This window comes from Engystomops pustulosus, chromosome 2, assembly GCF_040894005.1.
Source record: "Engystomops pustulosus chromosome 2, aEngPut4.maternal, whole genome shotgun sequence".
Lineage (NCBI taxonomy): Eukaryota > Metazoa > Chordata > Amphibia > Anura > Leptodactylidae > Engystomops > Engystomops pustulosus.
The window spans coordinates 254453796-254597974 of NC_092412.1; the positions used below are offsets into that span (position 1 = coordinate 254453796).

At 46.3% G+C, this 144179-nt stretch overlaps 4 protein-coding genes, 1 long non-coding RNA gene and 4 other non-coding genes across 11 annotated transcripts in view; 4 read left to right on the forward strand and 5 right to left on the reverse strand.

The window, feature by feature from the left end:
• Positions 1-10293: 10293 nt before the first annotated feature.
• On the forward strand, positions 10294-59433 carry RCSD1 (RCSD domain containing 1). Its single transcript, XM_072138902.1, has 7 exons — positions 10294-10619; positions 45599-45697; positions 45852-45935; positions 47927-47998; positions 48102-48305; positions 56646-57062; positions 57271-59433. The coding sequence occupies exons 1-7, from the start codon at positions 10614-10616 to the stop codon at positions 57286-57288; spliced, it is 900 nt and encodes a 299-aa protein (XP_071995003.1). The 5' UTR covers positions 10294-10613; the 3' UTR covers positions 57289-59433.
• On the reverse strand, positions 50057-53963 carry LOC140119654 (uncharacterized). The gene is made up of 3 exons (XR_011853416.1): positions 53849-53963; positions 51342-51438; positions 50057-50394 (listed from the first exon to the last, which is right to left on the reverse strand). It is a non-coding gene; the product is annotated as an uncharacterized lncRNA (long non-coding RNA).
• A 6382-nt stretch (positions 59434-65815) lies between the features above and the next one.
• On the forward strand, positions 65816-65887 carry TRNAP-CGG (transfer RNA proline (anticodon CGG)). The gene has a single exon. It is a non-coding gene; the product is annotated as a tRNA-Pro (tRNA).
• A 237-nt stretch (positions 65888-66124) lies between these two features.
• TRNAP-AGG (transfer RNA proline (anticodon AGG)) lies at positions 66125-66196 on the reverse strand. The gene has a single exon. It is a non-coding gene; the product is annotated as a tRNA-Pro (tRNA).
• Positions 66197-68656: 2460 nt separating this feature from the next.
• Positions 68657-68728, reverse strand: TRNAP-AGG (transfer RNA proline (anticodon AGG)). Its single transcript has one exon. It is a non-coding gene; the product is annotated as a tRNA-Pro (tRNA).
• Positions 68729-73018: 4290 nt separating this feature from the next.
• TRNAP-AGG (transfer RNA proline (anticodon AGG)) lies at positions 73019-73090 on the reverse strand. Its single transcript has one exon. It is a non-coding gene; the product is annotated as a tRNA-Pro (tRNA).
• Positions 73091-84212: 11122 nt separating this feature from the next.
• MPZL1 (myelin protein zero like 1) lies at positions 84213-103733 on the forward strand. The gene is made up of 6 exons (XM_072138903.1): positions 84213-84372; positions 94835-95001; positions 95469-95682; positions 95869-96004; positions 100334-100445; positions 103176-103733. The coding sequence occupies exons 1-6, from the start codon at positions 84303-84305 to the stop codon at positions 103275-103277; spliced, it is 801 nt and encodes a 266-aa protein (XP_071995004.1). The 5' UTR covers positions 84213-84302; the 3' UTR covers positions 103278-103733.
• A 6814-nt stretch (positions 103734-110547) lies between these two features.
• TMEM39A (transmembrane protein 39A) lies at positions 110548-128015 on the reverse strand. The gene is made up of 9 exons (XM_072138904.1): positions 127772-128015; positions 120041-120228; positions 119226-119448; positions 117117-117200; positions 116463-116617; positions 115218-115566; positions 114780-114967; positions 112957-113077; positions 110548-111207 (listed from the first exon to the last, which is right to left on the reverse strand). Exons 2-9 carry the CDS (start codon positions 120151-120153, stop codon positions 110974-110976), a joined length of 1467 nt encoding a protein of 488 aa, XP_071995005.1. The 5' UTR covers positions 120154-120228; positions 127772-128015; the 3' UTR covers positions 110548-110973.
• An 11801-nt stretch (positions 128016-139816) lies between these two features.
• Positions 139817-144179, forward strand: part of B4GALT4 (beta-1,4-galactosyltransferase 4) — a 60474-nt gene continuing 56111 nt past the window's right edge. For 2 of the 3 annotated variants that reach the window (XM_072138905.1, XM_072138906.1), the window contains exon 1: positions 139850-139925. The gene's annotated coding sequence lies outside the window, so the exon portion shown is untranslated. Of the gene's footprint in view, positions 139926-144179 lie in introns of all 3 variants that reach the window. The other variant, XM_072138907.1, reaches the window with a different exon arrangement.

The window sequence follows — 144179 nt, forward strand, 5'->3', positions numbered from 1 at the left end:
GCGGGCAAACATCACTAAAGAATTCAGAAACAGGTTACTCTTTGACCCCAAAGAGACAGAAACCTGGGACAGCCCCCCCAAGGTAGACATCCAAGTGTCTAAGGTGGTGAAAAAAACGGACCTGCCTTTTGAGGACTCTTCCCAATTAAGAGACCCCATGGACAGGAAGGCTGATAGCCTACTCCGTAGAGTCTGGGAATCTTCTATGCTTAGCCTCAAGTCTAACATAGCCGCTACTTCGGTAGCAAGAACTCTGTTTTTTTGGTTGGGAGAATTAGAAGACCACCTTAAAACAGATGCGGACAGGAATCTCCTTCTACAGACGATACCGCTGCTGCGTTCAGCGACAGGATTTCTTGCTGATGCTTCAGCAGAGAACATTAGACTGTCAGCAAAAGAAGGGGCGCTATCTAATTCGGTCCGCAGAGCTATTTGGCTTAGACAGTGGGGTGGGGATGTGAAGTCCAAGACGAAGCTCTGCAACATCCCATTCACAGGAGACTTCATGTTCGGCGCTGAACTAGATACTCTTCTGGAAAAAGCCTCTGATAAAAAGAAAGGGTTCCCGGAAATTAAAAAACCTCAGAAAAACTTTTCCTTTCGGAATCCCAGGGATCCTAAAGACTCCAGAGGCAGAGGAAAACAGGGCCGCTGGCCCTTCAACAAAGGTGGAAGAGGTCGAGGATACCTATTCTCCAACCTTCCACATCAGTCAAAAAAACAGTGACTACCAGGTAGGGGGGCGTCTTCTTTTCTTTCTCCACAGATGGAAGACGATCACATCAAACAAGTGGATCCTGAGTATCATCAAATCAGGTTACCAGATAGAATTCAGCTCCCCTCCACAACAAAAATTTCTTGTCTCCAACCTAACATCTCGGAGAATGACAACACAGTTATGGAAGAATCTTCAAGAACTATTAACAATGAAGGTAATTGTTACAGTTCCCAAAGAAGAAGAAAAGAAGGGCTTCTACTCCCCCTTATTTCTTGTGAAAAAGCCAAATGGGACCCTTCGACTTATCATAAATCTCAGACGGCTAAACAAGAACATAAGATACAAATATTTCAAGATGGAATCGGTGAAGACAGCCACCCCACTAATTCCTCCAGGCGCACAAATGTGCACCATCGACCTAAAGGACGCCTACTATCATGTCCCCATACACAAAAATCATCAGAAATTCCTAAGATTCGCGGTAGAATCGCCACAAGGGAAAGTCTGCCACTTTCAGTTCAGAGCCTTGCCCTTCGGAATTTCATCAGCCCCAAGAATCTTCACGAAGATCATGGCAGAAGTGACGGCATTCTTGAGGAAAGAAGGTATCTCCATTATTCCATATCTGGACGACCTCCTCATAGTGGCAGACTCGACCCCGACTCTTCTCAACCACAGAGATCGGACAATCCGAACCCTGGAAAATCTGGGCTGGATTATAAATCTCCAAAAGTCTCATCTAGACCCCCAGAGGGAGATAAGATTCTTAGGGGTGACGTTAGATTCCAGGCGCCAAGCTTCTTTTCTCCCACAGGACAAGAGAGAATCCCTTACCTCTTTCATAGACAAATTCCAAAAGAAAAAGTCATGCAGTATCCGATCAGCCATGAGACTACTAGGTCACTTAACAGCTTGCCTAAACTGTGTATCATGGAGCCAGTTCCATGTAAGAACACTACAGGCGTGGACATTAAAAATCTGGGACAAGAACTTGGAACATTTAGACTTCAAGAAGGTCATTCCTCTGGAAGTCAAAAATTCTCTAAACTGGTGGAAACACCAGCATCATCTAGGAAAGGGAATACCATGGAACCCGACTCCAGTCCTGGTCATCCAAACAGATGCCAGTTCCTCAGGATGGGGAGCAGTTCTACCAGACCGTTACCTTCAGGGGTCATGGTCCCCTTGGATGAGAAGACAATCTTCAAATCTAAGGGAACTATCGGCAGTGTGGGAAACACTAAAAAGACTACCCAAGACCCAGGTAAAAAATATCAGGATCCTGTCAGACAACGTGACTACAGTGGCCTATCTTCGCCGTCAAGGGGGCACAAGATCCTCGGACCTGATGGAGGTCACCAAGAAGATTTTTTCCTGGGCAGAGAATCACCTAAACTCCTTAACAGCGGTGTTCCTAAAAGGGTCAGAAAATCAGTCGGCGGATTTCTTGAGCAGAGAAAAGATGGACCCACACGAGTGGTCCCTGAACAGGGAAGTCTTCCTTTCCCTAACCCAGAAATGGGGCTCTCCGTCAATAGATCTGTTCGCTTCAAAAAAGAATACTCAAATAGAGGTATTTTTTTCCATTTCACCCAAGGACAACCCTCTAGGACTGGATGCCTTAAGCCAGTCATGGAAGACAGATCTAGCATATGCTTTCCCTCCATTTCCCCTAATCTCCAGAATCCTACAAAAAATTCAATCAAGTCAGACGATAGTGATCCTAGTAGCACCATTCTGGCCGAAAAAACCATGGTTCCCACTACTTTTAAAATTAGCAATCTCAGGACCCATCTTCCTTCCCTGCAGAAGGGATCTGCTACACCAGGGCCCTCTTCTTTACCCAGACCCGAAGTTTCTGAACCTAGCGGCCTGGCTCCTGAAAGGGAATTGCTCCTAGCTAAAGGAATCTCTCACCAGGTCATACAGACCCTAATAGCAAGCAGAAAACCAATCACCAACAAAATATACTACAAAATCTGGAAAAAGTATATATCTTGGTGCGAGGACCTTCCCCCGATTCCAGGCAAACCAAATATCGCTAAAATTCTTGATTTTTTACAGGATGGGTTTTCTAAAGGGTTAAGACCTAACACCCTTAAGGTCCAAATATCGTCCCTAAGCACCTGTTTTGACTTCCCCTTAGCAGAGCACAAGTGGGTGAAGATGTTCATGAAAGCAGTCATAAGACTGCGACCTACAATCAGATCCGATATTCCTAAGTGGAACTTATCACTAGTCCTAGACTCCCTTACGAAGCCTCCGTTCGAACCACTCTCGGAATGCAGCCTGAAAGACCTATCCCTCAAAACTTCCTTCCTTGTGGCCATAACATCTGCCAGGAGAATTGGAGAACTTCAGGCCCTATCCTCCAAAGAACCCTTCCTGATCATCTCGGAAGACAAAATAGTACTGAAATTAGATACGTCTTTTCTTCCAAAGGTAGTCTCAGACTTCCATAGAAATCAGGAAATCGTCCTACCATCCTTTTGTAACAACCCAAGGAACGAGAAGGAAGCACTCTGGCATACTCTTGATGTCAGAAGAGCTGTCATAATTTATCTAGACAGAACCAAATCTTTCAGAAAGTGCAGAAACTTGTTTATTCAGTTTGGAGGAAAAAATAAGGGAGAGAAATCATCAAGTTCCACCATTGCTAGGTGGATAAAACAGACTATCTCTAAATCCTACCAGCTGCAAGATGTGAGTCTTTCAGAAAGCATAACAGCCCATTCTACCAGAGCTATGGCTACTTCCTGGGCAGAGAAACGGGGAGCATCCATCTCCCAGATCTGCAAAGCAGCTACGTGGTCAAGTACATCGACATTCCCAAAACACTACCGCCTGGATCTACCCTCTAGCCATGACTTGAGCTTTGGACGGAAAGTTCTCCAGGCCGTGGTCCCTCCCTAGTCTATTTATCTGGTAAGTCTCCAGGTGCCGTCATGGGGGACGCTATGGAAAAAGTGAATTAGTCTCACCGGTAATTCTGTTTCCATAAGTCCACCATGACGGCTATATATACCCTGCCCTGTGTTATTAATGATGTCTGGCTAATATCTTCTAGCGCTCTACCAGAACCTCCGGTGGTTATTTGGAAGACACTGGGGAACAGCGGCAGAGGAGGGGCCTTATAACTTTCGCAACATCCTGTCCCTACCAAAGGTCAAGGTGCAACCTCCAGGTGCCGTCATGGTGGACTTATGGAAACAGAATTACCGGTGAGACTAATTCACTTTATTTCATTACAGACCAATATGATTCTACCAACCCATCCGGATTATCGTGGGATTGTGTCGCTCGCATAGTGGGTGGGGATTGTAGGAATCTTATAAAAAGTGGGTGGGGTTTGTAGGAATCTTATAAAAAGTGGGTGGGGATTGTGGGGATCTGCATGAAAGTGGGTGTTCCTATGCATAACATTTCCTGTAAAAAGCACCCGCTCCCCCGCCGGCCGCACCCACCTCTAGCCCCCCTGTCATGGAGGTGGCGGAAAGGGGAAGATAATCGGAATTGCGAGCAATACTCTAGCATTTGCTATTATTTCAGGGCTTCTACAACAATTTAGTGGCGTAGAAGTCCTGATAAATACCCCCCAATATGTTAACCCTATCATGACAAGAGATTTAAATATTCATGTATTGTGCTGCAGAGCAAACGTAACATCGCAACATGCGGGGGATACAGTGCTGTGTATCTAATCCTACTATGTGTGATACTGCCTGCTGAGCTGTGTATCTAATCCTATTATGTGTGATACTGCCTGCTGAGCTGTGTATCTAATGCTATCCTGTGTGATACTGTCTGCTGAGCTGTGTATCTCATTCTATCCTGTGTGATACTGACTGCTGAGCTGTGTATCTCATTCTATCCTGTGTGATACTGACTGCTGAGCTGTGTATCTAATCCTATCCTATGTGATACTGACTGCTGAGCTGTGTATCTAATGCTATCCTGTTTGATATTGTCTACTGAGCTGTGTATCTAATCCTCTCCTGTGTGATACTGTCTGCTGAGCTGCTGTATCTAATCCTATCCTGTGTGATACTGTCGGCTAAACTGTGTATCTAATCCTATCCTGTGTGATGCTACTAAGCTGTGTATCTAATCATACAATGTGTGATACTGGCTGCTGAGCTGTGTATCTAATCCTATCCCGTGTGATACAGTCTGCTGAGCTGTGTATCTAATCCTATCCTGTGTGATACTGTCTGCTGAGCTGTGTATCTAATCCTATCCTGTGTGATACTGGCTGCTGAGCTGTGTATCTAATCCTCTCCTGTGTGATACTCTCTGCTGAGCCGTGTATCTAATCCTATCCTGTGTGATACTGTCTGCTGGGCTGTGTATCTAATCCCATCATGTGTGATACTGCCTGCTGAGCTGTGTATCTAATCCTATCCTGTGTGATACTGTCTGCTGAGCTGTGTATCTAATACTATCCTGTGTGATACTGTCTGCTGAGCCGTGTATCTTATCCTATCCTGTGTGATACTGTCTGCTGAGCTGTGTATCTAATCCTATCCTGTGTGATACTGTCTGCTGAGCTGTGTATCTAATCCTCTCCTGTGTGATACTCTCTGCTGAGCCGTGTATCTAATCCTATCCTGTGTGATACTGTCTGCTGGGCTGTGTATCTAATCCCATCATGTGTGATACTGCCTGCTGAGCTGTGTATCTAATCTTATCCTGTGTGATACTGTCTGCTGAGCTGTGTATCTAATACTATCCTGTGTGATACTGTCTGCTGAGCCGTGTATCTTATCCTATCCTGTGTGATACTGTCTGCTGAGCTGTGTATCTAATCCTATCCTGTGTGATACTGTCTGCTGAGCTGTGTATCTAATCCTCTCCTGTGTGATACTCTCTGCTGAGCCGTGTATCTAATCCTATCCTGTGTGATACTGTCTGCTGGGCTGTGTATCTAATCCCATCATGTGTGATACTGCCTGCTGAGCTGTGTATCTAATCCTATCCTGTGTGATACTGTCTGCTGAGCTGTGTATCTAATACTATCCTGTGTGATACTGTCTGCTGAGCCGTGTATCTTATCCTATCCTGTGTGATACTGTCTGCTGAGCTGTGTATCTAATCCTATCCTGTGTGATACTGTCTGCTGAGCTGTGTATCTAATACTATCCTGTGTGATACTGTCTGCTGAGCCGTGTATCTTATCCTATCCTGTGTGATACTGTCTGCTGAGCTGTGTATCTAATCCTATCCTGTGTGATACTGTCTGCTGAGCTGTGTATCTAATCCTCTCCTGTGTGATACTCTCTGCTGAGCCGTGTATCTAATCCTATCCTGTGTGATACTGTCTGCTGGGCTGTGTATCTAATCCCATCATGTGTGATACTGCCTGCTGAGCTGTGTATCTAATCCTATCCTGTGTGATACTGTCTGCTGAGCTGTGTATCTAATACTATCCTGTGTGATACTGTCTGCTGAGCCGTGTATCTTATCCTATCCTGTGTGATACTGTCTGCTGAGCTGTGTATCTAATCCTATCCTGTGTGATACTGTCTGCTGAGCTGTGTATCTAATCCTCTCCTGTGTGATACTCTCTGCTGAGCCGTGTATCTAATCCTATCCTGTGTGATACTGTCTGCTGGGCTGTGTATCTAATCCCATCATGTGTGATACTGCCTGCTGAGCTGTGTATCTAATCTTATCCTGTGTGATACTGTCTGCTGAGCTGTGTATCTAATACTATCCTGTGTGATACTGTCTGCTGAGCCGTGTATCTTATCCTATCCTGTGTGATACTGTCTCCTGAGCTGTGTATCTAATCCTATCCTGTGTGATACTGACTGCTAAGGATGTAATGTGTGAAACTCTCCAGTGTATCTAAGCCCATGACATAGTGTTTGTGTGTGGTACTATCTGGTGTATCTAAACCTTTCATGTGTGATCCTGGCATACACTGTATGATGGTGTCCAGAGTATCTAATCCTATGGCTGATCTTGCAGTGTGATGCAGCGCCCCCTGTGTCCGGCCCCTGGTGACTTCCTCACATCTGGTCATTTTTGGGTGAGGTTTACAGAACGTTGATCACAATTACACAAAAACAGGATGTTACTAATCCGACAGAACAAGGGAAGGCACTAATGCTGCGATACAGGCGGAGAGTCCAGGGGGAGGAGTCACACAGACAGGGGAACTTGTCCTGAGATGTAATGATAGAATTCACATATTATCCATATTATCACCCCTATCGTCCATACATCACACCTATCATCCGTATTATCACACCTATCGTCCGTATTATCACACCTATCATTCGTATTATCACACCTATCATCCATACATCACACCTATCATTCATACCATTACCCCTATCATCCGTATTATCACCCCTATCCTCCATACCATCACCCCTATCATCCGTATTATCACACCTATCATCCATACATCACACCTATCATTCATACCATCAGCCCTATCATCCGTATTATCACACCTATCATCCAAACGATCACCCCTATCATCCGTATTATCACACATATCATTCAGACCATTACCCCATCATCCGTGATATCACACCTACCATCCATATATCACACCTATCATCCGTGTTCTTACACCTATCATCCATACATCACCCCTATCATTCATACCATCACCCCTATCCTCCATACATCACACCTATCATTCATACGATCAGCCCTATCATCCGTATTATCACACCTATCTTCCATACATCACACATATCATCCGTGTTCTCACACCTATCATCCATACATCACACCTATCATCCCTACATAACACATACCATCTTTATTATCACACCTATCATCCATATCATCTGTATTATCACACATATCATCCTTTCATCACACATATCATCCGTGTTATCACCCTTAGCAACCATACATCACACCTGTCATTCATACCATCACCCCTATCATCCGTGTTATCACCCTTAGCAACCATACATCACACCTGTCATTCATACCATCACCCCTATCATCCGTATTATGACACATATCGGGGGTCATTTACTAAGGGCCCGATTCGCGTTTTCCCGACGTGTTACCCGAATATTTCCGATTTGCGCCGCTTGTACATGAATTGCCCCGGTTTTTTGGCGCACGCGATCGGATTGTGGCGCATCGGGGCCGGCATGCGCGCGACAGAAATCGGGGGGGGCGTGGCCGAACGAAAACCCGACGTATTCGGAAAAACCGCCGCATTTAAAAACCGAAAATGTGTCGCTTGGGGAGCGCTCACCTTCACCTTCTATGGGATGGTGCATTCCGGGGCGTTAAGATTATTTTCGGCGCTGCAGCGCCACCTGGTGGACGGCGGAGGAACTACCATCTTAAATCCCAGCCGGACCCGAATCCTGTGCAGAGAACGCGCCGCTGGATCGCGAATGGGCCGGGTAAGTAAATCTGCCCCGTCATCCGTATATCACACATATAATTCACACCATATATCATCCATACCACTACACGTATCATATGTATTATCACACCTATCATCCGTATTATCACACCTATCATCCGTACCATCACACATGAAGGTTTAGAAAGCAAGTATTAATCAATCATCAGGCTGCCCAGCACCAAGGGAGATCTCCCTCCCCTCCTCTATACGTGTGCAACAAATTATTACTTTATTATTTTAGATTTATTATTTCTTTTAGAATTTCATTTGTGAAAGGAACAAAAAGACCTGCAGATTTGCGCTCGTCACATTTCTCTTGTAAAGTTGAAGTGGTTCCTGTTCCACCCAGATGTGAGGACGTCTGACCACAAGCTTCCAGCTATGTCACCTCCTAAGACTGAGCACAGGCCAGGCCCAAATGGAGAGAAAAAAGACAAAAATAAGTGTTCACCTGCAAATCCACAGAAGAAGAAGAGCAGAGGGTCTGGAAAGGGAATGTAGCAGCAGGACTGTGAAATATTTATTTAAATTTCTGGATTGTAGCTTCCCCAAGGGCATTAAGGGTGTGTCCTCACACTGCTGTGCTCTGTGCTGTGCAGGCAGTGTTATGTATTTTCCTTGAAGAGATGTGTAATCAGACCTTTGTGTCTCATGTTAGTAGCAGCAGGACTGGGAAATATGGATTTATATTCCAGCATTGTAGATCCTCCAAGTGCACTGGGGTTGTGTCCTCACACTGCTGTGCTCTGTGCTCTCTGCAGGCAGTGCTATGTATTGTCCCTGGATAGATATGTTTGTATATTCCAGGACTGTAGTTTCCCCCAAGTGACTAAGGGTATGTCCTCACACTGCTGTGCTCTGTGCTCTCTCCAGCCAGTGTTATGTATTGTCCCTGGAGAGATGTGTAATCACACCTCACACTGCTGTGCTCTGTGCTCTCTCCAGCCAGTGTTATGTATTGTCCCTGGAGAGATGTGTAATTTGACCTTTCTGCATGTTGTTAGTAGCAGCAGGACTGTGATATATGGATGTATATTCTCCATGAGTATTATGGGTGTATGTGTCCTAATTCTGCAGTAATACCCCTAAGCCCTTCCCCTCTGCCCTGAGTAAAAGCTGTCTGGTAAAATAAGGCAGCAGTCACTCTGAGTAGAGGGGAGGGGCAGTAGTGGTGCACCCTCCTTCCCTTATTAAAGGCATATTTACACTTGGCTGAGAGGCGCATAAATGTGTTTGGGGAAGTTTGGATGAATTTTACCCTGTAGTCGCCCTAAACTGTGAGGAGGATTAGTTTTGGAGCCCCATAATGTGATACACATCACCTCATCCCAACCGCTGGGGTCCGGAGGCTGATGGTACTCAGGTAACACCTCCGGGCAGAGATACATGAAGTATTCACCTGGTCGCAGAACTGAGGAAGACATGAAACTCTCTCACGTCTCCAACCTCAGGGAACCCCAACTAAAATATACAGAGCTAATTATAGGCCCTGATAGCAGAGCGGATCTCATCCACCGACAGCAGACGCTTTGTTACATTTGTATCCAGTCTCCAACCTCAGACTGATACATTGTATCGGTGCAAGTAAAATGTAAGAAACCAGCAGGAAGAGAGATTTGTGCTGCTGTGTTTTCTGATCCGTGTTCAGACTGGACGACGGTAGCAGAGGACGCATTTACACGCTGCGTTTGAATTGCGTTTTTTAAGTACTGAAAAATGAATCAAAGAAAAAGCTATAGAAATAGATTTAGTAAAATACATTTCTTTTTTTTATAATATTTGCCATAAAATCCTGCACTGAATTTGGAATAGAATTTTCACTTTATTGCCCAATTTTCCTCTACCCTCATATTTTTTTACATTTTTTTAGGGGCGAGGTCGGTGTGTGGCAGTTGTATGGGGATATATTATACAGGAGCGCGGTGTGGTTAATGTCACGGCGGATGCTGCAGGTTGTGACGCCATCCCATCCGCTGCTCTGCGACCTGTCACTCTCTCCGTTATCTGAGTTATGGCTTCTTTACGTTTCGTACATCCTGTGGAGGGGAGGGGGGGACTAGAAGAAACTAAAACATGGTGCACGTAAAACCAGTAGCGTTGCCCATTAGAAGCAGTGGGTCTGTAGCGGGGTGGATGATGGAGGCGTTGCTATGGGAGATGCTCTGTAGTGGTGTCCCCATGTATGGGCAGGTCAGCTCAGCTCTCGCCCCTCTCTGCTCCGCGTTGCACTCAGTATCTGTTTAGATTTGTGTCTAAATTTAACCACTGATTGCTTCCCCTCCCTCCGTCCTCCCCTCTCTCTCTCCACTTTGCAGGACTTGTCTCTGGGCTGGGTCCCCCCTCGCTCTGGTATCTCACCGCCTTGGGACACAGCAGTGAAGTGACAGGAGGCGAGAACGGAAATTGCAAGAACTCTTACAAGACGCTGAGACTTAGTAACCAGGCAGAAGGGTCTTAGAAGTTTCTCCGCGCAGCAGGGTCCGCGCCCCTCCTGTCATAGAGGAAATGGAGGTAAGAACTTGTAGGTTTGGGTTCCTTTGCTGTCAGTGAGTTTGCGGAACGCGTGGGACCTGGCTGCGAGCACATGCATCAGGTTTACAGGGCAGGAAGATGGGTTACTACTGCGGGGGCGGAGATGTAGCAGAGCTGAACATGTTCTTAATTACTCTGAGACTATGTCACTTACAGGTTACCCCTCAGTCTTATATAAAATCACAGTGACCATATCGTGGAGACTCTGCTATACCAAATTCAGCTCTGCTACATCTGTGTAATGTCCCAGCATGAGAACCCGGTGCAAAAGTGAATTTCACATAGAACAGAATAAGTGATTAGTCCCAGTATTAGTTCACAAAATAAAGTCACACGGGTTATAAGGATACTATAAGTATTAGGCAATGAAACTCTGATTGCTGGACAGGGACACGCTGACACTTGGGGGACAGGGACACTCTGATACTTGGGGGACAGGACAGGGACACGCTGACACTTGGGGGACAGGACAGGGACACGCTGACACTTGGGGGACAGGACAGGGACACGCTGACACTTGGGGGACAGGACAGGGACATGCTGACACTTGGGGGACAGGACAGGGACACGCTGACACTTGGGGGGACAGGACAGGGACACGCTGACACTTGGGGGACAGGACAGGGACATGCTGACACTTGGGGGACAGGACAGGGACACGCTGATACTTGGGGGCACAGGACAGGGACACGCTGACACTTGGGGGCACAGGACAGGGACACGCTGATACTTGGGGGCACAGGACAGGGACACGCTGACACTTGGGGGACAGGGACATGCTGACACTTGGGGTGCAGGACAGGGACACGCTGACACTTGGGGGGGCAGGACAGGGACACGCTGACACTTGGGGGACAGGACAGGGACACGCTGACACTTGGGGGCACAGGACAGGGACACGCTGATACTTGGGGGCACAGGACAGGGACACGCTGACACTTGGGGGCACAGGACAGGGACACGCTGATACTTGGGGGCACAGGACAGGGACACGCTGATACTTGGGGGCACAGGACAGGGACACGCTGACACTTGGGGACAGGACAGTGTACTTATCCTAGGTCTTGCTGTGACTTGTGGTTCTACACAATATAATGCACTGGTGATCACTTACCTCTGTGCTGCACAGTCACATCAGTGTCCGTCCCGTGTGGTTGCACATTGTCTCATGGTCACCCCAGGCTCCAGGACACTTTTGCTTTGATTTATTTTCCTTATATTTACATTGTTGTAACTTCTGACGACCCCTCATCTCCATTATTAATATCTTGGTAGGTTCAAAAACTCCCTATTTGTGTCACTTCATATTCCCACGTATTTACACGGATGTGAGGTCACATGACTGCGTGTGTAGAGCCAGGCAGGTAAATCCCTGACATGTGATCAGCACCTGACCCACTTCCCCAGCGCCGGGCGAGACATGTGACGCCCTCTGACATCTCATGATGAAACCAGAGCGCAGCCACATCTCTATCTTACCCAAAGTTCGCTGATTGTAAAGTTGAATCGTAAAAACTTCTTGCAGGATCCCGTAATCCCGCCCTAAAATTTCCAATCACCAGATGTCCAGCGTCAGATTCGTAATCAGACCTTTGTGTATGTTGTTAGTAGCAGCAGGACTGTGAAATATGGATTTACATTCCAGGATTGTAGTTTCTCCAATCGCACTGGGGGTGTCCTCACACTGCTGTGCTCTGTTCAGCCAGTGTTATGTATTGTTCCTGGAGAAATGCGTAATCATGTCTTCCCTGTGTATGCTGTAAGTAGAAGCAGGACTGTGAAATATGGATTATTATTCCAGGATAGCCCTGACACTCCTGTGCTATTAGCTCTCTGCAATGAACTGTTCTACGGCCCGTCCCCTCTTCCTTCCAAAGTAAAACCTTTGGTAGGCTTCTGGTTAGATACCACAGCAGTCACTCACAGCAGAGGGTAGGGCAGTGTAACAATTTAATGCCTAGAGCAAAGAGCACAGCAGTGTGAGGACTGTCTCTAGTTCACAACAGTTTGCTTTTTCATTCTGAGGGGGTCCTAATGTCTGTAAAAACCTTTCTGAGAGGGTTATAATTGAGAATAGTTTCCGGCCCTCCTTAGAGAGCTGGCTCATTAGGCTCCGCTCAGTAAGAAGAGCCGGCTCTTCTGTCCCCTGAACAGATCCCTATTAAATATATAATAGTGAGACCCAGGCCAGTCAGTCAGTCACCCCACACCACACCACTTTTAACCCAATTTTAAAAGGTTAAAGGGGGCGTGGTAAGCTGTTTAAGGCGGGGTTTAGTGAGCCATCGACTCACTGAGGTGAGTCGGCTTACGTCGTTCACGCGAATGAGCCGGCTCTTTGTGCACCCATCACTGATTGAGGAAACCCATGGGTGTAGATTTTGCATTATTAGGGGGCTGGGACCTCTTGGACAGGGGGGGGGTCTCTTGCTCTGGAGGACCGGATTATAAGGACAATCAGAACTGATGTGAATGGGTTCTGTGTTATGTTTCCTTTCACCTGTAGGGGCGCTGCATACACTTAGTTCCGGGATCCCCCATAGATTACATGTGATCCCTGGGGGTTCTTGGGGGATCACTTTGTGATCTGTTAATTGTTGAGGGATCCTTATGACATTGTATAAGTAAGGGGACAGTCATATAGGAACAGCTGAACCCCTTTGTACTGACCACAGGTGACTAATATCAGGGTCCGGGGGTCTCTGTTGTTAATACTACACCCAGAATAGAGCACAGCAGGACGGATCAGCTCCAGGCTTGGATCCATTCCTGGAATGTCAGCGATGAGTCCAGAGCGGGATCGCTGCCCCTAGGACATGCGCCTGGACCTGTCCATACATGTGAGGCTACACCGCCCCTATACATCTCATTATACTGTATGACGCCCATGGGGTCTCACTACTCCTGGCCTATGGTGGGGGCGCTCTGACTATATGGAGGTTATTATAGGGGCGCTCTGACTATATGGAGGAGGGCACATCACAGCTGCTGCAGAACCTCCATGAGAAGTAGATCCTCTACAACTCACTATCTTTGATGGAAAGTTGGGTGATCCTATCCAGCCTAGAAGTGACCGCTCCCAACTAGTGCCAGCTTCTCTTCAGCCTCAAGAAGCTGATAACAGAGAACAATAGAGTAAAAGCTAAGTCCATTTAAATGGAGTGTATCAGCAGAACCATGTAGACTGCAGCCAGTGTTATGTATTGTCCCTGGAGATCTGTGTAATCAGACCTCACACTGCTGTGCTCTGTGCTCTCTGCAGCCAGTGTTATGTACTGTCCCTGGAGAGATGTGTAATCAGACCTCACACTGCTGTGCTCTGTGCTCTCTGCAGCCAGTGTTATGTATTGCTCCTGGAGAGATGTGTAATCATACCTCACACTGCTGTGCTCTGTGCTCTCTGCACCCAGTGTTATGTATTGTCCCCAGAGAGAAGTGTAATCAGACCTCACACTGCTGTGCTCTGTGCTCTCTGCAGCCAGTGTTATGTATTGTCCCTGGAGAGATGTGTAATCAGACCTCACACTGCTGTGCTCTGTGCTCTCTGCAGCCAGTGTTATGTATTGTCCCTGGAGAGATGTGTAATGAGACCTCACACTGCTGTGCTCTGTGCTCTCTGCAGCCAGTGCTATGTATTGTCCCTGGAGAGATGTGTAATCAGACCTCACACTGCTGTGCTCTGTGCTCTCTGCAGCCAGTGTTATGTACTGTCCCTGGAGAGATGTGTAATTACACCTCACACTGCTGTGCTCTGTGCTCTCTGCAGCCAGTGTTATGTACTGTCCCTGGAGATCTGTGTAATCAGACCTTGGTGTATTTTATTAGTAGCAGCAGGACTGTGAAATTTGGATTTATATTCCAAGATTGTAGTTTTCTCCAAGTGCATTGGGGTGTGCCCTCACACTGCTGTGCTCTTTGCTCTTTGCATTGAGTTACACTACAGCTGCAGTCTTCATGTTGAGGATGCACCTGGTGATGGATTCCCTTTAATTCAGTTACTGTTGAAGCTGCATTTTATGTATTAAAGGGGTTTCACTTGCGCCTGATCCCTGGTGGGTAGGTGGCAGGGGGGTCCTGGCTGCACGGCGGTTCCTCAGTTACACCTCCTGGACAGTGTGAGGTCCGGTAGGTTCTGTCCCATCCTGACATCACGTCTTCCTTCCTCCTGAGATCATCCATGATGTAATCACTGGGAGGAGTCGCTGAGACAACACTCGCACTTTCTTTCCATGGAACGACTGATGTTTTATGTTTTTCCTTGAGTTTCTAGGTTCTTCCCAGTCTGTAACGTGTCTGTTCTGCTGTTACACGACCTCCATAGAGATGTCCAGGCGATGCCTGTGGAAGGGGTCGTCCACTTTGAGGAAATAATTAGTATTGTTTGTGTTTTGAAAAGTTCTATAATTTCCTCACCGTTTTCTAGATCTCTGCTTGCTGTCATTCCATAGAAGGCTTCATTGTTTACTTCCTGGGTATAAACACCAGTGTCTCGCATGTGATGTCACACAGGTGCACACCTATTCCCTGGTCATGTGATGTCACACAGGTGCACACCTATTCCCTGGTCATGTGATGTCACACAGGTGCATAGCTCGTTATATCCCTGGTCATGTGATGTCACACAGGTGCACGGCTCGTTATATCCCTGGTCATGTGATGTCACACAGGTGCACGGCTCGTTATATCCCTGGTCATGTGATGTCACGCAGGAGCACGGCTCGTTATATCCCTGGTCATGTGATGTCACACAGGTGCATAGCTCGTTATATCCCTGGTCATGTGATGTCACACAGGTGCACGGCTCGTTATATCCCTGGTCATGTGATGTCACACAGGTGCACGGCTCGTTATATCCCTGGTCATGTGATGTCACGCAGGAGCACGGCTCGTTATATCCCTGGTCATGTGATGTCACACAGGTGCATAGCTCGTTATATCCCTGGTCATGTGATGTCACACAGGTGCACGGCTCGTTATATCCCTGGTCATGTGAGGTCACACAGGTGCACGGCTCGTTATATCCCTGGTCATGTGATGTCACACAGGTGCATAGCTCGTTATATCCCTGGTCATGTGATGTCACACAGGTCCACGGCTCGTTATATATCCCTGGTCATGTGATGTCACACAGGTGCACGGCTCGTTATATCCCTGGTCATGTGATGTCACACAGGTGCACGGCTCATTATATCCCTGGTCATGTGATGTCACACAGGTGCACGGCTCGTTATATCCCTGGTCATGTGGTGTCACACAGGTGCACGGCTCGTTATATCCCTGGTCATGTGATGTCACACAGGCGCACGGCTCATTATATCCCTGGTCATGTGATGTCACACAGGTGCGCGGCTCGCTATATCCCTGGTCATGTGATGTCACACAGGAGCACGGCTCGTTACATCCCTGGTCATGTGATGTCACGCAGGTGCACGGCTCGTTATATCCCTGGTCATGTGATGTCACACAGGTGCACGGCTCGTTATATCCCTGGTCATGTGCTGTCACACAGGTGCACGGCTCGTTATATCCCTGGTCATGTGATGTCACACAGGTGCACGGCTCGTTATATCCCTGGTCATGTGATGTCACACAGGAGCACGGCTCGTTACATCCCTGGTCATGTGATGTCACGCAGGTGCACGGCTCATTATATCCCTGGTCATGTGATGTCCCACAGGTGCATGGCTCGTTATATCCCTGGTCATGTGAGGTCACACAGGTGCACAGCTCGTTATATCCCTAGTCATGTGATGTCACACAGGTGCGCGGCTCGTTATATTACTGGTCATGTGATGTCACACAGGTGCACGGCTCGTTATATCCCTGGTCATGTGATGTCACACAGGTGCACGGCTCGTTATATCCCTGGTCATGTGATGTCACACAGGTGCACGGCTCGTTATATCCCTGGTCATGTGAGGTCACACAGGTGCACGGCTCGTTATAACCCAACAGTGTCACACCTCCTCCTCCAGGCTTCACAGTGGGGACCAGGCATGTACAGTAAGTTCCTTTACCTTCTCTGCATCACTCAAAGACCCGGAGGTTGGAACCAATGTTTTCACATTTGGACTCATGAGACCAACGCCCAGATTTCTTTGGTGTAATGTCCATTCCTTGTGTCTCTGGTGCTTGGTGCTGTCCTTAGCAGCTGTTTCCTAGCAGTGATGTTACCATGAAGCTCTTCTCTTACCAGTTGTTGTAGAGATGTGTCTGCTGCAAGACCTCTGTGCGGCAGTGACCTGCTCTCTAATCTGAGCTGCTGTTACCTGCGATTTCTGAGGCTGGTGACTCGGATGAACTTATGCTCCGCAGCAGAGGCAACTCTTCTCCTCCGCAGCAGGGGCAACTCTTCTCCTCCGCAGCCCGGGCGACTCTTCTCCTTTTGCAGCCCGGGCGACTCTTCTCCTTACACAGCCCGGGCGACTCTTCTCCTCTGCAGCACAGGCGACTCTTCTCCATACGCAGCACAGGCGACACTTCTCCTCCGCAGCACAGGCGACTCTTCTCCTTACGCAACACAGGCGACTCTTCTCCTTACGCAACACAGGCGACTCTTCTCCTTACGCAGCAGGGGCAACTCTTCTCCTCCGCAGCCCGGGCGACTCTTCTCCTTATGCAGCCTGGGCGACTCTTCTCCTCCGCAGCACGGGCGACTCTTCTCCTCCGCAGCACGGGCGACTCTTCTCCTCCGCAGCACAGGCGACTCTTCTCTTTACGCAGCACAGGCGACTCTTCTCCTTACGCAGCACAGGCGACTCTTCTCCTTACGCAGCACAGGCGACTCTTCTCCTTACGCAGCACAGGCGACTCTTCTCCTTACGCAGCACAGGCGACTCTTCCCCTTACGCAGCACAGGCGACTCTTCTCCTTACGCAGCACAGGCGACTCTTCTCCTCTGCAGCACAGGCGACTCTTCTCCTCTGCAGCACAGGCGACTCTTCTCCTCTGCAGCACAGGCGACTTTTCTCCTTACGCAGCACGGGCGACTCTTCTCCTTACGCAGCACGGGCGACTCTTCTCCTTACGCAGCACGGGCGACTCTTCTCCTTACGCAGCACGGGCGACTCTTCTCCTTACGCAGCACGGGCGACTCTTCTCCTTACGCAGCACAGGCGACTCTTCTCGTTACGCAGCACAGGCGACTCTTCTCCTCCGCAGGACAGGCGACTCTTCTCCTCCGCAGCACGGGCGACTCTTCTCCTTATGAAGCACGGGCGACTCTTCTCCTCCGCAGGACAGGCGACTCTTCTCCTCCGCAGGACAGGCGACTCTTCTCCTTACGCAGCACAGGCGACTCTTCTCCTTACGCAGCACAGGCGACTCTTCTCCTTACGCAGCACAGGCGACTCTTCTTACGCAGCACAGGCGACTCTTCTCCTTACGCAGCACAGGCGACTCTTCTCCTTACGCAGCACAGGCGACTCTTCTCCTTACGCAGCACAGGCGACTCTTCTCCTTACGCAGCACGGGCGACTCTTCTCCTTACGCAGCACAGGCGACTCTTCTCCTCCACAGCACAGGCGACTCTTCTCCTTACGCAGCACGGGCGACTCTTCTCCTTACGCAGCACGGGCGACTCTTCTCCTTACGCAGCACGGGCGACTCTTCTCCTTACGCAGCACGGGCGACTCTTCTCCTTACGCAGCACGGGCGACTCTTCTCCTTACGCAGCACAGGCGACTCTTCTCGTTACGCAGCACAGGCGACTCTTCTCCTCCGCAGGACAGGCGACTCTTCTCCTCCGCAGCACGGGCGACTCTTCTCCTTATGAAGCACGGGCGACTCTTCTCCTCTGCAGGACAGGCGACTCTTCTCCTCCGCAGGACAGGCGACTCTTCTCCTTACGCAGCACAGGCGACTCTTCTCCTTACGCAGCACAGGCGACTCTTCTCCTTACGCAGCACAGGCGACTCTTCTTACGCAGCACAGGCGACTCTTCTCCTTACGCAGCACAGGCGACTCTTCTCCTTACGCAGCACAGGCGACTCTTCTCCTTACGCAGCACAGGCGACTCTTCTCCTTACGCAGCACGGGCGACTCTTCTCCTTACGCAGCACAGGCGACTCTTCTCCTCCACAGCACAGGCGACTCTTCTCCTTACGCAGCACAGGCGACTCTTCTCCTTACGCAGCACGGGCGACTCTTCTCCTCTGCAGCACAGGCGACTCTTCTCCTCTGCAGCACAGGCGACTCTTCTCCTTACGCAGCACAGGCGACTCTTCTCCTCTGCAGCACGGGCGACTCTTCTCCTTACGCAGCACAGGCGACTCTTCTCCTTACGCAGCACAGGCGACTCTTCTCCTCTGCAGCACAGGCGACTCTTCTCCTCTGCAGCACAGGCGACTCTTCTCCTTACGCAGCACAGGCGACTCTTCTCCTTACGCAGCACAGGCGACTCTTCTCCTCTGCAGCACAGGCGACTCTTCTCCTCCGCAGCAGAGGTGACTTATTTAGCTGCTATTTCTAGCCATAATACAAATTCTACCAGTCTATTCAGTAGGATGATCAGCCGTGTATCCACCTGACTCCTGCACAACACAACTGATACCCCAACCCTATTTATAAGGCGAGCAATCCCGCTGACAGGGCACCTGTGATGTGAGAACCTCTCCAGGTGACTACCTCTTGTATCTCCTCAAGAGAAGCCAAGACTGTGCAGAGCAGTGATCACAGCACAAGGACCTGGAATATAAGACAGATTTTCAGGTGTTTTACACTTTTTTGGTAAGTCTATAATTCCACATAAGATAATTCATGAGAAGGTGTGTGCAGACTTTTGGTCTGTGCTGTATATATGTTCCTAAATAATACTTGCATGCTCCATAATAGCGCCATATGGTGAATACATCATAGTGTAATATAGTGACCAAATTAGTGCCATCAGGTCCCCGGATGATGCATTCATATTCCGTCTCATTAAAACCACTGAAGATCCATGTGATATGGGAATAATGTGATACAGTAACCCTTCCTCAGGTGAGATATTAAGCTCCGCCTTGTTGACTGTATATTTATATATAGTGCAGATATCAGATACGACTCCGCCGGATTAGCTGCATTCCACCGTGACACAAAGGCGCATCCATGACTTGGCACCATGTGGCCATATAGCAGCCAGCCCCCAGCTATTAATAGCCCCCGCACCGCAGATGTGACCCCCCCCCCCCTCTTATCTGCTGCACTTTATACAACTTATAAAACATCTCCATAAAACCGGACGTAGTACTAGCATGGGATCCCAGATAATCCCCGGGAGGTGTTTATGGACGATAAATGAGGTCAATTACCCTGAAAGCATCAATGGGGAAGAAGAGGGGGGTTGTGGGAAAATGAGAGAGATAGTGAGTATAACCGTATATGGCGTATACTGCATCCTACTCACTTCCTGCATCACTGGGTAACCCACAGCGTCCATCACTATAACCAGCACCTATATTCTAGCAGTACATTATATATGGCGGAATGTGCCACTAGACTGATATGCAACAGGATTACTGAGAGTATTGTGTAGGGAGTCACATTGTATTCACCCTTTAACCTCTGCACAGGGATCTGGGAATCCTCTACGGAGAATCACCAGGCGCTACCCCTATACATAATCTCCCCCAGAACAGTCAGCAGATGCTAGGGCCAGGCAGTAAAAGTATAGGGGGCAGTATTATAGTAGTTATATTCCTGTACATAGGGGGCAGTATTATAGTAGTTATATTCTTGTACATAGGGGGCAGTATTATAGTAGTTATATTCCTGTACATAGGGGCAGTATTATAGTAGTTATATTCTTGTACATAGGGGCAGTATTATAGTAGTTATATTCTTGTACATATGGGGCAGTATTATAGTAGTTATATTCTTGTACATAGAGGGCAGTATTATAGTAGTTATATTCCTGTACATAGGGGGCAGTATTATAGTAGTTATATTCTTGTACATAGGGGGCAGTATTATAGTAGTTATATTCCTGTACATAGGGGGCAGTATTATAGTAGTTATATTCCTGTACATAGGGGGCAGTATTATAGTAGTTATATTCTTGTACATAGGGGGCAGTATTATAGTAGTTATATTCCTGTACATAGGGGGCAGTATTATAGTAGTTATATTCCTGTACATAGGGGGCAGTATTATAGTAGTTATATTCTTGTACATAGGGGGGAGTATTATAGTAGTTATATTCCTGTACATAGGGGCAGTATTATAGTAGTTATATTCCTGTAGATAGGGGGCAGTATTATAGTAGTTATATTCCTGTACATAGGGGGCAGTATTATAGTAGTTATATTCCTGTACATAGGGGGCAGTATTATAGTAGTTATATTCCTGTACATAGGGGGCAGTATTATAGTAGTTATATTCTTGTACATAGGGAGCAGTATTATAGTAGTTATATTCCTGTACATAGGGCAGTATTATAGTAGTTATATTCCTGTACATAGGGGGGCAGTATTATAGTAGTTATATTCCTGTACATAGGGCAGTATTATAGTAGTTATATTCTTGTACATAGGAGGCAGTATTATAGTAGTTATATTCTTGTACATAGGGGGCAGTAGTATAGTAGTTATATTCTTGTACATAGGGGGCAGTATTATAGTAGATATATTCCTGTACATAGGGGGCAGTATTATAGTAGTTATATTCTTGTACATAGGGGGCAGTATTATAGTAGTTATATTCTTGTACATAGGGGGCAGTATTATAGTAGTTATATTCTTGTACATAGGGGGCAGTATTATAGTAGTTATATTCTTGTACATAGGGGCAGTATTATAGTAGTTATATTCTTGTACATAGGGGACAGTATTATAGTAGTTATATTCTTGTACATAGGGGCAGTATTATAGTAGTTATATTCTTGTACATAGGGGCAGTATTATAGTAGTTATATTCTTGTACATAGGGGACAGTATTATAGTAGTTATATTCTTGTACATAGGGGCAGTATTGTAGTAGTTATATTCCTGTACATAGAGGGCAGTATTATAGTAGTTATATTCTTGTACATAGAGGGCAGTATTATAGTAGTTATATTCCTGTACATAGGGGGCAGTATTATAGTAGTTATATTCTTGTACATAGGGGGCAGTATTATAGTAGTTATATTCCTTTACATATGGGACAGTATTATAGTAGTTATATTCTTGTACATAGGGGGGCAGTATTATAGTAGTTATATTCTTGTACATAGGAGGCAGTATTATAGTAGTTATATTCCTGTACATAGGGCAGTATTATAGTAGTTATATTCCTGTACATAGGGGGGCAGTATTATAGTAGTTATATTCCTGTACATAGGGCAGTATTATAGTAGTTATATTCTTGTACATAGGAGGCAGTATTATAGTAGTTATATTCTTGTACATAGGGGGCAGTAGTATAGTAGTTATATTCTTGTACATAGGGGGCAGTATTATAGTAGATATATTCCTGTACATAGGGGGCAGTATTATAGTAGTTATATTCTTGTACATAGGGGGCAGTATTATAGTAGTTATATTCTTGTACATAGGGGGCAGTATTATAGTAGTTATATTCTTGTACATAGGGGGCAGTATTATAGTAGTTATATTCTTGTACATAGGGGCAGTATTATAGTAGTTATATTCTTGTACATAGGGGACAGTATTATAGTAGTTATATTCTTGTACATAGGGGCAGTATTGTAGTAGTTATATTCCTGTACATAGAGGGCAGTATTATAGTAGTTATATTCTTGTACATAGAGGGCAGTATTATAGTAGTTATATTCCTGTACATAGGGGGCAGTATTATAGTAGTTATATTCTTGTACATAGGGGGCAGTATTATAGTAGTTATATTCCTTTACATATGGGACAGTATTATAGTAGTTATATTCTTGTACATAGGGGGCAGTATTATAGTAGATATATTCCTGTACATAGGGGGCAGTATTATAGTAGTTATATTCTTGTACATAGGGGGCAGTATTATAGTAGTTACATTCTTGTACATAAGGGGCAGTATTATAGTAGTTATATTCCTGTACATAGGGGGCAGTATTATAGTAGTTATATTCTTGTACATAGGGGCAGTATTATAGTAGTTATATTCTTGTACATAGGGGACAGTATTATAGTAGTTATATTCTTGTACATAGGGGCAGTATTGTAGTAGTTATATTCCTGTACATAGAGGGCAGTATTGTAGTAGTTATATTCCTGTACATAGAGGGCAGTATTATAGTAGTTATATTCTTGTACATAGGGGCAGTATTATAGTAGTTATATTCTTGTACATAGGGGACAGTATTATAGTAGTTATATTCTTGTACATAGGGACAGTATTATAGTAGTTATATTCTTGTACATAGGGGCAGTATTGTAGTAGTTATATTCCTGTACATAGAGGGCAGTATTATAGTAGTTATATTCTTGTACATAGAGGGCAGTATTATAGTAGTTATATTCCTGTACATAGGGGGCAGTATTATAGTAGTTATATTCTTGTACATATGGGGCAGTATTATAGTAGTTATATTCCTGTACATAGGGGGCAGTATTATAGTAGTTATATTCTTGTACATAGGGGGCAGTATTATAGTAGTTATATTCTTGTACATAGGGGGCAGTATTATAGTAGTTATATTTTTGTACATAGGGGGCAGTATTATAGTAGTTATATTCCTGTGCATAGGGGAAAGTATTATAGTAGTTATATTCCTGTACATAGGGGGCAGTATTATAGTAGTTATATTCCTTTACATATGGGACAGTATTATAGTAGTTATATTCTTGTACATAAGGGGCAGTATTATAGTAGTTATATTCCTGTACATAGGGGGCAGTATTATAGTAGTTATATTTTTGTACATAGGGGGCAGTATTATAGTAGTTATATTCTTGTACATAGGGGGCAGTATTATAGTAGTTATATTCTTGTACATAGGGGGCAGTATTATAGTAGTTATATTCTTGTACATAGGGGGCAGTATTATAGTAGTTATATTCCTGTACATAGGGGACAGTATTATAGTAGTTATATTTTTGTACATAGGGGGCAGTATTATAGTAGTTATATTCCTGTACATAGGGGACGGTATTGTAGTAGTTATATTTTTGTACATAGGGGGCAGTATTATAGTAGTTATATTCCTGTACATAGGGGGCAGTATTATAGTAGTTATATCCCTGTACATAGGGGGCAGTATTATAGTAGTTATATTCTTGTACATAGGGGCAGTATTACAGTAGTTATATTCGTGTACATAGGAGCAGTATTATAGTAGTTATATTCCTGTACATAGGAGCAGTATTATAGTAGTTATATTCTTGTACATAGGGGGCAGTATTATAGTAGTTATATTCTTGTACATAGGGAGCAGTATTATAGTAGTTATATTCTTGTACATAGGGGCAGTATTATAGTAGTTATATTCTTGTACATAGGGGCAGTATTGTAGTAGTTATATTCTTGTACATAGGGGACAGTATTATAGGAGTTATATTCTTGTACATAGGGGCAGTATTGTAGTAGTTATATTCCTGTACATAGAGGGCAGTATTATAGTAGTTATATTCTTGTACATAGAGGGCAGTATTATAGTAGTTATATTCCTGTACATAGGGGGCAGTATTATAGTAGTTATATTCTTGTACATATGGGGCAGTATTATAGTAGTTATATTCCTGTACATAGGGGGCAGTATTATAGTAGTTATATTCTTGTACATAGGGGGCAGTATTATAGTAGTTATATTCTTGTACATAGGGGGCAGTATTATAGTAGTTATATTTTTGTACATAGGGGGCAGTATTATAGTAGTTATATTCCTGTACATAGGGGAAAGTATTATAGTAGTTATATTCCTGTACATAGGGGGCAGTATTATAGTAGTTATATTCCTTTACATATGGGACAGTATTATAGTAGTTATATTCTTGTACATAAGGGGCAGTATTATAGTAGTTATATTCCTGTACATAGGGGGCAGTATTATAGTAGTTATATTTTTGTACATAGGGGGCAGTATTATAGTAGTTATATTCTTGTACATAGGGGGCAGTATTATAGTAGTTATATTCTTGTACATAGGGGGCAGTATTATAGTAGTTATATTCTTGTACATAGGGGGCAGTATTATAGTAGTTATATTCCTGTACATAGGGGACAGTATTATAGTAGTTATATTTTTGTACATAGGGGGCAGTATTATAGTAGTTATATTCCTGTACATAGGGGACAGTATTATAGTAGTTATATCCCTGTACATAGGGGGCAGTATTATAGTAGTTATATTCTTGTACATAGGGGCAGTATTACAGTAGTTATATTCGTGTACATAGGAGCAGTATTATAGTAGTTATATTCCTGTACATAGGAGCAGTATTATAGTAGTTATATTCTTGTACATAGGGGGCAGTATTATAGTAGTTATATTCTTGTACATAGGGAGCAGTATTATAGTAGTTATATTCTTGTACATAGGGGCAGTATTATAGTAGTTATATTCTTGTACATAGGGGGCAGTATTATAGTAGTTATATTCTTGTACATAGGGGGCAGTATTATAGTAGTTATATTCCTGTACATAGGGGGCAGTATTATAGTAGTTATATTCTTGTACATAGGGGGCAGTATTATAGTAGTTATATTCTTGTACATAGGGGGCAGTATTATAGTAGTTATAGTCTTATACATAGGGGGCAGTATTATAGTAGTTATATTCTTGTACATAGGGGGCAGTATTATAGTAGTTATATTCCTGTACATAGGGGGCAGTATTATAGTAGTTATATTCCTGTACATAGGGGGCAGTATTATAGTAGTTATATTCTTGTACATAGGGGGCAGTATTATAGTAGTTATATTCCTGTACATAGGGGGCAGTATTATAGTAGTTATATTCCTGTACATAGAGGGCAGTATTATAGTAGTTATATTCTTGTACATAGGGGGCAGTATTACAGTAGTTATATTCCTGTACATAGGGGGCAGTATTATAGTAGTTATATTCCTGTACATAGGGGGCAGTATTATAGTAGTTATATCCTTGTACATAGGGGGCAGTATTATAGTAGTTATATTCCTGTACATAGGGGGCAGTATTATAGTAGTTATATTCTTGTACATAGGGGGCAGTATTATAGTAGTTATATTCTTGTACATAGGGGGCAGTATTATAGTAGTTATATTCTTGTACATAGGGGGCAGTATTATAGTAGTTATATTCTAGTCTTGTTGGGAGTTTCCTTTTCAGGGTCTTTCTGTGGGTACTTTATATGTGAGCTCCTCATGTAGTAATGGAGGTCTGGTACAGGATAATTCGGGGAGGTCCGGTTCCTTCCTCTTTGTATATTTCCTTATCTGTATTGCAGTGGATGAAGCTGTGAGCAGCTGCTTGGCTGGTGGTCAGGAACTTGTGTAATGAAGTTTTCTTCTTGCATTATTACATTTAGTGACTTGTGTTGGTCTGAACACCTGACTCTTAGTGGAGGAGCAGAGGTCACATGATTGTGCACTATAAAACCATACTGGACCTTATTGTGGTACATGATGCATATTGTATTATACAGGCGCAGTGTATGATATGGAGAATGTAGATTATTGCTACACACAATGAGTTTGTGATATTTCATGTGGAATCTTTCGGTTTCCTGTTGTTGTCTGTAGAGGTGAGTAGTCAGTGCCGCTACATGAGTGTGAAACTCGAATTCTGTGTGGTGCACAATTCATCATTAATTATACATATTATTACCACGTGACCACGTGTTTAGTGGTATTATTAAGTAACTATAAATGCAATCCCTTCCAGAGCCTGACCCCAGGGGCAATGATCACAGTGAATTGTAGACGACCTGCCCTGTAGCACAATGTCCTTGGCAAGAGATTTTCCTTTGGGCACAAAATGGTACAGATTGTACCTCTGGCATAAGGACGGGTAACATTACAGTAATATTATAATGGACTGGCACAATCCTCTCCAGATGATGTCCTGTTTACAGACTGTGCAGTCCTTTATATAATGACTTTCTATCATCAACCTTACCAGCTGCCATGAATATATCCACCACAACACTGTCACTGTGTACAACAATATACATACCTACTATACTACTGCCCCCTATGTACAAGAATATAACTACTATACTACTGCCCCCTATGTACAAGAATATAACTACTATACTACTGCCCCCTATGTACAAGAATATAACTACTATAATACTGCCCCCTATGTACAAGACTATAACTACTATAATACTGCCCCTATGTACAAGACTATAACTACTATAATACTGCCCCCTATGTACAAGAATATAACTACTATAATACTGCCCCCTATGTACAAGAATATAACTACTATAATACTGCCCCTATGTACAAGGATATAACTACTATAATACTGCCCCCTATGTACAGGGATATAACTACTATAATACTGCCCCCTATGTACAAGAATATAACTACTATACTACTGCCCCCTATGTACAGGAATACAACTACTATAATACTGCCCCCTATGTACAAGAATATAACTACTATAATACTGCCCCCTATGTACAAGAATATAACTACTATAATACTGCCCCCTATGTACAAGAATATAACTACTATAATACTGCCCCCTATGTACAGGAATATAACTACTATAATACTGCCCCCTATGTACAAGAATATAACTACTATAATACTGCCCCCTATGTACAGGAATATAACTACTATAATACTGCCCCCTATGTACAAGAATATAACTACTATAATACTGCCCCCTATGTACAAGAATATAACTACTATAATACTGCCCCCTATGTACAAGAATATAACTACTATAATACTGCCCCCTATGTACAGGAATATAACTACTATAATACTGCCCCCTATGTACAGGAATATAACTACTATAATACTGCCCCCTATGTACAAGAATATAACTACTATAATACTGCCCCTATGTACAAGAATATAACTACTATAATACTACCCCCTATGTACAAGAATATAACTTCTATAATACTGCCTCCTATGTACAGGAATATAACTACTATAATACTGCCCCCTATGTACAGGAATATAACTACTATAATACTGCCCCCTATGTACAAGAATATAACTACTATAATACTGCCCCCTATGTACAGGAATATAACTAATATAATACTGCCTCCTATGTACAGGAATATAACTACTATAATACTGCCCCCTATGTACAGGAATATAACTACTATAATACTGCCCCCTATGTACAGGAATATAACTACTATAATACTTCCCCCTATGTACAATAATATAACTACTATAATACTGCCCCCTATGTACAGGAATATAACTACTATAATACTCCCCCTATGTACAAGAATATAACTACTATAATACTGCCCCCTATGTACAAGAATATAACTACGATAATACTGCCCCCTATGTACAGGAATATAACTACTATAATACTGCCCCCTATGTACAGGAATATAACTACTATAATACTGCCCCCTATGTACAAGAATGTAACTACTATAATACTGCCCCCTATGTACAGCAATATAACTACTATAATACTGCCCCCTATGCATAATGTCGCTGTCTCTATCCCAGCTTTGCTGTTGTAGAATGGAAACCTATGGGATAAGGTTCTGCTTCTATGTGAAGGATAGATCTACCGCCATGTATGAGGTATATATCTCAGTACAGAACAGCGCTTGTTATGTGCTAAATCCAGCTACATGTGGGTCAGACACCCTCGCCCCTATATCATGTAATACAGGTTTTCTGCACTTGGATTGATTGCAGCAGCAGGAGACAGGAGGACAATAAAGTTGTATGAAGGTGTTTCTAGTATAGACTGTGTAGGGCAATGGATCTATCCTCTTTCCAGACTGGGAATGTTTCCATGTGAGACCTGAAAATGAATAATCCCCTCTGAGATAATATTTTTGATCTGTCCTTTTCAGAGAGCATTTAGCTCCAGCACCCTATGCCTGGGGCGCAGTGATGGTAGTGGAATATACTCAGGCTGGGCAGGTGTCCCCTTTATAAGCAACTTTGTTTCCAGTCATGGGCTGTCCTATAAATTGTCTTCAAATGTAACATTTTTGAGTCGACGTCCAGCATAATAATTGTAGAGATAAAGAGGTCTTAGGACCTATATATAAAGGACTTTATACATTTTTGGGAACCACTATAATGGTAATCAGTGGGATAGATGTCTACCAGTTGTTGTGTCCCCTACAGGGGCGTACCTACAGTGGGTAGTTATGGGGCCTGCAGTGTCAGGGGGCCCCATCATCTGACCTCAAATTAAAGAATGGTGCATCTGCAGATTATATACATGTTATGCTGCAAATTGTACAGTATATGTATATAATATTTATGTGATGTATGTATGCTGTATGTGTATATGGTGTATATTGTTTGTTTGTGTGTATATATGCTGTATGTCTGTATATGGCACTGTATGTGTGTATATGTGATGTGTATATGCTCTATATATACTGTATGTGTGTATATATGCTGTATATGTGTATGCTGTATGTGTATAAGGTGTATGATGTGTATATATTGTTTGTGTGTATATATGCTGTACGTCTGTATATGGCACTGTATGTGTGTATATGTGATGTGCATATGCTCTATATATACTGTATGTGTGTATATATGCTGTATATGTGTATGCTGTATGTGTATAAGGTGTATGATGTGTATATATTGTTTGTGTGTATATATGCTGTACGTCTGTATATGGCACTGTATGTGTGTATATGTGATGTGCATATGCTCTATATATACTGTATGTGTGTATATATGCTGTATATGTGTATGCTGTATGTGTATAAGGTGTATGATGTGTATATATTGTTTGTGTGTATATATGCTGTACGTCTGTATATGGCACTGTATGTGTGTATATGTGATGTGTATATGCTCTATATATACTGTATGTGTGTATATATGCTGTATATGTGTATGCTGTATGTGTTTAAGGTGTATGATGTGTATATATTGTTTGTGTGTATATTTGCTGTACGTCTGTATATGGCACTGTATGTGTGTATATGTGATGTGTATATGCTCTATATGTGTGGAAGAGTGTATGTATATATGTGTGTATGAATGAAGAACTGTATGTTTATGTATACAGGTATGTAAATTATTGTAATATGTATATTTTTAAGCAGGAAGGGGGCCACATTCAGAAGTCTGTTCTTCTAGTTATGCCTCTCATCCCCTACCATCTTTTAGGGGTCATCCCCCATATGGGCAACTTTGGTTCCAATCATGGACTCTGCTTCAAATCATCTCCAAATACAATATTACAGGGTCCAAGTTCAACATAAAACAGAAGCCAATTTAAAGTTTGGGGGGGTTACATAGAAGGAACTTCACAACATTGCTTAGGTGTACGGCCAACTTTTTGGAGGTCTCCATTATGAATCCTGAGAAGGGCTTGTACCTCATTGTCCTTCAGTCACTGATTGTGGATTCTCTTAGGAGAAGCTTTGTGTTCCCGATTATCCTTTACCTCTACAACTCATCTTCTTTTTGTTTTCCAAACTGGCCCCCTGCCCTCTATATGAACAATTTGGTCCCAATGATGAACTATTTGGGTGGCTGCACCATGGACAGAGATCCTGAGAAGAAGAAGAGGGCTCTTGTATCTGACTATCCTTCAGTCACTCTGAGAAGCAGTTTGTTGGTCCCTTTTTTACTATATCCCATCCCACCCCCTAACAATTTTCCAAACTTGGGCTTCGCAGGTGCACCCAACTTTGGTTTCAATCATGGGCAACATTATAAGGTAGAGGTCAACCAAAAATCCCTCGAGAAAACAGAAGCCAATGCAAAGTTGGGGGTGACGTAGAACGAACTCCAAGAGGTTGCTTAGGTGTTGGCCAACTTTTTGAAGGACATCACCAGGGATGGAGATCCTGAGAAGGAGTAGGTCAATATTAGGGTCAAAAGCGACCAAAATCCCTCATAAAACAGTAGCTTATGGGGGATTTATAGGAAGAAACAATCAATTCACGTAGGTGTATGGGTAACTTTTTGGGTGCCTCAACCATGGACAGAGGAGAAGAAGAGGGGACTTGTATCTAAGTATCGTTCAGTCTCTCCCAGGAGCAGTTTGTTGCCCCACTTTTTTATACCAATAACACCCCCCCCCCCCCCTCCTCCATTTTCCAAACTTGGGCTTCTTTGGTTCCAATCATGGACAACATTATGACAAAAACAAAAATTCCTACAAAACTAAAGCTAATAGACATCTAATTGTCCTCCGGCCACTGATTTTGGACTATTAATGGTAGCATATTGACCCCCATCACTCTGTACCCCCTCCCCAAATTTTCCATTTCCTATCTTTCCTGAATTACCGAAAATGACTGATTGTGACCTTCTGCTGCACCTGCTCAGTACAGAGCGTTCACAGTACGGAAGATCTCAGGCTCCGTCTATTTTAGGAACTTTCTTGAACAAATGTAACCCAAAAAGTTGATCCCCCGAGCGGCGATGTCTCTGCGGCCGCGGCCATGTCACTTCCCGCCTCTGCTCCAGATGTTTCCTGTTAGGGTCAGGGCTGCGGGGGGGCCTGACACAGTTAATCCTAATGATGGCACAAGACGTCTGCTGAGCGTATAGGCAGCCATTAGACCACAATATACACATGACCCAACCCATTGATCCAGCGCAGTACTAGATTCCCATTGCTCTTCACATGATACAATACCCATCATGCCCATATCAGTGCCAGCTACGGCGCCCTCTTCATCTTGATTGACCCTCAGCAGACACAGTGCCCCCATAACAGTATGAGCCTCAATAACAGCAGCCTAGTAGAATTCCGCTGCAGCTTTGGGTGTGACTGGAGCACATATGTCATGTAGACTAGAGCTGTTGAATGTACACGTTGTCTTCTCTCGGGATGCGTGTAACGGCGCTGCGGATACTTCTATGCGAGCAATGATGAGGGTGATTTTCCTATAGGGGCCCCTGAACATCTGACATCATAACAATCTGTAATGTGATCTGCACAACATCATATTTCTATGTTTTAGTCAATGGCCTTAAAGGGGAAGTTCTCCTATTTCCCAGTCATGGTATTCTAGGGTGCATTTACTTATAGAGCCTGGCTCTGTGCCTTGAGGACCACTACAGGGAACCTATAGGACAGAGGGACCCTACTACCAGTGGTCCTAGGCACCAGGACTATGGAAAGTTTACATATACTAAACCCTACAAAGTATAAACCTCCTATTGTGCCCTACACAGTATAAACCTATAGTGTCCTATACAGTATAAAGCTCCTATAGTTTCCTACAAAGTATAATGCTCCTATAGTGCCCTATACAGTATAAAGCTCCTATAGTTTCCTACAAAGTATAATCCTCCTATAGTGTCCTACACAGTATAAAGCTCCTATAGTGTCCTACACAGTATAATGCTCCTATAGTGCCCTTTACAGTATAAAGCTCCTATAGTGCCCTATACAGTATAATGCTCCTATAGTGTCCTACACAGTACAAAACTCCTATAGTGTCCTACACAGTATAAAGCTCCTATAGTACCCTATACAGTATAAAGCTCCTATAGTGTCCTACACAGTATAAAGCTCCTATAGTGCCCTATACAGTATAATGCTCCTCTAGTGCCCTATACAGTATAATACTCCTATAGTGTCCTACACAGTATAATGCTCCTATAGTGCCCTATATAGTACAATGCTCCTATAGTATCCTATACAGTATAATACTCCTATAGTGTCCTATACAGTATAATGCTCCTATAGTGCCCTACACAGTATAATGCTCCTATAGTGCCCTGCACAGTATAATGCTCCTATAGTGCCCTATATAGTACAATGCTCCTATAGTGCCCTATACAGTATAAAGCTCCTATAGTGTCCTACACAGTATAAAGCTCCTATAGTGCCTTATACAGTATAATGCTCCTCTAGTGCCCTATACAGTATAATACTCCTATAGTGCCCTATATAGTACAATGCTCCTATAGTGTCCTATACAGTATAATGCTCCTATAGTGCCCTATATAGTACAATGCTCCTATAGTGTCCTATACAGTATAATGCTCCTATAGTGCCCTACACAGTATAATGCTCCTATAGTGCCCTGCACAGTATAATGCTCCTATAGTGCCCTATATAGTACAATGCTCCTATAGTGTCCTATACAGTATAAAGCTCCTATAGTGTCCTATACAGTATAAAGCTCCTATAGTGCCCTATATAGTACAATGCTCCTATAGTGTCCTATACAGTATAAAGCTCCTATAGTGTCCTATACAGTATAAAGCTCCTATAGTGCCCTATATAGTACAATGCTCCTATAGTGTCCTATACAGTATAAAGCTCCTATAGTGCCCTATATAGTACAATGCTCCTATAGTGTCCTATACAGTATAAAGCTCCTATAGTGTCCTATACAGTATAAAGCTCCTATAGTATCCTATACAGTATAATGCTCATATAGTGTCCTACACAGTATAATGCTCATATAGTGTCCTATACAGTATAAACCTCCTATAGTGCCATATACAGTAGAATGCTCCTACTGGGTGTGACGGCTCTACCCCTGAATATTCGGGAAGGACTTCCATCATCTGTCATAGGAATCCTAATCATCCTGACATATTCCCTCTCCAGCAGGTGCCCCCTCCCCACCCTCAATGCGGTCACTGTCCCTTTAAGACGCTGAGCATTGTGCACAGCAGGGGGGGATTCAGTGAAGCTCTGGGAATGTCATTGCCTATAAGACACCATGTGACATCTTATTATCCAGATCCTCTCACAGCGGTTATCGGGGGTCTCATTCCTCCCCGGTGTAGGGGGCACGTCTCTTGGGTCAATGTCTTGCCTCCGCTTTGCTGTGGCTTGCACTAGTCGCCCTCTGAGGCAGGGGGAGCTGTGCCGTGCTCTGTGGACCCCCCTCCTGGGTTGTAGCCATCCTGACAGATGACCTGTATTGACCAGCTGTTTGGTCACATGACGTCCCTCCCCGTAATCCTCAGGGAACCTGCAGACATTTGCGTCCCTGGCGTCACACTACATCCGTTCCCTGGGAACCCTGACTATTCCGTGAGGTAGGTACAAGCTGCGGATGTTGGAGGTGATGTACGTGAGGCTGCAGCGTATACCGTACCGTGTGCCTGGAGCGGACCAGGCTGTTGTTTTGTAAATCACAGATGTAGCAGAGCTGGATTTGTCATTGCACAGATTTTTGGATTATAATATCTTGTATAATAAATATTGTATCTCGTATAATAAAATATGTTGTGCACATACGTGACAGACTCAGCTCTGCTACATATGTACTTGTTTACGAGAGACGATGTAATTGTTGGGTGCACCGGGGCGTAGTAGCTTAGAGGTAGCAGTCTACTAGATGTACTAGGGTCCTGGTGCTATGAGGGACCCCTCTGCCTCATCAGTATTATACAAACACTTGTATAAATTTTACATTAGTTGCCCGGGTGCCTTAAAGGGAATGGGAGTCAGACTGGCCCACCGGGGAATCTGAGAATCATCCGGTGGGCCCACAGCAATGACTGGACACTTGTCTATTTCTTATAGGTTTATTTTATTCATGGATTATTAGTTATTATTGGTAATAAATCCTACATGGGGATTTTATGGCTGGAGGATCAGACCTCAAGATCAACTCAAGAGAACCTGTCAGCAGGTGTGACCATACAGACTGCAGCCAGTGTTATGTATCCTCCCTGGAGAGATGTGTAATCAGACCTCACACTGCTGTGCTCTGTGCTCTCTGCAGCCAGTGTTATGTATTGTCCCTGGAGAGATGTGTAATCAGACCTCACACTGCTGTGCTCTGTGCTCTCTGCAGCCAGTGTTATGTACTGTCCCTGGAGAGATGTGTAATCAGACCTCACACTGCTGTGCTCTGTGCTCTCTGCAGCCAGTGTTATATATTGTCCCTGGAGAGATGTGTAATCATACCTCACACTGCTGTGCTCTGTGCTCTCTGCAGCCAGTGTTATGTATTGTCCCTGGAGAGATGTGTAATCAGACCTCACACTGCTGTGCTCTGTGCTCTCTGCAGCCAGTGTTATGTATTGTCCCTGTAGAGATGTGTAATCAGACCTCACACTGCTGTGCTCTGTGCTCTCTGCAGCCAGTGTTATGTATTGTCCTTGGAGAGATGTGTAATCAGACCTCACACTGCTGTGCTCTGTGTTCTCTGCAGCCAGTGTTATGTATTGTCCTTGGAGAGATGTGTAATCAGACCTCACACTGCTGTGCTCTGTGTTCTCTGCAGCCAGTGTTATGTATTGTCCCCGGAGAGATGTGTAATCAGACCTCACACTGCTGTGCTCTGTGCTCTCTGCAGCCAGTGTTAAGTATTGTCCTTGGAGAGATGTGTATGATGTGTTTAGCAGTAGGACTGTCATATATGCAGGGGCGTAACTTAAGGGGGTGCAGAGATTGCGGTCGCACCTGGGCCCAAGAGGTTTAGGAGGCTAGTAGTATATAGCATACATTATAGTCGGGGGCCAGGCACAGACTTTGCACTGGGGCCCACCAGCTTCTCGTTATGCCACTGCATATATGGATTTATATTCCAGTATTGTAGCTTCTCCAAGTGCACTGGAAACGTGTCCTCACACTGCTGTGCACTGCTGCTGCATTGACCTACTCTGCAGCCCCTCTGCTCTTAATAAAAGAACTGCTCATTGCAGAGAGACAAGAGCACAGCAGTGTGAGGACACACCTGCCGTCACTGCCCTACATGACCATTACTCCATGCTAAAAAATCACATGGGGCCCAGTGATCAGGACTGTGATGGGACCATCCCTATAACTGCTCCCTCATGTTAAAAAAGATACGGAGCTAATTCCACTTGATGTCATATATAAAATATCATACATGTTGTACGGTTCTGGGTGTTCGGGGGTCCAGGGGGTGGAGCTATTAGGGAGCTGCCGGATCTAATCTTCTGAAATACTCAATGATATAATAAGGAGAATGTAGCAAATATTGTGTCATCTTTGCGACATCCCAGGATGCATTGCTTCATAGTTACTTAGTCACAATATTTCATAACAATGTAACTGTCCTCTTTCCTGCTGTTCTCTGCATAACATCTCATAGAGAAGGATTATATATACAGTATATATATATATATAGGGTCTGCTTGTGAAGCCCCTTCCTCTAACTGGACAGCGCCCCTTATATATCCATATATGTCCAACCAGGACCGGAGTTTTCTCCTACAAACTCTTTTTGTTAAGGTATTGACTAATGATAAGTTACTTGGGGGAGGTCCAGAGGTTCTATGTGGGGGGTCCTAAATAGAAAATCCCTCATGTATACACTTAGAACTAAGGATTCCAGTAAAATGAACACATTGCCACTATATAAAGTGCCAAACCTTGTCCTCACACTGCTGTGCTCCTTGGTCTCTTTGTGGAGCTGCACCACAGACCTTCTCTTCTGAGAAAAATCGGTAGCGGCTGCAAAATGCATGATTACTATAGCGATGGCATGAGCGGGTGACATGTAGAGCAGCTTGGGGCAGAGAACACAGAGCACAGCAGTGTGAGGACACACTCATATCCTGGAATATAAATTCATATTTCACAGTCCATCTGCTACAACTAACATACACCATTTTTCTAGGGACACTACCTAACGCTGGCTGCAGAGAACACAGAGCACAGCAGTGTGAGGACACACCCCTAGGGCACTTGGTAAAGTTGCCGTCCTTGAATATTAAACCATACCACAGTCCTGCTGCTACTAACAACATACACAAAAGGTCTGATTACACATCTCTCCAGGGTCAAAACCAAAAACTGCCTGTAGAGAGCACAGAGCAAACAATGTGAGGACATGTCCCTAGTGCACAATCCTGGAATATAAATCCATATTTCACAGTCCTGCTGCCACTATCAACATACACAAAGTAATGAATACATAGATATCCATAGACGATACCCAACACTGCCTGTGGAGAGCAAAGAGCACAGCAGTGTGAGGACATGCACCTAGTGTACAATCCTGGAATATAAATCCATATTTCACAGTCCTGCTGCTACTAACAACTTACACAAAGGTCTAGTTACACATCTCTACAGGGACAATACATAACACTGGCCGCAGACTGTATGGTCACACCTGCTGACAGGTTCCTTTAAGAGTTATTTATGTTCTGGATGGTCACAGAACCTTCTGGGCTTGTCCCTTCCCTCGCTCCATCCCTGGTTCTCCTGAGCCCAGTGTGCACTGAACAGGAGGTTTTTGACAATTTTTTTTTTTTGCTTGTATTTTTCATTGTGGGGATTTGAATGAAAAATGTGTGAGGCGGAAACGTGTGCACTTCCTCCTGTGTGCTGCACGTGCGGGTCCTCACACTGCTGGGCGCCCCTGAATCTCTGCTTCACCTTCTGGTGTCTCACAGACGTCTCTTCTGTAAAACTTCCTGATTATTTTATCGGACGCGTCTTGCAGGAAACATTTGGCAGCTGCGGGATGTTCTCATCAGCAGCCATGACCGCATAGGCAACACCCAGCATCTACAAGACCCAGCACCCACCTCCATGTCCAGGAGGACTGGAAAGACCCCCATAGGGACAGATCCAAGTCCAGCTACTCATGTACACCCCTTATTGCCGGGGCTCTCACATTAAACCCAACCCCTGGGTGAGCAACACCAGAAACCCCCAACAATTAGCTGCAATCTATAGGAAAACCTGGCAGTAGCGTTAGATTTCCCTACAGTGCCCCCGCAGGATAAATGCAGTATTACACAATGTCCTTTCTAGTATTGGGGTTTCAGTGTAAATCAGGATAGGACCTCCTGAAAGAGAGCTGCTCTGAGTAACTGCTGACCAAGGGATGAGGATCTACAACTGGGATTTGTGCTGTGGAGACCCCCTTAAAGGGACAGAGACCCAACCAAGACAATGTAGTAGTGAAAGGCCATCTGCTCTGCAACTTCTGTGACCACCTCTGTCTTCAGAGCGACATGTAAGTAGTCACAGGAAGGCAAGTAAATGAATTGAATGATTCGGGGGTGGAGAAGCAAAGATCTGAAAGCTTCTCGATAGGGATGTGATACTGACTACAATGTATCCGAGCAGATCCTGTCGTAGGGTGAAGCTTTAGAATGAAAACCTCAAGTGTTCATCATTTCCTCTTTATACAGAAACACAGTCTAATGAAGCAGAACTTCTTATTGCGCTGGTCCACATTTAAAGGGGATGATTGGGATGGTGCACCCCCTTTAAGGAATAAGCATACAGTGACCCTTGGTGGTTGGATGGTTCCATACTCAGACACAGAGGCGGTCAGGAGACCTTTACTTAGAAGGAGACAATGAGCTTGACGGTTGTGATGTTCTCAGATGAGGCTCCCAGCTTGATGGTTACAGTCTAACAATAAGATACTTTATCAGAAACAACTTGTTGACACTTGTGACTCTTTGCGGACGTTGGTGACACTTTGGTCTATGACAATCTCTGCAGCTCCATCTCTTGTGTGCTGGTCACGGTCCTGCTTATTGGTCACCTTTGCTACTATGTGGCCCCATCTTATGTTGCACAATGTAACAGCAAGTGTCACTCACCTCTACTTCATAGACAACTACAGTGTATTTTTAGTTGTATAGTTTATATACAGTGTATAGTTTTTCCTGCAGCTCCTCCTGTTCCTGTCTGCACAGTCTGCATAGTCTGACCTCTAGTGGTGACTGGGAGAATCCTGTTTTTATCTTTTTATTACTTAGAATCCAACTATCACATATCAGTGGTTTTGTCTACCCTATGATCGTCACCATAAATAAACCAGGTGGCTTAAAGGAAATCTACCATCAAAATCCAACATGATAAACCCAAGACACTTACTCATAGATCCAGACACCCTGACTGTGATAATCTTCTTATATTTGTTATCCATGGCATCATTCTAAAATCAACTTCTATAATTAAGCAAATGAGCCAGAAGGCCTCTGGAGGGTAGCAGAGACCCTCCTTGCTGTAGCTTCACAGGCTGTTACATTGTTTCAATCTCCCCATTCTCCATCAGCACTTTACTGCTCCCTCTTCCTGATGTAATTTCACACAGTAGTAGATGGAAGTGCTCCTGCACAGTGTAACATCCTGTGAAACTACAGCATGGAGGGGCTCTGGTAACACCTCCAAAGCCGTTCAGGCTCATTGCCTGAAGTGTCCCTGGTTTATCATGATGGATTTGGATGGGAGATTTCCTTTAAGATGTTACTGCCTGCAGAAAATGAATAGGACAAACACCCAGGACTAGAAGCAGGGAAGATACTCACACTGCACAGAGGAGTAACTGGTAGAACCCCCCCACAGACCCCATCCTAAAATAGTGGGGATGGTCATGTGCTCTTTGAATGACAATAGGACAGATCATGTGATCAATGTAAGTAAAGTTTGACATCAGAAGGTAACTATAAGACAACTGGCTGTAGCAGGAGCCCTTCCCCCGCTGCTGTTAGACAATGTAACTAAAGCCTGACACTGACTACATCCAAAAATTAAAGGGATCTGATAACGAATCAATTGCTGTATTCTTGCAATTCCTGTTCTCGAGACTCTTTATCTTCTTTATTCCTTGTACTGTTGGTATAAACCTCTTAAAGGCGGCATAAACCTGGTTGTATCAAGAAGAAATGGGGACGTGTAATGAAATCAGTTCCTAAAGAGCTTATCCTCACACTGCTGTCCCCAGCGAGCGGGGTCCCTGCTAGACGCTTACCAAGTGATCAGGGATTAATGGGTAAACCCTTAAAGCTGCGCTCACTGTCATTATAGACTTATACATGATAGGACAGACTGGAGGCAAGAGATCTCACAGGAAGCCTTCATAGAATTACTTAAAGGGGATGTGACATAAGGACAACCCCTTACAGGACCCCCATCTATGGGCCAGGGCTGAGATAATCCTCTCTGTATCACATGCCCATTCAGGAGCAGTGCAGCGTGTAGTACCTCATCTCCCCAGTAGTAGTCACTGCAGCGTGTAGTACCTCATCTCTCCAGTAGTAGTCACTGCAGCATGTAGTACCTCATCTCTCCAGTAGTAGTCACTGCAGCATGTAGTACCTCATCTCTCCAGTAGTAGTCACTGCAGTGTGTAATACCTCATCTCTCCAGTAGTAGTCACTGCAGCGTGTAATACCTCATCTCTCCAGTAGTAGTCACTGCAGCGTGTAGTACCTCCTCTCTCCAGTAGTAGTCACTGCAGCGTGTAGTACCTCCTCTCTCCAGTAGTAGTCACTGCAGCGTGTAGTACCACATCTCTCCAGTAGTAGTCGCTGCAGCGTGTAATACCTCATCTCCCCAGTAGTAGTCACTGCAGCGTGTAGTACCTCCTCTCTCCAGTAGGAGTCACTGCAGCGTGTAGTACCTCATCTCTCCAGTAGTAGTCACTGCAGCGTGTAGTACCACATCTCTCCAGTAGTAGTCACTGCAGCGTGTAGTACCTCATCTCTCCAGTAGTAGTCACTGCAGCGTGTAGTACCACATCTCTCCAGTAGTAGTCACTGCAGCGTGTAATACCTCATCTCCCCAGTAGGAGTCACTGCAGCGTGTAGTACCTCCTCTCTCCAGTAGTAGTCACTGCAGCGTGTAGTACCTCCTCTCTCCAGTAGTAGTCACTGCAGCGTGTAGTACCTCATCTCTCCAGTAGGAGTCACTGCAGCGTGTAGTACCTCATCTCTCCAGTAGTAGTCACTGCAGCGTGTAATACCTCATCTCCCCAGTAGTAGTCACTGCAGCGTGTAGTACCTCATCTCCCCAGTAGGAGTCACTGCAGGGTAGAATGAATACCAGCAGTGTCTTATGGGTTTCAGATGTTGGAACCCAATGTCATCGCATGTCATGTAAGGACAGGGGACAACCCCACTAAAGGACATCTCTATCAATAGAAAGTAACTTTTTCACTGGCTGCACAGAGCACAGCAGTGTGAGGACACTTGGAGAAGCTACAATCCTGGAATATAAATCCATATATCACAGTCCTGCTGCTACTAACAACATACACAAAGGTCTGATAACTCATCTCTCCAGAGACAATATCTAACCCTGGCTGCACAGAGCACAGAGCACAGCAGTGTGCTTGGAGAAGCTGCCTTTCAATAGAAGCTCACGTTTCCCCCGTGGACCAGTCTGAGACTTGTAAATTCATTAACCCAAACAATTCTGGGGACCCCACTTTCTGTTTATCCCAGGGCATATAAAAAAGCAAATCAAAAGTTGGATAGTTGACCTTTAAACTTTCCCCTGCCTGAGGGCCAGGAATCGCCTCCCAACTAATGTGACTTCAGATATTTTGCAGAGGCTCCAAGATTACAATATCTGCCCGGAGACTGGAGCCCCAGCACAGAGAGGACTGATAACTCCCAGGATTGTGTAATGCGCCTTATGTAATGACTTCTGTCCCAGAACCAGAGATTATTCCTCATCTGACGCAACGGGAAATGGATCAAAGCAAAGGGAGGGAGGAAGATACTGTCCAGACCTGGCCCCAATACTGCATATAGGAACCCATGTGATGTTACACTGCAGCAGTATTATAGTAGTTATATTCCTGTACATAGGGGGCAGTATTATAGTAGTTATATTCTTGTACATAGGGGGCAGTATTATAGTAGTTATATTTCTGTACATAGGGGGCAGTATTATAGTAGTTATATTCTTGTACATAGAGGGCAGTATTATAGTAGTTATATTCCTGTACATAGGGGACAGTATTATAGTAGTTATATTCCTGTACATAGGGGGCAGTATTATAGTAGTTATATCCCTGTACATAGGGGGCAGTATTATAGTAGTTATATTCCTGTACATAGGGGGCAGTATTATAGTAGTTATATTCTTGTACATAGCGGGCAGTATTATAGTAGTTATATTCTTGTACATAGGGGGCAGTATTATAGTAGTTATATTTCTGTACATAGGGGGCAGTATTATAGTAGTTATATTCTTGTACATAGAGGGCAGTATTATAGTAGTTATATTCCTGTACATAGGGGGCAGTATTATAGTAGTTATATTCTTGTACATAGGGGGCAGTATTATAGTAGTTATATTCTTGTACATAGGGGGCAGTATTATAGTAGTTATATTCCTGTACATAGGGGGCAGTATTATAGTAGTTATATTCTTGTACATAGGGGACAGTATTATAGTAGTTATATTCTTGTACATAGGGGGCAGTATTATAGTAGTTATATTCCTGTACATAGGGGGCAGTATTATAGTAGTTATATTCCTGTACATAGGGGGCAGTATTATAGTAGTTATATTCCTGTACATAGGGGGCAGTATTATAGTAGTTATATTCTTGTACATAGGGGGCAGTATTATAGTAGTTATATTCTTGTACATAGGGGGCAGTATTATAGTAGTTATATTCCTGTACATAGGGGGCAGTATTATAGTAGTTATATTCCTGTACATAGGGGGCAGTATTATAGTAGTTATATTCCTGTACATAGAGGGCAGTATTATAGTAGTTATATTCTTGTACATAGGGGCAGTATTATAGTAGTTATATTCTTGTACATAGGGAGCAGTGTTATAGCAGTTATATTCCTGTACATAGGGGGCAGTATTATAGTAGTTATATTCTTGTACATAGGGGCAGTATTATAGTAGTTATATTCCTGTACATAGGGGGCAGTATTATAGTAGTTATATTCTTGTACATAGGGGGCAGTATTATAGTAGTTATATTCCTGTACATAGGGGGCAGTATTATAGTAGTTATAGTCTTGTACATAGGGGGCAGTATTATAGTAGTTATATTCTTGTACATAGGGGGCAGTATTATAGTAGTTATATACTTGTACATAGGGGGCAGTATTATAGTAGTTATATTCTTGTACATAGGGGGCAGTATTATGGTAGTTATATTCTTGTACATAGGGGGCAGTATTATAGTAGTTATATTCTTGTACATAGGGGGCAGTATTATGGTAGCTACACTCGTGTAGGGGGCAGCCTTTTAGTTATATCTTCCATTGCTTTGGTCTTTGTGGTAAATAAGAATCACTTGGAGAATTTCCCACGAGAAGCGATTCCCTCTGCCATTACATGAAGTAGCAGGAGATAAGTCTCGCGGCGTCTGTTTCCGCGTTGGGATAAAGTCAAACCGGACATAGCCCTGAATTCCTCTAAACACTTCTTCTGGACATAGGATGCGGACGTAGGCGGTGAAGAGTTAATAGACGCTATCAGATGTAGACGGTGTCTGGTAAATATCAGATGGTTAGAGGAGTCCGAGATTAGATCAGCAGATTTGCTTTTATTTTGCAGAAACAGCGCCACCCTGGTGCAGGGGTTATGTCTGGTACTGCAGCTCATCTCTACTTATATGAATAGGGCATAGATGCAATACCACACACAGCCTGTGGCTAGGAGTGGTGCTGTTTTTTCAACAAAAGGTAGACTGCCTATTCTTTTCCTGGCAAATTGATGGAGAACATGAAATTTGTCATGAAGCACAACCCTTAGGCCACAAAAGCTGACCATGTCCTTTCCTCCCACACCCCAAAACATACTGGTAGGGTGATTAGATTGTGAGCCCCATGGGGACAGGGACTGATGTGACAAGCTCTGTGCACAGAGTTGGGTGCAATAGCAAACATATACAGTATGTTTGACACACACAAGAAGAGACCTCACACTGCTATGCTCTGTGCACTTTGCACTGAGCTACTTCCCTTCTTCTCTGTAGTAGCCCTCTGTTGTTGGATTCTATAGGAATCACGTAGAACAAGGGACGGGCTGTGGATAGGAGAGTACAGAGCACAGCAGTGTGAGGACACGTCCACAGTCTGCTTGAAATCTGAGTTCATGCCTCACAGTCCTGCTGCTACTAATAACATAGACAAAGGTCTAATTACACATCTCTCCAAATACCTAACACTGGCTGCAGAGAACACAGAGCACAGCAGTGTAAGGACTCACCCCTAGTACACTTGGAGAAGCTACAATCCTGGAATATAAATCCATATATCACAGTCCCGCTGCTACTAGCAACATACACAAAGGTCTGATTACACATCTCTCCAGGGACAATACATAACACTGGCTGCAGGGAGCACAGAGCACAGCAGTGTGAGGTCTGATTACACATCTCTCCAGGGACAATACATAACACTGGCTGCAGAGATCACAGAGCACAGCAGTGTGAGGTCTGATTACACATCTCTCCAGGGACAATACATAACACTGGCTGCAGGGAGCACAGAGCACAGCAGTGTGAGGTCTGATTACACATCTCTCCAGGGACAATACATAACACTGGCTGCAGAGAGCACAGAGCACAGCAGTGTGAGGTCTGATTACACATCTCTCCAGGGACAGTACATAACACTGGCTGCAGAGAGCACAGAGCACAGCAGTGTGAGGTCTGATAACACATCTCTCCAGGGACAGTACATAACCCTGTCTGCAGAGAGCACAGAGCACAGCAGTGTGAGGTCTGATTACACATCTCTCCAGGGACAATATATAATACTGGCTACAGAGAGCACAGAGCACAGCAGTGTGAGGTCTGATTACACATCTCTCCAGGGACAGTACATAACACTGGCTGCAGAGAGCACAGAGCACAGCAGTGTGAGGTCTGATAACACATCTCTCCAGGGACAGTACATAACCCTGGCTGCAGAGAGCACAGAGCACAGCAGTGTGAGGTCTGATTACACATATATCCAGGGACAATACAGAACACTGGCTGCAGAGAGCACAGAGCACAGCAGTGTGAGGTCTGATTACACATCTCTCCAGGGACAATACATAACACTGGCTGCAGAGAGCACAGAGCACAGCAGTGTGAGGTATGATTACACATCTCTCCAGGGACAGTACATAACACTGGCTGCAGAGAGCACAGAGCACAGCAGTGTGAGGTCTGATTACACATCTCTCCGGGGACAATACATAACACTGGCTGCACAGCGCACAGCAGTGTGAGGTCTGATTACACATCTCTCCAGGGACAATACATAACACTGGCTGCAGAGAGCACAGAGCACAGCAGTGTGAGGTCTGATTACACATCTCTCCAGGGACAATACATAACACTGGCTGCAGAGAGCACAGAGCACAGCAGTGTGAGGTCTGATTACACATCTCTCTGGGGACAATACATAACACTGGCTGCACAGAGCACAGCAGTGTGAGGTCTGATTACACATCTCTCCAGGGACAATACATAACACTGGCTGCAGAGAGCACAGAGCACAGCAGTGTGAGGTCTGATAACACATCTCTCCAGGGACAGTACATAACCCTGGCTGCAGAGAGCACAGAGCACAGCAGTGTGAGGTCTGATTACACATATATCCAGGGACAATACAGAACACTGGCTGCAGAGGGCACAGAGCACAGCAGTGTGAGGTCTGATTACACATCTCTCCAGGGACAATACATAACACTGGCTGCAGAGAGCACAGAGCACAGCAGTGTGAGGTATGATTACACATCTCTCCAGGGACAGTACATAACACTGGCTGCAGAGAGCACAGAGCACAGCAGTGTGAGGTCTGATTACACATCTCTCCGGGGACAATACATAACACTGGCTGCACAGCGCACAGCAGTGTGAGGTCTGATTACACATCTCTCCAGGGACAATACATAACACTGGCTGCAGAGAGCACAGAGCACAGCAGTGTGAGGTCTGATTACACATCTCTCCAGGGACAATAGATAACACTGGCTGCAGAGAGCACAGAGCACAGCAGTGTGAGGTCTGATTACACATCTCTCTGGGGACAATACATAACACTGGCTGCACAGAGCACAGAGCACAGCAGTGTGAGGTCTGATTACACATCTCTCCGGGGACAATACATAGCACTGGCTGCAGAGAGCACAGAGCACAGCAGTGTGAGGTCTGATTACACATCTCTCCGGGGACAATACATAGCACTGGCTGCAGTTGGGTCACACCGGATAATAGACATTTAATGTTGATTTTCTTTTTTTTTTACAGGGGAAACCATCAGAAAGCAGCGAAGAGTCAGCGCCTCCACCCTCTGTCGCTAAACTCGCAGGATTATTTAGTGAAACCTTGAACAGTCCTAGGAAAGAGGTGACTATATCCTATAAGCTGCTATGGCCATAGATACATCCCACACTGTGGACCTGTCACCCACAGATTGTGGGGGGTTTCAGCATCTGGACCCCCAGCACAGATGTATGTAGTAGTATGTGGTTATATGAGTGACGCTTGTGTCTGCTCTAAGGTTCCCCCACAGAAACCGACCAGAAGAAAACCGCCATGTTCCCTGCCGCTGCCTAAGACTGAGGCCACCAATAATGGGGATGAGGTGAGAATCCACGGAATCACCGGCCACGACGCCAGGTCACTGGTCACTGTACGGGAGTATTCACACAGTGGACTCTGCAGCGGAGGCTTGTTTCATTGATGCAAAGCAGAAGCTGTATGTGTATTTATCAGAAAATAGACATAGATAGAGGATAGACGGACGTCTCACTTCTCCTACACACAGACTGCAGCCTCGGCACAACATACACACACCCTGCTACAAGGGGGTCTGACACCTGCCTAGTAGGGAGCGTGTCCCCGTCCTGTACCCCAAGTGTCCCCGTCCTGTACCCCAAGTGTCAGCGTGTCCCTGTCCTGTCTCCCCAAGTGTCAGCATGTCCCTGTCCTGTCTCCCCAAGTGTCTGCATGTCCCTGTCCTGTCCCCCCAAGTGTCAGCGTGTCCCTGTCCTGTCCCCCAAGTGTCTGCATGTCCCTGTCCTGTCCCCCAAGTGTCAGCGTGTCCCTGTCCTGTCCCCCAAGTGTCAGCGTGTCCCTGTCCTGTCCCCCAAGTGTCTGCATGTCCCTGTCCTGTCCCCCAAGTGTCAGCGTGTCCCTGTCCTGTCTCCCCAAGTGTCAGCGTGTCCCTGTCCCCCAGTTACCAGCGTGTCCCTGTCCCCCAGGTACCAGCGTGTCCCTGTCCCCCAGGTACCAGCGTGTCCCTGTCCCCCAGTTACCAGCGTGTCCCTGTCCCCCAGTTACCAGCGTGTCCCTGTCCCCCAGTTACCAGCGTGTCCCTGTCCCCCAGGTGTCAGTGTGTCCCTGTCCTGTTCCCCAGGTGTCAGCGTGTCCCTGTCCTGTTCCCCAGGTGTCAGCGTGTCCCTGTCCTGTCCCCCAAGTGTCAGCTTGTCCCTGTCCTGTCCCCCCAAGTGTCAGCATGTCCCTGCCCTGTCCCCCAAGTGCCAGCGTGTCCCTGTCCTGTCCCCCAAGTGTCAGCGTGTCCCTGTCCTGTCCCCCCAAGTGTTAGCGTGTCCCTGTCCTGTCCCCCAAGTGTCAGCGTGTCCCTGTCCTGTCCCCCAAGTGTCAGCGTGTCCCTGTCCTGCCCCCCAAGTGTCAGCGTGTACCTGTCCTGTCCCCCAAGTGTCAGCGTGTCCCTGTCCTGTCCCCCAAGTGTCAGCGTGTCCCTGTCCTGTCCCCCAAGTGTAAGTGTGTCCCTGTCCCCCAAGTGTCAGCGTGTCCCTGTCCTGTCCCCCAAGTGTCAGCGTGTCCCTGTCCTGTGCCCCCAAGTGTCAGCGTGTCCCTGTCCTGTGCCCCCAAGTGTCAGCGTGTCCCTCTCCTGTCCCCCAAGTGTCAGCGTGTCCCTCTCCTGTCCCCCAAGTGTCTGCATGTCCCTGTCCTGTCTCCCCAAGTGTCAGCGTGTCCCTGTCCTGTCCCCCAAGTGTCAGCGTGTCCCTGTCCTGTCCCCCCAAGTGTAAGTGTGTCCCTGTCCCCCAAGTGTCAGCGTGTCCCTGTCCTGTCCCCCAAGTGTCAGCGTGTCCCTGTTCCTCAGGTGTCAGCGTGTCCCTGCCCCCCCAAGTGTCAGCGTGTCCCTGTCCTGTCCCCCAAGTGTCAGCGTGTCCCTGTTCTGTCCCCCAAGTGTCAGCGTGTCCCTGTCCTGCCCCCCAGGTGTCAGCGTGTCCCTGTCCTGTCCCCCAAGTGTCAGCGTGTCCCTGTCCTGTCCCCCAAGTGTCAGCGTGTCCCTGTCCCCCAAGTGTCAGCGTGTCCCTGTCCTGTCCCCCAAGTGTCAGCGTGTCCCTGTCCTGTCCCCCAAGTGTCAGCATGTCCCTGTCCTGTCCCCCCAAGTGTCAGCGTGTCCCTGTCCTGTCCCACAAGTGTCAGCGTGTCCCTGTTCTGTCCCCCCCCCAGGTGTCAGCGTGTCCCTGTTCTGTCCCCCCCCCCCAGGTGTCAGCGTGTCCCTGTCCTGTAAAGGGGACTGAGCTGCACTTCCTCATGTATCTGTATCACTTTATGAAGTAGAACCTTGAAACCAGTAACTTCTCTCTGATTTTCTTGTAGAAACTGTCTCCTCCACTGTCACAGGTGCCGAAGATCAAGGTGAAGAGCTCCCCTCTTATCGAGAAACTTCAGGTAAAATATCGAGAAAATATACAATGGTGTATATAGTGATATGGAGCATGCTGGGAAAACCTGGGTATTTTCTATGTATATTTATATGTCATTTTCCTTCCAGGCTAACTTGGCCTTTGCTCCTGCATCACTTCTTCCGGGACCATCTCCAAAGAGCCCGGGACTAAAACCCATGGCCTCCCCTTGGGGCACTCCTCCATCCACCCCCAGCAGCCCCGGGGTGCAGCCACATTCCAGCAACACAGAGGAATCTCCTGTAAGTTTTGAGCAACCACCAGAGGGCAGTCATCTCCAGAGCTACACTAAGGTAAGTGTCTATGGATTGCTAAATATTCAGACAATGCAGACATGGAGTTGTGCAAAATATGGAGTGTGTATCTTGGAACCTGATGGCTTAAATATTTACATTTCCTCACTTGCAACCATGGGACAGATCACAATGACGATGACACTTATACACTTACAACGCCAGCTTACAACTTACTATGTGCGCAGTTTCTTCAATCAATTAAATTGGTTGGTTATACACCCTAACACCCTTAGGGTGAAGACACACATGGCGTTTTTGGGCCGTTTTTACTAAGTGCGTTTTCAGATCGTAAATAACACATGCGTTAAAAAACGCACTTAGTAAAAACGGCCCAAAAACGGCCCAAAAACGCAATGTTTGTCTACACCCTTATACCTCCACTCCTCAAACTTTGCAGAAATCCCCATGTCTGTGCCTGCTGGCATCTCCCTCAGAGCTTGGGAAATCCGGTTACAGGTAGCTCCCCCTAGTGGTGGTTATAGAAAAAAATATAATGATTAATTATACACTGCTTATAACAATAAATTGAGCACTAAAATCCCACATTCTAGATCTAGAACAGTAAAATGTAAAATTAATAATCAATGAAAATCTGAATTAATATCCCATGAAGGTCTGGATTTGGATTGATGCTGAAATAAAAGTGGAAAATCAAATTTCAGGCTGATCAGACCTCATTGGATACGTCAAGATAAGGAGATAAGGCTCAGTAGCGTTTGAGGCCTCCACATGCCTGTACAACACCTCAGTATTCTCCTGATGAGGCTCAGTATGCTCATGATAAGGCATATTAGTCCGTGTGGCCTCCATATGCCTGTATGACCTCCCTACAACACCTTTGCATGCTCCTGATAAGGCCAATTAGTGTGTCTGGCCTACACATGCCTGTATGACTCCCTACGATACCTGGTCATGATTCTGATTAGGATCAGTAGTGTATGTGGCCTCAACGTACCTGTATGACCAGGGCCAGATTAAGGGTCCCAGCGGTATGGAGCACCTCATTTAGGATGGGGCCCCCCCGCTCGGCAGCCGACGTGGGGCCCCCTCCCACAACAATATATGTAAAAAGATATCACATAGTTACACAGTTCCGAAGCTCTAGAGCAGGGGTAGGGAACCTATGGCTCGGGAGCCAGATATGGCTCTTTTGTTGGTTGCATCTGGTTCTCAGACAGCTGTGACTACCTATCTACTTGGGGGCATGTGCTGTGGCTACCTATATACTGGGAGACATGTGCTATGGCTACGTATCTGGTAGCCGCTGGTCTTTATAGGAACCCGGGAAGTGGGCAGCGCCAATCAGCAGGGCACTGGCCCTTTAAATCTGCGAGTGCCGGCACGTATGCGCTGGTAGTCCCACCCTGGGGTGGGACTACTTATCTACTGGGGGGCATGTGCATATGGTACGGCTCTTACGGAATAACATTTTAAAATGTGTGGCGTTCATGGCTCTCTCAGCCAAAAAGGTTCCTGACCCCTGCTCTAGAGGTATTAGAAACAAAGGAATCTTTAGTTTTAGATAAATTCCTACCTTTACTAAACCATTTCCAATTTTGGTCCATGACAAACTAAAAAATACTACCGCCATATTATTACTGAATAATGATACCACAATACTGTTACCAAATAAATACTACCATAAGACCAATATTCCAAACAATAGCGCTACAATTTGCAAATGATCCCTTGAAACTGACCCATAGGATTACCACAACATGACCAGTATTACCAATAATTTACCAACTATAAACTCCATTTACTGAGGATCTTTACCGCCATATTGTTATAATACAAACACCACCGAGCAGAAGGCAATATCACTAATGACACCTCTGTACTAGGCCCAAATAATAACATTACATCATGATTATTACCACTACATAATACCTGAATAATACTGCAATACTATATAATAACCTACACACACAGACCAGTATGTACCAGCATATAGTGACCATACAGTAGTATATACCAGTCCTGCACACAGGCCACAGTGTCATCCAATGACTTACAGGTGACGTCCCTCATGTTGTCTCTTCCCTCCTGTCTGATCTTCCAGGAGACTTCTTCCATCCATGACTCTCTGCGGGTTTATAAAACAGACATGGTTCGCATCATCCTATATACACCTCACACCTCACCCCCACATATATCATATATACCCCTCACACCACAACTGACCACACTGTGCCCCACATATATCATATATATCCCTCACACCACAACTGACCACACTGTGCCCCACATATGTCATATATACCTCTCACCACACAACTGACTATACTAACAGTGACCACACTGTACATAACCCATTATGCAGGTTCCCCCCAAAGTACTTCATTAGGTAGGTCTCCCCTTTAGCATTTCATTAGGCAGGGCTCTCCTTTAATAAATCATTAGGTAGGTTTCCCCCTTAGCATTTCATTAGGCAGGGCTGTCCTTTAATAAATCATTAGGTAGGTCCTCCCCTTTTTATTAGGCACAGTGGTTAATACACACACAGTGATGTCACAGCGGGTTAATACACACATACGCACACACACAGTGATAGCACAGGGGATTAATACATACACACAGTGATGTCCTAGCACAGGGTGTTAATACACACACAGTGCTGTCACAGTACAGAAGGCAGATACACACACACACAGTGATGTCACAGTTCAGGGGGTTAATACACAACAGTGATGTCACAGCCCAGGGGGTTAATACAAAACAGTGATATCACAGCACAGGGGGTTAATGCACAACAGTGATGTTACAGCACAGGGGGCGGTTACACACAGTGATGTCACAGCACAGGGGGTTAATACACAACAGTGAAGTCACAGCACCAACATTATCAATAAGAAAATGCTGAAAACCATAACAATAATTGATGACAATAACCCCACACCCCAATGCTGGCTCACTATGAACACTAGGAATATTACAGGACATGTACAGTACACGCTGAGAGATGTCTCAAACTAGAAGGTTAGTCAGTGAGTACAATACTGATCTGACAAAGGTAGAAGTGGCATCTAGTACCTCACAGGTGACGTGTCTTCTCCTTCAGGGCCAGAATCGACGTAACTTTTCACCAGATGTCTTCTGCTCCTGGCAGCACATGCCCCACACTGTGCAACTAAAAATACCGCAGTTACTCACAGTACAATGCCACCTGGATAACAGAAATATGCCCCCCCCCAAATATACCCCATAATTAAACCTCTGTGTCCCCTGCATATATTACTATACTACAGACCCTGAGTGATACTGTACCCCTAATTATATATGTCACCCATTAATTACACAATATATGTTTCCCCCATTACTTAATTTATATATTACCCCCTTTAATGAATTAACCTACCTATTTATGGCCATTTCTAATATACTGGGATGCCACATGAATTTTAGAGGCTGGCCCCTCAAGTAATTATTTAATATACTGCCCCCCCCCCATTTAGTTATTTAATATACTGCCCCCACCTGACCCTATAAACTATTTTACATACTAGGCCTCACCCCCAATAAATTTCATACACTGGCTTCCTCTGTCCATTAATTATGTAATATACTGGGCCCCCAAATGAATTTTTTTGCACTTCACTCTTTGGTTCAGTAAGATCACTGGGAAAATAAATGTATAGAGGTTTTATTGAGTTTTAATACATTTGAAAAAATTAAAACCTCATCAAGAACAAAAAGGGGTTTTGTCTGACGCCAATAACTTTTTCATAGCGTATATACTCAAGGCTTATACTCGAGTCAAGGAAAAAAAAAGTCAAAACTCACCTTTCCAGCGCCCCCGCAGGTCTTCTCTTCTTCCATCGGCAGCGGCAGGTCTGTACACGCTGCCGACGGAACAAGAGAAGACCTGTGGAGGCAAAGGAAAGATGTATACAGGGGCAGGCTATATCAGCGGCTGGTGTTGGCTATATAAGGGTTGGCTTATACTTGAGTATATATGGTACTGAGATACGTGAGCAGTTATTTTTGGTGGGATGAGCTGACGTTTTCATTGCTACCATTTTGAGGACTGTGAGACCTTTTGATCAGTTTTTATTAAATTTTTTATGTTATGTAAAATGGTGTAAAAGTTGCATTTCGGACATTTGGGCGCCATTTTCAGTTATGTGGTTCAACACCAGCAATGACCATTTTTACATTTTGATAGATCGGACATTTTGAGACATGGCCATACCTAACGTGTTTGCGATTTTTACTGTTTAATAAATTAGTATCAGTTCTAAAAATAGTTTACTATTTTTTTAGAGTACTTTAACCCTAGATGGTCTGATCGTTCTTACTATATACTACAGTACTACTGTATTGCAGTATATGCAATTATTACATATTGGAGTGCTGCCTCACCTTCTATTCATTTTGCAATTATTACACAATATTCATTACAATGAGCCACTGGCACATTATGACGAAACTGCAGATGCCATGCAGCCTTGGGTCTGACGAAGACCCAATGCTATCATGGCAACCGATCGCTGCCCCCGATGACGTCCCAGGGAGCGAGTAACGATCGGAACAAAGATGGCGGCGCCAATGTGCCACCGTCCTTTAAATGTTGGCGGCAGCATCAGAAGGGTTAATACCCACTGTAGGCACTAGCACTAATCGCGGGTATTAGTGGTGGATGTTTGCTGCAGTATGCAGCAAACTCCACCGCTGTATGGAGAGGGCTCAGCCCGTGAACCCTCTTCATACAGGTCCCACACTTCGGCGCCGTACATGTAAGCCTCAGAGCGTGAGGGAGTTAATATTGTATCCCTCACACACACACAATTAATTATTTAATATGCTGCCCCCCCCCACAATTAACTATTAAATATGCTGTCCCCCCCCATAATTAACTATTTAATATGCTGCCAGCCACACAATTAATTATTTAATATGCTCCCCCCCATAATTAACTATTTAATATGCTGCCCCACACACAATTAATTATTTAATATGCCGCCCACCACAGTGATCTATTTAATATGCTGCCCCCCCCCACAATTAACTATTAAATATGCTGCCCCCCCATAATTAACTATTTGATATGCTGCCCCACACACAATTAACTATTTAATATGCTGCCCCACACACAATTAATTATTTAATATGCTGCCCACCACAGTGATCTATTTAATATGCTGCCCCCCCCACACAATTAACTATTAAATATGCTGCCCCCCCATAATTAACTATTTGATATGCTGCCCCCACACACAATTAATTATTTAATATGCTGCCCACCACAGTGATCTATTTAATATGCTGCCCCCCCCACACAATTAACTATTAAATATGCTGCCCCCCCCATAATTAACTATTTGATATGCTGCCCAACACACAATTAACTATTTAATATGCTGCCCCACACACAATTAATTATTTAATATGCTGCCCACCACAGTGATCTATTTAATATGCTGCCCCCACACACAATATAACTAATATGATGCCCACCCCAATTAATTATTTTAAATACTTTGTCCCCCACCATCTTTTAATGCTGTTTGATTTAAAAAAAAATAAAACCTTATACTCACCTCGGGTCCCGCGTCTTGTTTCTTCTTGTGGCGTCCGGACAGGAAGGGTGCGCAGCCGCGTGATGACGTCATCACGCGGCCGCGCAGCCTAGTTCATGGAGCGATGTGCGCCGGGGTTGTCTTCCGGCCACATCGCTCCAGTAATAGTGCTCGAGCGGCCGTTTCCGGCCGCATCGAGCACTATACACTGACGGGCAGGAGCTTCCTGTCCGGACGGACGGAGACTCCTGCCCGATTGCCGAGGCGAGTGCCGGGGCACCCCGGGGCCCCAGCAGGAGCTTGAGCAGCGGCGCTATTGGAGCGCCAGGCCGGGGGCCCCCAACCAATAAATCCGGATCCGGGGGCCCGGCGCTGGCGCTCCATTAGCGCCAATGATGATCCGGCTCTGTGTATGACCTCCCTACAATGTCTGGGCATGCTCCTAATGAGGATTAGTAGTGTATGACCTCCACATGTGCAACACCCCTGCAGATGCAAAGGGTTAGGTTGGTGTTGCGAAAGTGTCCCTCTCCATGTCAGAAGCTGTAACATGGGAAACTTAGTCATTGCAGCCTGAAGATTCTGCCTGGAAAGACAATAATTAAATGGGTGTTAGATGTTATCCAATTATGTGGATGTATTGTAAGCTGGAATGTGATTGGAGAGGTGCTACCACCTGACCAGGGGGAGTATAAAACCCCTGTGCAGGGGGAGCACATGGTCCAGTCTGCAGTGTCTTTTCCACACAGCAGAGAGTCCAGACCACAAGGTCTCTTAGCACATGGACAGAGTGAAGAGAGAGGCAGTGTGTAGCACACCTTTAGTGCTGACACAGAAACCAATCCCAGGAACTGAGTCAGGAGACTCTAATCCAGAGCTGCAGCTTCCACAGTTTGAACACAGCTCCATCTCCATTATCCCGGCCTGTATCTACTACCAGGCTGGTGAGCTATTCCTAAGGACCCCTCTTTATAACCACTCCAGTACCAGAATCTGCTGTTAGTCGTTTGGCCGTTGCCTGCTACCTGTTGTTCAATAAAGAATCGTGAGTTGATTTGCACAATGTTGCCTCCGTCTGATCCCTGGATACAGCTGTTACCACCACGAGCTTCCCCATCCATTACCCAGGGACTTATCTTACAGACACTCAGGGGTTGCCCCAGGGAGAACCAGTACATCAGCCTCTCCCTCCATATTTCTTGCACACACCACCTGCTGGAGACCTGCCAGGCTGTAGGACAGCCCTCCGGCCCCCATACCAAGCACCGTGACATCACCCTAGGCCGCAATCGCCAGCCACTCCGGTATTCGGGGCCACAGCTGCCTCCAGGCCCCAAGAAAAGGCTAGGCCCCGGTGGGGTGTTGCACATGCCTGCATGTCATCCCTACAATGTCTGGGCATGCTCCTGATGAGGATAAGTAGTGTATGGCCTCAATGTGCCTGTATGACCTCCCTACAATGTTAGGGCATGCTCCTGATGAGGCTCAGTATTGTGTGTGGCCTCTAGGTGCCTGTATGTTCTACATTCAATGCCTGTGATTCATGCTGCCGATGAGGATTAGTAGTGTATGGCCTCAACGTACCTGTATGACCATTCTACAACGTCTGGGCATGCTCGGGATGAGCATCTGGGAATGCTCCTGATGGGGCTCAGTAGTGTGTGTATGGCCTCCATGTGCCTGCATATCCTCCTTACAACACCTGGGCATGCTCCTTATGGGGCTCAGTAGTGGGTGTGGCCTCCATGTGCCTGTATGACCTCCCTATAACAACTGGCCATGCTCCTTATAAGGCTCAGTGGTTTGTGTGGCCTCCATGTGCCTGTATGACCTCCCTACAACACCTAGGCATGCTCCTGATGAGGCTCAGTAGTGTGTGTGATGCCCACCTGCCTGTATGACCTGCCTGCAATGCTGGAAATGCTCCTGATGGGGCTCAGTAGTGTGTGTATGGCCTCCACGTGCCTGCATATCCTCCTTACAACACCTCGGCATGCTCCTGATGAGGCTCAGTAGTGTGTGTGACCCCCACATGCCTGTATGACCTCCCTGCAATGCTGGAAATGCTCCTGATAGGGCTCAGTAGAGTGTGTATGGCCTCCACGTGCCTGTATGACGTCCTTACAATGCCTGAGCATGTTCCTGATGAGGTTCAGTAGTTTGTGGCATCCACGTGCCTGAATGAACTCTCTATAACGACTGAGCATGCTCCTGATGAGGAGGCGGCAGTTGTTCTCCTGAGGGATCTCCTCCAAGACCTGGATTAAAACAAAATCAGTCAACTCCTGGACCGTCTGTGGTGCGTTGTTTAATGGAACCAGACATGAGGACCCCCCTTACACCATAACTGACCCTCTGCCAGACCGGTCATGCTGGAGCATGTTCCAGGCAGCAGAAGTTTCTCCACGTTGTCTCCAGACTATGTCACATGCTCAGTGTGAACCTGCTCTCATCCGTGAAAAGTACAGGGTGACAATGTCCCATCTGCCTTTCTCTGTGTTCTCTGGCAGATGCCATTTGTCCTCCATGGTGTTGAATTTGTGGATGTCGGACCCTCATACCCCCCCCCCCCCCCCCCCCCGGAGTCTGTTTGATCCACCAGGGATGTATCTACCGTAACATCTTGTAACACAGCTTGTGGGTCACATTCGTGCAGAAATGGCCTGAAATTCAGGACTGCAGCAAATAAAACCAAATGTATAAATAATAATAATTATAATGATGAGAAATTATAAAAATACTCACCAATATATTCTTATTAGGATGGATGGAATAATAATACTAATGATAATAATATGATCTATTCTCTCATTTCCAGGTCCGTACTAGAGGCTCCTTGAAGCGGAGACCTCCCAGCCGGAGGTTTAGAAAATCCCAAACTGATATGGACTTTGACATTGAGACAAGCAGCGCAACGTCTGCAGAGAATGGGGAGAAATCTGACGAGGCGGACGCTGCCCTGAGGGTCACAGAGGACGGGGACACATCGCCGGCGGGGGACGCCTCAACGTCAGAGACACCAGAGAACCAAAAAAGGAACCAGAAAGACCCTGACAAGCTGGAGGAGGCAGCGGGAGAGACCGGGACACAGGAGACACATGCAGAGAAATCCAACAAGGAAGAGGGAAAACCAAGCGAGGAAGACGAGGAGACGCCAAACTTACAGGAGAAGAGCGAAGACCCAAAAGAAGAGCAAGACACGGAGAAGAGCAACGAGAACAAGTCTGATGGGGATGTAAGTGCATGATACACACTGATAATTCTGCCCCCTGCTGGAGATGAGGTATAACAGCATCCAGTAATTAAAGTGGTTGTATATTATTCCTTATCCACATCATAGTGGATCAGTAAGGGACAAATTTCCTCTAAAGCGACAGATTTTGGGGGATGTCTGAAAACAACCAATAATGGACTGTGCTAAAATCTGCATTTCCCTCTTGTAGGATAAACCTGAAAAGTGAAGCAAAGGGACCCACAGATATCACAGGTCCGGACTGCGGCAGCTGCCATCTTTGTGCGTAGGAAATGCGCAGCTCTGATCCCGGACGGCGTCTCAGCAGCAGCAGAGGGAGAAATCCTACAGAAATTTAAGATCCATAAGAATCCTGTAAATGTGCAGGGTCATGGTGAACATGCTATGTTTTTATGTGACTACAAGCCCCAGCATGCCCTGATTGCTGAACACTGGGAGTTGTAATCTTCTACTTTATTGCTGTGTTATAAGTCATATTGTCATCCGTAGTTATGGCGTCATTGATGTTTATAGATATTTTATGTATAAATTATATCATGTGCCTCATCGGGGGGGGAAGTTATTTACAGGCCCCTTTAAAAATCTGATTCTTGCAAAGCTGGGTGACAATATATATTGATATCAAGGATCCCACTTTTCCTATATCTATTATAAGACTCATCTGCTGTTCTGGACTGGGGAAAGCTGGGTGACAAATAATAGGGTTGCCGTTTCAAGGGTTTTGCCTGCAAATTCTCCAAGACTTTTTCACTATTACTAGGACTTATGCACTCTGAGAAAGCTGGGTGATCAGCTACACGCCTTCTTAACACCTTAACAGGTGTCACACAACTTTTCCTGACTCCTGAACTTTGGGTGATGTTTGATTATAAAATACAGGCATGACATTTGTGAAGATTCAATATTCAATAATAGAATTAGTCAAGGAACCAATTACAGTGCAGCTCCCATTTTCCAGGGGCAGCTTAGGAGATGAAAGCTGAGCTCTAATTGGTTGCTATAGGAATTGAGGCCTGTATTTACTTTTGGACAGTATTAAGAAAATTTGTGTAAATTTTAGTACAAATTCTTTTAGATGTGACCCCCCCCCCCCTATGCTTACTAATATTTGTCAAAATATAGGTGATATAAGCAGATAATTAACCCTTCTGAACATGACTGCCGTATATGACTGCCAAATTTTTCTGTTGTCTCTGTACGCAAAACTATGAAATCTCAGGATTTGTCCATTTTACTAAAGCAAACCTCCCGATAGTTTGGGCTTGTCCAAGCCCAAAATTAGGCATTCTCGTTTAGTATTGAGCCACAGGGTGGGGATTTAAATGTCCCAAATTTACAAATTAAATTACCACACAGTAGGGCGTCCACAAGTTCCTAAATGAGTGACGGCCGGGCACATAGTGGGAACTGTGCATCTATGTTGAGATTATAAAATATTATTATGTTATGACATTTATTCGTGTATCAATCGGTATATAAATGATAAAGTATTGTTTAAAAATCGGTGTTCTTAAATTCTGTATTTTGTGATGACATGTCTGGAGGAGTGTCGCCATGTTTAATTGTGTCTCAGGTAAATCATTATACGCCATTTATTACTGAGGTGACTCGGCCCATATGTAAATATATAGCGCTGTAATAGTATTATAAATACGGGCACCATAGTGCTAGTGGAAGTTGATGGCCACCATTGTTGCCCCCCACTGTCTCATATAATCAGATAACAATCTGATGATCGCACACTCGCCACAAGCCAAATTTATCTGAGGTACATGTGAGGTAAAAAATTCACGCCACATCATGTACACATCATGGCAGACTATACAGCGGTCAATCACCAGTGTAGCTGCTATTTTCTCACAGAAAAAGGAGCCATTTTGTGATCCCAGTCACAAAACCTTAACTATTCTCAAGGCTTTTGAGTATTTTCAGCTACGAATGTGAGATCTCAGACTTTGGCCTCTTGCACACTAGCGTTGCGTTTCACGTCAGGGTGCAATGCGTGAAAAACTGACGTTTTGGCTGCGTTTTTGTTCCATTTTTCCTTGGAGTAATTTGCGTTTTTTTTGCGTTTTCGGCGCATTTTTGACGCGCGATTCAATGGGAGACTCGAGCATATTTCAAAGGGACCATGGTTTGGGATTAAAATGTGTTATTTAATTGAAAAATAATGTCTTATGATAATTTGCAAACATCTGCGATCTATTCTTCACTGTTCCGCGCGTATATTATCTCCCGACAATTTAGCAGATGTGAAGAACAGTGAAGAATAGAATAAAATCATTGTACACAGTGAACACAGTGAACACAGGATCATTTAAGATAAAAACACAGTGCAGAACACAGTGCAGAATAGATTACAGATGTTCGGCACATCTGCTTACTTGTCGGGAGATACGCGCGGAACGGCGCGAACAAAATAGCATGTGAAGAACAATATATATGTGTGTGAAGAACACATTGCAGATGTTTAAATACATCTGCAATGTGTTCTTCACACATATATATTGTTCTTCACATGCTACTTTGTTCGCGCCGTTCCGCGCGTATCTCCCGACAAGTAAGCAGATGTGCCGAACATCTGTAATCTATTCTGCACTGTGTTTTTATCTTAAATGATCCTGTGTTCACTGTTTTTATTCTATTCTTCACTGTTCTTCACTGTGTTTTTTTAATTAAATGATCGTTCGCGAGCAGGGGAAATAATGTTATTCTGGTCACCTAGCAACCCTTACGTTTAAAACGCATTGCACTCGCATTGCACTTGCAATGATTGCGAGTGCAATGCGTTCTTGATGCATCTCCATAGACTTGAATGGGGCGTGAAAATTGCGCGTGACTCGCAAAAATAGAGCATGCTGCGATTTTGACGCGCGTGCAAACGTACGCAAGCACGCGCGTCAAAAACAACGCTAATGGAGAAAGACCCATTGAATACAATGGGACAGAGTGCAATGCGAGTTCTGAGCGTCAAATGCACGCGCAGAACTCGCGCGTGAAAAACGCCAGTGGAGAAGGGGCCTTTGTTAAATGCCTTGTATTTTAGGGAGGATCGCACCATGAAAGGAGAATCAAATGAGGCATTTTTAGTCAGATTTTCACAAAATGGCCGCCGCCTCTGGAGATAGCGGGTTTTTTCACTCAATTACCTTTCATTTAGGCCCAGAACATTTACCCGACATCTTATTACCTCATGATTGGGCCTAAAACAAGCCATAGGATCTTCTTCAGTCGTCCGGTCGTGTAGCAGACGCTCTATTTTGCCTGTTTTATGTCTATTTTCTCAGTTGTTGCCTCATAGATTTATATATTTACTGTTAATATCATGGAATATAATGGTGCGGGGAAGACGGCATCCGTGTGTGGAGCTGTGTACAACGTATTCCTGACTGTAAATTATAAATAAATGCATATTCTTTATAAGACTCGGCCTCCTCTGTCATTCACTACTACCAGTAGGCTTCCAGGACGACTAGGCCTCAGTGGATACGCTGATCAGCCATAACACTGTAACCTTATATTGTGTAGGTTTCCCTTGTTTGACCCATGAAGGCCTGGACTCCATAAGACTTCTGTAAGAGCCCTTTGGTATCTGCACAAAGTCATTCGTAGCAGTAAGTTGCTCGGTGCACTCTCCATGAGCCCGGATGTGTTCTCCAGCAAAACCCACACATGACTGTATAATGCCCTGTTTTTTGTGGACAAATGTTCCCTTTATTCTAGCCCTCTCCTTATAATGCCCTTTTTCTCATGCCAACCCCAATTCAGGGGTGCAACAACCATGAGACCAGATGAGCCTCTTGCCTCAGGCAGCACCATCAGGGATTGACATCTAAAGCAGCATTTCTTCAGATATCAGCGTGGGTTCATGGAGAACACACGTACTAAAAAATTAACCCAAAATATTACTACGGGTGCAGTTACACGTACCGCTAGCCACAGGGATGGACCTCGGCCCAATCACATATGAGTTTCCATGGAAATGTAAGCCAACGTTAACCAGAACCCAGTGACTTGCATTGTTATAATGCAAGACACCAGGTTCTGGTTACCAATCGCATGCGTTTCCATAAAAAACGTATAAGCAATCGCACCTCCATCTATAATGGTCTTGCAGAAAACTCGGATCTCACAGCTGCAGTTTTGTTACACTTGAATCTAAATGATCACTGCTGGCTGTGGTGACTTTATGTGACACCAGAAACTAATTGCCATATAATGGTGCAAGACCAACATGGATCCAGAACCCCAGATCCATGGAGATTGGACTGTACCCTGCTCATACAGCTGATGGCACATTACAAGACGCTATAACCATGCCCCTCTGCCAGCTGCACCGGGAGGTCCGATCTCTATGACATCAGCAAGGATTCCATTGTAACAGTGCGTCACACCCGGGTGGTAGTTTCTGGGGCCCTTAATAACCTACTTCTATCATACAAATCTGTGAGGTGACCCCCCGGGACAATTAACGCCTGAATTGCTACAGGAGCAAGCGGCAGGTAAGGACACGGTTCTGTGACTTAATTTTTCAAATGTCATCCACATTCATTGCCAGGCAATGCTGGGCACTGGAGGCATTGGGTACCATCAGGCTGGTTGCATGTGGATGGGCACAGAGGGCACATACAAGAGCATTGAGAGGCAGAATGTCACTGACAATGTGGACCATGATGCAGTGACCATTGGTGAATGGGTAGAGGTGGCACTGATATTAGAGAACATAAGTCAGTTAGCACGGTGGATGGGTACAGGTGGCACTGAGGGCAGTGATATTGGGGTCCTGATGCTGGTACAGGTGACACAGAGGGCAGTGATATTGGGGTCCTGATGCTGGTACAGGTGGCACTGAGGGCAGTGATATTGGGGTCCTGATGCTGGTACAGGTGGCACTGAGGGCAGTAATATTGGGGTCCTGATGCTGGTACAGGTGGCACTGAGGGCAGTGATATTGGGGTCCTGATGCTGGTACAGGTGGCACTGAGGGCAGTGATATTGGGGTCCTGATGCTGGTACAGGTGACACAGAGGGCAGTGATATTGGGGTCCTGATGCTGGTACAGGTGACACAGAGGGCAGTGATATTGGGGTCCTGATGCTGGTACAGGTGGCACTGAGGGCAGTGATATTGGGGTCCTGATGCTGGTACAGGTGGCACTGAGGGCAGTAATATTGGGGTCCTGATGCTGGTACAGGTGGCACTGAGGGCAGTGATATTGGGGTCCTGATGCTGGTACAGGTGGCACTGAGGGCAGTGATATTGGGGTCCTGATGTTGGTACAGGTGGCACTGAGGGCAGTGATATAGGGGTCCTGATGCTGGTACAGGTGGCACTGAGGGCAGTGATATTGGGGTCCTGATGCTGGTACAGGTGGCACTGAGGGCAGTGATATTGGGGTCCTGATGTTGGTACAGGTGGCACTGAGGGCAGTGATATAGGGGTCCTGATGCTGGTACAGGTGGCACTGAGGGCAGTGATATTGGGGTCCTGATGCTGGTACAGGTGGCACTGAGGGCAGTGATATTGGCATCCTGTTGCTGGTACAGGTGGCACTGAGGGCAGTGATATTGGGGTCCTGATGCTGGTACAGGTGGCACTGAGGGCAGTGATATTGGGGTCCTGATGTTGGTACAGGTGGCACTGAGGGCAGTGATATTGGGGTCCTGTTGCTGGTACAGGTGGCACTGAGGGCAGTGATATTGGGGTCCTGATGCTGGTACAGGTGGCACTGAGGGCAGTGATATTGGGGTCCTGATGCTGGTACAGGTGGCACTGAGGGCAGTGATATTGGGGTCCTGATGCTGGTATAGGTGGCACTGAGGGCAGTGATATTGGGGTCCTGATGCTGGTACAGGTGGCACGGAGGGCAGTGATATAGGGGTCCTGATGCTGGTACAGGTGGCACTGAGGGCAGTGATATTGGGGTCCTGTTGCTGGTACAGGTGGCACTGAGGGCAGTCATATTGGGGTCCTGATGCTGGTACAGGTAGCACTGAGGACAGTGATATTGGGGTCCTGATGCTGGTACAGGTGGCACTGAGGGCAGTGATATTGGGGTCCTGATGCTGGTGCAGGTGGCACTGAGGGCAGTGATATTGGGGTCCTGATGCTGGTACAGGTGGCACTGAGGGCAGTGATATTGGGGTCCTGATGCTGGTACAGGTGGTACTGAGGCCAGTCATATTGGGGTCCTGATGCTGGTACAGGTAGCACTGAGGGCAGTGATATTGGGGTCCTGATGCTGGTATAGGTGGCACTGAGGGCAGTGATATTGGGGTCCTGATGCTGGTACAGGTGGCACTGAGAGCAGTGATATTGGGGTCCTGATGCTGGTACAGGTGGCACTGAGGGCAGTGATATTGGGGTCCTGATGCTGGTACAGGTGGCACTGAGGGCAGTGATATTGGGGTCCTGATGCTGGTACAGGTGGTACTGAGGCCAGTCATATTGGGGTCCTGATGCTGGTACAGGTGGCAGTGAGGGAGGTGATATTGGGGTCCTGATGCTGGTACAGGTGGCACTGAGGGCAGTGATATTGGGGTCCTGATGCTGGTACAGGCGGCAGTGAGGGAGGTGATATTGGGGTCCTGATGCTGGTACAGGTGGCACTGGGGGCAGTGATATTGGGGTCCTGATGCTGGTACAGGTGGCACTGAGGGCAGTGATATTGGGGTCCTGATGCTGGTACAGGTGGCACTGAGGGCAGTGATATTGGGGTCCTGATGCTGGTACAGGTGGCACGGAGGGCAGTGATATAGGGGTCCTGATGCTGGTACAGGTGATACGGAGGGCAGTGATATTGGGGTCCTGATGCTGGTACAGGTGGCAGTGAGGGAGGTGATATTGGGGTCCTGATGCTGGTACAGGTGGCACTGAGGGCAGTGATATTGGGGTCCTGTTGCTGGTACAGGTGATACGGAGGGCAGTGATATTGGGGTCCTGTTGCTGGTACAGGTGGCACTGAGGGCAGTCATATTGGGGTCCTGATGCTGGTACAGGTAGCACTGAGGACAGTGATATTGGGGTCCTGATGCTGGTACAGGTGGCACTGAGGGCAGTGATATTGGGGTCCTGATGCTGGTGCAGGTGGCACTGAGGGCAGTGATATTGGGGTCCTGATGCTGGTACAGGTGGCACTGAGGGCAGTGATATTGGGGTCCTGATGCTGGTACAGGTGGTACTGAGGCCAGTCATATTGGGGTCCTGATGCTGGTACAGGTAGCACTGAGGGCAGTGATATTGGGGTCCTGATGCTGGTATAGGTGGCACTGAGGGCAGTGATATTGGGGTCCTGATGCTGGTACAGGTGGCACTGAGAGCAGTGATATTGGGGTCCTGATGCTGGTACAGGTGGCACTGAGGGCAGTGATATTGGGGTCCTGATGCTGGTACAGGTGGCACTGAGGGCAGTGATATTGGGGTCCTGATGCTGGTACAGGTGGTACTGAGGCCAGTCATATTGGGGTCCTGATGCTGGTACAGGTGGCAGTGAGGGAGGTGATATTGGGGTCCTGATGCTGGTACAGGTGGCACTGAGGGCAGTGATATTGGGGTCCTGATGCTGGTACAGGCGGCAGTGAGGGAGGTGATATTGGGGTCCTGATGCTGGTACAGGTGGCACTGGGGGCAGTGATATTGGGGTCCTGATGCTGGTACAGGTGGCACTGAGGGCAGTGATATTGGGGTCCTGATGCTGGTACAGGTGGCACTGAGGGCAGTGATATTGGGGTCCTGATGCTGGTACAGGTGGCACGGAGGGCAGTGATATAGGGGTCCTGATGCTGGTACAGGTGATACGGAGGGCAGTGATATTGGGGTCCTGATGCTGGTACAGGTGGCACTGAGGGCAGTGATATTGGGGTCCTGATGTTGGTACAGGTGGCACTGAGGGCAGTGATATTGGGGTCCTGATGTTGGTACAGGTGGCACTGAGGGCAGTGATATTGGGGTCCTGATGCTGGTACAGGTGGCACTGAGGGCAGTGATATTGGGGTGCTGATGCTGGTACAGGTGGCACTGAGGGCAGTGATATTGGGGTCCTGATGCTGGTACAGGTGGTACTGAGGCCAGTCATATTGGGGTCCTGATGCTGGTACAGGTGGCACTGAGGGCAGTGATATTGGGGTCCTGATGCTGGTACAGGTGGCAGTGAGGGCAGTGATATTGGGGTCCTGATGCTGGTACAGGTGGCAGTGAGGGCAGTGATATTGGGGTCCTGATGCTGGTACAGGTGGCACTGAGGGCAGTGATATTGGGGTCCTGATGCTGGTACAGGTGGCACAGCGCCTGGCACATTCCCCACCTGCAGTTCCCATTACCTCCTGCTAGGTGGCGCACTTCACCACGATTTCTCCCTCCGTCATATAACTACAGTAGACGGATGACTGTGAGCCCCTGCAGCCTGGCCGGGAGACCCCCTACACGGCGCATCTTTCTGGGGGAGACATCTGCGCTCGCTCAGCGGCTTTTGTCGCCTTTCCTCCATCTTCCTACACCCGGCGCCGCCGCAAGAGCGAGACATGAAAACCGCAGCGTCTCCTTCCTTGTACATTTATCCTTCCTTTACCGGACGGAGCACCGGCTTCCCCCGGATTGGCCGGCAGTTCACTAAAATAAGAGGGCGCAGCGCTGTCCTCGGGGGCTGGAGGAGAGCAACATGGCGGCCGGGGGAGGACGCGCGCGAGTCGGGAGGTGACGAGTTAAAGCGCTGAAGACGGAGATCAGACATAGCGAGTGGCTCGTTGGTCTAGGGGTATGATTCTCGCTTCGGGTGCGAGAGGTCCCGGGTTCAAATCCCGGACGAGCCCAATTTTTTTTTTTTTTTTAATTAGCTTTTTTTTTTTCTTTCTCACGATGCGAAACTGTACAGAAATGTCAGAAACAGAAGCCAAACACAAAAACTCTACACACAAAATGTACAAAAGATAAAGAAACGAAGAAGTGACATTTCTTATTACTGGTAATTGCTCCATATAATTAGTGTTCCCTGATTTAGGAAATCATTAATATGGTTGGAAAGGATCTGTACAAGATTAGCAAAAACTGGGCTCGTCCGGGATTTGAACCCGGGACCTCTCGCACCCTAAGCGAGAATCATACCCCTAGACCAACGAGCCAGCACATGTAGGATGTGGGGAGTGAGAGCAGACATGAGGGATCCGGGGGATGGGGACACAGCACTGCGGCTACTATCAGTGGCTCCGTGTCCTGTCACCAATCACATCCCAAGAGCCCATTCTATTAATAAATAAATACCCTATTGTAGCAGCAGTGACATACAACAGGTTCCTCTAAAAACCTGGAGTACCTCTATATCACAGGTTACTTACTATGCTACAGTCTTACTACATGTTACCTACTATATTACAGTCATACTACAGGTTACATACTATACTACAGTCATACTACAGGTTACTTACTATACTACAGTCATACTACAGGTTACATACTATACTACAGTCATACTACAGGTCACATATATACATGACTGTTATACTACAGGTCACATCCTATACTACATGTTACCTACTATACTACAGTCATACTACAGGTTACATATTACAAATTACATACTATACTACAGTCATACTACAGGTCACATACTATACTACAGTCATACTACAGGTCACATACTATTCTACAATCATACTACAGGTTACATACTATACTACAGTCATGCTACATGTTACTTACCATACTACAGTCATACTACAGGTCACATATATACATGACTGTTATACTACAGGTCACATCCTATACTACATGTTACCTACTATACTACAGTCATACTACAGGTTACATATTACAAATTACATACTATACTACAGTCATACTACAGGTCACATTCTATACTACAATCATACTACAGGTCACATACTATACTACAGTCATGCTACATGTTACTTACCATACTACAGGTCACATTCTATACTACAATCATACTACAGGTTACATACTATACTACAGTCATGCTACATGTTACTTACCATACTACAGTCATACTACAGGTCACATACTATACTACAGATTACATACGGTACTATACTACAGTCATACTACATGTCACATATATACATGACTGTCATACTACAGGTCACATCCAATACTACATGTTACTTACTATACTACAGTCTTACTACAGGTTACTTACTATACTACAGTCATACTTGCAGGTCACATACTATACTACAGGTCACATACTATACTACAGGTCACATACTATACTAAAGATTACATACTATACTACAGTCATACTACAGGTCACATATTATACTACAGTCATACTACAGGTCACATATACTATAATTATACTACAGATTACATACTATACTACAGTCATACTACAGGTTACATATTACAAATTACATACTATACTACAGTCATACTACAGGTCACATTCTATACTACAATCATACTACAGGTCACATACTATACTACAGTCATGCTACATGTTACTTACCATACTACAGGTCACATTCTATACTACAATCATACTACAGGTTACATACTATACTACAGTCATGCTACATGTTACTTACCATACTACAGTCATACTACAGGTCACATACTATACTACAGATTACATACGGTACTATACTACAGTCATACTACATGTCACATATATACATGACTGTCATACTACAGGTCACATCCTATACTACATGTTACTTACTATACTACAGTCATACTACAGGTTACTTACTATACTACAGTCATACTTGCAGGTCACATACTATACTACAGGTCACATACTATACTACAGGTCACATACTATACTAAAGATTACATACTATACTACAGTCATACTACAGGTCACATATTATACTACAGTCATACTACAGGTCACATATACTATAATTATACTACAGATTACATACTATACTACCGTTATACAACAGGTTACATATATACATGAATGTCATACTACAGGTCACATACTATACTACAGGTCACATACTATACTACAGATTACATACTATACTACAGTCATACTACAGATTACATACTATACTACAGTCATACTACAGGTCACCACTATTATAACAACATATATGTGGGACTTGTTTTTCCATTTTGTTGGGGGGAGGGGGCGTTTTTTGGGGTTTTCTTTGTATCTTTTGTCATTAAATTGGCAGGAAAATAAGTGATGTTTTTGTCTTCAAAGGCTGAAATTTTGGCTTCTCTCATTTTTTGGCCACTGAAAGCCCCCGGCACATAACCAGGCGCTGACCCAACAGCCCAGAGCGAAGAACCGGGGGGCTCCCAGCAGCTGCGCTGCCCCCATATTACTATTCCAGATGGACTGTCTTTCTTAAAGGGGCAGGACACCATTGTCTGTGCAGAAACATAATAAACAGAATATTAAAAAAAATGATAAACCCATAAAGCTGAAATAAATGATGTTAAATGATGATTTAAAGGGCATGTTCACACTTTGTCACTATTCACTCCACAGCAAGAAGTGGAAGTACATGTCACTGGTTTTTTTTCCATTATACTGAAGCCCCTAATTAGTTTTGTCTGAAAACTTTTTTTTTTTAACCCCTTCCGTGAATTATAGTGAAGTCACAAAAATTGGGCTCGTCCGGGATTTGAACCCGGGACCTCTCGCACCCTAAGCGAGAATCATACCCCTAGACCAACGAGCCGGCGTACAGACAGATTGACGTAACTGTATAGTGAATACCAAGCCTGCGCACACTCCCCCCGGCCTCTGCCATTGTGTTACGCAGGACATCGCCGCAGCGCAGCGTCTCTCCTGCACTCTCCCTACGCTCAGTCACTATGCTATGACCGTGCTAGTCACACAATCTTGCCTCAACCAATCAACTGCCGCTTTGTTCGGAGTCAGCCAATCAGACTCAACTTCCTCCGAGCGTGACAGACAGCGCTCAGCGCCAATGATATGACACCTCTCCTCAGAGCGCTGATTCTATTGGCTGCTGATGACCTGCCGCTGCTCCGGGCTGTGCTGGAGCTCCATGAAGTAGTCACTGACCGGAGGCTTCTGTGTTGTGTTGTGTGTAATGTAGAAGAACCTGTGAATAAAACAAGTGTGTGACAAGTAGTATTGACAGAGGTCACAGAAGTAGTCACCGACCATCACCAGCCTGACGCTTCTTAAAGGGGTTTTCCTTGTATATGTATCAATGTAATAAACATTATCAAACTGTAATAAAACGGGGGTCATTCACTACCTCTACCATCCCCTGCATTACTGTCTAGTACACAGCAATGGGTGTTTCCATCTCTGACCAGCGCTCAGACATGATATATAATGGGATCAATGTTTAAAGAGAACCTGTTAGGATGATTTAGGACCCTAAACCAACTGCAGGTCCTTAAGAACCTGTACAAGGGACGGCTATTCGCACCGTTCTAAAAAACAAATGTTTATACTCACCTGGACGTGGAATATCCCGGCGCCTCCTCTGGCGTTGTTTCGGTACAGCCGGGATAATACCCTGGCTTCGCTGCACATGTGCCCATACCTAAGGTGCTTGCACGGTGAAGATGGGGTGTGCTACTTCGGTTTCACTTGCCGCAACGTGCAGGCGCCGAAGAGAACAAAGAAGGAGGCGAGTATAAACTCATACAGGGCGATTTCGGAAACTAAACCACCATTCCATGAGGACCTGTCTGTGATTTAGTGTCCTAAATCTCCCTGATAGGTTTTCTTTGCCCCTTCCCACACCCTTACGTACACTTACACCATAAGACTTCTGCTGACCGTTCCATATTGACTCCCTACATAAATCAGCCCCTTCCATCCATAATAGTGGGGGGAGGCTGAGCGGCCATAGGTGCCCGCGTCTAAAGCGGGGTCTATTAGGCCACTCCTGCTGTACAAACACACATCTGTGACACCAAAACTAACATAAGGTAAGAATGAGCCCATTGGTGGACACAGAGAACCCATTTACTTCCTTCTGTTATAAATCTTCATTCCGCGTCCGTGTAAATAACGTGTAAAATCGTTTTTTATTTTAAGGTGGGAAAACATTGGCACAAACTTGTGTAAAACTTGTTTTATTATTCTGAACTGTAACACCATAAAAAAATAAAAACATGTCATACATTTGCTGTTTTTTGTTCATTCCACCTCCGAAAAATAAAATTAGGGCTCATTCACACATTTGCTTTTTTTTCCGTCAGTATCCGTGCCATCCGTGATTTCCATGCAAATCATACTGACCCTTTATAGTCATGCACCAGCAGCTCCGGCCTCCGGATGTATCTAGCAGAGCAGCTTTCTATGTCGTACAATTCCACGCCAGGCCATGAATAGCAGAAAATTGCGCTGTAACCTGCAAATTTTCAGTTATGAAAGTTCCCAGGCTATAGAGAGGAGGAACGTCCTGGCCGGCCACGGCGCCCATTCATACCCAATAGGCATGGAGGTGGCGTAAAGGCAAAAATAATTGCAATTACTGGTTTGCTAATGAGGGCTCATATAGAAGGGGGCGTGTCCGCTGCACATCCACAAAAATTGTATAATGTCCGTGTTCACTCTGTTTTTTTTCTCACTTTCTGTGAAAAAAAAAAACACACGTGTGAACAGACCCATAGAAATCAATGGGTCAGTATGCCGTATGCAAAAAAAAAAAACAAAAAAAAACGGATAGCATATGGACCTCAAAACGCCCGTCTCTATGAGCCCCAAGTGCGATTATTTCAGGGCTTGTATGGCAAAAAACTGTCGCACAGGCCCTGATAAATGTCACACTATGAGACAATTTGCACGCCCATTTTTCTCCACAGACTCACAATCCATTGGAAAAAACTATTGGAGCGAGCGCTGCTACTTGTTTCACGTCTGTGTTTCACGGACTTCAATAGAAGTAAAGATCCGTAATCCGCCTGATCCCAGCGCATCCATCGCATCGTCCATCCTGCGCCTCGGTACTGAATGGAAAATCTAAATGTTAAAACACAAATGAAAAATGCAATTTAAAAAATGACAAATCAATTATCCGGTAACGGTTCTAAGCCAGAGAATAAAAGTAACGAACGCTGCAACATGTTACATCGCAAAAGAAAGAAAAAACAATCCCATGTCTTAACCCTTTAAGGACCTCGCTCTTTTTTGTTTTTTCATTTTTATTTTTCACTTCCCGCAATCAAAAGTCTATAAAGCCGTGCAAGGGCTTGTTTTCTGCGTAACAAATTGCACTTCATAGTGACGGTATTTAATATTCCAGGCCGTGTATTGGGAAGCGGGAAAAAAATTCAAAATGCAGTGAAATAGTTGAAAAAACACATTTGCGCCGTTTTCTTGTGGGCTTGGATTTTACAGCTTTCCCTGTGCGCCCCAAATGACATGTCTACTTTATTCTTTGGGTCGGAGCGATCACGGAGATACCAAACTTGCATAGGTTTCTGGCGCTAATAACTTTGGTGTACGGAGCTGTGTGTGGTATCTTTTGATGACATTTTCAACGCTACGATTTTTCGGACTGTACGACCTTTTGATCACTTTTTATTGATTTTTTAATATTTTTTAAAAAAATGGCAAAAAAGTGCCATTTTCGACTTTGGGCGCTATTTTCCGTTACAGGGTTAAATGCAGTGAAAAACGGTTATTATTTTTTGATAGATCGGGCATTTTCGGACGCGGCGATACCTAATGTGTTTATGATTTTTACTGTTTATTTATATTTACATCAGTTCTAGGGAAAGGGGGGTGATTAGAATTTTTAGGGTTTTTTATAATAATTTTTTTTTATTTTTTTACATTTACTATTTTTCAGACTCCGTGGGGTACTTTAACCCTAGGTTGTCTGATCAATCCTATCATATTCTGCCATACTACAGTATGGCAGTATATGGGGATTTTCCTCCTCATTCATTACAATGTGCAAATCGTAATTTGTATGATTTCCGGATACTTGTAACAATGTGTCAGTGGCACATTGTAATAAATGAGTAGTAAATTCCCCATATACTGCTGTACTGTAGTATGGCAGTAGATGATGGGATCAATCAGACAACCTAGGGTGAAAGTAACCTAAGGGGCCTGAAAAATAGTAAAATAAAATACATTTTTTAAAAAACTACAATTTCAAATCACTTGAACTGATATAAACATACAGTAAAAATCATAAACATGTTTGGTATCACTGCTTCCAGAAATGTCCCATCTATCAAAATATAATAACGGTTATTACTGGCGTTTAACGTTGTCAAGGAAAATGACACTTTTTTGCCATTTTGCAACATATAAAAAATGTAATACAACAGTGATCAAAAGACTGTATAGACCTCACAATGATAACATTGTAAATGTCATCAAAAGTCGTAAAAAATGACACCACACACAGCTACGTGCACCAAAGTACGGAAAAATTACTAGTGACGGAACATGGTGAAATGAAGAATTTTTTTTTTAGTAGATGAGGTTTTAATTTTTGTAAATGCATGAAAACATTATAAAACCTATGTAAATGCGTTACCTTCGTGATCGTACCAACCCAAAGAATAAAGTAGACCTGTCTTTTGGGGCGCACGGTAAAAGCCCAAAAAATCCAAGCCCACGAGAAAATGCAGCAAATGCATTTTTTCAACAATTTCACTGCATTTGGAAATTTAACCCCCTTCCCTGTACACGATGTGGAATATTAAATACTATTTATCACTACTTCATATAATACTTCATATTAATCACTATGAAGTGCAATATGTTATGCAAAAAAAAGCCCTCACATGGAAAAATAATAAAAAAGTTTTAGATTTTTGAAGATGGGGAGGGGGAAAATGAAAACTCAAAAAGAAAAACGTGCCTGGTCGTTAAGGGGTTAAAGTGTAAGTCAATATGGAACATCTCTTTATTAGGACCATAAAAATACCAAATTTTACATTCTATTTGCATTTTGCATATTATATAAGTAATAGAGAATAAAAACAAAGATATAAAATTAAAAAAAAAAAAAAAAAAAATTGGGCTCGTCCGGGATTTGAACCCGGGACCTCTCGCACCCTAAGCGAGAATCATACCCCTAGACCAACGAGCCGCGGTGCTGAGCTGCAGAGAGAATTCAGCCTCACAGCTCGAGTGCAGCACATGACTCCATCAGGCCTCCGTCCTCTGGGCTTCCTGTGGCCCCTCCTGGCCGCGCTGTCAGGACCTCTCCCCGGGGCCCCGCATTCCGTTCTCCATCCCTCTCCAGGACCTTTACACAAACCAATCACCAGAGCCCCTGCGCCCAACCAATCAGCCTGGAGCTCCATGTTCTTGGAGCATGATGGACAACATAGGCAACCAATAGGATTCCTTTATGCAAAACAATGGGGAGGAGTCCCGATTAACAGGTCTACTTGATTAACGCGGATCAATGAAGCGGCGACCTGCGGTACCGGCTGCGGTTTAGCTTCTGTCTGGATATGATGATGAAATGTTAATAACTTATCACAACCGCATGTGCACAATATTACCGATAAAAAGCTTTAAACGCGTTTTATAGACGATTAACTCCTTCTTGACAGTCTAGAAGTGAATGGAATAAATGTTTATATAGAATAATCACATAGAACATTGTAATTATTTTTGGTGTATAAATATAGAGATGAATTGATGTGTTTATATCAATATTTTTTGTCTACATTTTGTTTGCGCCTGTTGTCTGATTTTGCACAAGAAGGAAGGTGCAGACTGCGAGTACATGTATTTATAAAGTGTCACAGAAAGGGGCGTCCGGTGCAGAGTCCGACCGTGCGCCACATTTATTACTGCGACTCTGCGTCACACATTTACTAAGAACAGCGCAGTCTGTGCTATGTGCATTGTCCTGTGTAGTGTGCAGGGGGCGCCAGATTCCGGAATTGTGGCGCACAATTCACTTCATGAATCTGGTCCTCCCAGCACTGCCCCGACAGAGTGCAACACTTTTGTTGCAACTTTAACAAAGGGTGTGCGACACAATGTTGTCGGAATTTGGATGATAAATGTGGGGCATAGTCCGACTGAGCACCGGCGCAAGCCCCCCCCCCCCAGTGACGAGATGTGTGAAGAATAGTACAGCCACGACACGGTTGTGATGTGGACAATTCTTACATACATGTGCATGCAGTATTATAGTAGTTATATTCCTGTACATAGGGGGCAGTATTATAGTAGTTATATTCTTGTACATGGGGGGCAGTATTATAGTAGTTATATTCCTGTACATAGGGGGCAGTATTATAGTAGTTATATTCTTGTACATAGGGGGCAGTATTATAGTAGTTATATTCTTGTACATAGGGGGCAGTATTATAGTAGTTATATTCCTGTACATAGGGGGCAGTATTATAGTAGTTATATTCTTGTACATAGGGGGCAGTATTATAGTAGTTATATTCCTGTACATAGGGGGCAGTATTATAGTAGTTATATTCTTGTACATAGGGGGCAGTATTATAGTAGTTATATTCTTGTACATAGGGGGCAGTATTATAGTAGTTATATTCTTGTACATAGGAGGCAGTATTATAGTAGTTATATTCTTGTACCTAGGGGGCAGTATTATAGTAGTTATATTCTTGTACATAGGGGGCAGTATTATAGTAGTTATATTCTTGTACATAGGGGGCAGTATTATAGTAGTTATATTCTTGTACATAGGGGACAGTATTATAGTAGTTATATTCTTGTACATAGGGGGCAGTATTATAGTAGTTATATTCTTGTACATAGGGGGCAGTATTATAGTAGTTATATTCTTGTACATAGGGGGCAGTATTATAGTAGTTATATTCCTGTACATAGGGGCAGTATTATAGTAGTTAACTTATATTCTTGTACATAGGGGTTGTATTATAGTAGTTATATTCTTGTACATAGGGGGCAGTATTATAGTAGTTATATTCTTGTACATAGGGAGCAGTATTATAGTAGTTATATTCCTGTACATAGGGGGCAGTATTATAGTAGTTATAATCTTGTACATAGGGGGCAGTATTATAGTAGTTATAGTCTTGTACATAGGGGGCAGTATTATAGTAGTTATATTCCTGTACATAGGGGGCAGTATTATAGTAGTTATATTCTTGTACATAGAGGGCAGTATTATAGTAGTTATATTCCTGTACATAGGGGGCAGTATTATAGTAGTTATATTCTTGTACATAGGGGGCAGTATTATAGTAGTTATATTCTTGTACATAGGGGCAGTATTATAGTAGTTATATTCCTGTACATAGGGGGCGGTATTATAGTAGTTATATTCCTGTACATAGGGGGCAGTATTATAGTAGTTATATTCTTGTACATAGGGGGCAGTATTATAGTAGTTATATTCCTGTACATAGGGGGCAGTATTATAGTAGTTATATTCTTGTACATAGGGGGCAGTATTATAGTAGTTATATTCCTGTACATAGGGGGCAGTATTATAGTAGTTATATTCCTGTACATAGGAGGCAGTATTATAGTAGTTATACTCTTGTACACAGGAGGCAGTATTATAGTAGTTATATTCTTCTACATAGGGGGCAGTATTGTAGTAGTTATATTTTCGTGCATGGGGTTGGGGTGCATTATAATAGTAGTTATTCCAGACTTTATACGATGTTAATGGCTTAGTATTTTTATCTATTTCATCTATCCATGTAATATGTTATATAACGACTCCCTCCATTCATCATATAACGGTCTGGTTTATGTTTTTCAGTGTTTTACATCATATAGTGAAGTTTCGGGGGTGTTATGTTGATCTCAGGAACATCTGCTCTCTAATCTCTTTGGCTGTAACAATCACGCCTGGTGTCATTGGCCGCACGTAACTGCAACGAGGAGAAATATTTTCCAGAGTTGTGAAATCACATAGTTGAGGAATCTGTTTGGAATCTGAGTCTTAGTGCAGGGGGTCAGAGGCTCGAGCACCACAGTAGTAGAAAGGGGCTCCGGGGTTGATGAGATGAGGGATAATGAATTGGGGGTTCCCATGGATTGCATTCATAGCGTTGGTTGTAGACATGTATAGATGTCTTGAATTGAAGGCTATGAATGCCCCCCCCCATTCCTATGAAGTCCATTAATTTTTATTAAAATTTTATTAACATTGAACTTTATATCATTGAATCTTCATACAGTAAATGAAAGAAATGTATCCTCCTGCAGACACCACTAGGGGGAGCTCACTGTGGTGTTTTACAGCTTCTCCTGTGCTGTGAATGCCCCCGAGCTTTGATTGCACAGAATTTTTTTTCTCAAAGTGGCAGGAAGATTGGGTAATATGGGAAGTTATTATCCTTGCAGCGCGCAGTTGCCTACACCCCCTCCTGTGGTGGCCATGATTGCAGGGTTACTCACCGTCCATTGCAGCCACTTCGCCTTCTTCCTGCCGGCATCAGCTGGAGTCTGTTTATGCATCATTCTGCTCCTGAAGGGCCACCGCTCTGTGATTTATAGGGCCAGTGCCCTGCACATGCCTGCTCACCCATGGTGGTAACGTCACCCACTGGAATGTGAACGATTGTTGGTGATTGCTATGTTTGACCTGACTTTGAAGAGCTTCAGACCTTGACCTTTGGCTTTTGCCCACATTCTCTCTGAGGTCCACCTGCACTGACCTCATCCTATCTGTAACTATCCTACACCTGACCTTGTTCTGTCTTTGACTATTCTCTTCCTGCACTTACCTAGCCAGTCTGGAACTATTTTCTGACTGACCGCTCACTGCGCTGACCTTAGCTTGTCTTTGACTATTCTCTGCCTGACCTCTCCCTGTGCTGACCTTAGCTTGTATTTGACTTTTCTCTGCCTGACCTCTCCCTGCACTGACCTCTTCTTGTCTTTGACTATTCTCTGCCTGACCTCTCACTGCGCTGACCTTAGCTTGTCTTTGACTATTCTCTGCCTGACCTCTCCCTGTGCTGACCTTAGCTTGTATTTGACTTTTCTCTGCCTGACCTCTCCCTGCACTGACCTCTTCTTGTCTTTGACTATTCTCTGCCTGACCTCTCACTGCGCTGACCTTAGCTTGTCTTTGACTATTCTCTGCCTGACCTCTCCCTGTGCTGACCTTAGCTTGTATTTGACTTTTCTCTGCCTGACCTCTCCCTGCACTGACCTCTTCTTGTCTTTGACTATTCTCTGCCTGACCTCTCCCTGCACTGACCTTAGCTTGTCTTTGACTATTCTCTGCCTGACCTCTCCCTGCATTGACCTCTTCTTGTCTTTGACTATTCTCGGCCTGACCTCTCGCTGCACTGACCTCAGCTTGTCCCTGATTATCCTCTGGCCTGACCATCATCTGCACTGACCTTGGACTCTCTGAGACCCTCCCTACCCTGACCTTGGCTTATCTGTAACTATTCTCTGCCTGACTTCCTCTTGCAGGGACCTCCGTTTATCTGGGACTATTCTCTCCCTGCCCTAACCTTGGCCTCTCTGTAAATATTCCCTGCTTACCTTCACATGCACTGACCTCAGCTCATCTGTGACGATTCTCTGCCTTACCTCCACATGCACTGACCTTGGCCTGTCTGTGACTATTCTCTGCCCTCGCTGACCATCCACCTGTCTGTAACTATTCTTTGACTTAAATCTCCCCTGACATTGGCCAGTCAGTGCCTATTCTCTGTCTGACCAAAGCCTGTCCTGACCTTACCCTATATGTGACTATTCTCTGCTTGCTCTGATCTATAACTATTCATTATATGATTCTATCCTGCCCTGACCTTAGCCTGTTGTCTAATAGACTATTGTCTGCCATCACTGACCATCCACCTGCCTGTAACTATTTTCTGCCTGAAATCTGCCTGCCCTGACATTGGCCTGTCTGTGACTATTCTCTGCCTGCTCTGACCTATGACTATTCTCTATATAATTCTTGCATGCCCTGACCTTAGACTGTCTGTACCTATTCCTTGTTTAGCCCCCCTGGTGCTTCACTGCAGAATCTCCTGACCCATCAGGATCAGTGGACTTGTCTTCCCGTTGCGGGAAAGTTTTCATCCCGTACCTGGAATAAAGAGTAAAAACTGATCGGGTCACTCAGATCATACCCCTTGGATTAGCCTCATGGCGAACCAAACTGGTGACCCTGTGCTCTACCCATTGACTATTACAGGAGTTACGTAGTAGTTGTGTCACTTTTTGTCACTTTCCCCCCTAAATAATCAAATCCTCTAAAAGGGTGAATGACAAAAGGACAATCCCTTTAAATGGCTCTGCATTACTAGTCCCGCAGAATGGATTTGCTGTTATGAGTTATTTATTATAGTGGATTTTCCATGAGATTTGAGCCACTATTAGACTTCCGCACAATCCCCCATTCTTTGTGATTGAGAGCTCCATAAATTAACTCCTTAGGGACCTGCTGGTTTCAAATCATTTTTTTTTTCATTAATTAATATTTCTGCGCTGACATGGCTGGATTTTTTTAAATCTTTTTGTGTTTTTTTTCTGTCTGTGAAACATAATTTATTTATTATTTTTCTCTTTTAATTTATTAAAAACAAACAGCCACAAACATCCCAAACAGCCCCCTCACCCCCATGGATTCCTTATGTAAAGCCTTATGTGCCCCCCACCCCCAGCAGCCCGGGGCCCGGGCACTTGCCTGGGTATGCCCAGTGCTGGTGCCAACCCAGTAGCTAGTATTTCAGCTTACTTCTGAACAAGGCTTTGGAAGCAGGAAGCACAGAGCAAAGCAGTGTGAGGACACAGCCCCCAGTGCACTCGGAGAAGCTACAATAAATGCAGTTTTCATAGAACTGCTGCTACTAACAACATACACAAAGGTTTAATTATACATATCACCAGGGACAAAATCTTACATTGGCTGAAGGGATCTAAGAGCACAGCAGTGTGAGGACACACCCGCAAGGCACTTAGAGAAGCTAGAATCCTGCAATAGAGATCCATATTTCACAGTCCTGCTGCTACTAACTAAATTCTCAAATTTCTCCAGGGACAATACCTGATGCTGACAACAGAAAACTAAGAGTACATCAGTGTGAGGACAAACACTTAGACAAAGAACAATTCTGGATTATAAATCCATATTTCACAGTCCTGCTGCTAGTAACAACATACACAATTGTATGAGTATAAATATCTCCAGGGACAATACCGTACACTGGCTGCAGGGAACTAAGAGCACAGCAGTATGAGGACTCCTCCCCAGTGCACTTAGAAAAGCTACAATGCTGGAATATAAATCCATTTCACAGTCCTGCTGCTATTGACAACATACACTACTAGGGTATGATCACACATCTCGTGACCTCCAGTGCACTTGGAGAAGCTACAATCCTGGAATATAAATCCATAATTCAAAGTCCTGCTGCTACTAACAACATGAATTGTGATTACACATCTCTCAAGGAACAATACTCTGAAACTCTCTGCAGACAGCACAGAGCACAGCAGTGTGAGGACACATCCCCAGTGCACTTAGAGAAGCTACAATCCTGGAATATAAATCTATATTTCACAGTCCTGCTGCAATATAATGTTCTCTTAAGCTGCAACCTTAATACTTTAACCCTATCTGGTGCCCCAGCACTTTGTAATATGCATGTTATTAGCTAGTGAGTGGGAGACTGATAGGAGGACTAATCCCCTGCAGCTGGAGCTACAACCTGGCACAAGTACAGCAGGTCTGCGCTGCGTCTCAGCCTCCCCCACTATCAGGTGTAGTGTGAATATGCTTGTAGGTGCAGATCTAGGAAGCATTAGTGGACATCCCCCTCCACCCAGAAGACAAAATCATGGAATGAGCCCCCTCCATCAGGCAGAACTGACTGTAGTGACCCCTTGGATGGGCACCTGGAGGGCACAACTGTAGTGACCCCTTGGATGGGCACCCGGAGGGCACAACTGTAGTGACCCCTTGGATGGGCACCCGGATGGCACGACTGTAGTGACCCCTTGGATGGGCACCCGGAGAACACAACTGTAGTGACCCCTTGGAAGTGCACCCGGATGGCACGACTGTAGTGACCCCTTGGATGGGCACCCGGAGGGCATGACTGTAGTGACCCCTTGGATGGGCACCCGGAGGGCACAACTGTAGTGACCCCTTGGATGGGCACCCGGAGGGCACAACTGTAGTGACCCCTTGGATGTGCACCTAGATGGCACGACTGTAGTGACCCCTTGGATGGGTACCCGGATGGCACGACTGTAGTGACCCCTTGGATGGGCACCTGGAGAACACAACTGTAGTGACCCCTTGGATGGGCACCCGGAGGGCATGACTGTAGTGACCCCTTGGATGGGCACCCGGAGGGCATGACTGTAGTGACCCCTTGGATGGGCACCCGGAGGGCACAACTGTAGTGACCCCTTGGATGGGCTCCCAGATGGCACGACTTTAGTGACCCCTTGGATGGGCACCTGGAGGGCACCGGGCATGTGGACCACCCATGTCTATTGTATAGTGGGGTCCCTTTAAGTAGTGAGTCCAGTGCAGCCGCTTAGTCCAGGAAGCAGATTGTTTGTCCGGTTTTCCGCTGGCATCCTGACCGGCTCCCGGAGGAGGGGGATGTGCTGCAAGGGACGAAAACATCTGCAAGCAACAAGTGACATCTAGGATCTCCAGGCGTAGAAAAAGCCCCTGGTAAAGGAGCCGCAACTACTTATGGAGGATTGTAAAGGGCAAAAACTTTTTTATGGGTCACAAAAGTTGCAAGTGATGTAACAGGACCCAGAGGGTAACAATCTGGTCTGACCAGGGTCTGGGGTCTGTTAGTGATATAAGGTTCTGGGTCTGAAATGAATAGAAAGGTTTTACTTTATACAGGGATTTAAATATTGTATATATATATATAGGTTCAGGTATAAGATAAAGATCTGTTCTGAAGTCTGATATTAAGACTGGGGTCTGAACTGGGATCGGGTCTGGGGTCTGATTTTATGTGAGATTGAAAGGAAATCTGCAATCAGTGGGACATTGCTCATAGATCCAGGCACCGGGATTGGGATAATAGTCTTATATTTGTTATCCATGGCCTCCTTTTTTCTAAAATCCACTTTAATTATTATGCTAAAGAGCCAAAAGGGCTCCTGGGGGCGTTAAGAGAGCCCTTGGTGTTGTAGCTTCACAGGCTGTTACACTGTACAGGAGCACTTCCCCCCCCATCCACTGTTTGAGATAACATCAGGCAGATGGAAGAAGTGCTGAGGAAGTAGGGGGAGACAGTGTAACAGCCTGTGAAGCTACAGCACAGAGGGGCTCTGGAAACACCCCCAGGAGTCCTTCTGGTTCATTAGCATAATTTTAAAAGTGGATTTTACAAGGGAGGAGGCCATAGATAACGAATATAAGAAGATACCACAGTCTCTGTGCCCCTGGTGTATCATGATGATTATGATGGTATATTTCTTTTAAATATTTGCTAGTGATCAAGGCTTTGGTCTGCTCTTATGGGTCTGCGGACTGATAATTTGGGGATTCTGGTTTGAGACTAAGGTCTAGTCTGAGGTCTGTGGTTTGGGATATAAAATTAATGCTAGTCAGACATTTTAACATTTGCCAAAAAAAGTTAGTATTTCAGGTTTTTTTTTTTTACTTTTTTTTCCCATCATGCCCCACTGGAGGTGGACATGTAATCATAATTCTGCACATGGCTCCTCCTTCCTGCTTCCCTCCTCTGCCCCTGGGACAGGTGGGGTCCGGGTCCTGGTCTCCAGCCAAGAAGATCTGGATATCTCCTGCCTTCATGTTATCTCTATTGTCCTGTAGGAAGTCATGTCCCGGCTCTGATGTCAGGATTCTCTTCATTCTAAACAAGTCATTCCTCTTCCTCACTGCATCCATTGTTCAGAGGCTTAAAGGGGTAGAACATTGTTTTATGATAATCAGACTTAAAGGGATTGGATCAGTAGTTTGAGTTGCAGCCTACGTCCCTGGGGAGATGAGTAATCAGACCTTTGTGAATGTTGTTAGTAGCAGCAGGACTGTGATATATGGATTTATATTCCAGGATTGTAGCTTCTCCAAGTGCACTGGGGGTATGTCCTCACACTGCTGTGCTCTGTGCTCTCTGCAGCCAGTTTTATGTATTGTTCCTGGAGAGATGTGTAATCAGACCTCACACTGCTGTGCTCTGTGCTCTCTGCAGCCAGTGTTATGTATTGTCCCTGGAGAGATGTGTAATCAGACCTCACACTGCTGTGCTCTGTGCTCTCTGCAGCCAGTTTTATGTATTGTTCCTGGAGAGATGTGTAATCAAACCTTTGTGTATGTTGTTAGTAGCAGCAGGACTGTGACTAAGGGAGCTATATTCCAGGATTGTAGCTTCACCAAGCACACTGGGGCAGATTTACTTACCGGGTCCATTCGCGATCCACCGGAATGCACTCAAGTTCACCGGCCTATTCCTGGTGAAGGCAAGGGCGAGTCCCACGGCACTTTATTTTTTTAAATGCGGCGGTTTTTCCGAATCCGTCGGGTTTTCGTTCGGCCACGCCCCCCCGATTTCCGTTGCATGCATTCTGGCGTCGATGCGCCACAATCCGATCCCGTATCACATGACATTTTGAGGTGTGGTTTTATGCCTACACCATTATAAGAATAGTTAGTGGGCGTGGCCTGGCACCATTCCCTCCTCTATCCTCGGCTCAGACATCTGAGGAAATGGCTGGAAGTGACCCGAGAAGATGAATAGGACGACCCTGAAGACGCAAGAAATTTTTAAAAAGAGGAAACAAGTGTTTGCAAATAATGAGTCAGCTATTGTCTGACCTGTCTGCTGAGGATATAATCCCTGCCCTCAAATAACCGTCCCCCTCCCCCAAATATATTCTCAGGAAAGTAACAGACTTCCATCTGCAGTCCCGTTACAGATAAAGAGACAGCACAAGCGTAGAAGTGTCGTTTTATGAACAGCGCCACCCTTGTTGACAGGTTGTGTGTGGTATTACAGCTCATCCCTATTCATTTCAGTGGAGCTGAGATGTGATACCAGACATGACCTGTAGGTGTGCACTTGTCACACTATTCCGGAGCTTCCCATGACCCCGTCCTTTGTTGAAATATTGACGCTCAGCGGTGACGTCCACGCTGTATACCAACTGGTGGTAATGGGAAGAAACACACTGGGCCGGAGGGGAAAGAGATAAGTGTTAGTTCTTTATTTTTTTTACAGTTTTTTTACAATTTAACAGTTTTGTCTGATTGTTGTCATCTGCGTTGATACATTGTAACAAGATAGCTTTGAATTTTCTAATTGTTTTAGGGGTTTAAAGGGGGTTTCCATCCAAAGACATGACCTGGCATGAATATTTATCAGAATAATATTTGTTTTTACGATTAGAGATGACTGGAGCCAACGTTCCAGTTTTGGGTTGGGGTGCGGCTGCTCTACTTAAATGTATTGCCGGATGGGCCAAATCCGGCAAATTGATGTCCCTAGCTATTAGCCATGGGTATGATTGGCCAGGGGAAGTTCCACAGGCCAATCATAACCATAGCTAGTTGTTAGGGGCGTCAGTTTGCCGATCTGGCAATACATCTTGGTCAGGTGGCCGGACTGGAACGTTGGGTCCGTTCATCTCTATTCTCCATCCCATTGTGTATTGTTGTCCTCTAATGGAGGACAGATTCATGTCACCTGTGTGCTAAGCCTTCAGGGCTTTAGGCACCTCTTTATATGGTATATCAGACACAGCGCCGTGTAACCTGTAGTGGCCGTGTCTGGTACTGCAGCTCAATATCATTGACGTAACAGGGCAAAGCGACCTAAAACAAGGTGGCCAGAATGGAAAAACCCTTTGATCAGTTGATCATTAATGGTATCAAAAATTGCAGAAGTAATATTGATGCCCTAGGGTAAGGGCAGGTTATCATAATTAAAAAAAAAAATCGAATTTCAAAATAAATCACGTCCAAAGTTTGACGGAATTAATTTATTATTGTATTAAATACTGACATAGAAAAATTAAGTTATTTAGGTTTTAAAAAAAAATACCCTTTTCCGGGATTTGAACCCGCGACCTCCTGTCGCTGCCGCGTCAATCTGGTTTCCGATTTTACAATCACAGCGCGTCTCGCCCCGCCCCCCTCAGGTTTGTACCTCCCCCCCCTTGCTGAGGTCCTAAAGGACGGACCAATGAACGCTACCCATCCTCCAGCCAATCGAACGAGGCTTTACCTCAGCTTGACGAGCAGTTCTACGAGCCAATAGGATTTTTTAATGCTGAGCAGAGGGGCGGTTTCCGGGCCAATGGAGAGTCCGCTCCGTCCGAAGAGGGCGGGACTGAGGCATTGGCAGTGAAGCGGCCGTCCTGAGGTAATGGCTGCGGCTCGGGTGTCGGTGTCTTGGTGCGGGCTGTGTCTCCTGCTGGCGGCGGTGCTGTGTGCGGGTGAGTGCGGCTCCTGGGCCTCTGTGGGCGCTCTCTCATGGGGGGGTTGTGCTGGTTGTTATGGCGGAGGCTGCGGCACCGGGGGCTCGGGGAATATGGCCACCTTTGTGAGGCTGCTGTGCCTGACATGTCTTCTCATGGTGGATGGGGAAGGTCTGCGCTGCTCTCATGCTTCTGCCCTGTCACCCTGTACATCATATACATTGTGTGTTATCTGTGGCCCCTGGGGGTGACCTTGTGGGGGCCCCTTGTGTGTGGGGGGCTCTGTGGCATATGCCCTGGTGCTCTGTGGGGCTGAACAGATGCTGAACATGGTCACATGACCCAATTTACACCCGTCCAGTGCCTATTATGAAAAAAACTACTCAGAGCTGAGGGTTTGTTTCAGTTGTATCAAATTTAACAGGTTGTCTGATACTTGTCATCTGCGTTGATACATTGTAACAAACTCAAGTCAGAGGAGAAGTGTCCACCGCTGCTGATCTACCTGATCCGGACCCCGTGAACGCATCAGGAGCATCAAAGTCTCTAACTTGTCTTCATGGTTTGTTGCAGTGTGTCAGCGCAGGTAAAAGGCATCAGCACACCCTTGCTAAGGCTGATGTATATGTGAGAACCAAATTTGAAAATAAAGAGTTAATTGAAATAAGAGCATCAGCCCGTCTCTGGGTTTGGTGCAGTAGTAACAAACCCTCAGCTGTCAGAAGCATTAGACTTGCACAGATCTTCCTGTCCTGTGCTACTTCCCACAGTTCAGGGTTTGTTACCGTTGCATCTGGCCTGGACAATGTAAACACATCTGGCTGCATGAATCTCTATCTTATCTTTGTAGTTTGCTGCAGTGTATCAGCGCAGGTGGAACGCATCAGTCCGACTACCTAGGGTTGATGCAGTAGTAACAAACACTCAGCTGTCAGAAGTATTAGACCTGCATCCATCCGCAGCAGAGATCTTCCGTTGCGTCTGGTCTGTGCAGTGTAAACACATCCGCAGCACAAATCTCTATCTTGTCTTCATAATTTGTTGCAATGTATCAGCCCGTCTTTCTGAGTTTGATGCAATAGTAACAAAACTCCAAATGTCAGAGGTGTTGTATACAAGTCTGTAACAATTTATTAACAACAGAAACCTTCTCTTTCTGTGACACTTCCCACATTTGAGGGTTTGTTACAGTTGCATCTGATCTTGATAAGGAAAGCCCATCCACCACATCAATATCTGTCTTGTTTTCATAGTTCGTTGCAGTGTTTTAGCGCAGGTGAAATGTATGAGCCTGTCTGTTTAGGTTTAATACAGTAGTAGCGAACCCTCAGCTGTGAGAAGTTTCAGACTGAGAGGTTTTTACAGATGTAATTGTCCTGTGATACTTCCTTCAGCTGAAGGTTTGTTACAGTTGGATCTGGTCTAGACAATGTAAACTCCTTGACAGCAGCACAAATCTTAGATCTTCACTATGTATCTGTTTGTTTACTTCTAACATTGATTCTGCGAAAGCTTTAGCTGTGAGAAGTTTCAGAACGAGAGATTTCCACACATCAGCGCAAATGTCTCTAGTCTTACTAGTTTGTTTCAGTGTTTCAGCGCAGGTGAAATGTATCAGCCCGCCATTTCTTGGTACAATGAGTAGTTATAAACCATCTTCTGTCAGAAGTATTAGAACTCTACAGACTTGTACACATCATCAGCGGAGATCTTCATGTCTTGTGATAAAACACAGCTGCGGGTTTGTAACAGTTGCATCTGGTGTGGACAATGAAAACTCATTATCATCATCAAATCTTTTAGTTTTTCACAATGTATCAGTCTGTGTCTGCTTGTGTCTAACGTAGAAACTGCTGTAACAAACCTTAAGCTGTGAGGTGTGTAATGAGACCGATTTCCACACATCAGAAGCACAAATGTCACATCTTCATAGTTTGTTGCAGTGTATCAGCGCAGCTGAAATATATACAGTAGGAACAAACCCTCAGACTGTAATACATCAGCAGCACAGATCTTCTTGTCCTTTGATACGTTGCATTGTTGAGGGTTTGTTACAGTTGTCTGCTTACTGTAAGCTCTTCAGCAGCACAAGGTCTTTGTTACAATGTATCAGTTTGGTTTACTTGTAACACTGATAAAGTAGTAGTAAGCTTTCAGAAGTTTTCCTCGTTCTGTGATACTTTCCACATCTGAGGGTATGCTACAATTGCCTGATTGCCGAGTTACCACAGTCCTGGGGTTTCATCGTCAGAATATCCCTTTAAATGATTGTGTGTAAAGTGATCTGTGACGGATCTTGTGCATTGGGCGCTCCATTATCTTCCCGCGTGTGAATTGGGTCACATGACGCGACCCTTGCCATGGGAATTGTGCCACTTGTTTCCTTGTAGATGCTATCAGCGGTGATCGTGTGCAGGCGTCAGCTCTGCGGCCGGCCAGATGTCTAATCATACCCGCCGCCACTCTGTGTCATGTGCAATGCATTAAAGGGATTCTCCATGATTAGATAAACATGTCTACCATCTGCAGGAACAGCGCCACCCCATGTGTTGTCTGGTATCACAGTTTCACTCCATTGACGGAAGACAGCGCTTTGATACCACCCACAACCTCTTTTGCTTTATGGGTAAAATATCTTATTTTAGAGGAGAAATCGTTAAAACGGTAACAATACAAAATACTGGGCAGATTTAAGAGCCCTGATATCAATGACTTATTATATCTAAGGTCCAGCTGTGCTTTCTGTGTAGTGGTCAGCCCTGGTAACTGCACTGTTCTTATTCATTCCAATAGGGGCCATGTTTCCAAAGTCGAGCGGGACAGTCCATATCTGGAGTATGAAACCTATGCATAGGACAAGTTCTTGTGATTTTAACATATACTCCCAGACAACCAGACCTTTAAGATTAGAATAGCCAAAACTGTGAACTCTGTCACAATATTTTACTCCATTAAACTACTCAGACAGGGTATGACGTGTCCTTTCTAGAATTCCCTCTTTTATGTGAAAATCTCATCTGTTACTGCCTGAGACGAGTCACTTTTGGAGGCATTAGAAGGAGTGTCTTCAGAAATCCCCCTCTTCTGTTCTATAGCGCCTAGAAACTAGATTCTTATCTAGTATTAAAGATGAGAATCTAATCTTTCAAACCTCTTCAGGCTTGTCGTTCTGTGATCTACAGAACCAGAAATACAGGTAGTGTACTTCTACTGGGATCTGAAAGATGAGATTCTTATCTTTTAAAGGGCTTGTCCAAGTGTTTTAAAAATCTAGGGGCTGGGAGGGCTCTTTTTACAACACTCGGACAACCCCTTTAATATGACACCAGAAGCATGTTTCTAGATACTATAGAACTAAAGATGGGGCATCTGAATTAACTCTCCTCCGCAACCTCTTAACTTGACTCTTCTTGTGAAATATGACTCTTCTCTGCTCATTTTCACTTGGCGTTTTCTGGGAATTTGATATTGGTAAACCTATTCTTAGGATAGGTCACTATCGGATCAGGGGGGTATGACATTAGTCAGCCATCTGGGCTCCCACCTGTATTACAGTATGGAGACAGACTACCTTGAATCCTTTATAGCTCCGCTCCTAATCACAGCTGCAGTAACCCAGCACAACCACTAGGCTTGTGGCTCAGCACACTGTGCAGTCCTGGTCCTAAAGAACAGCTGGATTAGGACAGGTGCTCGCAGGCCTCTTCCTGTGTCCCTGTAAAACTCAGCTGTAATCCTGGTAGCAAGTGCTCAGTTTCCCTGCAGCGCCTCTACAGGGAGGATGAAGCATTACACCGAGCATGAATTCAATGATCTGATGCCCAGTAATGTGCACACACAGTCACAGTACAGATTTCTGCTATTAATGCAGAATTCCCCAGTTGAGTGTGATATTGGATAGACACCTGGCACCCCATAAGTTGATAAAAGGGGCATGTCCCCCCCCCCCCCCCCGCACTGTACGCTCGCTGCACATTGTTGTGTGCAAGAGAATGAAATCTGCACAGTCGGTAGGAAGGACGTAGGTGTATCCCAGCGGCGCTGCATTATCATATAGGGGCGAGTGTATAAGATAGATAGCCCTGCTTAAAGGGCTACTCGCCCCATAGTCAGCAGATATCAGTCATATCTGTAGATGTAGCGGTTCCTGCTGATACAGCCATAGAGTAGTGATTATAGGGGCCAGGGATTACTCACCACTTCCGGTAACTCAAACCATCAAGGATTTACTGTAAGTGTCTCTCCACAGCCAGACTTGGCTGATAATAGAGAATGATAGCTTGCACTTAGCTGCATAGCCAACGTGGATGAGTCATTGTGATGTGAGAGCCGCATCCCCCCCCCCCCTATAATTACTAAGAATGTATTTCATAGACTCTAAAGTCAGGGCCTACTGCATTATGAATAATGGATGTTAAAGGGAATGTGCTGGCTGTTTTTTACTTGACAAAACTGAAGCCATAGATAGATAGTCCCAGATCCTGGAATGTTAATGTGTATTACACAGTCCTGCTGCTACTAGCAATATACAAATTGGTCTGAATACACAGCTGTCCCTGGACAATACATAACACTGGCTACAGAGAGAGAGACAGCAGTGTGAGGACACTTGGAAAGGCTGCGATCTTGGAAAATAAATCCATGTATCATAGTCCTGCTTTCACTGGTTGCATTTCCTCACACTGCTGTGCTCTCTGCACATGGTCTCTGGAGAGATGTGTGATCAGACTTTTATAAATGCTGTTTGTAGCAGCAGGACTATGGATTTATGTCCAAGAATTGTGCTGGGGTGGGGGGGGGGTGGGGGTGGTTGTGTGTTCTCACACTACTGTGCTGCTCTGTGCTCTCTGCAGCCAGTGTAAGGTGCTCCCCCTGGGGAGATGCGTATGTAGGTAGCAGCAGGACTGTGATATATAGATTTTAATTCCAGGATTACACTGCGGTGTGTTCTCACACTGCTGTGCTCTTTCTCTTTACAGTGATCCTGTAGCGGTCACTTGTGTATTTCATGATTGTATGACACTTTTTGGATCATACTGTAATAGTATATGGACCTATAGGTGCCTGGTGTCTGTAGAGCAGGGTGCAGGGAGCCTCTCGCTGGGTTACACTCCATAGGACATTGTGACGGTCGTGTTTCCTGCAGGATAAGGAGCGTTCCTTTTGAAGAGTCGGATGTTTATTTCCTGCAGTTTCAGCGTCTTCTCCAGGAAGTGTGTGGGACACGGTAAATGTGTACAAGATGAGCCACAATGTATAGATTTCCCCTGATGTATGGTTTGTGTTATGGTTCCACGTTCCGTCCAGTGACGGCAGGTTTACACGTCGCGCATTGCTGTGTGCAGGTTTTGTATATGTAACCACAGCGCAGTTTCCCCGGCTGTGTGTAATATCAGCTCAGGGTATTTATGGGTAAGCACCTCATTTATTAGGACCCAGTAACACAATGTTTCCAAAATATTATAGGACGCAAACGACCTCACAATGGCCACCTTGTACAATACAGTCTGCTCTGTCTGTGGACTTAAAGGGCATCGGTCAGCTGTGCAGGGAGAGATGTGTAATCAGAGCTTTGTGTATGTTGTTAGTAGCAGCAGGACTGTGATATATGGATTTATATTCTGGGATTGTAGCTTCTCTAAGAAGACAGGTATATGTCTTCACACTGCTGTTCTCTCTGCAGCCATTGTTGGGTACTGTCCCTGGAGAGATATTTAATCATACTCTTTTAGTAGCAGCAGGACTGTGAAATATGGATTTATGTTCCAGGATTGTAGTTTCTCAAAGAACACTGGAGGCGTGTCCTGACACTTAAGTGCTCCCTGATCAAAAACTATAGAAGGCTTTTGGTTGAATAGGGTAGGGGTTGTGGAGAAGTTCAATATATAGAGCCAAATGCACAGCAGTGTGAGGATACACCCCCAGTGTGCTCGGAGAAGCTACAATCCTTGAATATAAACCCATATATCACAGTCCTGCTGCTACTAACAACATACACAAGGCTGAACTCCCATTCTCTATCCTCTGGTTATTACAGGAGAGCCGGGATATTTGTGTGGCTTCCGATGAGCCTGATGGATGATATCCGGTGCTTTACCTGAGAGTAAGGGAGGACGCTGAGCTCTGAGATGCTTCATGTCATATGGAAAATGTTTCTATGTAAAAAGCTGTGGGAGCTTCTATATGATGGAGGCCGCTCAATGGAATCGCATATATTCAGTTGACGTGTGTGCTGGGTGCTCTCCCAGGTCACATGTTAACCCTTGTGGGACCCCCACATAAATAACGAGTCGGTTGTACCCTAAATCAGTGGAGCTGCAGGTCGCACATGCTTTATGACTGCACCCTAGAGATTAATGCCTGTATGAGCAAACCCTACTGTATATTCATTTGGGGTTGCAACTAACCCCCCATTTATGTGATACAGAGGGGTTCTTACGGATCACCAGGTTGTCCCCTACTCTGTGAATAACTTGTTGCTGAAATGTTGCTGAATATTGGTGGTCACTTCATTCAATCTCTATAGGACAGGGCTTGAATATCTCATAGAAGGGAATGGGAGGGCGATCATTGAGGAGAGTAGCAGTAGTTGGCTCCCCACCAATCAGCAAGTCGTCTTCTGCTACAGCTTTTACTCAGAGTGAGGGGAGGGGCTCATGAGCAGCTGAGAGCTCAGAGCACAGCAGTGTGAGGGCACAGCCCGAGTGCACCTGAAGTAGCTACAATCCTGGAACATGAATCCATATTTCACAGCTCTGCTGCTACCAACAACATACACAAGGATATGATTACACATCTCTCCAGGCACAATGCATAACACTGGCTGTGCGGACATGGTCACAGTGCACTTAGGCTACAATTGTGGAATATGAGTCCATTTTTCACAGTCCTGCTGCTACTAACAACTTACATAGAAGTAGGTATTGTGTAATGATCACAGATCCCTTTGAATGGTTAAAGACAATTTGTGAGGCCGTATATATTAGTATTTTAGAGCAGCTTCCTGCAGCTACAACACCCTCTCTACACAATCCTACAAGATTTTGTAATGCGGGTTCTCCTACGTTGCGTTGCAGTGACTTGGGGAGCACTAGAGAAGAAGCTGCGGCTCCCCTGTGATGTCTCTCCGCAGGTGAAACTACAAAGTATCACTGGCTGCCGTGTAGCTTGTGGGGTGAATGCTTGTGTTAGGAATGAGGAAGGCCATTGCCCGGCTCAGGATGATTAATGGCCGGCGCTCGGCTTATCTCCTGTCATATTTGTGTGCAGTTTCACTGAGATTATTAGTCTCTATTTGCTTTTCTGCTGAGCCGGTGAGACCCAAACATGTGACTGGTGATCGGCCTCTTCTGATGACTAATGGGGGCGGTCATTTGGTGGGAGTGAATGTACTTGTGGAAGGGTCTTTAAAGATGAGATTGCACTGGTAAGGCCCTACAAGTATAGTGCATATAGGTAGCTGTGACAGGTGAATAGTCATCCTATTTGTAGAGCGCCTCCCCCTGGCCGCCCTGATACTCTGCGCTATTGTGTGACTAATCTGACCATGCTGAGTAACTCATAAACGTTTCCTTTTTATGTTTATTCAGTTTTTTTATCTTCTAAACTGTTGAAGGCTGTTTAGATGTCAGTGGATAAGTATGTCATGAGTTACTACAGGGAGGCACCAGCGTCCAGAAGTACCAGGAGTCTATAATATAAAACATGTATCATGTTATTCTACACAACCCCTCAGTCCTCTGAGAGATATTATTTGCTTTTTTACAAGAATTGAATCAGAATTACCTTGTACCATCCTGTACTATACTCCAGAGCTGCACTCACTATTCTGCTGCTGGTGCAGTCACTGTGTACATACATGACATTACTTATCCTGTACTGATCCTGAGTTACATCCTGTATTATACCCCAGAGCTGTACTCACTATTCCGCTGCTGGTGCAGTCACTGTGTACATACATGACATTACTTATCCTGTACTGATCCTGAGTTACATCCTGTATTATACTCCAGAGCTGCACTCACTATTCTGCTGCTGGTGCAGTCACTGTGTACATACATGACATTACTTATCCTGTACTGATCCTGAGTTACATCCTGTATTATACTCCAGAGCTGCACTCACTATTCTGCTACTGGTGCAGTCACTGTGTACATACATGACATTACTTATCCTGTACTGATCCTGAGTTACATCCTGTATTATACTCCAGAGCTGCACTCACTATTCTGCTGCTGGTGCAGTCACTGTGTACATACATGACATTACTTATCCTGTACTGATCCTGAGTTACATCCTGTATTATACCCCCAGAGCTGCACGCACTATTCTGCTGCTGGTGCAGTCACTGTGTACATACATGACATTACTTATCCTGTACTGATCCTGAGTTACATCCTGTATTATACCCCAGAGCTGCACTCACTATTCTGCTGCTGGTGCAGTCACTGTGTACATACATGACATTACTTATCCTGTACTGATCCTGAGTTACATCCTGTATTATACCCCAGAGCTGCACTGACTATTCTGCTGCTGGTGCAGTCACTGTGTACATACATGACATTACTTATCCTGTACTGATCCTGAGTTACATCCTGTATTATACCCCAGAGCTGCACTCACTATTCTGCTGCTGGTGCAGTCACTGTGTATATACATGACATTACTTATCCTGTACTGATCCTGAGTTACATCCTGTATTATACCCCAGAGCTGCACTGACTATTCTGCTGCTGGTGCAGTCACTGTGTACATACATGACATTACTTATCCTGTACTGATCCTGAGTTACATCCTGTATTATACTCCAGAGCTGCACTCACTATTCTGCTGCTGGTGCAGTCACTGTGTACATACATGACATTACTTATCCTGTACTGATCCTGAGTTACATCCTGTATTATACCCCAGAGCTGCACTCACTGTTCTGTTGGAGGGGGTGACAAATGGACATACCTTTTTTTTTTTTTTTTTTTTTTAATGAAAGACAAAAAATACCCATGTCTAATAACACATTAATGTTTGTACTATGGACCAGAGTAACGTATTCATATATCTATAATGACTCTAGATGTATCCATGGCAACAGATGGAAAACCGTTTCGCCTCTAGAGAATGAAACGCTGAGGGTTTTGTGGCACAAAGTTATTTTCTGGTAATGCTTTTGAGCTCTTTAATGTCATTCCTCCTGTAAAAGGGTGGGGGGTGACGGAAGAATGAATGTAATCTGTAATTCTATGATATGGGTAATGTTCAGGATGGCTCCTCTTCTGTGTTTGCCTTGCACTGCAAAAGGAACAGCTCCAGTCACTGGTATCGGGTCTTACTGCAGTGAAAATCATCTTGTCGGCCATTGACTATCACCGATCTGTTATTGGTCCTTGTGTCGGAGATGGAATTTAGGGAAGACATGAAAGAGCTGCGATCCCTAGACACGTTACATGCAGCGTCTCTGGTGTAGTGTATTTATAGTAAATCTCCGCAGATCTTCCATGCACCAGGCTCTCGGTGCTCACACGTCTGCGACTCTTCCCCCGCTGTCAGATGTGTGATATAAGAAGTGTGAGCGCTGGATATACCCATAGAAGGTGGGGTAGTAAAGTCACGTTTGATTGTTTGAGGTTTTTGGCAGATTTCCCCTCTGGTGAGCAGAACAGGATTATGTGTATTATCAAGGGGGAAATAGTAGATGCCCTAAAACTACAAAGTTTCAATGGTGGTTAAAGGGAACCGGCCACCAGAAGGTATGAAATATGCTAATATTCCCTCTGTTTTTTTTATAGGAAAAATCTGAGTAAATCATGAGCAGAGAAGAGTCAGATTTTGCATTAGATGAGTCATGCTGCAGGGGTAATGTTAACTCATATGCCCCTATCTTAGGTTCTATAGCACCCAGAAACATGCTGCTGGTGTCATATCAAAGACAAGAATCTCCTCTTTCATAGCCCATAAGACTTGTGGTTCTGTAAGCTAAAAATCAGAGATGCAGGATTTGTGGACAGTGGGAACTGGATCTGTATTTTCAGCTCACATTTCCAAAGGCATCTGAAAGATGAGATTCTTATATTTCAAGGGGTTTGCCCGTGAAAGATCTCAAAGAATCCAATCATAGTCAGAAGATTATGGTCGGATCCAAGGGCAACCAAATGGTAAACGCCAGGACTGAAAGACAGGTTGGAATTATATCTGTGAAATGCTGTATTTTTGTTAATAACAGTGAATTAGAGACTTTGTGTTATTTTGTTATCCTGAGAATCTGGTCTTTGTGGGGATACCCCTGTAATATAACCCTATTCTGCAATACCATGAAGACCCAGTGGGCATGAATAGCGCTGTTTCTTTATCTAGGATATCCCCTGTGTGGTTCCCTGCCTCATTACCAAGGTTTTTACTCTCTATAAGGGCAGTAGTATATACATCGTGGCATCAGTGATGTTGGGTTACCTGGTGTGACCAATCTCATGTCTTCTCTCCGCAGTACACAATGCCAAGGCTCTGGAAATCCATGTCCCCAATGAATTATTTGTGGAAAACGGCACATACGCAAAATTACCCTGCTCCTTCAAGTCTACAGATAACCCGGGCAACACGACCTCCGTCACGTGGACGTACACAGAAGAGGGATCCAGCTCATCAGGGCATGTGGTAAGTGGCTCCAGAGGTAGAGGCGAGGGCTCTGATGACAAACTGGAATGCATAATAGGTTCTCATGCAGCTTTGGATGTGACCAGAGTATAATACATTTAGGTTTCATCGAGTCTAACGGCTTCCAAATAGCCGCACTGATGAATCCAGCAACCTCCATGTTATACAAATTACAATTATGCCTGCAAAGCTTAAAGCACAATGCTGGTAGCACTGGCGAGTTGATTTGGCAGCTGGTAGACCCCCTTTAATGGGGCAGCAGGCTTGAATTAGTGGCTGATAACAGGAAGCAATAGACTAAGAACTGTAATTAAATAATATAGTGAAACCACTGCAGAAGACGACTCCTATAAGACTCTATTATACTGTATGGAGGATGACAATTTTCCATACAATTTTCACAGTTTTCAGTTTCACTATGTACAAGTTTACTTCTTTCACCCTGTGTCACCCCTGTTGCTTTTTAGATTTTCCATTACATCGGCGGGAGGCCGTTCACGGGGCAGGTGCACCGCTTCAAGGATCGGGTCACCTGGGCCGGAGACATCAGTAACCGTGACGTGTCCATCAAGATAGATAAGATCACCTTTAAAGACAACGGGACCTACAGCTGTTCTGTCATGAATCCTCCAGATATTTCCTTTACCCCAAAACAGATAAAGCTGCGGGTGGTGGAGAAGGGTGAGTGCTAAAGGTTTGACTCTATTGGTGCTTCACTACAGAGCCCTTCCCTATTCACTGTGTAGCACTGCTCATCCCGATGCTATAGTGTGCCTTCTGATTTGGGGAGACTTTTAACCCCTCTGTTGCCAGGTCTTATGACTCCTAAAGTTTTCTTCTTTCTTGATGGATACTCTTCTCTTCCAGATAATCTCCCAGCCTCCAATGTTCCTTTCTTGGTGGGTATAATTTGTGCAGTTATCGGTGGTCTTCTCATCATCGCCCTGATCGTGTTCGCAGTGGTTATCACCAAAAAGAAGCGGGCCACAAAAAATTACACGGGGTGAGTGCCTGTCTCTTGTATAAAAGAGGCAGTACATTGCTTTTATTATATAAATCTATTCTTCGAGGGGTTTTCTGGTCCAAACCTATTCATCTATCTGTGGGTTGTGGGTGGAGTTGTGACACTAGCACCTCCATAGATCAGCTCTGATAAACTACAGTTGTAGCTGGAAGAAGATGACTCCGTCTGTACCTGCAATTTGCAACCCCACCAATCGTCTATTAATGACTTATCATATAGAGGGGTCTTGGCTAGAAAACCCCCCATTAAAGTGTACCTCCAACTATCCGAGAATAAGATGCATTGCATGTTCTAGAAGCAAGGACTCGTCGTGGTCTATGCTGGGAGCAGCTCATATCTATGTATTGACACTTGCCGTTTAATTTCCTGGGCTTCGATATCCAGCGTGTCATATTGTTCTGTAGGATCCAATGTGATTCTACAGAACTGAATAGTGTATGAGAGATCGGAGTCTTGGATAGAAAACAGCAGTACAAAAAAGTACAGCATTTGTCAAGTATTTCTCCAGGTAAAGCTACAGATTGCATTGGATTAGTGCTAGAATTTCTTCAGTGGTGACAAATAATTATTGATCCAAGATGATCTTGGTCTTCTGATACATAGTCATGAGGTGCCCACAGCCCCGATCCCATTCATATGTTCCATATTACATCACATCTATGATACATTCTATGAGCTGCTTGTTACATCGGGAGACAGAGCTGCTCATAGACCAAGGCCGACCTGTGTTACTATGTACAAGCCGTATCTGCTAGTTGGCTAGAAGAACAATGCATGGTCCATTGCGATATAATTGGAGGTAAACTTTAAAGAACGTCAGGTCTAAAATGCCTTCAAAAAAGCAATAACCGTTGTGTGCCGTGGCCTATAATAGCAGCAGCCTCATTGAAGCAATGCAGAGATTATCTTCTCATTTATGTAACTGACCTGCAGGTGCATTGAGGCTGCGGCCCGCTCCCGGCCTCCTCTATACCTGTGACAACCTTTTTCGGCTGCTTTCCTTTGCTCTTGTAGGTTGATTTGCATGTTCCTTAAAATGATGAATGTCTCTGATGCTTCTGCGCCTCCTTCACCACGGTTATTGGTTTAAGAGGAATTCTAGACCCACTATAGATGCATTAGATATAATGTGCTGTTATAAATAGATGTCGGTCATGAATTATTGAAGCGCTCACCATGAGCTGTTTCCACAGTGTACAAGGCTTGGCCTTTCTATAAGGATGTACACGGGTGTGAACCTAAGGGCCTTCTATTAGGGGTAAAGTTGCAGTGGTTTGCATGTTACTGCAGTGTGATGTCTTTACAGTTGTTGCTGTGGTTTTCCTGCCATTGACATAAAAGATGGTGGGGGAGGGAGGGCACGGGCATAACTATTGCCGGGATATGCCAGCGCTTGCCGTGTGTATCCCACAGAGCCGCTCCCTCCAGGTGCTGTGCACAGATCAGTGCTGGGTGGGTTGATTGTGGATTTCCTATGATAATGACAAGAGTTGGCACATCCAAGGGATCGCTTTTAAATTTCAGGATAAAGGGCACTTTCCCAGTACGGACTTGCAATGGGTGGAGAATGTGCCCATCGTTGTGCAACCTTTTCACTTGCATCAAAAAATTTATATAGTTTGTGTTCTGCAATTTTCCAGTATACTTCTCTGTATTAATTCCTCTTGATTTTCTAGATCTCTGCTTGCTGTCATTCTATAGTAAGCTACATTGTTTGTTTCCTGTGGATAAATACTGGTCCCTGCTCATGCGATGTCACACACGTGCACGGCTCGTTATACCCCTGGTCATGTGATCACATGATCAGGAATATAACACGCCATGCGCCTGTGTGACATCACATGACCAGGGTTATGACGAGCCATTCACCTGTGAGGTCACATGACCAAGGTTATGACGAGCCATTCACCTGTGTGACTTCACATGACCAGGGACTGGTGTTTATCCACCGGAAGTAATCAATGAAGCTTCTTATAGAATGACAGGAAGCAGAGATCTAGAAAACCGAGAGGAATTGATGCAGAAATTATAATGGAAAATTGTAGAACTCTTCATCTAAGTTGAAAGCCCCTTTAAAGGAAATCTACATTTAAAGGAAATTTCATACATTATGAGCCAAACATACCTTGAGACTGCTGTAGCTACACTGAAACTTATCTTGTTTAATTCTTGACCTGAGTGGTTTTGCTGAAAAAACTATTATAACATTCAGGATCTTGGGGAAAGATGGATTGCATTCAGCCTATCACATTATATGGAGCTTCCTGAACTGTCCAGACAAGACTAATCAACCTGAGCTGGAGGACTGGTACACAGCAGCTGTGGGAATGGTGCAGTGATGGATTACTTCTGCCTGTCGGGCACAACACATTGATTAAATCTTTCCATGGAAGAATTAGGAGAAGCGCTGGAGCCAGGCCCAGAAGCAACGGAGCCTCATTATTAATAATTTTTCAGCATAACCACTCAGCTCAGGGATTAAACAAGATATATTTCTGCATCAGTGCAGCTACAACATTCTCAAGGTATGTTTGCTTCATAATGCATGAAATCAAATGGTAGGGAATGAGGAGGGAATGTGTTTTTTTTTTTTTTTTTTCCGTCTCGTCTGGTTCTCCAAATCTTGGAAACCCTCCTAAGTATTCTCTTTAGGAGACCCTCTCCCCTTTAAAGTGTCTTTTTGGGGGTGTTTACAATTGAGCAGTGTGTGCACTTGATGTCTATGGGGGCTACAGAACCATGGTGGACCTCCTAACAAGTCCCATTGCTATGATAGTTTACCATGGACTGTGCCTCCTCCAGGTTTGTAGACCAGGCAGATGCTGGAGATGTGCAGTGATGTGTAGCGTGCATGGACCGGTGCTGTGTCCACATCTTATTAATACGGGGGGTCTTCTTGCATGGCTCGGTGGTCCGGGATCTCTTCTTTCTACTACTTCTTCTCTTATAAAACCACTAAACCTGATCTGATTTTGCTGATGTGTTTTGGATATTTGCATGAGCCCGGAGACTCTCCTCCTCCGCCTCTTCCTTCACCTCCACACAATGCCAGTCTCTTGCTCTCCCTTACAGACACCATGTGTGATGTAGACGCTGGAGTATTTGACTCATCCGCTGCCTTTCTATCATGGTAACAACTCTCGGGGCTGCTACTCTCCAGATATTTTGTGTGTTTTTTGCTTCCTGTCCCTGGTGTGTGCCGCTCTTCCCGCTGGTAGTACGATTACTTATCTTGGGGTATGAGAAGCTGCGGGAGACCTGGGCAGTGAGGAGCCGTCTCGAGCGCTCATGTGCAGCTCTGGAGAAGTTTGCAATATCCTTTCTGGTCCTGTGATCTGCTCAGCAGCTGCACGTGACCCATAGATGTCCAAAAATCCTTATACAGAGGACCAGGAAGGGGGCAAATCCAAAATCTAAACTATATTACGATGCCAAATTCGCACTACAGAAGCAAGGGAGACATTTAATAATTGACTCAGGTAGACTTTCGAGACAGATTTGGGGCAGCGTCTCCTCTCGCCTTCAGGGTTTCCCATTCTATGAAAATAGGTTTTCTAAACTGGACGACTCCAGTCACATCCAGAGCTGCTTTCAATGTTGGGCAGTAGGAACTTGTGGTTATAATTGCTGCCTGGAGGATATCCTGATGTAGCAGAATTATTACGTCACTGGTATAAAGTATTCTGCAGCTTCTATGGGTCGGGGGGTTGCTTAGGTCTCTTAGAAGAATTTTGAATGCAGCTTTGGATCTGATTGGAGTGTAATAACTTTCTGACGACGCTTCCACGTAACTTCTAACGCTTGGGCCTTTCTCCTGCTGATCCTTCCATCTTTTCATACTCCACTCACAGCCAGAGCTTTGTATTATTCTGCTCTCCTACAGCGCTATGTGGATGCAGCTCTGGGTGTGAGTGGAGTATATAGCACAGTGTCTAGGTTAGGGGTGACGGCATGACCTATCTTTCTGGTGCAGTGTTTCGGGGCGGCTGCTGGCCTGCGCTTACATCGTCCTCCACATCCAGTGCTTCCCCTGTGTTGTGTTTACATCCCCCTCGTAGTCCTGTTAGACGCCATTTTTGTGATTCTTGTGTTTTTTTTTTGTTTTTTTATCATTATTTGTTCCTCGTTATTTCATAATTTGTATTTTTTTTTGCTTTTTTTTTTGTTTGTTCCTTTCTTTCTTTATTTTCCTCCCTCTGTTTGTCTCCATCCCGGTTCCTACCGTTCCTTTTACCTCTTTATTGTCCGGCTTCATTTGCACCCATCACGTGGTTATTCGTTCTGCTGATCCCTCTTGCCGGCTGGCAGTGGCGATGGCGGCCAGACCGAAAGCTTGATGTCCCCCGTTAAGCAGCCGCCGCGCAGGTCGCCTTCTGACACTAAGGCTTTGGTCACCGGCGCCCCCTCTGGAACCGTACAGGTAACTGCTCTTGTGTGTGTATACGCTGAAGCTTTTATTTGTGCTTTATTTTTATTCCTTAAAGGGATTGTCCATGCAGGATATATCCCATAGGTGCCACTTATCTGGAGTCAGGTCTTAAAGGGAACCTGTCACCAGGAGACCCATTTTTAGCACTCCCCCAGTCCCCACAGAGCATAGTACATACACTGCCAAAGTGTTTTTGTATAAAAAAATAGGTTTTACAGAAAAAAGCTATGTTATATTGTACCTTTCATTAGCATCTGCTGTGTGACTAGGCAGTTGCCTAATGGGAGGGACTGGAAAGGATCAGTTCCCCCCCACCCTTGGGAAACATGTGACCTTTTCAAATATATGAATAACTCCCCACACTCGGGATTGGCTGTAGAGAAGCAGGGGGCGTCGCTAAGCCCAGTGATGGGTGTTTTCATATATTTGAAAAGGACACATGGAGGAGCTGTTTCCCAAGGGTGGGGGGGGGGGACTGCTCCTTTCCAGCCCCTCCCAGTAGACGAGTGCCTAGTCACACAGCAGATACTAATGAAAGGTACAATATAACATCTTTTTTTTTTTTTCTGTAAAACCAATTTTTAATACAAAAACACTTTGGCAGCGTATGTACTGTGCTCTGTGGGGACTGGGGGAGTGCTAAAAATGGGTCTCCTGGTGACAGGTTCCCTTTAATTTTGGGAGTTGTTAAAGCATTGCAAGGTATTATTCGCCTTATATGGGTTTTCTGGATAAAAATTATTATAGGGCTTGTTCTCAGGTTGAAAAACATGGTAACAGCTCCTCTCCTGTCATGATGTGGTATTGCAACTAAGCTCCATTTGTCTCTATATAGAGATATATGTGCGGCAACACTAGCACCAACCATGGTCAGGCCTAGCACCCTTTTTGGAACAAAGCAGCCCTTTAACTACCTACGTGGATGATGAGTCGTTAATAAGTTTTACTAGAAAGCCCCTTTAAGGGATGCTCCAGTATGTATTTATTCCATTGGTGATCCATCCTTTATGGTAGGTCATCAATATCCGATCGGTGGTGTCAGGTATTCAGTTCTCTGCTGATAAACGAGCTCGGTGCTGTACCTTGTATAGTGGTCGTGCTTGGTATTGCAGCTCACTTGCATCCTCTTGGACAGGCTGTGTGACTAGTAGACCTAATGTCACCGCCCCGAAGAGACGAATCTTCTTTCACTACCGGTTGCTTTGAAACAGCTGATCGAGTGCTCATCAGACCCTCATCGTGGGAAGTTGTCGGTTCTGTACTATTGGGATAATATAATGAAGCGATGTTGATGTGTTTGTGTGCTGCCACTAGAGGGAGCTGAGGCGCTTCCTGCATACATTACATATAGTAAGCAGTTTGGCTCCCTCTAGTGGCAGATACAGGCATCTGCTCAAACTTTCCTGTGTGTAACCAAATGTCACCCAAGTCTTTGACTTCTACATTTGGAATAGGGCTCGCCCCTTTAAGAACCTCCAAGTTACACTTTTTGGGTAAAAATTTATACATTGTGACAGGCGGACACCTCTGTAGCGGCAGAGACTTGCGCTAATTATATGTGCAGCGCTCTTCTCATTAATCTGCAACACCTCAGAGCAGATCATCCTCTTCACAGACAGAGACAGCCCAGGGTTATTCTCAGGACGAGCAGAAAAAAAACAGAAAAACTGCTTTGAATTTTTTTTTACAAAAAGTGCAGTCACCGATATCATAGAGAAGTGAATGAATCTCTTAAAGGGATCCTGACAGTATTTGTGACCGTGCAGCCTGTGTTATATACTGTCCCTGGGGAGATCTCACACTGCTGTGCTCTGTGCAGCCAGTGTTTGGTATTGTCCTTGGAGAGATGTGTAATCAGACCTCACACTGCTGTGCTCTGTGCTCTGTGCAGCCAGTGTTTGGTATTGTCCTTGGAGAGATGTGTAATCAGACCTCACACTGCTGTGCTCTGTGCTCTCTGCAGCCAGTGTTATGTATTGTCCCTGGAGAGATGTGTAATCATACCTCACACTGCTGTGCTCTGTGCTCCCTGCAGCCAGTGTTATGTATTGTCCCTGGAGAGATGTGTAATCATACCTCACACTGCTGTGCTCTGTGCTCTCTGCACCCAGTGTTATGCATTGTCCCTGGAGAGATGTGTAATCAGACCTCACACTGCTGTGCTCTGTGCAGCCAGTGTTTGGTATTGTCCCTGGAGAGATCTGTAATCAGACCTCACACTGCTGTGCTCTGTGCTCTCTGCAGCCAGTGTTTGGTATTGTCCCTGGAGAGATCTGTAATCAGACCTCACACTGCTGTGCTCTGTGCTCTCTGCAGCCAGTGTTATGTACTGTCCCTGGAGAGATGTGTAATCAGACCTCACACTGCTGTGCTCTGTGCTCTCTGCAGCCAGTGTTATGTATTGTCCCTTGAGAGATGTGTAATCAGACCTTTGTGTATGTTAGTATCAGCAGAACTGTGATATATGGATTTCTATTCCAGGATTGTACTAGGGCAGGTGTGTCCTCACACTGCTGTGCTCTCTGCAGCCTGTGTTTTTATACTATCCCTGTATCCCTATCCTTGATTATTTATATAAAGGTAAACACGGTTGTGGAGAGAGAGATTTAAACGTACTAAATTTTGGGGGATGATTTTGAGGTGGTGGCAGGCTCCTCCCCTTTCAGCAGCAGGCACCTCCCCCGAGGATCTCTCTAACCTCCTCCTCTTGTGTCTCCTCAGGGGCCAGTAATATACGCTCAGCTGGATCACTCCGGAAAGGCCGGCAACCAGATCAACAAATCCGAAACCGTGGTTTACGCCGACATCCGGAAAAACTGCTGACTCCTCCTCCCACCTTGGACAGAGAGATGTATATTCCATAAGCGCCATTATTTTTTATTTTTTTTCAGTTTTTTTTTTTCTTCATGAGACTTTACGCGACACGGAGACGATTGTCGCTTACACTCGGTGTTCGCCGCCTGGGACCAATGCATGTGACTATAGAGATGTCTTGTATACGTAACAGCGCGGGGTCTCGGGACTCACGAATGTACAGTTATAGGTGCCTTCACCTACGTCACGCCCGGACCCCGCCGCAGTGAGGTGTTTGTGTCCGCCGGTGTTTTGTCGCTTTGTACACATATCTGAGGATTACTATTCATAGTTTTCTCCCCTTCACTTTAATTATGGCTCATCTGCTATGGGGGAAACCACACGCAGCCCCCCATGTATCTATATATGGGGCATACGTGTTCTGTGAAAGGGGGGGGGGTCAATGCTGCTGGGGGACACAGGTTGTAACAGTACCTATGTATAGTATATACTGGGGAGGTAGGGGGGGGGGGGTACTGCATCTAGGTGACTGTATACACTCCTGCCTGAAAGGGAGGGGGACTTGGGGGTCTCCTGCGCCCCCTGGTGACTGTGCATGTTTCTGCCGGAGGGTCTCCTGCGCCCCCTGGTGACTGCGCACGTTACTGCCGGAGGGTCTCCTGCGCCCCCTGGTGACTGCGCGCGTTACTGCCGGAGGGTCTCCTGCGCCCCCTGGTGACTGCGCGCGTTACTGTCGGAGGGTCTCCTGCGCCCCCGGGTGACTGTGCGCGTTACTGCCGGAGGGTCTCATGCGCCCCCGGGTGACTGTGCACGTTACTGCCGGAGGGTCTCCTGCGCCCCCTGGTGACTGCGCGTTACTGCCGGAGGGTCTCCTGCGCCCCCTGGTGACTGTGCACGTTACTGCCGGAGGGTCTCCTGCGCCCCCGGGTGCCTGTGCACGTTACTGTCGGAGGGGATAACTTGGCGCTATCAATCTCCTGTGCTAGTTGTCTCTTTGGTTATTCCTCCTGGAAATGTTATGGATAACCGGGTGCTATCAGTCCTTCCGCTAGTAACGTGTCTGCTATGAACTCCTCCTGCACGGATGAAACCATTCCCGTCCTCAGCTCAGTGATGTGTACATCCCAGTTACCCCTCTGTTACTCCTCCTGGCTGCCATTACAGATCTACTGCCACTTATTGGGCGCCCAACGTGTCCCTCTGTTATTCCTTCTACAATTCTATGAATAAGTTATAAGAGGCACATACACACCTCAGCTCTGCTACATCTGTGTAAGGAAATCCTCTGGCAATACATGAAGAATGCAGAGCCCCCCTCCCCCCCCCCTACCCAAATATCACTCACATTTTGAGATCCTAAAAGCCTAATTTTTTGTTTTGCTTCCATTCATTTCATAGTAATTTATTTTGTATGATAATTTACATCACCTGTGACATCACTAGTCCAGCCCCAAATAGCTCCACCCCCTTAATCCCCCCCCCCCCTTGCGTGTGCCATTTTGCCTTCCTGATGCATCACTAGCCCCCGGGTCTATGGGTCCTTCTAGCATTAATCCTCTGCTATAACTAGTTTTACAACAGGCTGTAAAGCGAGGTTACATTTTGCGGTGTCCCTCTGCTGACATCTAGTGGCCAATCATATAATAGGTTATAGAAAGAAAAAAAAAAAAAAGCACTGCCAAAAACGTACAAGAACCGCAGGCACTATTAACCCTCCTCCTGCTGAGCCTTAATTATGACAAAAGCTAAAATCATGACACAATTGTTTTATTTCCAGTTTACACGTAGGTTGTGCTCCGGTCACATCCAAATCTGCGAGACGTGGGCAGAGACTTGCTCGATGTTTGAACGCAGCTCTGGTTGTGACTGGAGTATAAACCTTCCTGATAGAACTGGAATCAGCATTAACCTTGAGAACACTAGAATCATGGACTTTTTTTTTTTTTTGTGTAAATACTTTATTTAACGTCACCCTGAGAACAGAGCCGCATGACTCAGCGTGTTGTCTCCATATTTTTTTATAATATATTTAAAAAAACAAAAAAGTTTTAAAAAACTGGAAAAGGAAAAATGGTCGAATACTAAAAAAAGTGTTTTGTAAAAGGTGAAGATCTTATTGGGGTCTGAAGGTAAAGAATGGGGGGAGAAGGGGGGGGGTGTGATAGGAAAATCCCTGAGTGTAAAACCTTCAGAGCCAGAAACACATCCCCAGTGCGCAGAGGGTGCAAGTCATGGTTTGAGCAAAGGGAACTAACTGTCCAGAGGTGAGACCATAGAGACTGCAGCCGGTGTTATGTGCTGCCCCTGCAGTGATGTGGTGTTAGACCTCACACTGCTGTGCTCTGTGCTCTCTGCAGCCAGTGTTATATATCATCCCTGGAGAGATGTGTAATCAGACCTCACACTGCTGTGCTCTGTGCTCTCTGCAGCCAGTGTTATGTATTGTCCCTGGAGAGATGTGTAATCAGGCCTCACACTGCTGTGCTCTGTGCTCTCTGCAGCCAGTGTTATGTATTGTCCCTGGAGAGATATGTAATCAGACCTCACACTGCTGTGCTCTGTGCTCTCTGCAGCCAGTGTTATGTATTGTCCCTGGAGAGATGTGTAATCAGACCTCACACTGCTGTGCTCTGTGCTCTCTGCAGCCAGTGTTATACATCTCTCCAGGGACAATACATAACACTGGCTGCAGAGAGCACAGAGCACAGCAGTGTGAGGTCTGATTACACATCTCTCCAGGGACTATACATAACACGGGCTGCAGAGAGCACAGGGCACAGCAGTGTGAGGTCTGATTACACGTCTCTCCAGGGACAATACATAGCACTGGCTGCAGAGAGCACAGAGCACAGCAGTGTGAGGTCTGATTACACATCTCCCCAGGGACAATACATAACACTGGCTGCAGAGAGCACAGAGCACAGCACTGTGAGGTCTGATTACACATCTCTCCAGGGACAATACATAACACTGGCTGCAGAGAGCACAGAGCACAGCAGTGTGAGGTCTGATTGCACATCTCTCCAGGGACAATACATAACACTGGCTGCAGAGAGCACAGAGCACAGCAGTGTAAGGTCTGATTACACATCTCTCCAGGGACAGTACATAACACTGGCTGCAGAGAGCACAGAGCACAGCAGTGTGAGGTCTGATTACACATCTCTCCAGGGACAATACATAGCACTGGCTGCAGTCTATGATCCCACCTGCTGCCAGGTTCCCTATAACACTAAGATAACCCTTCCTGTCCCGGATCCTCCGCTCTGTTGTGTAATTAGTGTATAAAGCTGTCTGGTTTCTTTCCTATCGGATTGTTTTCGATGTTGTGTTTCGCAGTTATCAGCCGGTGATCGTTTGTTAGCAGGTTTTTTTTTTCTTAATTTCTGCGTCAGCTGCCAAAACTTTCCATGTGTCTTTCGGACACAAAGAACTCGTGTAAATTTCTTCTTCGTGCTGCGAGAGGTCACAAGGTCAAAGCCTAAATTGACCCTATTTGTATCTGTGAAAATGAGACGCTGTGTCCGTACATCCTCGTAGACGCGGAGAGGAGGACGATAATCCCGAGTCTCCGGTCACAAGGGCTGGTGGACTATCCTGCATACTGTACACATGCACCCTCGGCCCGGCTGGGAGTGCATGTGTCACTGCAGATCTTACTCCCAGGAGGGAGGTGGGAGTCCCCCATATACGTAAGAAGGCGACATCTATTGTGTGTCCCGCCCTTCACTTGAGCAGAGACGGGACACGCACCCCCGGCACCAGAGGCCATGGATACCTTATAACATTCCCACGTCCTGTGACCGCCGCCCTTCAGTTTCGTTTATTTTCCATATATTTTTCTTTACCGATTTTGTAAACTGGAATTTTTTTTTTTTTAATTATTATTTTCATGCTTTGAATTGCGTTCAGATGTTGTCCGCTGTACGATGCAAGGACCCGAGGGGTCTCCAGCGCCTTCCCCCTCTCCCAGTATTCATTGAGGGCTCCATCCCCTGCCCGGGGGTCTCCGCATCGTGTGGATTTCATATCAATGCAATTGTTAAAATTTATATTTTCTGTATTTTTTACAGTTAATTATACTGGAATAAAGTTATTTTGAAAAACTGATTCGGTGTCAATGTGTCGTGTGCGGGGCGGGGGAGTGCACCCGGCCGTGGTATCCTCTTCCTGATGTGTGATCCCTACTATTAGGGAAGAAGCCCCCCCTCTCCTAGAGTAAGATGTGGTATCTCCCACATATTTCACCTGCTGGAATGTGGAGAATGTCCAGGACCAAGTATGAGATCACCCGAAGTGCTGCCGCCTGCACCCCTCCACCTCCTGCCCCTGGCCTGGAAGCCGTCATACTGTACAGAGCCGAAAACCTATCCCTCCCATATATCTCCAAAAGCTGCCATGTCCTGTGTGTCCTGACACCTTTCTATCATAGCCAGCAGTGGTCAGGGGTCAGCATGGGCGCTCTGACCCCTCTGTGACTACACCTCCCATACACAGCGAGCTGCCATGTCCTGTGTGTCCTGACACCTTTCTATCATAGCCAGCAGTGGTCAGGGGTCAGCATGGGCGCTCTGACCCCTCTGTGACTACACCCCCCATACACAGCGAGCTGCCATGTCCTGTGTCCTGACACCTTTCTATCATAGCCAGCAGTGGTCAGGGGTCAGCATGGGTGCTCTGACCTCTCTGTGACTACACCCCCCATACACAGCGAGCTGCCATGTCCTGTGTGTCCTGACACCTTTCTATCATAGCCAGCAGTGGTCAGGGGTCAGCATGGGTGCTCTGACCCCTCTGTGACTACACCCCCCATACACAGCGAGCTGCCATGTCCTGTGTCCTGACACCTTTCTATCATAGCCAGCAGTGGTCAGGGGTCAGCATGGGTGCTCTGACCTCTCTGTGACTACATCCCCCATACACAGCGAGCTGCCATGTCCTGTGTGTCCTGACACCTTTCTATCATAGCCAGCAGTGGTCAGGGGTCAGCATGGGCGCTCTGACCCCTCTGTGACTACACCCCCCATACACAGCGAGCTGCCATGTCCTGTGTCCTGACATCTTTCTATCATAGCCAGCAGTGGTCAGGGGTCAGCATGGGCGCTCTGACCTCTCTGTGACTACACCCCCCATACACAGCGAGCTGCCATGTCCTGTGTGTCCTGACACCTTTCTATCATAGCCAGCAGTGGTCAGGGGTCAGCATGGGCGCTCTGACCCCTCTGTGACTACACCCCCATACACAGCGAGCGGCCATGTCCTGTGTGTCCTAACACCTTTCTATCATAGCCAGCAGTGGTCAGGGGTCAGCATGGGCGCTCTGACCCCTCTGTGACTACACCCCCATACACAGCGAGCTGCCATGTCCTGTGTCCTGACACCTTTCTATCATAGCCAGCAGTGGTCAGGGGTCAGCATGGGTGCTCTGACCTCTCTGTGACTACACCCCCCCATACACAGCGAGCTGCCATGTCCTGTGTCCTGACACCTTTCTATCATAGCCAGCAGTGGTCAGGGGTCAGCATGGGCGCTCTGACCCCTCTGTGACTACACCCCCATACACAGCGAGCTGCCATGTCCTGTGTCCTGACACCTTTCTATCATAGCCAGCAGTGGTCAGGGGTCAGCATGGGTGCTCTGACCTCTCTGTGACTACACCCCCCCATACACAGCGAGCTGCCATGTCCTGTGCGTCCTGACACCTTTCTATCATAGCCAGCAGTGGTCAGGGGTCAGCATGGGTGCTCTGACCTCTCTGTGACTACACCCCCCATACACAGCGAGCGGCCATGTCCTGTGTGTCCTAACACCTTTCTATCATAGCCAGCAGTGGTCAGGGGTCAGCATGGGCGCTCTGACCCCTCTGTGACTACACCCCCATACACAGCGAGCTGCCATGTCCTGTGTGTCCTGACATCATAGCCATCAGGGGTCAGTGTGGACATTATTATTTCCAAGCATCATGTGAAATCATGAAGCAGATTTAGAAATAGTCTTTACAATAAATCTTTATCATTGTGCATATACATTATATCTCCTATGCAGACCTATGTCTCTATGGCAACAGACTACAATTGAACCCTGTGTAGTCTGATGCTGCACATGCTATCTCAGAAGCACAAGCAGAAACCAAAGTGACACCTATGCCTGGGAATGTGCCTATGACTAATCCATTGTGTGCATGACACGCCACCTAGTGGGTAGTTTGAGAACTCAACACATTTCTTCATTCAGAAATGGAGGAATGATGACATTTGGTGCATCTCCACCAGCAGCAGAATAGTGAGAGCAGCTCTGGAGTATAATACAGGATGTAACTCAGGATCAGTACAGGATAAGTAATGTCATGTATGTACACAGTGACTCCACCAGCAGCAGAACAGTGAATGCAGCTCTGGAGTATAATACAGGATGTAATTCAGGATCAGTACAGGATAAGTAATGTCATGTATGTACACAGTGACTGCACCAGCAGCAGAATAGTGAGTGCAGCTCTGGAGTATAATACAGGATAAGTAATGTCATGTATGTACACAGTGACTGCTCCAGCAGCAGAATAGTGAGTGCAGCTCTGGGGTATAATACAGGATGTAACTCAGGATCAGTACAGGATAAGTAATGTCATGTATGTACACAGTGACTGCACCAGCAGCAGAATAGTGAGTGCAGCTCTGGAGTATAATACAGGATAAGTAATGTCATGTATGTACAAAGTGACTGCACCAGCAGCAGAATAGTGAGTGCAGCTCTGAGTATATTGCAGGTATTTGCTTCTGTACTAGTAATATCTGTGGTTTCTATCCTGGGGCATTGTGTTGGTTGTATATGATTTGTATACGGAGACTCTTGTTCCATCCATTAATGTAGATACAGAAGCTTCTCAGTCTGCAGCTCCGCCCCCTCCAGGTAATTGCTCATTAACCCCTTGCTGTGTGTCCTCTCTCTGATGTAACTAACAGCTGCCGGCTAATCCATGACAACAGCCCCACCTAGTGCTTGTCCTCAGGTACTGCACCCCATCACTATAGACGGATACATTGTTATTAATAACGAACCCTTCACTTATACAACCAGATGTTTCCTGTGGCAGAAAATACTGTGGACTACTCCCCTCATCATTATTACGGGGGTGCCTTGCGTGCACATATTAATTATTAGGTCTCCTTTGTGGGGTCCTGTGACAGAGAGACTGTAAATTTAGCTATAATTAACCCTTTAACCAGCTCCCTTCCCCCATAGAACACGACACATATCTGAAAATGAAATTTTTTCTTTTTTATTATTATTATTTTCTTTTCAATACTATTAAGCTCTGCGATAACACAGGCGAGTGGCACTGAAGAGTGGGGGGAGGGGCCTCCGGGGGGGCGCTGTGCCCCACATAATACATGGCAGCGCTCCTGCTCTCTTTGGGACATGCACGTCTATAGAGAATTCCTGCGGGTTTTGATTTTTGGTTGTTTTTTTTTTTCCTCCCCCCCGGTGACAACTTCTTCCCGACGAGTGAACACAAAAAAAAAAGAAAAAAAAAAAAAATTTGTATACAAAATATAAAATATCTTAAATATTTATAAACATCGGCAGAAAAAAAATAGAAGTGTATGAAAATATTTTTTCTGATATTTTTTGTTTCCCCTTATTCGCTCCTCTCGTCCTCCTCGAGGTTGACCTCTGACCCCCCTCCGAGCTGCTCGGGGGGGAGGGGTCAGTGGGGTTTGAGTCCGTAGCTGTTGAGGGGGTGGGAATACGCCTTCCCCAATACTATCCTGTCCCGGAGGAGCTTGAACAGGACGTAGTAGTTGCAGAAGAGGACGAGCGCCATGGACAAGGTGTGGTTCCACTTCTCGGCGCGGAGCAGTGAGTACAGCTGGTACATCACCAGGACGCCCTCCAGAACCACCAGGACATTCAGGAGTCGTAACGGCCGGTGGAACAGGAACTGCCGGAGACAAGAGGGAAGACGACAAATCAATAACTAGAATGACCCCCGGACCCCTTCAACAGATTTCACCCCATTAAACTATTAGCCCCTCAGTGGGGGATGAAATGTCCTTTCTAGAATCCCCTCTAAAGTGAAGTCTCACCCATTTACCTATTAAAAAAAAAAAAAAAAAAAAGTTCAAAGTCGCGTGACAAAGAGCAGAGAGGAGTCATATTTTGCCTGAGATGAGTCACTTTTAAGAGGTTTAGTTCAATAGCATCTAGAAACCTGCAGCTGGTGTCGTATAAAATAAAACTACAGTATGTAGCTCACAGAACCCCAAGCCTGGTGCAATTTAAAAGGTGAAATTCTTATTTACCCTTAAAATCCATCATGATAAACCAGGGACACTCATAGATCCAAGATTACCAGTTGGGGTATTTTTCTCTTCAGTCAAGGCCTCCTTACCTCTAAAACAGACTTTTACAATTATGCCAACGAGCTACAACAGGGGGGAACGTTAGCAGAGATATTCCATGCTTCAGATTCACAGGCTGTTACAATGAGCAACAAGTCTCCCTCCTCCCTCTGCATGTTTAATCTAGCAGAAGCAGGAAATGCAGGAGGGGGAGACATGCTCCGCTCATTGTAACAGGTGGTGAATCTACACCATGGAGGAGATCTGGTAACTCCCACCAGAGACCCTCACGCTCATTAGTATAATTTTAAAAGTGTGACCTGCAGATAAAGATCCAGTTCCTTCCTTTTTGTATGTACAACTGCCTGAACGTCAGATGGTGCAGATCACAGAACCACAAGCTGACAGCAAGTCTTCAATTGCTATGGAGTCCTTTTTGGCCGAGACGAGTCATGTTTAGAGGCTGCAGTGGTAGAGTCACACAGAAGCACCTAGAAACATGCTAGTGTCATATTAGCGATAAGAATCTCATCTTTCAGATCGCATCAGGATTTTGGTTCTGTGATCTACACAGAGGTAGAGGCACTTACATTGTGTTGGAAATGTGAACTGCAGATAAAATTCCTTCCTTTTTCTGTCTGTATCCCCAGCCTGATGCTCTCTGAAAGATGAGATTCTTATCTTTAACATGACACCAGCAGCATGTTTTTAGGTGCTAGGAAACTGAAGTTAGAGGTCTCTTGACTCATCTCAGACAAAAATGTCTCTTCTCTGCTCATTGTTACACAACTTTGTAGGAGATTATTTTTTTAATAGATGGGTGAGATTTCACATAAAGGGAATTGTAAAGACACGGTAACACAACTCTAGCGCCACAGACCCTGCTCCCTGGCAGGAATGAAACTGGTGAGGATCATGTGACAGCTGTGACCAATCACTGGTCCAAGAGGTCACATGAGCCAGAGAGGTGATGCATCAGCAGTGACATCATCATTGCAGGTCATGTGATCGCTGAGGGAGCAGGAGCGCCTCATGGGATCGGCAGCATCTCCAGTGCACTGGGGGTGTGTCCTCACACTGCTGTGCTCTTAGCTCTCTGCACCCGCAGGTTTCTGGGTGAATGATACAGCAGTTACTCAGAGGAGAGGGAGGGGCTCACAAAGGAAAGCACAGCAGTGTGAGGACCCGCCCCCAGTGAATTGGAGACGTAAAGAGCCTCCGGCGTCTGTATTTCTACATAATCAGAACTTCTAGGACTTTGCGGCCTGAAATGTGCAGAGATATAATATATATAATATATGATGGAAAATCTTCAGCTGAATAATCAATAATAATCGGGATTTACTCACATAAAACCGGGCGTGCGACACGTCTGACGGCACCGCCACATTGTACGGCCCCACCGCTTTGTATAACGTCCGACTGTGTCGTACCAGGACGCCCTGCGGCCACACCGTGTTATCCGACCAACTGAGGAGAGAGGAGGGGGGAATGGGTCAGAGACAGCGGGCAACACAGAGGGGACCTCCCCCCTGCCCCACAACACGGGCAACACAGAGGGGACCTCCCCCCTGCCCCACAACACGGGCAACACAGAGGGGACCTCCCCCCTGCCCCACAACACGGGCAACACAGAGGGGACCTCCCCCCTGCCCCACAACACGGGCAACACAGAGGGGACCTCCCCCCTGCCCCACAACACGGGCAACACAGAGGGGACCTCCCCCCTGCCCCACAACACGGGCAACACAGAGGGGACCTCCCCCCTGCCCCACAACACGGGCAACACAGAGGGGACCTCCCCCCTGCCCCACAACACGGGCAACACAGAGGGGACCTCCCCCCTGCCCCACAACACGGGCAACACAGAGGGGACCTCCCCCCTGCCCCACAACACGGGCAACACAGAGGGGACCTCCCCCCTGCCCCACAACACGGGCAACACAGAGGGGACCTCCCCCCTGCCCCACAACACGGGCAACACAGAGGGGACCTCCCCCCTGCCCCACAACACGGGCAACACAGAGGGGACCTCCCCCCTGCCCCACAACACGGGCAACACAGAGGGGACCTCCCCCCTGCCCCACAACACGGGCAACACAGAGGGGACCTCCCCCCTGCCCCACAACACGGGCAACACAGAGGGGACCTCCCCCCTGCCCCACAACACGGGCAACACAGAGGGGACCTCCCCCCTGCCCCACAACACGGGCAACACAGAGGGGACCTCCCCCCTGCCCCACAACACGGGCAACACAGAGGGGACCTCCCCCCTGCCCCACAACACGGGCAACACAGAGGGGACCTCCCCCCTGCCCCACAACACGGGCAACACAGAGGGGACCTCCCCCCTGCCCCACAACACGGGCAACACAGAGGGGACCTCCCCCCTGCCCCACAACACGGGCAACACAGAGGGGACCTCCCCCCTGCCCCACAACACGGGCAACACAGAGGGGACCTCCCCCCTGCCCCACAACACGGGCAACACAGAGGGGACCTCCCCCCTGCCCCACAACACGGGCAACACAGAGGGGACCTCCCCCCTGCCCCACAACACGGGCAACACAGAGGGGACCTCCCCCCTGCCCCACAACACGGGCAACACAGAGGGGACCTCCCCCCTGCCCCACAACACGGGCAACACAGAGGGGACTTCCCCCCTGCCCCACAACACGGGCACCACAGAGGGGACCTCCCCCCTGCCCCACAACACGGGCAACACAGAGGGGACCTCCCCGCACCACAACACGGGCACCACAGAGGGAACCTCCCCACACCACAACACGGGCAACACAGAGGGGACCTCCCCGTACCACAACACGGGCAACACAGAGGGGACCTCCCCACACCACAACACGGGCACACAGAGGGGACCCCCCCCCCCCCACTACCATGGATGGGCGCACAGAGGGGACCCCCCCCCACTACCATGGATGGGCGCACAGAGGGGATAACCTACAAACACACAGACACAGGGGACACCCCCACCCCTTCCCACAATGGAACTCAGAGGGAAAAATCCCCAAATCCTCCACACAGAGGGGACATCCGCCACCACCACACGCAACACGGAGGGGACAACCCCATCCCACCCACTTGGCCGCAGAGGGAACTCCCCCTTCCCTGCCCCCAGCCCATGGCGGAGCACACCCCACGGCGGAGCACTCACATATGTTGCGGTGCGTTGCTGTACGACCCCGGTTCTAATTTCTGCCAGCGACCGAGATGCGACGCAGACCTGTGCAGCAAGTCGCAGTATCTGGGCGGCAGCAGCTGAGTGGTCAACATGACGAAGGCGTTAATCCACACCATGATGAGGTGCTCACACGACCAGCGCATGTCGTAATACTGAGTGCTCTGCAACACAAGACACAGGCTTAAGGGGCAACTCCACCTTCTCTACAACGCATCTAACAGCACCACAACTGTCCGCAGGTTGTGTTCAGCACTGCAACGCAGCTTCACTTTATTGCTGCGGCTCCACGACACAACCCAATGACAGCTGGGGCCCTGATGAGGCTTCTTGGTGCAGCTTTGGTGGGGTTTAGAGAAGAAGTGGTCAAGAATGATGGGAAAAGAGCAAAAGGGAAAGTTTTTAGGAACTTACTTTGACGAAGCACAGCGGCAGAAAGGCCACGTAGTAGGCACTGAATAAGGAGTTGAAGAGAACTTCCTTGATCCTGCGGTTGAAGTCGGCCTTGAGGCACTCCACTTCATTGCGTATGAGGTCCGGAGACAGCGGGCAGCTGTGAGAGGGGATGGAGGGGGGCGAGTGGAACTGCTCCCTCAGGGAGTCGCGCAGGAGGGAGAGGAAGTCTTTGGGTCTGACGAGGCTGGCCACGCCATTAGCACCGTCCTCCACCAGCGAGTCCTGCACCAGGTATCCGCAGTCTGTGGGCAGAGGCTGCGATCGGTTGTCTTGGTGAAAGCAGCAGAGAGGTACATAAACACCGAACCTGCAGGGGGCGACAAACACTCCATCACATCCATACAGGCGGCAGACGACTACTCTCATAGAGCTCCCCCTAGGGGCCGTCCACAGGATTATAAAGAAAGGGGGCGGAGCAGACTACACAGTGGCTGCCTGTAGTCTGACACCAAGAGGCGGCCCGTACACACAATACAGGAAACTATGTGACAAGTTGTTTTTTTTTTTATTTAAGGTTAAAAAAATGTATATATTGTGTTTTTTAAAGTTCTTTATATTTGTTTATATTTTTATCTTCATTTTTTACGCAAATTCATTTTTATAATAAGATGCAATAAGAAGCTTCATACTTAAAAGGATTTTCCAGGACTACAAATACAGAACTATCCAGGTGGATGTCAGTATCAGATTGTTGGGGGGTCCTGCACTAAGCCCTCCCTTGCACAGAATAAGACAGGAAGCAGACAGCGCCGTTCTCTGTGTTGTGGCTGTACTGAGTCGCTGCAACTTCACTGCCATTCAAATGCAGTAACCTTGTCTGGCCACTACACATAGAACGGCGCCATCTACTTCCTATGCAGATCTCTTTGAAAGCAGCTAAACTTGGGGGAGCCTGGGTGTCAGACCCCAAACAGTCTGATATTAGGGATCTTTTTGATGGATTTTTATACATTTAAGCCACGACTATCAATGGTTATAACATTGTTATAAATTCTTTGTACTATTAAACCTTGTCCCTTCTATGATCTTATGGGTGTACAAAGATGGTGGACACGAAGGCTGTCACATGGTGTGGATGAACTCCTCGAAATCGGTCATTTAGGGAGGTTGACCTTCTAAAAGGGGGCAGCCATGTGCAAAGGTTTCACTGTATATGCATGATTGGGTGGGAAGAGGTTAATGCGACCTTCAGTTGACACTTACGGGTAGCCCAGGAAGAGCAGGTTCAGAACCGAATGGTTGCGGAACAAGTTGACAAGGGTCCAGCAGAAAACCCACCCGCAGAGCGTGAGCAGGACCAGGCGGGCGGTGATCAGAGCGCCATACTGGACCATGGATGCCGATCCTACCTGAGAAGCCTGATGGAGAGATAAGAGGTCACAGGTCACCACCAAGGAGCCTTTACCGTCCAATCAATATCCATTCTGAGGATTTTAGGGAAACAGCGCCGCACATGTCCGTAGGAAGTGTCTGGTACTACAACTCTGCTTCATGTAGATAAAATTGAGATGCAATACAACACATAACTCCATGGAATGCTAATTATGGACAATCCCTCTAAATCTTTATCACAGGGTTTAGAGCTCCAGAATATTAAGCATAAAATACTCCTATTCCGGATATTCCCATTGGTGCTGTATGATGCCGTGTACCATCACCCAGCTTTTCTAAAAAAGAAAAGGCCAAGAAATAGTAAAGTGATTATTTTCACCGCAGGGCCCCTACAGGCAGAGAGTGGTACTGCATGATGCCCGAGAAAGATGTTCTCTGAAGGGGGCTCACACTAGGGATATCCAAAAGTCATCGCTATATACATTGGTACAGGCCACCCACCCAGACTAAGGGAAGAGCACCTACCTGTGAAATGAGGGCCCAGACCAGGCGCCGGGCCAACATTACTGTGATGAAAGCTGCCAGGTGATAGTCAATGAGGTGGAAGTTCTGCAAGAAAAAGGGTTTGGTGTCATTTAAGTGGACCATAAATGCAAGACGTGTGCAACACTAAGGTGACCGTGAAAGATTCTCACAGCTGAGGGTTTGCTACAATTGTATCCAGTCTGTACAATCCTTTGCGAGTTACCATAAGAGAAGGAAATCTATCTCCCGTTACAATGTATCAGCGCAGGATTGTCTGCACGGCGGAGAAGTTAGACTCGAACTCAGATTCCTCAATTTCCTTAACTCCTCCACCAAAATGGTCACAGACTCAGACTCCTGGTCCCTCCGGCAGGGGCTGAGATAACTGCATTTATCCTTCCCAGTGTCTTATGCCTCTGCTCTGTAGTGCAGGAGCATCACTACTGAGCATGTACATAAAGTGCAGCCACATTCATTTCATCTAAAAGCCTAGAGGAGGATGCACAAGCTGCGCTGACAGACCACATGAAGCCGAAACCTGCTGACAGTAAGAGTCCAATGAGCTCCTCCGTAACTGATGGCAGATCATTGGTGCAGGAGGACGGGGAGCGGTGAGTGCAGCTCAGAAGTCCTCACTGCCCCCGGGCCCTCTCCTGCCGCTCCGCTCTGTGTCCCGACTCTAAACACTGGTTGTATGCAGCGGAGTCAGGATACAGAGAAGAGAGGACCAAGGAGAGGTAAGTACTTGTCAGCAGTAATGTCCTGGTGCAGCCACATACAACCAGCACAGGACACAGAGTTGAGAGGCGCAGGGGAGGAGAGGAGAAGCTGCAGTGTTGCGGCGCAGGGAGGAGAGGAGAAGCTGCAGTGTTGCGGCGCAGGGAGGAGAGGAGAAGCTGCAGTGTGCGGCGCAGGGAGGAGAGGAGAAGCTGCAGTGTGCGGCGCAGGGAGGAGAGGAGAAGCTGCAGTGTTGCGGCGCAGGGAGGAGAGGAGAAGCTGCAGTGTTGCGGCGCAGGGAGGAGAGGAGAAGCTGCAGTGTTGCGGCGCAGGGAGGAGAGGAGAAGCTGCAGTGTTGCGGCGCAGGGAGGAGAGGAGAAGCTGCAGTGTTGCGGCGCAGGGAGGAGAGGAGAAGCTGCAGTGTTGCGGCGCAGGGAGGAGAGGAGAAGCTGCAGTGTTGCGGCGCAGGGAGGAGAGGAGAAGCTGCAGTGTTGCGGCGCAGGGAGGAGAGGAGAAGCTGCAGTGTTGCGGCGCAGGGAGGAGAGGAGAAGCTGCAGTGTTGCGGCGCAGGGAGGAGAGGAGAAGCTGCAGTGTTGCGGCGCAGGGAGGAGAGGAGAAGCTGCAGTGTTGCGGCGCAGGGAGGAGAGGAGAAGCTGCAGTGTTGCGGCGCAGGGAGGAGAGGAGAAGCTGCAGTGTTGCGGCGCAGGGAGGAGAGGAGAAGCTGCAGTGTTGCGGCGCAGGGAGGAGAGGAGAAGCTGCAGTGTTGCGGCGCAGGGAGGAGAGGAGAAGCTGCAGTGTTGCGGCGCAGGGAGGAGAGGAGAAGCTGCAGTGTTGCGGCGCAGGGAGGAGAGGAGAAGCTGCAGTGTTGCGGCGCAGGGAGGAGAGGAGAAGCTGCAGTGTTGCGGCGCAGGGAGGAGAGGAGAAGCTGCAGTGTGCGGTGCAGGGAGGAGAGGAGAAGCTGCAGTGTGCGGTGCAGGGAGGAGAGGAGAAGCTGCAGTGTGCGGTGCAGGGAGGAGAGGAGAAGCTGCAGTGTGCGGTGCAGGGAGGAGAGGAGAAGCTGCAGGGTGCAGGGAGGAGGAGAGGAGAAGCTGCAGTGTGTGGAGCAGGGAGGAGAGGAGAAGCTGCAGTGTGCGGTACAGGGAGGAGAGGAGAAGCTGCAGTGTGCGGTGCAGGGAGGAGAGGAGAAGCTGCAGTGTGCGGTGCAGGGAGGAGAGGAGAAGCTGCAGTGTGCGGTGCAGGGAGGAGAGGAGAAGCTGCAGTGTGGAGAATCCCATTTTATCACAGCACCATAGCTCTGATTGAGAGGAATGTAGATACTAATGTAACAAACCCTCCGCTGTATAGACACAGGTTGCAGATCTGCTCCATACATGGTATAATGATGCGACTCACCAGAGAGGTGCAGGAGGCCGGGTGATTGTACGGATACCACCAAACCGTCTTATAGATGTTTATGTACTGGATGAAGAGCGACACCAGAAGGTAGATGAAGAAGAGGAACTCGAAGAGAAGACTCCCGTCCAGCGGCAGATCAGGGATGCGGCAGTGACGCACCGGCTCGGGGGTGATCAGGGCGGTTATCGGAGGGGCGGAGAGGCCAACAGCGCTGCCATTCCTAAATGAGAGACAAAGAGGCGATCAGATCCCCCGATGTAAGTGTAAGAGAACTTTACACTTACACCTATAACATCATCTCCTTTCTATTGGGCCCCATAGGCTTGTGCATGGTCAGGATGTAATACCACACTTAACCTGTAGTGGCCGCTGCTGGGAAAAAGAACTCTGTGATCGGCTGTAGACACCGATAGCCGATTACCGAGTGTGGATAAAGTCTAGAGAAGTTCAACTTATCCGAACGTTTATCACATTGCAAACAGGTTGTGTTTTTCTAACAATTTTACGTCCATTAGGTGGCGCCATTCTCGTTAGATGATCCTTGATTTCTCCATAAAAATATTTTCTCAAGTCACAATGTGATGACATTGACGCCCCCCTCCCCCTACCCGGGCCAACGTCCTCCAACGTTTACCAAGGCCAAAAATGTGAAATTGGGAAATTCCAGCTTCTGAATGAGTTTCGATTTCGTGGTGTCACATGTCCTCCCCGGTGCAGCTTTCAGTTCCTACACGAGGGGAGTGTCCCTGGCACGAGGGGAGTGTCCCTGGTGTATGGAGGTCTGTAGGTTTTGGGACACTTCGGGTTCTCACCTGTTTCTTAACCCTGTGCCATTGCCACACGTGCCGCCAACCAGAGTCTGCAGTGAGGGCAAAGCGGATCGGCTCAGTTGCTGCCGGCTTGGACCCCTTCTTCCGCCGGGCATGACAAGGTACCGGTACACATCCAACAGTCAGCGCCAGTCCGACACATACAACACAGCGAGCGGGAAGATTCAGCTCTGCAGGGACAGAAACAACATGGGATTAGTTATTAGGATTAGTATATTTTGGAGTGTGGGAGGAAACCGGAGGACCCAGAGGAAACCCATGCAAACACAGAGAGAACATACAAACTCTTCATCATTTCCATTCAAATAACTCCGCATTATACTAGCCCCGCCCCCACCAGTTCTTCACAGCAGTAAAGAGACGCTTTACTGTCAAGGCAGGAAGTGACATCATCATTCCCCAAAGAGCTCCGTCCCTTCGGCCTTTGACGTCAGAGATAACTTCTCAGAACACCCCACATCTTATTATGTATCAACAATAATCAGCGTTTATACAATCCCTAAAGACATCAGAGCGGAATACGCAGAAGAGTACTGCAAAATCCTGGAATATAAAACCATTTCACAGTCCTGCTGCTACTAACAACCTTCTCAAAAGGTCCGTTTACACATCTCTCCAGGGACAATACCCAACACTGAGTGCAGAGAGCACAGCAGTGTGAGGTCTGATTACACATCTCTCCAGGGACAATACATAACACTGGCTGCAGAGAGCACAGAGCAAAGCAGTGTGAGGTATGATTACACATCTTTCCAGGGACAATACATAACCCTGGCTGCAGAGAGCGCAGAGCACAGCAGTGTGAGGTCTGATTACACATCTCCCTAGGGACAATAAATAACACTGGCTGCAGAGAGCACAGAGCACAGCAGTGTGAGGTCTGATTACACATCTCCCTAGGGACAATAAATAACACTGGCTGCAGAGAGCACAGAGCACAGCAGTGTGAGGTCTGATTACACATCTCTCCAGGGACAATACATAACACTGGCTGCAGAAAGCACAGAGCACAGCAGTGTGAGGTCTGATTACACATCTCTCCAGGGACAATACATAACACTGGCTGCAGAGAGCACAGAGCACAGCAGTGTGAGGTCTGATTACACATCTCTCCAGGGACAATACATAACACTGGCTGCAGAGAGCACAGAGCACAGCAGTGTGAGGTCTGATTACACATCTCCTTGGGGACAATAAATAACCCTGGCTGCAGAGAGCACAGAGCACAGCAGTGTGAGGACACACCCTCAGTGCGCTTGGAGAAGCTACAATCCTAGAATATAAATCCATATATCACAGTCCTGCTGCTACTAACACCATACACAAAGGTCTGATTACACATCTCTCCAGGGACAATACATAATTGCAGCTGCAGTCTGATGGGTCACACCTGCTGATGGATCCCTTTAACATGGATAAATGTAACCAAATTGACGCTATCCCTTTAAATCTAGCCAAGCGTTTCCAGACTCAGACGACGGCTGTACATCATGGGGTCAGTGGTCAACTCCTGCTTTATGTTCTTGGCAGGAGGACTGCAGAATCCATCGCCCTGCACTTCCCGGAGAGGATCGGGCAGACGCTGTGCTGGAACCACAAAGTATCAGAACCAGAACCACAGGACGTCCTCAGCTCAACCCAAGACTTCTCTATGTCTGCAACAAAGGAATTACCAGAGGGAGAACCTGTGGGTCTATAGGGTCAGGAGATAGAAAGTATCTACAGAGGACCGAGAGAGGTCACAGGTCAGGAACAATGAAAGAGAATTTACAAAAATTGGTGAGAAGTCAGTTACTAGATAAGATGAAGGGAAAAACTGATAACAACCCCCCCCCCCCCTAAATTATAACACTCCAGCTCTATAATAAGCCAGAGACTAGGAGCTCAGTAACAGGGTAAAGATAGTATGTACATGTCTATCAATGTACAGATATGTGCAAGACATCAGATATAGAAGAGCTCCCTCTTAGACCTGCAGGTCCATCAACCAAATGCCTCCGACAGCAGCAGAATAGTGAGTGCAGCTCTGGGGTATAATACAGGATGTAACTCAGGATCAGTACAGGATAAGTAATGTCATGTATGTACACAGTGACTGCACCAACAGCAGAATAGTGAGTGCAGCTCTGGGGTATAATACAGGATGTAACTCAGGATCAGTACAGGATAAGTAATGTCATGTATGTACACAGTGACTGCACCAGCAGCAGAATAGTGAGTGCAGCTCTGGGGTATAATACAGGATGTAACTCAGGATCAGTACAGGATAAGTAATGTCATGTATGTACACAGTGACTGCACCAGCAGCAGAATAGTGAGTGCAGCTCTGGGGTATAATACAGGATGTAACTCAGGATCAGTACAGGATAAGTAATGTCATGTATGTACACAGTGACTGCACCAGCAGCAGAATAGTGAGTGCAGCTCTGCAGTATAATACAGGATGTAACTCAGGATCAGTACAGGATAAGTAATGTCATGTATGTACACAGTGACTGCACCAGCAGCAGAATAGTGAGTGCAGCTCTGGGGTATAATACAGGATGTAACTCAGGATCAGTACAGGATAAGTAATGTCATGTATGTACACAGTGACTGCACCAGCAGCAGAATAGTGAGTGCAGCTCTGCAGTATAATACAGGATGTAACTCAAGATCAGTACAGGATAAGTAATGTCATGTATGTACACAGTGACTGCACCAGCAGCAGAATAGTGAGTGCAGCTCTGGGGTATAATACAGGATGTAACTCAGGATCAGTACAGGATAAGTAATGTCATGTATGTACACAGTGACTGCACCAGCAGCAGAATAGTGAGTGCAGCTCTGGAGTATAATACAGGATGTAACTCAGGATCAGTACAGGATAAGTAATGTCATGTATGTACACAGTGACTGCACCAGCAGCAGAATAGTGAGTGCAGCTCTGGGGTATAATACAGGATGTAACTCAGGATCAGTACAGGATAAGTAATGTCATGTATGTACACAGTGACTGCACCAGCAGCAGAATAGTGAGTGCAGCTCTGGAGTATAATACAGGATGTAACTCAGGATCAGTACAGGATACGTAATGTCATGTATGTACACAGTGACTGCACCAGCAGCAGAATAGTGAGTGCAGCTCTGGAGTATAATACAGGATGTAACTCAGGATCAGTACAGGATATGTAATGTCATGTATGTACACAGTGACTGCACCAGCAGCAGAATAGTGAGTGCAGCTCTGGAGTATAATACAGGATGTAACTCAGGATCAGTACAGGATACGTAATGTCATGTATGTACACAGTGACTGCACCAGCAGCAGAATAGTGAGTGCAGCTCTGGAGTATAATACAGGATGTAACTCAGGATCAGTACAGGATAAGTAATGTCATGTATGTACACAGTGACTGCACCAGCAGCAGAATAGTGAGTGCAGCTCTGGAGTATAATACAGGATGTAACTCAGGATCAGTACAGGATACGTAATGTCATGTATGTACACAGTGACTGCACCAGCAGCAGAATAGTGAGTGCAGCTCTGGAGTATAATACAGGATGTAACTCAGGATCAGTACAGGATACGTAATGTCATGTATGTACACAGTGACTGCACCAGCAGCAGAATAGTGAGTGCAGCTCTGGAGTATAATACAGGATGTAACTCAGGATCAGTACAGGATAAGTAATGTCATGTATGTACACAGTGACTGCACCAGCAGCAGAATAGTGAGTGCAGCTCTGGGGTATAATACAGGATGTAACTCAGGATCAGTACAGGATAAGTAATGTCATGTATGTACACAGTGACTGCACCAGCAGCAGAATAGTGAGTGCAGCTCTGCAGTATAATACAGGATGTAACTCAAGATCAGTACAGGATAAGTAATGTCATGTATGTACACAGTGACTGCACCAGCAGCAGAATAGTGAGTGCAGCTCTGGGGTATAATACAGGATGTAACTCAGGATCAGTACAGGTTAAGTAATGTCATGTATGTACACAGTGACTGCACCAGCAGCAGAATAGTGAGTGCAGCTCTGGAGTATAATACAGGATGTAACTCAGGATCAGTACAGGATAAGTAATGTCATGTATGTACACAGTGACTGCACCAGCAGCAGAATAGTGAGTGCAGCTCTGGGGTATAATACAGGATGTAACTCAGGATCAGTACAGGATAAGTAATGTCATGTATGTACACAGTGACTGCACCAGCAGCAGAATAGTGAGTGCAGCTCTGGGGTATAATACAGGATGTAACGCAGGATCAGTACAGGATAAGTAATGTCATGTATGTACACAGTGACTGCACCAGCAGCAGAATAGTGAGTGCAGCTCTGGGGTATAATACAGGATGTAACTCAGGATCAGTACAGGATAAGTAATGTCATGTATGTACACAGAGACTGCACCAGCAGCAGAATAGTGAGTGCAGCTCTGGGGTATAGTACAGGATGTAACTCAGGATCAGTACAGGATAAGTAATGTCATGTATGTACACAGTGACTGCACCAGCAGCAGAATAGTGAGTGCAGCTCTGGGGTATAATACAGGAGGTAACTCAGGATCAGTGCAGGATAAGTAATGTCATGTATGTACACAGTGACTACACCAGCAGCAGAATAGTGAGTGCAGCTCTGGAGTATAATACAGGATGTAACGCAGGATCAGTACAGGATAAGTAATGTCATGTATGTACACAGTGAGTGCACCAGCAGCAGAATAGTGAGTGCAGCTCTGGAGTATAATACAGGATGTAACTCAGGATCAGTACAGGATAAGTAATGTCATGTATGTACACAGTGACTGCACCAGCAGCAGAATAGTGAGTGCAGCTCTGGAGTATAATACTGGATGTAACTCAGGATCAGTACAGGATAAGTAATGTCATGTATGTACACAGCGACTGCACCAGCAGCAGAATAGTGAGTGCAGCTCTGGAGTATAATACAGGAGGTAACTCAGGATCAGTGCAGGATAAGTAATGTCATGTATGTACACAGTGACTGCACCAGCAGCAGAATAGTGAGTGCAGCTCTGGGTAAACCTACATTAGTAATAATATCCAATCAGAGGACAGGATATCACACATAATCTGATAGTTTTCTCCTTAGTCTTGGGGAGAGGTAAATACTTGATATCACAAATGACTCCCAAGATAAATATTGTGACGCTTCGCCCAGAAGAGAAATAATTGCGCTATAGGACAGAGATATAATGGGTGGAAAATGTCACTAACAATCTGAAGGTGAATTTTTGCACCACTAGGGGGAGCTCTCTGTTTTCGGCCTCCATTCATTATAATGTTATGACCTGGAAACCATCAGCAGGCAGGTCTCACACTGTTGTTGAGTGTCTGGACAGATAGTAATAATTTTGGTCAGGAGGTGTCTCGCTTACACTCTAATCAGAGCGCCAGGACTCTCTAGACATCAGTGTTCTGTGTCTTACAGATAATTACTGCCGGATAATCGCATCTTGTGAAATCTTAGCAAACCACGAACCGTCTGCTTTCGAGGATTTACAAATTGGCTCCGGGTCACTTTCCTACTACATAGCAGAGGCCACACCCCCACACACAAAGGGGCGGAGTTTCACACCTGTTGACAGTTGGATACAGCTTTTGCAGCTACGATACAAACATGTAACAATATTCATTCTTTTTAGATGAAAAAAAATTCTCCATGCAGGTGCTCATCCTGCGCTTCCTGGTTCATGAATAGAATTCAAGAACTGCAGTGATGACTGACAGGGAAAAAAAATGATTATGTTTTTGGTGGACTGTCTCCTCACCCCTCCACAGGAGGTCATGTGACCAACAGGGGGTCAAGGTTTATTTACCTGGCGCACCGGGCATGGCGCCATGGGTAAGGGCACCCCGGAGCACAGGAAGCACACAGCCAAATCCATCAGTTAAGAGCACTTAAAGGGGATGTCCACTGCAATGACAGGCCCCTTTGGTCGTCCTCTAGTCACCACCAGAGCTGCACACACCAGACTTCTCAGAATACAATCTGTAACTCAATATTCTGCCCCCGGGGGCTCATCCTGCAGAGAGCGGCGGCGCTGAGCGTGGGCAGGAAGATGCCAGAAGCAACAAATCTCTGCACGTCCAAAGATACGAGATTAATGAGGAAAAAGCTACAGAACAGGAGCGGGCGCTGCGGCACTACAACCCCCAGCATTGCCCCCACACACTGCGAGAGCCTAGAGGGGAGGCTTAGATACATCCAAACCACCGAGGAGGGAAAGCGACCGCGCTGCTGAGCACAGGCTCCACGAATAGAATGAAAGAACCGCAGTATAGACTGACACCATAGCAGCATTACAAGGGACAATGATGGGAGTTGTACATCTCAGAGGGGGATGTGTCTAAAACTGATGACTGGGGATGAATGGAGCTCACAGCATCAATAAGCACCAGCCTCCCGCTTCATGAATCTAATGCGAGAACCGCAGTATGGACTGACACACATACAACAAATGTCCAGCAAATGACATGCAGGGCTGGAGGAAAGCTGGGTGGCATCTCTTGTAGGGAGGAGATTGTGCAATGTAATATATAAATCTGCTTTCTGTCAGTGAACGGAGACGATAGGGACCTGATCACAGCGGAGGGTTTGTTGCAGTTCAAGCCGTAAATTAAACACATCAGCAGCTCTCGGCTGTCCTGCAGCTTCGTTGCAATGTGTCGGTGCGGGTAACATGACTGGGGACATTCTTCTTTCCAACAAGAGGGGAATAAGGACCTGATACTGTTCACTGCTGAGGGTTTGTTGCAGCTTAATCCAAGTCTTATGTGAATAGATTAGATCAGCAGCTCACATCTCTCGGTTGTCCTGAGGCTTCGTTGCAATGTGTCAGTGCAGGTAACATGAATGGGGACATTCTTCTTGCCAACAAGGAAGCAATAAGGACCTTATACTGCTCACAGCTGGGGGTTTGTTACAGATCTATCCAAGATACAAAGTAGAGTTAAACACATCACAGCAGAACACATCTCTCTGCTGACAGTTTGTTACAATGTATCGGTGTCCAGAATGTTCTGTAATGATCCAGTGTGTATATATCTATAAGAGGGATGTGTATCACAGTACAATTACAACTCCCATCCTGCACTCACTAGTTCCCTACCTGGATACCCTGTGCAAAACTACAACTCCCAGCATACCCACAGCAGATGCTTCTCCCGCACTGGCGATAGTAGAACTACAACTCCCAGCATGCCCACAGCAGATGTTTCTCCCGCACTGGAGATAGTAGAACTACAACTCCCAGCATGCCCACAGCAGATGTTTCTCCCGCACTGGAGATAGTAGAACTACAACTCCCAGCATGCCCACAGCAGATGCTTCTCCCGCACTGGTGATAGTAGAACTACAACTCCCATCACGCCCACAGCAGATGCTTCTCCTGCACTGGCGACAGTAGAACAACAACTCCCAGCATTCCCACAGCAGATGCTTCACCTGCAATAGAGATAGTAGAACTACAACTCCCATTACGCCCACAGCAGATGCTTCTCCTGCACTGGCGATAGTAGAACTACAACTCCCAGCATGTAATGGGCATATACCAGGTGTATGGATGTGTTCTGCACCGTCCAGCTGTTGGGGAACTACAACTCCCAGCATTCCGTGGCAGTGTCCACCTGGCCGGGCATGCTGGGAGTTGTAGTCTGCACCTGTGGTGACACCTGAGTGTAGGTGCGGGCAGGTACTCACACATGGAGGGGCAGCGGCTCAGTCATCAGTAGCAGCGGGTGCGGAGCGCGGGGCTGTCTGCCGCATGTCGAGCCCATGCAGGGTGCACGTCTTGGGGGAGGGTTGCAGGGGAGCGGGACACCCCTCTTCCTGCAGCCTCGGTCTCCCCAGCTTTCTGCTTCCCTTTACTCTCCGCAGCTGCCCAGGAGAGACGTGGCAGAGCAAAGCGATGGCGTCATCAGCCGGCGCCGCTCCGCGCATGCTATTTGCGAGGCAGGTATTGTCGCTTGAGGCGGGAGGGGGAATCCCGGCGGCCATGTTGGTTGTGGCAGATCTGGATGGCAATTACACTTAAAAGTATTTTTATTTTATCCCCAATATTTTGTTCATTAAATTATGGAAAATATATCAGTTTATTCTTATTTGGTTTGTATTGTAGAGTTTTCCTGGGACTTTATACTTGGGATAATATTTCTACTTTCTTCCCTTTGGTGTGATGTGGTCTTGTTGTCCCATCTTGTGGGTTGTAGATTTGGCACCTAAAGTTACGCGGTTAGGGTGGTTATTACTATTTATACCTCCCAACTTTTGGGCTAAAGAAAGAGGAACAAAGATCCCCTCCCCTTTCCCTAAACCACGCCCTTTGTCTCGCCTCTTGCTCCACCCCAACCAAATAATATCAACCTTAATGGCCCCCACATCGTATAATATCCACTTCCTTTGGTCAACCCCCTATGGAGATATATATCACCCCCCACACACTTTTAATTATCTTCCCAAACTTATAAAGCCCTAACTTTCTGTACTCCTGTTCCCTTCCCTTATATTGTGGCCCTTCTCTTCCTCCCCTTCCCAATGATGCCCCTGCCATCCGTTCCCCTCATATTGTTGTCCCCTGTCCCCCATCCTCCCTCATATTGTTGCCCCCTGTCAGATCAGGGGAGGAGCTACCTCCAAACATCTCTGCAAAAGAGCAGTAGGAGCTGATCCTGCCTCCTGGTCCTGATGCCTCGGCTACTCTGCATCTCTAGTGGGACTGGGACCAGGAGGCAGGACAATGGGGGACACCGGGACATTCTCCCAACCACTCGCAATGGTGGGACAGCACTGGAAAACCTGTACTATCCCACTGAATCTGGAACGGTTGATAGGTATGACAAAAATGCCAGCAACAACCAAGAACAGGGCTAAATAATATCACAGATAAGAGAGACCCCAAAAATTCTGACTTGTCCTGCAGAATGTGGGATGATTGGGTCCATGTAACTTCTGTATGTCACAGAGTAGAGAAGGAGAACTGTCAGCACAGAGTGTTTCAGGAGTGATAGTGCTCACATGTGATGATGATAGTGAGGACAGCAACAGGTGCAGCGTCATAATAGAAAGAAGAAGGGACCACAGCAGCACAGAGTATTTCAGGAGAACACAAGGCTTTTGTTGCTCAAATAAAACAAAAGTTAAAAAAAAACCCAAACTCCATGAGACAGCGCCACCTAGCCGTCACACTGTGCAACTGCAGACACCAGCATGGTTTATAGTAACAGTGACCTCTGGTGGTAACATCACAATCCTGCACACATCACATCCTTATTAAACAGTGACTCCTGCTGGTCAGTGTAACTGTAGGAGAAGCAGGTATGATGAGCAGCAATGGGGCTCACTATGGAACATTCTCCTTTCTGCTGTGAACACATTGCAGGATGTGGGTGAAAAACTAAATGTGGCCTAAAACAGGTTTGACGCAATTTCTGCATTATCCAGGTGATGGGACACATCTGACTGCAAATCCCATTTAATAACAAGATTTGTTTCCTATATCTTGCTGCCATGATGCACGGTGACTCAGTGGTTAGCATTTCAGCCTTACAGTGCTGGGGTCCTGGGTTCAAGTCCCAGGGTCAACATCTGCAAAGTGTTAGCTTTGGTAGGTTATTAGATTGTGAGCCCCATTTGGGACAGGGACTGATTTGACAAGTTCTGTGCAGCGCTGTGTAATCTGTGTGCACTATATACATAAAGAATTATTATTGTGACCTTCTATGCTTGTTCTTCCAGTACTATGTCTGTACTGTGACATCACTGTGTGTATTATCCCTGTACTGTGACATCACTGTGTGTATTATCTCTGTACTGTGACATCACTGTGCGTATTATCTCTGTACTGTGACATCACTGTGTGTATTATCTCTGTACTGTGACATCACTGTGTGTATTATCCCTGTACTGTGACATCACTGTGTGTATTATCTCTGTACCGTGACATCACTGTGTGTATTATCCCTGTACTGTGACATCGCTGTGTGTATTATCCCTGTACTGTGACATCACTGTGTGTATTATCTCTGTACTGTGACATCACTGTGTGTATTATCCCTGTACTGTGACATCGCTGTGTGTATTATCCCTGTACTGTGACATCACTGTGTGTATTATCTCTGTACTGTGACATCACTGTGTGTGTTATCCCTGTACTGTGACATCACTGAGTGTATTATCCCTGTACTGTGACATCACTGTGTGTATTATCCCTGTACTGTGACATCACTGTGTATATTATTCCTTTACTGTGACATCATTGTGTATTATCCCTGTACTGTGACATTACTGCGTGTATTATCCCTGTACTGTGACATTACTGTGTGTATTATCCCTGTACTGTGACATCACTGTGTGTATTATCCCTGTACTGTGACATCACTGTGTGTATTATCCCTGTACTGTGACATTACTGCGTGTATTATCCCTGTACTGTGACATTACTGTGTGTATTATCCCTGTACTGTGACATCACTGTGTGTATTATCTCTGTACTGTGACATTGCTGTGTGTATTATCCCTGTACTGTGACATCACTGTGTGTATTATCTCTGTACTGTGACATCACTGTGTGTATTATCTCTGTACTGTGACATTACTGCGTGTATTATCCCTGTACTGTGACATCACTGTGTGTATTATCTCTGTACTGTGACATTGCTGTGTGTATTATCCCTGTACTGTGACATCACTGTGTGTATTATCTCTGTACTGTGACATCACTGTGTGTATTATCCCTGTACTGTGACATTGCTGTGTGTATTATCCTGTACTGTGACATCGCTGTGTGTAGTATCCCTGTACTGTGACATCACTGTGTGTATTATCCCTGTACTGTGACATCACTGTGTGTATTATCTCTGTACTGTGACATCACTGTGTGTATTATCCCTGTACTGTGACATCACTGTGTGTATTATCCCTGTACTGTGACATCACTGTGTGTAGTATCCCTGTACTGTGACATCACTTTGTGTATTATCCCTGTACTGTGACATCACTGTGTGTATTATCTCTGTACTGTGACATCACTGTGTGTATTATCCCTGTACTGTGACATCACTGTGTGTATTATCTCTGTACTGTGACATCACTGCGTGTATTATCCCTGTACTGTGACATCACTGCGTGTATTTTCCCTGTACTGTGACATCACTGTGTGTATTATCCCTGTACTGTGACATCATTGCGTGTATTATCCCTGTACTGTGACATTACTGCGTGTATTATCCCTGTACTGTGACATTACTGTGTGTATTATCCCTGTACTGTGACATCGCTGTGTGTATTATCCCTGTACTGTGACATCGCTGTGTGTATTATCCCTGTACTGTGACATCGCTGTGTGTATTATCCCTGTACTGTGACATCACTGGGTGTATTATCCCTGTACTGTGACATTACTGCGTGTATTATCCCTGTACTGTAACATTACTGTGTGTATTATCCCTGTACTGTGACATCACTGTGTGTATTATCTCTATACTGTGACATCGCTGTGTGTATTATCCCTTTACTGTGACATCACTGTGTGTATTATCCCTGTACTGTGACATCACTGTGTGTAGTATCCCTGTACTGTGACATCACTTTGTGTATTATCCCTGTACTGTGACATCACTGTGTGTATTATCTCTGTACTGTGACATCACTGTGTGTATTATCCCTGTACTGTGACATCACTGTGTGTATTATCTCTGTACTGTGACATCACTGCGTGTATTATCCCTGTACTGTGACATCACTGCGTGTATTTTCCCTGTACTGTGACATCACTGTGTGTATTATCCCTGTACTGTGACATCATTGTGTGTATTATCCCTGTACTGTGACATAACTGTGTGTAATATCCCTGTACTGTGACATCACTGTGTGTATTATCCTGTACTGTGACATCACTGTGTGTATTATCCTGTACTGTGACATCACTGTGTGTATTATCCCTGTACTGTGACATCACTGTGTGTATTATCCCTGTACTGTGACATCACTGTGTGTATTATCTCTGTACTGTGACATCACTGTGTGTATTATCCCTGTGCTGTGACAACACTGTGTGTATTATCCCCTGTACTGTGACATCGCTGTGTGTAGTATCCCTGTACTGTGACATCGCTGTGTGTATTATCTCTGTACTGTGACATCACTGTGTGTATTTTCCCTGTACTGTGACATCACTGTGTGTATTATCCCTGTACTGTGACATCACTGTGTGTATTATCCCCTATACTGTGACATCGCTGTGTGTAGTATCCCTGTACTGTGACATCGCTGTGTGTAGTATCCCTGTACTGTGACATCACTGTGTGTATTATCTCTGTACTGTGACATCACTGTGTGTATTTTCCCTGTACTGTGACATCACTGTGTGTATTATCCCTGTACTGTGACATCACTGTGTGTATTTTCCCTGTACTGTGACATCACAGTGTGTATTATCTCTGTACTGTGACATCACTGTGTGTATTATCCCTGTACTGTGACATCACTATGTGTATTATCCCTGTACTGTGACATCACTGTGTGTATTATCTCTGTACTGTGACATCACTATGTGTATTATCCCTGTACTGTGACATCACTGTGTGTATTATCTCTGTACTGTGACATCACTGTGTGTATTATCCCTGTACTGTGACATCACTGTTCTCTGAACTGTGACATCACTGTGTGTATAATCCCTGTATTGTGACATCACTGTGTGTATTATCCCTGTACTGTGACATCACTGTGTGTATTATCCCTGTACTGTGACATCACTGTGTGTATTATCCTGTACTGTGACATCACTGTGTGTATTATCTCTGTACTGTGACATCACTGTGTATTATCCCTGTACTGTGACATCACTGTGTGTATTATCCCTGTACTGTGACATCACTGTGTGTATTATCTCTGTACTGTGACATCACTGTGTGTATTATCCCAGTACTGTGACATCACTGTGTGTATTATCCCTGTACTGTAAAGTAAAGGTTATGACCCTTAATAAACCTATAAATCCTTAATGCTCCCCATTCCTCTGCACCAGTCGTCCTCCTCCTGTCGGCTGTGTGCGGCTCTGGAGCGCGGTGATGGCTTCGTATTGCACCTGCAAACCCATAATAGTGAGGCCACAGCTCCCCCATAATAGTGAGGCCACAGCTCCCCCATAATAGTGAGGCCACAGCTCCCCCATAATAGTGAGGCCACAGCACCCCCATAATAGTGTCAGCCACAGCTCCCCCATAATAGTGAGGCCACAGCTCCCCCATAATAGCGAGGCCACAGCACCCCCATAATAGTGAGGCCACGGCACCCCCATAATAGTGTCAGCCACGGCTCCCCCATAATAGTGAGGCCACAGTACCCCCATAATAGTGAGGCCACAGCTACCCCATAATAGGGAGGCCACAGCACCCCCATAATAGTGTCAGCCACAGCTCCCCCATAATAGTGAGGCCACAGCACCCCCATAATAGTGAGGCCACAGCTCCCCCATAATAGTGAGGCCACAGCACCCCCATAATAGTGTCAGCCACAGCTCCCCCATAATAGTGAGGCCACGGCTCCCCCATAATATTGTCAGCCACAGCTCCCCCATAATAGTGAGTCCACAGCTCCCCCATAATAGTGAGACCACAGCTCCCCCATAATAGTGAGACCACAGCTCCCCCATAATAGTGTCAGCCACAGCTCCCCCATAATAGTGAGGCCACAGCTCCCCATAATAGTGAGGCCACGGCTCCCCCATAATAGTGAGGCCACGGCTCCCCCATAATAATGTCAGCCACAGCTCCCCCATAACAGTGAGGCCACAGCTCCCCCATAATAGTGAGGCCACAGCTCCCCCATAATAGTGTCAGCCACAGCTCCCCCATAATAGTGAGGCCACAGCTCCCCATAATAGTGAGGCCACGGCTTCCCCATAATAGTGTCAGCCACAGCTCCCCCATAATAGTGAGGCCACAGCACCCCCATAATAGTGAGGCCACAGCACCCCCATAATAGTGTCAGCCACAGCTCCCCCATAATAGTGAGGCCACAGCTCCCCCATAGTGAGGCCACAGCTCCCCCATAATAGTGAGGCCACAGCTCCCCCATAATAGTGTCAGCCATAGCTCCCCCATAATAGTGAGGCCACAGCACCCCCATAATAGTGTCAGCCACAGCTCCCCCATAGTGAGGCCACAGCTCCCCCATAATAGTGAGGCCACAGCTCCCCCATAATAGTGTCAGCCACAGCTCCCCCATAATAGTGAGGCCAAAGCACCCCCATAATAGTGTCAGCCACAGCTCCCCCATAATAGTGAGGCCACAGCTTTCCCATAATAGTGAGGCCACAGCTCCCCCATAATAGTGAGGCCACAGCTTTCCCATAATAGTGAGGCCACAGCTCCCCCATAATAGTGAGGCCACAGCTCCCCCATAATATTGTCAGCCACAGCTCCCCCATAATAGTGAGGCCACAGCTTTCCCATAATAGTGAGGCCACAGCTCCCCCATAATAGTGAGTCCACAGCTCCCCCATAATAGCGAGGCCACAGTTCCCCCATAATAGTGAGGCCACAGCACCCCCATAATAGTGTCAGCCACAGCTCCCCCATAATAGTGAGGCCACAGCACCCCCATAATAGTGTCAGCCACAGCTCCCCCATAATAGTGAGGCCACAGCTTTCCCATAATAGTGAGGCCACAGCTCCCTCATAATAGTGAGGCCACAGCTCCCCCCATAATAGTGAGGCCACGGCTCCCCCATAATATTGTCAGCCAGAGCTCCCCCATAATAGTGAGTCCACAGCTCCCCCATAATAGTGAGGCCACAGCTCCCCCATAATAGTGAGACCACAGCTCCCCCATAATAGTGTCAGCCACAGCTCCCCCATAATAGTGAGGCCACAGCTCCCCCATAATAGTGTCAGCCACAGCTCCCCCATAATAGTGAGGCCACGGCTCCCCCATAATAGTGAGGCCACGGCTCCCCCATAATAGTGAGGCCACGGCTCCCCATAATAGTGTCAGCCACAGCTCCCCCATAACAGTGTCAGCCACAGCTCCCCCATAATAGTGAGGCCACGGCTCCCCCATAATAGTGTCAGCCACAGCTCCCCCATCATAGTGAGGCCACAGCTCCCCCATAATAGTGAGGCCACGGCTCCCCCATAATAGTGTCAGCCACAGCTCCCCCATAATAGTGAGGCCACAGCACCCCCATAATAGTGAGGCCACAGCACCCCCATAATAGTGTCAGCCACAGCTCCCCTATAATAGTGAGGCCACAGCTCCCCCATAGTGAGGCCACAGCTCCCCCATAATAGTGAGGCCACAGCTCCCCCATAATAGTGTCAGCCACAGCTCCCCCATAATAGTGAGGCCACAGCACCCCCATAATAGTGTCAGCCACAGCTCCCCCATAGTGAGGCCACAGCTCCCCCATAATAGTGAGGCCACAGCTCCCCCATAATAGTGTCAGCCACAGCTCCCCCATAATAGTGAGGCCACAGCACCCCCATAATAGTGTCAGCCACAGCTCCCCCATAATAGTGAGGCCACAGCTTTCCCATAATAGTGAGGCCACAGCTCCCTCATAATAGTGAGGCCACAGCTCCCCCCATAATAGTGAGGCCACAGCACCCCCATAATAGCGAGGCCACAGCTCCCCCATAATAGTGAGGCCACGGCTCCACCATAATCGTGTCAGCCACAGCTCCCCCATAATAGTGAGTCCACAGCTCCCCCATAATAGCGAGGCCACAGCTCCCCCATAAAAGTGAGGCCACGGCTCCACCATAATCGTGTCAGCCACAGCTCCCCCATAATAGTGAGGCCACAGCTCCCCCATAATAGTGTCAGCCACAGCTCCCCCATAATAGTGAGGCCACAGCACCCCCATAATAGTGTCAGCCACAGCTCCCCCATAATAGTGTCAGCCACAGCTCCCCCATAATAGTGTCAGCCACAGCTCCCCCATAATAGTGAGGCCACAGCTCCCCCATAATAGTGAGGCCACAGCTCCCCCATAATAGTGAGGCCACGGCTCCCCCATAATAGTCTCAGACACAGCTCCCCCATAATAGTGTCAGCCACAGCTCCCCCATAATAGTGAGGCCACAGCTCCCCCATAATAGTGAGGCCACGGCTCCCCCATAATAGTCTCAGACACAGCTCCCCCATAATAGTGTCAGCCACAGCTCCCCCATAATAGTGAGGCCACAGCTCCCCCATAATAGTCTCAGACACAGCTCCCCCATAATAGTGAGGCCACAGCTCCCCCATAATAGTGAGGCCACAGCTCCCTTATAATATTGAGGCCACAGCACCCCCATAATAGTGAGGCCACAGCACCCCCATAATAGTGAGGCCACAGCTCCCCCATAATAGGGAGGCCACAGCACCCCCATAATAGTGAGGCCACAGCTCCCCCATAGTGAGGCCACAGCTCCCCCATAATAGTGAGGCCACAGCTCCCCCATAATAGTGTCAGCCACAGCTTCCCCATAATAGTGAGGCCACAGCTTCCCCATAATAGTGTCAGCCACAGCTCCCCCATAATAGTGAGGCCACAGCTCCCCATAATAGTGAGGCCACAGCACCCCCATAATAGTGAGGCCACAGCACCCCCATAATAGTGTCAGCCACAGCTCCCCCATAATAGTGAGGCCACAGCTCCCCCATAGTGAGGCCACAGCTCCCCCATAATAGTGAGGCCACAGCTCCCCCATAATAGTGTCAGCCACAGCTCCCCCATAATAGTGAGGCCACAGCACCCCCATAATAGTGTCAGCCACAGCTCCCCCATAGTGAGGCCACAGCTCCCCCATAATAGTGTCAGCCACAGCTCCCCCATAATAGTGAGGCCACAGCACCCCCATAATAGTGTCAGCCACAGCTCCCCCATAATAGTGAGGCCACAGCACCCCCATAATAGTGTCAGCCACAGCTCCCCCATAATAGTGAGGCCACAGCTTTCCCATAATAGTGAGGCCACAGCTCCCCCATAATAGTGAGGCCACAGCCCCCCCCATAATAGGCCACGGCTCCCCATAATATTGTCAGCCAGAGCTCCCCCATAATAGTGAGTCCACAGCTCCCCCATAATAGCGAGGCCACAGTTCCCTCATATTAGTGAGGCCACAGCTCCCCCCATAATAGTGAGGCCACAGCTCCCCCATAATATTGTCAGCCAGAGCTCCCCCATAATAGCGAGGCCACAGCTCCCCCATAATAGTGAGACCACAGCTCCCCCATAATAGTGTCAGCCACAGCTCCCCCATAATAGTGAGGCCACAGCTCCCCATTATAGTGAGGCCACGGCTCCCCCATAATAGTGAGGCCACGGCTCCCCCATAATAGTGTCAGCCACAACTCCCCGATCATAGTGAGGCCACAGCTCCCCCATAATAGTGAGGCCACAGCTCCCCCATAATAGTGTCAGCCACAGCTCCCCCATAATAGTGTCAGCCACAGCTCCCCATAATAGTGAGGCCACGGCTCCCCCATAATAGTGTCAGCCACAGCTCCCCCATAATAGTGAGGCCACAGCACCCCCATTATAGTGAGGCCACAGCACCCCCATAATAGTGTCAGCCACAGCTCCCCCATAATAGTGAGGCCACAGCTCCCCCATAGTGAGGCCACAGCTCCCCCATAATAGTGAGGCCACAGCTCCCCCATAATAGTGTCAGCCACAGCTCCCCCATAATAGTGAGGCCAAAGCACCCCCATAATAGTGTCAGCCACAGCTCCCCCATAGTGAGGCCACAGCTCCCTCATAATAGTGAGGCCACAGCTCCCCCATAATAGTGTCAGCCACAGCTCCCCCATAATAGCGAGGCCACAGTTCCCCCATAATAGTGAGGCCACAGCACCCCCATAATAGTGTCAGCCACAGCTCCCCCATAATAGTGAGGCCACAGCACCCCCATAATAGTGTAAGCCACAGCTCCCCCATAATAGTGAGGCCACAGCTTTCCCATAATAGTGAGGCCACAGCTCCCTCATAATAGTGAGGCCACAGCTCCCCCCATAATAGTGAGGCCACGGCTCCCCCATAATATTGTCAGCCAGAGCTCCCCCATAATAGCGAGGCCACAGCTCCCCCATAATAGTGAGACCACAGCTCCCCCATAATAGTGTCAGCCACAGCTCCCCCATAATAGTGAGGCCACAGCTCCCCATTATAGTGAGGCCACGGCTCCCCCATAATAGTGAGGCCACGGCTCCCCCATAATAGTGAGGCCACGGCTCCCCCATAATAGTGTCAGCCACAGCTCCCCCATCATAGTGAGGCCACAGCTCCCCCATAATAGTGAGGCCACAGCTCCCCATAATAGTGAGGCCACGGCTCCCCCATAATAGTGTCAGCCACAGCTCCCCCATAATAGTGAGGCCACAGCTCCCCCATAGTGAGGCCACAGCTGCCCCATAATAGTGTCAGCCACAGCTCCCCCATAATAGTGAGGCCACAGCACCCCCATAATAGTGTCAGCCACAGCTCCCCCATAGTGAGGCCACAGCTCCCCCATAATAGTGAGGCCACAGCTCCCCCATAATAGTGTCAGCCACAGCTCCCCCATAATAGTGAGGCCACAGCACCCCCATAATAGTGTCAGCCACAGCTCCCCCATAATAGTGAAGGGAACAGCTTTCCCATAATAGTGAGGCCACAGCTCCCCCATAATAGTGAGGCCACAGCTCCCCCCATAATAGTGAGGCCACGGCTCCCCCATAATATTGTCAGCCAGAGCTCCCCCATAATAGCGAGTCCACAGCTCCCCCATAATAGTGAGGTCACAGCACCCCCATAATAGTGAGGTCACAGCACCCCCATAATAGTGTCAGCCACAGCTCCCCCATAATAGTGAGGCCACAGCTCCCCCATAATAGTGAGGCCACGGCTCCCCCATAATAGTGAGGCCACGGCTCCCCCATAATCGTGTCAGCCACAGCTTCCCCATAATAGTGAGGCCACAGCACCCCCATAATAGTGTCAGCCACAGCTCCCCCATAATAGTGAGGCCACAGCACCCCCATAATAGTGTCAGCCACAGCTCCCCCATAATAGTGAGGCCACAGCTCCCCCATAATAGTGAGGCCACAGCTCCCCCATAATAGTGAGGCCACGGCTCCCCCATAATAGTGTCAGCCACAGCTCCCCCATAATAGTGAGGCCACAGCACCCCCATAATAGTGTCAGCCACAGCTCCCCCATAATAGCGAGGCCACAGCTCCCCCATAATAGCGAGGCCACAGCTCCCCCATAATAGCGAGGCCACAGCTCCCCCATAATAGTGTCAGCCACAGCTCCCCCATAATAGCGAGGCCACAGCTCCCCCATAATAGTGTCAGCCACAGCTCCCCCATAATAGTGAGGCCACAGCTCCCCCATAATAGTAAGGCCACAGCTCCCCCATAATAGTCACCGGCAGCGCCCCCCCCCCCCCATGAAAGTGACAACCACAGTGACCCCATAACACTGATAGCCACAGTGACCCCATAATAGACACAGCAATAATGCCAGAAGCATATGACTTGTGTCTGTAGAGTTTAGAGGGTCCTGTGGTCTCTGCACTAGTCTACGGGATCTGGTTTGGGGTCTGTACTAGTTTAGGGTCCAATATCTGTGTAATATTAGTTTAGTCTTAAACAACAAACTGCAACTATTGTAAAGAACATGATGAAGTAAGGGCAAAGCATCCTCTGCCCCTCTCCATGATGGCGGCGGCAGCGCTTCCGCTTCCCGGCAGTGCGGCGCTCTAGCGCTCCCTACGGCGGAAACCTGAAATTACAGCTCGGCGCTCTGTCCTCCGAGCATACGAGACTCTATGGTACATAACGGAACTGGGATGATGGATGCGTAATAATCCCTCTGAGAAAACAGGTGAGACCCCGACACAGGAGCGACCACTGCGCCCCCTGCGGGAGGGGGCGGCACATGCACCCGGGTCTGCCGGGAGTCGCGATGTTTAGAGTTGTTTCGCGTGAGACACGTCCGATAACAGGGGCACAGCACATTGTCATAATTGTTACTAATTTCGCCCTACATGTAATACATGTACAATATAACATAATGTAACATAACTTGTATCACTAAATATTACATCATCTGCAACATAAACATCATATAACACACAGAGGACAGCGCCCAGAAACATAATACTGACACTATAATACTGCCCCCTATGTACAAGAATATAACTACTATAATACTGCCCCCTATGTACAAGAATATAACTACTATAATACTGCCCCCTATGTACAAGGATATAACTACTATAATACTGCCCCCTATGTACAAGAATATAACTACTATAATACTGCCCCCTATGTACAAGAATATAACTACTATAATACTGCCCCCCTATGTGCAAGAATATAACTACTATAATACTGTCCCCTATGTACAAGAATATAACTACTATAATACTGTCCCCTATGTACAAGAATATAACTACTATAATACTGCCCTCTATGTACAGGAATATAACTACTATAATACTGCCCCCTATGTACAGGAATATAACTACTATAATACTGCCCCCTATGTACAGGAATATAACTACTATAATACTGCCCTCTATGTACAAGAATATAACTACTATAATACTGCCCCCTATGTACAGGAATATAACTACTATAATACTGCCCCCTATGTACAGGAATATAACTACTATAACACTGCCCCCTATGTACAAGAATATAACTACTATAATACTGCTCCCTATGTACAAGAATATAACTACTATAATACTGCTCCCTATGTACAAGAATATAACTACTATAACACTGCCCCCTATGTACAAGAATATAACTACTATAATACTGCTCCCTATGTACAAGAATATAACTACTATAATACTGCCCCCTATGTACAGGAATATAACTACTATAATACTGCCCCCTATGTACAGGAATATAACTACTATAATACTGCCCCCTATGTGCAAGAATATAACTACTATAATACTGCCCCCTATGTACAAGAATATAACTACTATAATACTGCCCCCTATGTGCAAGAATATAACTACTATAATACTGCCCCCTATGTACAAGAATATAACTACTATAATACTGCCCCCTATGTACAGGAATATAACTACTATAATACTGCCCCCTATGTACAAGAATATAACTACTATAATACTGCCCCCTATGTACAGGAATATAACTACTATAATACTGCCCCTATGTACAAGAATATAACTACTATAATACTGCCCCCTATGTACAAGAATATAACTACTATAATACTGCCCCCTATGTACAAGAATATAACTACTATAATACTGCCCCCTATGTACAAGAATATAACTACAATAATACTTCCCCCTATGTACAGGAATATAACTACTATAATACTGCCCCCTATGTACAAGAATATAACTACTATAATCCTGCCTCCTATGTAGAAGAATATAACTACTATAATCCTGCCCCCTATGTACAAGAATATAACTACTATAATACTGCCCCCTTTGTACAAGAATATAACTACTATAATACTGCCCCCTATGTACAAGAATATAACTACTATAATACTGCTCCCTATGTTCAAGAATATAACTACTATAATACTGCCCCCTATGTACAAGAATATAACTACTATAATACTGCCCCCTATGTACAAGAATATAACTACTATAATACTGCTCCCTATGTACAAGAATATAACTACTATAATACTGCCCCCTATGTACAAGAATATAACTACTATTATACTGCCCCCTATGTACAGGAATATAACTACTATAATACTGCCCCCTATGTACAAGAATATAACTACTATAATACTGTCCCCTATGTACAAGAATATAACTACTATAATACTGCCCCCTATGTACAGGAATATAACTACTATAATACTGCCCCATATGTACAAGAATATAACTACTATAATACTGCCCCCTATGTACAAGAATATAACTACTATAATACTGTCCCCTATGTACAAGAATATAACTACTATAATACTGCCCCCTATGTACAGGAATATAACTACTATAATATTGCCCCCTATATACAGGAATATAACTACTATAATACTGCCCCCTATGTACAGGGATATAACTACTATAATACTGCCCCCTATATACAGGAATATAACTACTATAATACTGCCCCTATGTAATGTAATGTGGATTGTAGTGTAACCTCACAGCTCGGAGCTCAGCACTTCCAGGATCGGGCGCGTTCCGTGCGGATCATGTGTGAGCGGGAGGGTAACTCCTTCCTGACCGGTGGATAAGCGGTTGTGTGACTGTGAAGAGATTGTCCTTGGGAACGTTGATTTATTTATTTTTATACCACAGGAAGGGTTTGTGATCAGTGATATGGCGATGGCTTACACTATGGGGGCACTGTGCCTTTCATTGTTATGGGGGGCACGGTGCCTGTCATTGTTATGAGGGGCACTGTGGCTCTCATTGTTATGGGGGCACTGTGGCTCTCATTGTTATGGGGGGCACTGTGGCTGTCATTGTTATGGGGGCACTGTGGATGTCTCTGTTATGGGGGGAACTGTGGCTCTCATTGTTATGGGGTGCACTGTGGCTCTCATTGTTATGGGGTGCACTGTGGCTGTCATTGTTATGGGGGGCACTGTGGCTGTCATTGTTATGGGGGGCACTGTGGCTGTCATTGTTATGGGGTGCACTGTGGCTGTCATTGTTATGGGGGGCACTGTGGATGTCTCTGTTATGGGGGGCACTGTGGATGTCGTTATGGGGGGCACTGTGGCTGTCATTGTTATGGGGGGCACTGTGGATGTCTCTGTTATGGGGGGCACTGTGGATGTCGTTATGGGGGGCACTGTGGATGTCGTTATGGGGGGCACTGTGGATGTCGTTATGGGGGGCACTGTGGCTGTCATTGTTATGGGGGGCACTGTGGATGTCTCTGTTATGGGGGGCACTGTGGCTGTCATTGTTATGGGGGGCACTGTGGATGTCATTGTTATGGGGGGCACTGTGGATGTTTCTGTTATGGGGCGCACTGTGGCTGTCACTGTTATGGTGGGCACTGTGGATGTAGTTATGGGGGGCACTGTGGCTCTCATTGTTATGGGGGGCACTGTGGCTTTCATTGTTATGGGGGGCACTGTGGATGTCTCTGTTATGGGGGGCACTGTGAATGTCTCTGTTATGGGGGGCACTGTGGATGTCTCTGTTATGGGGGCACTGTGGCTCTCATTGTTATGGGGGGCACTGTGGCTCTCATTGTTATGGGGGGCACTGTGGCTCTCATTGTTATGGGGGGCACTGTGGCTGTCATTGTTATGGGGGGCACTGTGTCTGTCATTGTTATGGGGGGCACTGTGGCTGTCATTGTTATGGGGGGCACTGTGGCTGTCATTGTTATGGGGGGCGCTCTGGCTGTCATTGTTATGGGGGGCACTGTGGCTGTCATTGTTATGGGGGGCGCTCTGGCTGTCATTGTTATGGGGGGCGCTCTGGCTGTCATTGTTATGGGGGGCGCTCTGGCTGTCATTGTTATGGGGGGCACTGTGTCTGTCATTGTTATGGGGGGCACTGTGGCTGTCATTGTCATGGGGGGCACTCTGGCTGTCATTGTCATGGGGGGCACTCTGGCTGTCATTGTTATGGGGGGCGCTCTGGCTGTCATTGTTATGGGGGGCACTGTGTCTGTCATTGTTATGGGGGCACTGTGGCTGTCATTGTTATGGGGGCACTGTGGCTGTCATTGTTATGGGGGCACTGTGCCTGTCATTGTTATGGGGGGCACTGTGCCTGTCATTGTTATGGGGGGCACTGTGGCTGTCATTGTTATGGGGGGCACTGTGTCTGTCATTGTTATGGGGGGCACTGTGGCTGTCATTGTTATGGGGGGCACTCTGGCTGTCGCTACTGTGGGGGCTGCTCGGTTATGACGGGCACATTAATAGGAGATCTCTCAGACAGTAACATTGAGGGACTCTTCTTGGCATCCATGTTCAGTGTTTGATCTGTGGGGGCGTCTGACCGTTCAAAGAAGGGGCCGCAGGGACAAAGTGCTGGGAGCAGAGGAAGAACAGCATTACTGGGCTCAGCACCAGGATACAGCACTGAGCTATGGAGTTTAATACGGGGGCTCAATACTGAGACAGTACTAAAGGATGGAGACTCCACCAAGACAC

What these genes read in the sequence shown, in the direction of transcription:
- TMEM39A (XM_072138904.1), bottom strand. Translation starts at nt 120,153, where the DNA reads ATGCCCGGCGGAAGAAGGGGTCCAAGCCGGCAGCAACTGAGCCGATCC. An exon ending in TCTGGGCCCTCATTTCACAG is followed by an intron (nt 116,618 to 117,116) that starts GTAGGTGCTCTT and finishes TCTCTCCATCAG; the next exon opens with GCTTCTCAGGTAGGATCGGC. An exon ending in TGTCGCACGCCCGGTTTTAT is followed by an intron (nt 111,208 to 112,956) that starts GTGAGTAAATCC and finishes TGTCTCCGGCAG; the next exon opens with TTCCTGTTCCACCGGCCGTT.
- MPZL1 (XM_072138903.1), top strand. Translation starts at nt 84,303, where the DNA reads ATGGCTGCGGCTCGGGTGTCGGTGTCTTGGTGCGGGCTGTGTCTCCTG. An exon ending in GGCGGCGGTGCTGTGTGCGG is followed by an intron (nt 84,373 to 94,834) that starts GTGAGTGCGGCT and finishes TTCTCTCCGCAG; the next exon opens with TACACAATGCCAAGGCTCTG. An exon ending in GCTGCGGGTGGTGGAGAAGG is followed by an intron (nt 95,683 to 95,868) that starts GTGAGTGCTAAA and finishes CTTCTCTTCCAG; the next exon opens with ATAATCTCCCAGCCTCCAAT.
- RCSD1 (XM_072138902.1), top strand. An exon ending in TGAACAGTCCTAGGAAAGAG is followed by an intron (nt 45,698 to 45,851) that starts GTGACTATATCC and finishes GTCTGCTCTAAG; the next exon opens with GTTCCCCCACAGAAACCGAC. An exon ending in CTCTTATCGAGAAACTTCAG is followed by an intron (nt 47,999 to 48,101) that starts GTAAAATATCGA and finishes TTTTCCTTCCAG; the next exon opens with GCTAACTTGGCCTTTGCTCC.